Source organism: Haliotis rubra, unplaced genomic scaffold, assembly GCF_003918875.1.
Source record: "Haliotis rubra isolate DU_JTF1 unplaced genomic scaffold, ASM391887v1 Scf84, whole genome shotgun sequence".
Taxonomy (NCBI): domain Eukaryota; kingdom Metazoa; phylum Mollusca; class Gastropoda; order Lepetellida; family Haliotidae; genus Haliotis; species Haliotis rubra.
In genome coordinates this window covers 1345270-1489448 of record NW_025767568.1, presented here as the reverse complement: position 1 = coordinate 1489448, position 144179 = coordinate 1345270, and the positions used below count along the sequence as shown (strand labels likewise).

Genomic DNA, 144179 nt, shown 5'->3' with positions numbered 1-144179 from the left:
GATTGAATAAGTCCCAGACAGAACTTGAAATAATCTTCTTTACATTGTATGAGTGGTGTTTTAGTGGATCGTGTGTCACGTGAATCAGGTATAAACTCGTTGGTTTTTGCTAGGGGGCGGAACCTGGACGTGGTGTTGGGAGTTGGGATCTCCTTTGTGTGCAGTAGTTACACGTGGGCTGATTGTTACATTACCGTTGCTGTAGGCGTAATCTTAGTCGGAAACGTAGAAGTAATTAACGAAATGGTAGATGTAGTGGAATTAGAAGTAAAGGTAGTTGCAGTAGACGTGGAGGTAGTGTAGAAGTTGTAGAATAGATTTAGTAGCGGTAGATGAAGTTGCAGAAGAAAAGGTAGCTGTAACAAAGAAGCAGGAGATGCAGTTGTAGTAGTAGAAGTAGATGGAGCTGCAGTAGTAGAAGTAGATGCAGTTGTAGTAGTAGAAGTAGATGCAGTTGTAGTAGTAGAAGTAGATGGAGTTGTAGTAGTAGAAGTAGGTGGAGTTGCAGTAGTAGAAGTAGATGCAGTTGTAGTAGTACAAGTAGATGGAGTTGCAGTAGTAGAGGTAGGTGGAGTTGCAGTAGTAGAAGGACATAAATTAAATTAGTAGAGGTAGAAGTCGTAGAAGAAGGGGTAGAAGTGGAGTGAGTGAGTTTAGTTTTACGCCGCACTCAGCAATATTCCAGCTATATGGCGGCGGTCTGTAAATAATCGAGTCTCGATCGGACAATCCAGTGATCAACATCATGAGCATCGATCTACGCAATTGGCAACCGATGACATGTGTCAACCAAGTCTGTGAGCCTGACCACCCGATCCCGTTAGTCGCCTCTTAAGACAAGCATGGGTTACTGAAGATCAATATTCTAACCCGGATCTTCACGGGTGGGTAGAAGTGGAAGTACTAGATGCAGACGTTGTTGAAGAAGAGGAAGTAGATATAGTAAATGAAGTTGCTGAAGCAATGCAACAGAAGGAGCAGTAGATGTAGTTGGTGTTGATGTAGTGGAGGAAGTAGAAGTAGACGTAACAGAGTGAGTGAGTGAGTTGGGTTTTACGCCGCTTTTAGCAATATTCCAGCAATATAACGGGGGGCACCAGAAATGGGCTTGACACATTACACCCATGTGGGGAATTGAACCCGGGTCTTTGGTGTGACGAGCGAACGCTTGAACCACTAGGCTAGCACAATCTAGTTTAGAACAGTTGACTGAAGTAAGTGGCTACATTTACACTAGTGATTCTAAACTTTTGATGAGTAGTATAGACTGACTGACTGACTGAGTTTGGTTTTACGCCGCTTTTAGCAATATTCCAGCAACATCACGGCGGGGGACACCAGAAATGGGCTTCACACATTGTGCCCATGTGGGGATTCGAACCCGGGTCTTCGGCGTGACGAGCGCACGCTTTAACCATTAGGCTACCCCACCGCCCCGGGTAGTATAGAAGCAGTAGAAACACTTCATACATAAGAAGTCGTAGAAATAGATATCGTGGAAGTAAAGGTAGCCTGAAGTTAGCAGCGGGTTCGTAAATACGCGAGGACAGTCAAGTTTGTTTAAGATAACGCTTAAAGCGGTTATATTCAAACCCGTGTTCTCTGAAACACTGAGTATTCTCTCCTCTCTGACATCGGTACTCAGACAAATACAGGTGAATATTCCTCTGATGTGTCTTCTCAGAAAGTACTTTCGTTTATGCCCCGTGGGTTCCTGGTTTGAACTGATCTTCAGCAACCAATGCTTGTCCACTAAGAGGATGGGATTTTCAGTCTCGTTGACTTGGCTGACACATGTCATTGTGTCCTAAATGCGTTTGTCGGTGCTCATGATGTCAATCACTGGGTTGTCTGGGGATTCGATTACATCCAGGCAGCTATGACTGGAACATTGCGCGGCGATAAACAACACAATTTCTACAATGGTTATTTGAAAACTGTCTAAATTTGATTTAATTTTAACATTTATTTGAATTTATTTTTTCGAGGGACGATGGGGGAGCCTAGTAGGTAAAGCGTTCGCTCGACCCGGGTTCGATTCCCCACATGGGGGTAATGTGTGGTTTCCGTGGTGTCCCCAGACGTCATATTACTGGAATATTGCTAAGAGCGGCGTAAAACAATACTCACTCACTATAATTTCGACAGATGATACTGATGTTCAGTCAGCACACGAATCTGATACCATGTATTTCTATTGGAACTTGTGTTAAACTCGAGAATAGACAAGATCACAAGCACATCTAAAACGAACGCTAAGGTTTCGCTGGTAAACAATGTAAGTACATTTCCAACGTTCCTTCCAAACGTCTTCCACTGGCGATCTATCAAATCCCCTCAGATTCTCCACGTATGTTTTTGCAGTTTCAAAACTGGATTGAAAATAACTTGCTTTTTTTCTTTTATAGCACAAGTAATCAATTTAAAGTTTTATTGCTTCATCCATGTCTCAAGCGTGTTATTCTACTGTCTGAATCTGGCAATCGTTATTCGTGTTGCATAACGCTGTCAGAGGGGGGATCGCGTTGCATAATTATTCACAATTTTTTAAGCCGGAGTTTTTCCTTCGTCCTTTTCACCTGTTTACTGCCACTGTAATTACATCCATCATTTGTTATGTCGTCCGTGTCAAACTAGCTAAGACTGACTAAATAAACAGATTTCTGACAGATATGGCGAGTCATAACTCAATCTCATAACCTGTTAGCCAGACAACCAGCTGGGCTTGACTGGTGCACTTGCAGCGATTCGGGGCCATGCCGGGCGGTTTATCTGCAATTCACTTTAATCCATTCATAGTAAGAACCCGAAAAACACACAATTAAAACATCATAAGAGGCAGCTTCATCGTTGGAGACTTTCTACTAGAGGGCCATTAAACTGCGATTGGATTCCCTAAAGAATTCCTCTCTATTCCCGACCCTGCCTGACATGGGCTAATGTATATTTCACATGTCGGTTTCTAAGGAAATTGACATCATATGAAAGGTATCCGCACGCGCAAGCACTTGTGTCGATTTCAGATGAACACGTGGGTTGTCTGTTTCATCAGACCCGCCCCTCAAGCTGAACCTGGCCAGTGAGCGAGGATAAAATCGGGGGTGTGGCGCTCATTAAGGGGATTTCTCTCGGCACTTGTGGCCTGCACGTGACTTATTTCATTCTGTCTACAAGTTTCAAATCTTGATGTAATTAGTGTGTGTTTTTTGTCTTATTTCCCCTTCTCGTTTCGGCCTAGCGGAAAATCAGCCATTGCTCAACGCTCCAGACCACACCGACCAGTGGCGTACGAGAGCCATTAGCAGAGGAGAGAACTCGCGTTTAGACAAGTGGAGATCATTACTGAACTACAGAAGAAAACTTGAGCTAAACTCGCACGAATAGTACCTCCGCATTTGAACGCCTGACCACCCCTTGGTCCTCTCTGGTCCATTATCCCCCATTAGTGTCCGTATCGGCATCTTGACTCCTCTTCAGTTCGGCCGAGTATCCTGCAATTCCCCGTTAAACTTCACAACAAGGCGCTCCCTTAATTATACTCAGGACCAGCCCCGCTAACGCGCAGCTATCGTGAAGAAAATCATTCCACATTATCGCCAATTATCAGTTGTATTCTTTGCCCTGTCGAATTCGATATCTCTGAACCTAATCCTTATGTATGCGAGGCATTCGTAATGGCTACAACATCTCAACCCCGATGGCTCTTGACTCTTTCTGGTATTTGGGATCAAACTGTTCCGGTTGTAGTTGTCATTTTTTTTTAGGGTGGTGCCCGGCTGTGAAACAGTTGTATGACGAGAAACCACCGTACATGCCAGTCTACAAACCCGAATAGCTCGGATCCATTCACCAACAATAGTGTTTAGGTTACAGCGAGTTTAACACACACACCTTTCAAAAAGCTGATGGGCTTCCAATATTGCCGTAAGCTAGGTTTAGGGATTACAATTGAAATTCGAACAAACAGCTTGATATCGGAACAGTGGTGTAAGGTTTCTTTTTCACATACCCTGAGCAATATTGTTTTGACAGAAAGCTTAATCGTCTTAACACACTGCATTGCGCTGAATCTATAGAATAGCAGGGATTCCTCACCTTTGTAAATACGTGTTTTGAACATGATATCTAAAACAGTCACAACAAAAAGGGTATTTAACGAAACAGAGTCATTTTCCTTCTTCCACAGATTTCAAAGCCCTAAATATACATGTTGGTAAGTCTCAACACGACAAGGTTTGTTCATCCATTTAAAAACGCAAAGAGACTAATTTTAGTCGTTATCCCCGTAGTTCCATAAGATACTTAAAGGATACAGCATGTTGCGTCTTTTATATTTAAGATTACACTTTCTCAGTAAAGTACAGGTTCTGGTACTTTTGTTGGGTTGAGTGCATCCGGGACTTTCTAACTGGCGATGCAAGCTGCCAACATAAAACCAATTTGCTATATCCGTCAGTTCGTTTCAAGCGTGTTAGCTATTAATATACTTTAATGTATGACATTGTGAAGATTGGACAAAACTCCTTTAAACTTGATGTTCTTTCCAGAAAAGCGCTATATTGTCAGATTACAATATAATCTCTTACAAAACAGCCACGGGTCGCAAAAAACACAACCCTTTGATAATATCAAAGAATGATAAACGTACATTTAAGTTAAGATATTTTGAATATGCTTTTATGTAACTTGTAACAATGTCTGTGGTGACTAAACAGTTTTTGTTCATGGCTATGTCGTTTGACTGTCACTTATTTAGACAAGTTTATGTCAAGTTTCACAGTTGAGGTATTCCAGAGTATCTCTTGGTGCGTTTGCTTGTCTTTGGGTTAGGGACGATGGGTACACCTGGTTCAAGCATTGTTCAGTACGACAGTGATAGTGTTTCGTGTTCACACGTGACAAACCCTACAATTGCTGTTCGCCTTCCGGTTTTTAGCCATTTAAGGAATGAATACACTTTGCTTTTAGAAAGTGGTCAAATGCAACATACGTTAATGCATTTTGGATTACACTATTTCGATACAGTGCAGGGCCTAGATTTTCGAAACGTCGATAGCCCTAAGAATTCTTAACTTTGATCTAGTCAATGTGTTAAGAATGGGCTTAAGAAGTTCATAGGGCTATGAACGTTTCGAAAATCTAGGCCCTGATTCTATCACTTGTTCTGGTGAGTCCCATTCGGGATTCGAACTCAGACTCTTAGGTGATTAGGTGTCTTACTCTAAGTTTGTCGGTTCGATTCCCGGATGGGATTCAACCCAAAAAGTATCAGAATTTGTAATTTATTGAGAAAGTGTAATCCCAAATATAACATATGTTCCATTTAAGGGATGTTTTAAAGCTGACATATTCTGCTGGTATCTACTATTGTGTTCGTTTGTCACGGGTTTTGTAGATGGTTAACCCTGGTTTAAACGTTCGCTCATTAAAATGGGGATCGGGTTTGATGCTGACAGGTGGGGAACCCTTTATAGGTAATACTTGTCATTGCTGGTTGTTATCAAGCAGCTTTTTGGACAAGAAGTGACTGAGTGAGTATGGTTTTACGCCGCATTTAGCAATATTCCAGCAGTATCACGGGAGACACCAGAAATGGGTTTCACACATTGTACCCACATGGGAGAAAAGAACCCGGGTCTTCGGTGTGACGAGCGAACGCTTTAACCACTGGGCTACCCCACCACCCCTTTTGAACAAGGAAGCGTGCATTTCCTTATCCATGTGGGTAGACGTGACGTTATAATGACAACGTCCAACCAAGTTAAAACAACTGTGTTTACAACGTTTATGTTTAGTATTCCCAATAATTGTCTTGGTGCACAGCTGCATCCCAAAAGGGCAGGTTCACAATGCTCCCATACCCCAGCCTCACCCCTCTCCCGCCAAATATCCCGACCCCACCCGTTTTTTCAGGATCAATGAGAAACCTATCATTCATTCGCTCAGCAGGAATATACCATGCAGTACCAGCTAACTGCCCTTGTCCAAAAATGTGAGGAAAGTGAAAATATTGTTGAAAATATGTACTTCCTTACAAAAGTACATACTTTCGAAGACTTTCGAAATGTTTCATTTTACTCAATGCAAAATTTACAAATTTTACAGCTTCGTATTGTATGCTATTTTAATAACAGTGAAATGCTAGTCACCTCTGCAAAGGAATAACATTGGTTATTACCTTAATAGCAAGATGTTACAATTTTTAATTCCATTTTTGCTTCAGACTTTTTGGTACTGCGTTCGTATGAGTATTTATTTGGGTTGCTGACTCAATTTAAACGGTAAAAATGTGTACATCGTTTAGTTCATTTGTTTGTGACTGGCATGTTGTCATTTCTAATTAGATTAACGAATGACCAGATGTTGCTCGAACAAAAAAACACCTTTTAGTTAAACCAATATAAAAGCATATTTATTAATTTATTCTCTTGCATATCTGAATTGTAAATATGTTTCTTGGATACTCAAGTACAATGTTTTGTTTTCATCAAAAGGCAAATTAAATGAGTGTTGTTTTTTCTTAAATTACATGTAGATTACCATTGCACTTAAAACAAACGTGTGTTTAACAAAGCGGAAACATGTTTGAATATATTGAATTGATGATGAAGGGAGACCCGTGTTTTTGTTGGGCTTGACACACCGAAACGCCTGTGGGCACAAAGAACACAATTATGAGTCAACTTGGATATCTCCGGGCAAAATAGCCGTGAAGTGCATCATACGGCAACTAATATTGTTTTGTTTCAATTCTTTCTTATTTAGCGCCCCACCTACCAATGCTTGCTCTAAATGGCGGCTGTTTGTAAATAATTGAGTATGTGCCAGATAATCCAGTGACCGATATCATGAGCATCAATATTGACATATGATGACATGCACCAGCGTACCAGGGGCGATGGAGTAGCGTAGTGGTTAAAGCGTTCGCTCGTCACGCAGAAGACCAGGGTTCGATTCCCCACACGGGTACAATGTGTGAAGCGCATTTCTGGCGTCCCCCCGCCGTGATATTGCTGGAATATTGCTAAAAGCGGCGTAAAACCAAATTCACTCATTCCTAAACGTATTTGCGTACGAAATACACACCAGTACGCAGCTATTATTTTACGCCGCACGCAGCAATCTACATCCATTCGGCCTGTATATTACCAGGTCTGATTGCGTCAAACCAGTGGTTAATTAACGGGGAGGAGCATCAGTTCGCTTAGACAAATATTGGAACGAACTCTTTTTGATACTAAGCGACCACGCAATGAGGCGTTGTTTTCAACCGAAAGTATGTTACAGTTCCACGCAAATGAAATGTTCCAACCTGGCAGTATTTTGTTGTATGTGGCGTTCACTCAGCAATATTCCAGCTATATAGCAGCAGTCTGTAAATAACTGAGCCTGGAACAGACAATCCAGTGATCAACACCATGAGCATCGATCTACGCAATTGGGATACGATGACATGTGTCAACCAAGTCAGCAAGCCTGACCACTAGGTTGATATATAAACGTCACATCCTATAGTCTGTTTGCAGTGAAAACGTACCGATGAATGTCAATTTGAACAAAAAAGTAAATCGAATAAGATGAAAGTAAGATTGCGAATCCTCATACTTTTACCTTGCCAACTGAACATTTAAATATCAGAATTGTATTCAACTTAGGATAAAAGTTGTTTAACAAACGAACATAGTTTCAAATCGCTATTATTGGTTGGTATTACAAGGGTGTATGCACATTAAATGAAACACCGGTACATGTAGAGTTGGTCTAAGTTAACCTCATCACGAACCGCACGTGCATTTGTTTCACTGTTCCAACTACTGCTCTTGCCCCCTTGTAAAACAAACCAATAACAGCGATTTGAATGTATGATCGTTTGTTAAACAACTTTTGTCCTACAATGAATAAAATTCTGAGATTTAAATGTTCAGTTGGCAAGGCAAAATTATGAGGATTCGCAGTCTTAATTTCACTTTATTTGATTATCTTTTTTGTTTAAAGTGAAATGCATCGGTACGTTTTCACTGCAAACTATAGGATGTGACGTTTATATATCAACCTAGTGGTCAGGCTCGCTGACTTGGTTGACACATGTCATCGTATCCCAATTGCGTAGATCGAACCTTATGGTGTTGATCACTGGATTGTCTGTTCCAGGCTCAGTTATTTACAGACTGCTGCTATATAGCTGGAATATTGCTGAGTGCGGCAACAAGCAAAGAATTAATCGAGTCTGGACCAGGCAAACTAGAGGTTGAAATGATGAGCACCAATCCACGTAATCTGGGCACGATGACTCCCAGTCAGCCTTGTCATGCGACTATAGCGACAACCGTATGGGTCGCAGAACACATTTCCCCAGATTTTAAACGGGATGGAACATGTAGAACAATGTCATCATTATCTCGCGACACCGTCTACGACAGGAGTGTGGTTCATTCTGACGAGGAAAATATTTCACCACTTACATGAACTAAGCACTACCGGTACATCTTAATGACTCTTCAGCCTGAAAACACAGCGATCTAGAAAACAAAACACTTATTTCCGCTACAGCCCTGATAGCTTGGTATTAAACGCAACTTTAAGCGATGAGTAGAATCAGATATTGCGTCCATGTGGTGCTGGTCATTTACAAAGGAAACTGTCCGAAAATAAAAATACAAATGGTTAAAATAAACAAAAAGAACTTCACACCCGCCTTCTACAAAAAACACAATAATGCCCAGTGTGAGATTGTGTATAGATTAAAGGTGGCCTTTCAATATGAGGAACATTTGACATACAGCTGTCAGAACTCAGATCACTTCACATTGCAGTGCAACTGTCGAGAATGTGGGATTGTTACAAACAGACAATTATGAAAATTCGTCTTGAGGTAGGTGTTGAGGATGGGGTAATTCTCTGACAATTACATGCAGGAAGTCGACATCTTTCTCCCAGATGGCAATTCGGGGGTGCCTTCGTGCACATGCGTCAACCACGTGCGCACGTGCAGCACGAGGGGCACTTGCTATACACTTATCACGGGGTCAGCTCTTTCATTCTGGTCACCTGCTGTTCGGCTTGACAGAAATTAGTCCCGACCCAATGGCAGATTTTGCCTGTTGCACTCACCATAAAGCTTGATCGATTGTACCATACGAAACTCATCGGGATAGTTTGTTTTCGTATTCCTAGCAATGAAATTTGGGAAGTTATCGCAATAAACAAAGCCATTCACTAGGGTGTTACAGACGGCCAATGCCTCACTTCTCGTCAATGCCTTGTCTAACTCGCACCATATTGGTTTAATTGCCGCTAACAAAAATTACAGTTTTCCCCCAAGTGTTTTTCATTTGCTTCTTTGATGGCTTTTCAACGACACCCATTCTGGCAGGCAGGGGTTTAGAAATGTATCAATTAGCCCTTTAATATGAGAAAACTCTCCCCCGGGTTTACTGAAACAACACAATTGAGCGATCGTCTATGCCAATTTGTTGATAAGTGCGAATATGTTCTTGTGCCATCGGAATCTATTCTCATTAAGACTAACGTCATAGATCGGAGCGTGCTACACCTTGCCGACAAATGCACATAAGCTTGGTACATCTGTAAGTCATTGTCGTAACACCTTCAGGAAACGAAGGTAGATTACCCATCGCCATTTTGAACACACGTTTTGCTCGGCAACTGTGTGGTTTCAGTCCACTCATGTGGGAAGCTACTCAGTTCTTACCGTTTTGATTGGATGACCCCTACCTAACCCCTTGGGTCGACATGTTGTGTAATTTTCAGCAGACACTCTTTTTGAAGAAATGCTGCAACTGGGGACTTCTTAAACCCCATTTCGTGTTCAGTGTGTAAATATGCAGACATATCTGAGAAATGTATATATGTGACCCTAAACCTGTATTATGGAGCGGCATTAATATAAACCGTTTAGGCTTGTTTGCCAATCCTTTTCGGTTACGAATAAAATATGTTTAAACCATGTATATACACTGAACATCTTCACACTTGACAGTGAATATTTCATATTCTTATCATATAAATCTCATTGTGTAATTTAATTTTTCAATTGTTATTAATCAGTGACCATGTCGTTTGAAAATATAAGGTTTGTTCACCTCTCATCAGAGATCATATATCTCATATAAGGTCTCTGTTTTCAGTCACCATAAAATGCGTCATCTCGTTTCTAACTCATAGGCTCTAAATTGTTTCAAATCCGGCCAACACGACATAATTCCCCCACATAGAGCTCCGTGGCCCAACATAGTAATTCCTTCTCCTCGGGTAGAATGTGATTCAGATACCCCATTGTCCTCGGGTGAAAAGGTCAGGCTTTTAAACACTCCGATCTTTTGTTGAAGGCTTACAGTGAAAACTGATGCCATTTTCGGAACAATCATCTTATTCTCAGTGGAGTAATGTATACAAGCCTTCGGCAGTTTTACAATGCGTGATACCATCACACTATGACGCTCTCACAATAGAGTACAATACGGTACAATGGAGATTGTCAAGGGTGGGTAACTCTATACGATTCAGCTTTATTCAAACGTGTTCTCGGGTCCCGAAATTTGACCACTTACTAACATGATTATTCGGGGTATTTACCGTGGTCATCCGGGTGTGAGGTACTCACTGGACTTGAGAAATCGCAGGTGGCATCACATCTTTGGAATGTTTCCCCAAAAGCACCCTCCCTGAAGTAAATACGGGGTAATTTAGGTGAAGAGATAACGAAATTGTATACGGGACAATAATGACTATTTTGACATCAACGTAAGAGCCAATTGAAGACAAATCACCTTTCATGGGATTCTGTAGCAAAGAAACCACATCCACTAATAGCGATACTTTATTCCTTGCGTATTGTATCATAGGCACTTAAGGATTAAGTTTCTCAATAGTGGTATGCCCCTTTTATTGTGAATTTGACACGAAATTGGATGTTTTTTGTGATGGTAATAAATACCTAAGGGACCGCGAGAAATCGGATTTTGCGGTACTCTGTCACGATTTAGCCTTGACAGTGTTGAATGTTGAATGTGATACCAGATCCCGAGATCATCCATCAGTCTTCCTTCAAAGGCAACCTACTGCTTTGGATCTGTCGTGAACTGAAAACGAAAGAGCCTGATTAATTAATTAATTAATTAATTTAATCAACCTATTTCGTTGTTGCGAATTGTAGTTTGTAAATATTTTGAAAGCCTAATTTACAAAGAACTGGCTTTAAACATTAATCAATGCGGATCCCAAACAATGTTTGTTAGCTTGGCGCAAAATATTATTGGAAACAGCATAGAACCTCAAACAAAATATGATTAGTCCAAATTTGAAGACCGATTTTTGTGCAATTGTTACATAATTGCTTATTAATCAATTAATGAAATGCCAACAAGTGTAAAACAATTTTGGAGTATTATCATTATATGGTATTCAAACTTACTATAATCACCTAAGAACAAGTGACTGTGAAACTGTACAAAACGGGTTTCAAATGAGGAAAATTAAAAATACGATTTCTCCGACAACGATAATAAACATTTTATGTCGAAATCATAAAAACCCATTAATCAGACCAATGGGTAATAAGTAGTAACTGTTGCAAGGTGAAGAATAATTATGATTTCCCTTCCAATGGTATTTATTCAACGATATTCAAAAGTGAAAATCTAATTACATGTTTTGTACACTTTTCAGAAAATCGTTAACTTCAAACGTTTTACTTAAATTCAAAGTTTGTCGGGTCAGTGACTATGTAAACAGTAATTACACGAGTAGGTTATACCCGTACACAGCCCTCGTGTCTTTGTTTACTTCCTCATCCTCTGCGGTGGAAAATGAATATAGCATAGCTGTAGAAGGTACGATCATTTACATTTGTAATATCTGTAGTAAATAGGACGAGTTACATTTTGTAATAGCTATAGTAAAAAGGACGAGTTACATTTTGTAATACCTGTAGTAAACAAGACAACTTACATTTTGTAAATGTTGTAGTAAAAAGGACGAGTTACATTTTGTAATATTTGTAGTAAAAAGGACGAGTTAAATTTTGTAATAATTGTAGTAAATATGACTAGTTACATTTTGTAATAGTTGTAGTAAACAAGACCACTTACATTTTGTAATAATTGTGGTAAATTGGACGAGTAACATTTTGTGATAGCTGTAGTAAATTGGACAAGTTACATTTTGTAATAATTGTAGTAAATTGGACGAGTTACATTTTGTAATAGCTGTAGTAAAATTGGACCAGTTACATTTTGTAATAGCTGTAGTAAATTGGACGAGTTACATTTTGTAATAGTTGTAGTAAATAGGACTAGTTACATTTTGTGATAGCTGTAGTAAATTGGACAAGTTACATTTTGTAATAATTGTAGTAAATTGGACGAGTTACATTTTGTAACAGCTGTAGTAAATATTGCAATAGTTGTAGTAAAAAGGACAAGTTACATTTTTGTAATAGCTGTAGTAAATAGGACCACTTACATTTTGTAATAGCTGCAGTAAATTGGACGAGTTACATTTTGTCATAGCTGTAGTAAACAAGACCACTTACATTTTGTAATAGCTGTAGTAAATTGGACGAGTTACATTTTGTAATAGTTGTAATAAATTGGACGAGTTACATTTTGTAATAGCTGTAGTAAATAGGACTAGTTACATTTTGTAATAGCTGTAGTAAATAGGACTAGTTACATTTTGTAATAACTGTAGTAAATAGGACCACTTACATTTTGTAATAGCTGTAGTAAATAGGACTAGTTACATTTTGTAATAGTTGTAATAAATTGGACGAGTTACATTTTGTAATAGCTGTAGTAAATAGGACTAGTTACATTTTGTAATAGTTGTAGTAAATAGGACGAGTAACATTTTGTGAATGCTGTAGTAATTAGGACAAGTTACATTTTGTATGGTTGTAAATAGGACGAGTTACATTTTGTAATAGTTGTAGTAAATTGGACGAGTTACATTTTGTAATAGCTGCAGTAAATTGGACGAGTTACATTTTGTAATAGTTGTAATAAATTGGACGAGTTACATTTTGTAATAGCTGTAGTAAATAGGACTAGTTACATTTTGTAATAGCTGTAGTAAATAGGACTAGTTACATTTTGTAATAACTGTAGTAAATAGGACCACTTACATTTTGTAATAGCTGTAGTAAATAGGACTAGTTACATTTTGTAATAGTTGTAATAAATTGGACGAGTTACATTTTGTAATAGCTGTAGTAAATAGGACTAGTTACATTTTGTAATAGTTGTAGTAAATAGGACGAGTAACATTTTGTGAATGCTGTAGTAAATAGGACAAGTTACATTTTGTATGGTTGTAAATAGGACTAGTTACATTTTGTAATAGTTGTAGTAAATTGGACGAGTTACATTTTGTAATAGTTGTAATAAATTGGACGAGTTACATTTTGTAATAGCTGTAGTAAATTGGACCAGTTACATTTTGTAATAGCTGTAGTAAATTGGACCAGTTACATTTTGTAATAGTTGTAGTAAATAGGACGAGTAACATTTTGTGATAGCTGTAGTAAATTGGACAAGTTACATTTTGTAATAATTGTAGTAAATTGGACGAGTTACATTTTGTAACAGCTGTAGTAAATATTGCAATAGTTGTAATAAATTGGACGAGTTACATTTTGTAATAGCTGTAGTAAATAGGACTAGTTACATTTTGTAATAGTTGTAGTAAATAGGACGAGTTACATTTTGTAATAGTTGTAGTAAATAGGACCACTTACATTTTGTAATAGCTGTAGTAAATTGGACGAGTTACATTTTGTAATATTTGTAATAAATTGGACGAGTTACATATTGTAATAGCTGTAGTAAATAGGACTAGTTACATTTTGTAACAGCTTTAGTAAACAAGACCACTTCCATTTTGTAATAATTGTAGCAAATGAGGTCATATATATTTGTAGTAAAACTGAATAACTGTACAAAATCATTTATGGTTTGTAATAGGTTCAGTGTAAACGACCATTTACGTAGGGAAGTGCATGAGGCCATGTATGACTTGTACCAGTGCATGAGGCCATTTATGACTTGTACCAGTGTATAGGGTCATTTATGACTTGTACCAGTGTATAGGGTCATTTATGACTTGTACCAGTGTATAGGGTCATTTATGACTTGTACCAGTGTATAGGGTCATTTATGACTTGTAACAGTGTATAGGGTCATTTATGACTTGTACCAGTGTATAGGGCGATTTATGACTTGTAACAGTGTATAGGGCCATGTATGACTTGTACCAGTGTATAGGGTCATTTATGACTTCTACCAGTGTATAGGGTCATTTATGACTTGTACCAGTGTATAGGGTCATTTATGACTTGTACCAGTGTATAGGGTCATTTATGACTTGTACCAGTGTATAGGGTCATTTATGACTTGTACCAGTGTATAGGGTCATTTATGACTTGTACCAGTGTATAGGGTCATTTATGACTTGTACCAGTGTATAGGGTCATTTATGACTTGTAACAGTGTATAGGGTCATTTATGACTTGTACCAGTGTATAGGGCGATTTATGACTTGTAACAGTGTATAGGGCCATGTATGACTTGTACCAGTGTATAGGGTCATTTATGACTTCTACCAGTGTATAGGGTCATTTATGACTTGTACCAGTGTATAGGGTCATTTATGACTTGTAACAGTGTATAGGGTCATTTATGACTTGTACCAGTGTATAGGGCCATTTATGACTTGTACCAGTGTATAGGGTCATTTATGACTTGTAACAGTGTATAGGGTCATTTATGACTTGTACCAGTGTATAGGGTCATTTATGACTTGTACCAGTGTATAGGGTCATTTATGACTTGTACCAGTGTATAGGGTCATTTATGACTTGTAACAGTGTATAGGGTCATTTATGACTTGTACCAGTGTATAGGGCCATTTATGACTTGTACCAGTGTATAGGGTCATTTATGACTTGTACCAGTGTATAGGGTCATTTATGACTTGTAACAGTGTATAGGGTCATTTATGACTTGTAACAGTGTATAGGGTCATTTATGACTTGTAACAGTGTATAGGGTCATTTATGACTTGTCACAGTGTATAGGGTCACTTATGAATTGTAACAGTGTATGGGGTCATTTATGACTTGTAACAGTGTATAGGGTCACTTATGACTTGTCACAGTGTATAGGGTCACTTATGACTTGTAACAGTGTTGACGTAGTGATGTATGATCATCTGTGATTCGTGGTTGACATAGTGATGTATGATCATCTGTGATTCGTGGTTGACATAGTGATGTATGATCATCTGTGATTCGTGGTTGACATAGTGATGTATGATCATCTGTGATTCGTGGTTGACATAGTGATGTATGATCATCTGTGATTCGTGGCTGACATAGTGATGTATGATCATCTGTGATTCGTGGCTGACATAGTGATGTATGATCATCTGTGATTTGTGGTTGACGTAGTGTGTACGATCATCTGTGATTCGTGGCTGACATAGTGATGTATGATCATCTGTGATTCGTGGCTGACATAGTGATGTATGATCATCTGTGATTCGTGGTTGACATAGTGATGCATGATCATCTGTGATTCGTGGTTGACATAGTGATGTATGATCATCTGTGATTCGTGGTTGACATAGTGATGTATGATCATCTGTGATTCGTGGCTGACATAGTGATGTATGATCATCTGTGATTCGTGGTTGACATAGTGATGTATGATCATCTGTGATTCGTGGTTGACATAGTGATGTATGATCATCTGTGATTCGTGGTTGACATAGTGATGCATGATCATCTGTGTGGTTGACGTAGTGATGTATGATCATCTGTGATTCGTGGTTGACATAGTGATGTATGATCATCTGTGATTCGTGGTTGACATAGTGATGTATGATCATCTGTGATTCGTGGCTGACATAGTGATGTATGATCATCTGTGATTCGTGGTTGACATAGTGATGTATGATCATCTGTGATTCGTGGTTGACATAGTGATGTATGATCATCTGTGATTCGTGGTTGACATAGTGATGTATGATCATCTGTGATTCGTGGTTGACATAGTGATGCATGATCATCTGCGTGGTTGACGTAGTGTGTACGATCATCTGTGATTCGTGGTTGACATAGTGATGTATGATCATCTGTGATTCGTGGTTGACATAGTGATGTATGATCATCTGTGATTCGTGGTTGACATAGTGATGTATGATCATCTGTGATTCGTGGTTGACATAGTGATGTATGATCATCTGTGATTCGTGGTTGACATAGTGATGTATGATCATCTGTGATTCGTGGTTGACATAGTGATGTATGATCATCTGTGATTTGTGGTTGACATAGTGATGTATGATGAATCTGTGTGGTTGACATAGTGTGTATGATCATCCGTGATTCGTGGTTGACGTAGTGTGTACGATCATCTGTGTGGTTGACATAGTGTGTATGATGAATCTGTGTGGTTGACGTAGTGTGTATGATGAATCTGTGTGGTTGACGTAGTGTGTATGATGAATCTGTGTGGTTGACATAGTGTGTATGATCATCCGTGATTCGTGGTTGACGTAGTGTGTACGATCATCTGTGTGGTTGACATAGTGTGTATGATGAATCTGTGTGGTTGACGTAGTGTGTATGATGAATCTGTGTGGTTGACATAGTGTGTATGATGAATCTGTGTGGTTGACATAGTGTGTATGATGAATCTGTGTGGTTGACATAGTGTGTAGGATGAATCTGCGTGGTTGACGTAGTGTGTACGATCATTTGTGATTCGTGGTTGACGTAGTGTATGATCATCTGTGATTCGTGGTTGACATAGTGATGTATGATCATCTGTGTGGTTGACGTAGTGTGTACGATCATCTGTGTGGTTGACATAGTGTGTATGATGAATCTGTGTGGTTGACATAGTGTGTATGATGAATCTGTGTGGTTGACATAGTGTGTATGATCATCCGTGATTCGTGGTTGACGTAGTGTGTACGATCATCTGTGTGGTTGACATAGTGTGTATGATGAATCTGTGTGGTTGACGTAGTGTGTATGATGAATCTGTGTGGTTGACATAGTGTGTATGATGAATCTGTGTGGTTGACATAGTGTGTATGATGAATCTGTGTGGTTGACATAGTGTGTAGGATGAATCTGCGTGGTTGACGTAGTGTGTACGATCATCTGTGATTCGTGGTTGACGTAGTGTGTATGATCATCTGTGATTCGTGGTTGACATAGTGATGTATGATCATCTGTGTGGTTGACGTAGTGTGTACGATCATCTGTGTGGTTGACATAGTGTGTATGATGAATCTGTGTGGTTGACATAGTGTGTATGATGAATCTGTGTGGTTGACATAGTGTGTACGATCATCCGTGATTCGTGGTTGACATAGTGTGTTTGATCATCTGTGATTCGTGGTTGACGTAATGTGTATGATCATCTGTGATTCGTGGTTGACGTAGCGTGTATGATCATCTGTGTGGTTGACATAGTGTGTACGATCATCCGTGATTTGTGGTTGACGTAGCGTGTATGATCATCTGTGTGGTTGACGTAGTGTGTACGATCATCTGTCTGGTTGACATAGTGTGTATGATGAATCTGTGTGGTTGACATAGTGTGTATGATGAATCTGTGTGGTTGACATAGTGTGTATGATGAATCTGTGTGGTTGACATAGTGTGTATGATGAATCTGTGTGGTTGACATAGTGTGTAGGATGAATCTGCGTGGTTGACGTAGTGTGTACGATCATCTGTGATTCGTGGTTGACATAGTGATGTATGATCATCTGTGATTCGTGGCTGACATAGTGATGTATGATCATCTGTGATTCGTGGCTGACATAGTGATGTATGATCATCTGTGATTCGTGGTTGACATAGTGATGCATGATCATCTGTGATTCGTGGTTGACATAGTGATGTACGATCATCTGTGATTCGTGGTTGACATAGTGATGTATGATCATCTGTGATTCGTGGTTGACATAGTGATGTATGATCATCTGTGATTCGTGGTTGACATAGTGATGTATGATCATCTGTGATTCGTGGTTGACATAGTGATGTATGATCATCTGTGATTCGTGGTTGACATAGTGATGTATGATCATCTGTGATTTGTGGTTGACATAGTGATGTATGATCATCTGTGTGGTTGACATAGTGATGTATGATCATCTGTGTGGTTGACGTAGTGTGTACGATCATCTGTGTGGTTGACATAGTGATGTATGATCATCTGTGTGGTTGACATAGTGATGTATGATCATCTGTGATTTGTGGTTGACATAGTGATGTATGATCATCTGTGATTTGTGGTTGACATAGTGATGTATGATGAATCTGTGTGGTTGACATAGTGATGTATGATCATCTGTGTGGTTGACATAGTGATGTATGATCATCCGTGATTCGTGGTTGACATAGTGTGTATGATGAATCTGTGTGGTTGACATAGTGATGTATGATGAATCTGTGTGGTTGACATAGTGATGTATGATCATCTGTGTGGTTGACATAGTGATGTATGATGAATCTGTGTGGTTGACATAGTGATGTATGATGAATCTGTGTGGTTGACGTAGTGTGTACGATCATCTGTGTGGTTGACATAGTGATGTATGATGAATCTGTGTGGTTGACATAGTGATGTATGATCATCTGTGTGGTTGACATAGTGATGTATGATCATCTGTGTGGTTGACATAGTGTGTACGATCATCTGTGTGGTTGACATAGTGTGTATGATGAATCTGTGTGGTTGACATAGTGTGTACGATCATCTGTGTGGTTGACATAGTGTGTATGATGAATCTGTGTGGTTGACATAGTGTGTATGATCATCTGTGTGGTTGACATAGTGTGTACGATCATCTGTGTGGTTGACATAGTGTGTATGATGAATCTGTGTGGTTGACATAGTGTGTATGATCATCTGTGTGGTTGACATAGTGATGTATGATGAATCTGTGTGGTTGACATAGTGTGTATGATCATCTGTGATTCGTGGTTGACATAGTGATGCATGATCATCTGTGATTCGTGGTTGACATAGTGATGTATGATCATCTGTGATTTGTGGTTGACATAGTGATGTATGATCATCTGTGTGGTTGACGTAGTGATGTATGATGAATCTGTGTGGTTGACATAGTGTGTATGATGAATCTGTGTGGTTGACATAGTGTGTATGATCATCCGTGATTCGTGGTTGACGTAGTGTGTACGATCATCTGTGTGGTTGACATAGTGTGTATGATGAATCTGTGTGGTTGACGTAGTGTGTATGATGAATCTGTGTGGTTGACATAGTGTGTATGATGAATCTGTGTGGTTGACATAGTGTGTATGATGAATCTGTGTGGTTGACATAGTGTGTAGGATGAATCTGCGTGGTTGACGTAGTGTGTACGATCATCTGTGATTCGTGGTTGACGTAGTGTGTATGATCATCTGTGATTCGTGGTTGACATAGTGATGTATGATCATCTGTGTGGTTGACGTAGTGTGTACGATCATCTGTGTGGTTGACATAGTGTGTATGATGAATCTGTGTGGTTGACATAGTGTGTATGATGAATCTGTGTGGTTGACATAGTGTGTATGATCATCCGTGATTCGTGGTTGACGTAGTGTGTACGATCATCTGTGTGGTTGACATAGTGTGTATGATGAATCTGTGTGGTTGACGTAGTGTGTATGATGAATCTGTGTGGTTGACATAGTGTGTATGATGAATCTGTGTGGTTGACATAGTGTGTATGATGAATCTGTGTGGTTGACATAGTGTGTAGGATGAATCTGCGTGGTTGACGTAGTGTGTACGATCATCTGTGATTCGTGGTTGACGTAGTGTGTATGATCATCTGTGATTCGTGGTTGACATAGTGATGTATGATCATCTGTGTGGTTGACGTAGTGTGTACGATCATCTGTGTGGTTGACATAGTGTGTATGATGAATCTGTGTGGTTGACATAGTGTGTATGATGAATCTGTGTGGTTGACATAGTGTGTACGATCATCCGTGATTCGTGGTTGACATAGTGTGTTTGATCATCTGTGATTCGTGGTTGACGTAATGTGTATGATCATCTGTGATTCGTGGTTGACGTAGCGTGTATGATCATCTGTGTGGTTGACATAGTGTGTACGATCATCCGTGATTCGTGGTTGACATAGTGTGTATGATCATCTGTGATTCGTGGTTGACGTAGTGTGTACGATCATCTGTGTGGTTGACATAGTGTGTATGATGAATCTGTGTGGTTGACATAGTGTGTACGATGAATCTGTGTGGTTGACGTAGTGTGTACGATCATCTGTGATTCGTGGTTGACGTAGTGTGTACGATCATTTGTGATTTGTGGTTGACGTAGTGTGTACGATCATCTGTGATTTGTGGTTGACGTAGTGTGTATGATCATCTGTGATCCATGACTATCTTCGTGTGTATGATCATCTGTGATCCATGACTATCTTTGTGTGTATGATCATCTGTGATCCATGACTGTCATAGCGTGTGAGTTCGTCTGTGATCCATGTCTGTCTTATCGTGTGAGATTATCTGTGATCCATGACTATCTTCGTGTGTATGATCATCTGTGATCCATGACTATCTTCGTGTGTACGATCATCTGTGATCCATGACTGTCTTAGCATGTATGATCATCTGTGATCCATGACTATCTTCGTGTGTATGATCATATGTGATCCATGACTGTCATAGCGTGTACGATCATCTGTGATCCATGTCTGTCTTATCGTGTGAGATTATCTGTGATCCATGACTCTCTTCGTGTGTACGATCATCTGTGATCCATGACAGTCTTAGCATGTATGATTATATGTGATCCATGACTGTCTTGGCGTGTATGATCTTCTGTGATCCATGTCTGTCTTATCGTGTGAGATTATCTGTGATCCATGACTATCTTCGCGTGTACGATCATCTGTGATCCATGACTGTCTTATCGTGTGAGATTATCTGTGATCCATGACTGTCTTAGCGTGTATGATCATCTGTGATCCATGACTGTCTTATCGTGTGAGATTATCTGTGATCCATGACTGTCTTAGCGTGTATGATCATCTGTGATCCATGACAGTCTTAGCGTGTATGATCATATGTGATCCATGACTGTCTTAGCGTGTATGATCATATGTGATCCATGACTGTCTTAGCGTGTGAGATCATATGTGATCCATGACTGTCTTAGCGAGTATGATCATATGTGATCCATGACTGTCTTAGCGAGTAGAATCATATGTGATCCATGACTGTCTTAGCGTGTATGATCATATGTGATCCATGACTGTCTTAGCGTGTACGATCATCTGTGATCCATGACTGTCTTATCGTGTGAGATTATCTGTGATCCATGACTATCTTCGTGTGTATGATCATCTGTGATCCATGACTGTCTTAGCGTGTATGATCATATGTGATCCATGACTATCTTCGTGTGTATGATCATATGTGATCCATGACTGTCTTAGTGTGTATGATCATCTGTGATCCATGACTGTCTTAGCGTGTATGATCATATGTGATCCATGACTGTCTTAGCGTGTATGATCATCTGTGATCCATGACTGTCTTAGCGTTTGAGATCATCCGTGATCCATGACTATCTTCGTGTGTATGATCATCTGTGATCCATGACTATCTTATCTCGTATGATCATCTGTGATCCATGACAGTCTTATCGTGTGAGATTATCTGTGATCCACGACTGTCTTAGCGTGTGAGATCATCTGCGATCCATGACAGTCTTAGCGAGTATGATCATATGTGATCCATGGCAGTCTTAGCGAGTATGATCATATGTGATCCATGGCAGTCTTAGCGAGTATGATCATATGTGATCCATGACAGTCTTAGCGAGTATGATCATATGTGATCCATGACTGTCTTAGCGTGTATGATCATATGGGACCATGACTATTTTCGTGTGTATGATCATTTGTGATCCATGACTGTATTAGCGGGTATGATCATCTGTGATCCATGACAGTCTTAGCGTGTATGATCATATGAGATCTATGACTATCTTCGTGTGTATGATCATATGTGGTTTATAAAAGTCCTACCGTATGTCAGTTTGCTATTCATCGCCGAGAAAAAAATTAAATTTGCTGATGTGGCGTTAAGCAATATTTACTCACTCACTCTGTAATTCATGAAAGCCACACAGTGTGTGATCATTTATACACGAAAAAACGTGTTTTGTGTGTTTATGAGAAAACGTCTTCAGAATTGTGCAGAGAACAAGTTAATATCACACATCCTTATTTAAATATATACATGTTACCGAATGTTGAAAATGTGCAAATACGTGTGAAGCTACTTCACATAGAGGGCGCTCCAACATGGATCAAATCATGAAACAGAGATATTTCTAAAGTGCGGTCACAATGCATATTCTCAATCAACATTGACACGGGAACGCCAAGCTGTAGCATAAAGTCTACAGCAAACAACAGTTCTATATTGCCACACAGAAGCTATATACTATTACCCCTGCTCGTCAACAATGGTATTTGTGTCACGTCTAGTTAATATGTGTTTGTATTTGCCTCCTGCAACCTTCCACGGCTGGCAATGTGCTCCATTCTCTGGTAACAATGCTTCACGCTCTTCAAATCAATTTATGTCCCTTGCTGTAGGGCTGGGGACAGTTTAGGGACAATTTAACAAGGCGGGCTTTTCAATTAGTGCTAATTTTGCGCCAATAAACTGCATCTAAATGGTTTGACAAGGTCCAGGAATACAAATGGCTTTATCCAGTGTCATTATAAAGATCGCTCGTGTCTTTATAATACGGAGAAATAAACTCAATGCCGGTACGGGAAACTGGAAACCCGAGGGTCTGGGACAAATAGGAACATGCATACTCCAAAAGCCCTTCATGCAATAGGAAATCCTCTCTCATATCTCATTCACAGACAGAAAGGGGAATTTAGACTTGGACAAAATGGAAGGTAATAAGCCTAAAAAGATCCCCCTGCGGAAAATTGAAATTACATTTGAGTTAAAGCTTCCTCATTACATGTGTTGGGATTCCACCCTTCACGTGCGGAGATCCGTCTATTTTCGGTCCCGTTTGATTGGTCCTTTCATCAATTAAAAACAAGAGCCGAAAGCTATTTAGTTCAATTAAATGTTAGATTAGCGTCTAAATCGACAGGGAATTTAATTACGGGGGACGAAATCTCTCGTCTCCTTTCCTTGGCCCTCTCTGTCAAAGTCATTTATTTGTTTTGTCAATTGTATAATCGGTCCCTGATAGCTGAAGGTAAGCGCTACAATCAAATTATTGTCCGTCCAGAGGAACCGCACCACTAGAATAAGAAGAAGACATGGACGTGTTTTGTGTTGCTAAATTGTATCAAGCTCAATGGCCAGCACCGAGACATCGTTTGTCCTAAGAACAGTCCTCTGGCGGTACTCGAGGCAAAATTCCAAATCTGACCTTTTAACATGATCCACACTAATAACACGGTAATTTACTTTACAAAGTTAATCGTATAGTTGGTGATTAATGGTCATGAATTATTAGTAAACAGATCCCTGCTTGATGTGTTATTTTATGACTGTGTGATTCGATCCCGACACGTACAAGATGTTGATTTGTGTTATCAGGAACATATAGCAGAATTGTGTTTATTACTGAGTCAGTAATTTCCGAACGTATGGTGACTGCAAATAGTCGAGTCTCGAGAAATGGGGAGTGAGTGAGTTCAGTTTTACGCCGCTTTTAGCAATATTCCAGCAATATAACGGCGGCGAACACCAGAAATGGGCTTCACACATTGTGCCCATGTAGGGAGATGGGTACTGAACAATGGTTGGGTGAGGGTTTTAATGCCGTTTTAAAGTATACAGTTATATAACAGCATGTCTTCATGTGGGAGAAAAACCCGAAGTAATGCAAGTCTCAGACTTTTATACTTTGGTGAAACCAAGGAGCGAGTTATAGTGCCGACGAATCTGAAACAATCGAGACGAACGGGAACTCAATCGCAAGATCCACGGTTTCTGGCGTACCGAATGGACGCAAATCTGTACAGCGAATTGCGGCGCCTTAGACGAATGGGCCCTGTATCACATCAGCAACAATCCAGGATGACAAGGACTCCAGGATGATAAATGGACACAAGCGACACAGTTATCAGGAATTTCGCTCGATGGAAGTGGGTGAGATTGGGTTTTACGCAGCTTTTAGTAATATTTTAGCAATATCATGACAGAGGACGCAAAAAAATGGGCTTCATATATTGTACCCATGTGAGAAATCGAACCCGGGTCTTCGGCGTGACGAGCGAACGATTTAACCACTAGGCTACCCCCACCGCCCACGGGCGATGCGAACCCGCCATCAGAAATTATAACTGGGCGGTGACAGCCTAAAGCTGACTGTATTCGTCATATACCCCGATGTCGGGAATATTACACACGTCATTTAAGAAAGGTCTGGGCCCCGTTTCACAAAGCTGTCGTAGCGCTACGACTGTCGTAAGTCTATGTTACAACATAGGAGGTAGGATCGTCGTAGCGCTACGACAGCTTTGTGACACGGGGCCCAGGTCCAGTTCAGGCTCCCTAGTTATAGCAGTGGTCCACGTATGTAGAACACGTATGTAGTACACGTATGTAGAACACGTGGTGTCGCCTTCAGTAACTGACTTTGTGCGATACGTACCTCTGATCAACCAGCAGTGAGTAGGTACCCGGTATGGTGTGAATGGTAACCTTCAAGCGCCTCACAGGTAACTTTGGTTGTACACACCCCAGGGAGATGAGAATGATCCATCCCGTCTTAGTGTACTTCACCAGTTGAAAAATAGAAAATTCATTCATTCATTCATTCATTCATTCGCTTGTTTGCTTGGTTGCTTTTTTATTTATTTATTTATTTATTTATTTAATATTTATCTATTTATTTATTTTGTATCTATATTTATTTATTAGTTACATATTTATATAATATTTAATTATCTATTTATTTATTCATTTATTTATAAACTCCAATATACACACAACAATGTGTACGCTGCACAATGAAGCCACTACATGCTATGACTAATACCATGACACAACAAGAACCGGGTATCGTGACCTTTGACCCCACACCTGGGATACACCAAGCCACTTCAGCGTTGAGGGATCGCATGTCCCCGAAATTGCTCAATATCATGTCAAATAAAAATATCCAGGCTATTTCTAATCCTAGAAACAAACCCGTGTCCCCTAATCTTGTTTGTCGAGTAGTGTAACTGTGTATTGGTTGACAATGTTACTCCCATCCCTCCTTACCGTCAGCATTCTCTTCACCACCCTTCGTGACGAACACGGATCACCTCCGGCTTTTAAGGTTGGATTTAACCGGTATTTGATCCGGGTAGCCTATTGTGAGCCTATCAGGCGGACAATCAGCGAGACAATAGCTTGTCAGCGACAGGTACCGAGAGTGGCGAAACTAGCATGTAATCCTATTGTCCGATCCGCCGACACTTAATTGAAATTCACACCCATCCCTTGTCCAGAGATCCATTAATCCACTCCGCGTAATGGTTACCTCCCCTTTTAAAAGCCTTTGTGGAGCGGGTAAACATTATAGAAGGAAACTTTGGCTTTGTCAGTGTTGACGTGTGTCGTAGTTAAATGTGTTTGGGAGGTTGCAATTTGACCCGTTTTAAATCCACCCTCATCTTACTCGGTAAGTTCACACGGTTGGTGAGGTGGGAGGTGTTTCTCCGGATCTTTCAAGTTCAGTTGATATCGCATATAAAGTACGTTTAGCGGTGCCATTTTGCCAATACATGACTATGATGACTGCCACACAAAGAAGATGGTTTCCTGAATTCTCTCGTGCTTGATGAGCATAATGAGAACGTTACAGCCCGGAATTTCTGCTTTAGATTTTGCCTGGGTTTTGGCAACCTAACTCCACCCTAACCCCTGCCTCCAATGTTGTTGTGGTTACGGCAACCTTGTTTACCCTAGCCCTAACCCGGCCTCCAATATTGCCTGGGTTAGAGCAGCCTAACTCAACCCTAACCCTAACCCCTGCCTCCAATATTGCCTGGGTTAGAGCAGCCTAACTCAACCCTAACCCCAAACCCTGCCTCCAACATTGCCTGTCTAACTCCACCCTAATCTCTGCCTCGCACTTTTGTTGGGGTTGCGGCAGCATATAGCCACCATCCGACAATATGACTTACCCTCAACCCGACCCCTGACTCGACTCCAAATTGTGCCTGAGTTGCAACAACCTCATCCTCACAGAATCCTAGTCCTCAAACTTCCTGAAACGTGTACAGCAACCTAACCCATAAATGATATTTAATTATTTTTACCCAGGGTAATAATTTTTTGTGTTAAACTTCGAAGCAAAGTGTTATTACTACCGGCACACTTTCTACATACAGCAAATATTGATAATTTAACAAGTATTTTTAATTGTTGGAAAAAGAGGATTTGATCATTTGATCATTTTCTGTATGTGCCAATCTGCCATGCATTATTACCCTTGCCTCTCTTTGCCATCTCCAATCCGTTTGAAAATCACCTTTACGCCTGCCAGTGACTTCTCCACCACAACAGAGTGAGTGAGTGAGTATGGTTTTACGCCACTTTTAGTAATATTCCAGTAATATTTCCACCGGGGACACCAGAAATAAGCTACACACATTGTACCCATGTCGGGAATCGAGCCCAGATCTTAAGTGTGACGAGCCAACACTTTCACCACCAAGCCACCCCGCTGCCCCTAAGGGTGAATGAACTCACCCTTTCTTCGGGGCAAGGAGAACCGTTCTGATATGATGTAGGGAATCGAACCCGGGACTTCTATCAGTATTTTGTTCTTGCTAATAATCGTGTACTTAGGCCGACATGTAGACACTTCAATAAGTACCACAGTATACGCTATTATGAATTATTCAAGCTTCGGACCCACTCGATCCACCCCACACCCCAAATCCACCCCGAAAAGTCCACCCCCCACCCCAATCCACATCCTCCCGTCTCGCGCATCCGTCACGACAACTTGTACTGTAATCATCCCAAGCACGTTACAGAAGCGTTATTCTCAGAGGCTTCGGTAGTCCTCCATAAATAATGTCGTCATTGTAGCCGGAGACAAATACGGCCTTATAACAGACACGCCGACAATGTTTCTGTTGACGGCAAGACAAAGCCCGTGTAATGGCTGCCATGAAAGAGAGGACTGGCTGAATGAACTAGTACAATAATCGGTGATTAGCACACGTAATGTGACAGAACGACATCCATTAACGAGAAGCAACTTGAATGGATCATGAATCAAGCAATCTTGGAGAGGTCAGTTTTAGATGGGGCCGGACAACGGAGACTGGTGGTTGTGGCCGAATCTATGCAACGCTGATGACTCGGATCACCCCAGAATATTGACAAATATTGAGTATTTTATATCTGTCACTCTTGGGTTGAAGGGTATTGATAATTCACGTTTCCGTTTGTGCTTTCATGGTCTAGTTGCGGAGACTTGTGCATATGCTTCGGGGGATGTGTGCCATTAGACGTGTGTATAGAGCGTCAGAATAGACGTGATAAATCATCTGTCTGTCTAGATGAATACAACGTGTAATGTAAGGTATCATTCTGAAAAGTGAGTGCTGTTGGAAGGCTGAGAGAGATAGCTCAATGGGAAGTGCGTTCACTCGTCCCGACGGCGATCCGAGTTCGATTCCCAAATGGGTGAATACGTGGAGCTGATTCCGCTGCCCTCTGCAACAAATATGACCCAAAACGTTCATAATCCAAATGTGTAAAATGGCGTTATAATAGCACGTTCCTTTGACGATAAAATTAGGGGCCAAGAATTGTCCAGTTGTCTAAGGCGCCGCAATTCGCTGTTCAGAGTTGCCTCCATTGGGCACGATGAAACCTATGATCGTGGGTTCGAATCCCGGTTCGACCGGTTTATATTTCTGGGTGCGTTTGCTAGTCCCGACTTTTATAGGGGTTCGATTCCCAAATGGTTTCTGGCTTTGTCGTATCCATAACCGTGATTAGGTTTCAGGGTTTTGCCAAAGTGGTAAACGTCTGTGACCTGCGTCCGCGAGATTCCCGTCCTCATGGTGCTGACACGCCTTCACAACTGAAAATCTGTTCAAAGCGTTCGAGCCAACCCACTTACTAGTGAGTGAGAGAGTGAGTTTAGGTTTACGCCGCACTCAGCTATATTCCAGCTATATGGCGACGGTCTGTAAATAATCGAGTCTGGACCAGACAATCCAGTGATCAACAGCATGAGCATCGATCTGCGCAATTCGGAACCGATGACATATGTCAACCAAGCCAGCGAGCCTGACCACCCGATCCCGTTAGTCGCCTCTTACGACAAGCATGGGTTGCTGAAGATCAATATTCTAACCCGGACCTTCATGGGTACAACCCACAAACATATTTTAATGTTGAAGACACCACTGCATGCTAATTTTATGAACACACAGAGCGGAATTTCGTTCGACGGATTGACAAACACGACTGTCGTTTTGGGGTTGTTTCTTGTTTGATCTATTTGGGGTATTTATTGGTTATATGTTTAAATTAATTTTTTTTTTTCAGTCTCTCATTTTTATTTTGATGAGGGGGAGGTGGGGGTGGGTTTGTTTTTCATTTTCACTATTGTCCTGTAGCTGCAGGGCGTGGGGTAACCCCACAGACAGCATCTCATGTCATCTTGTCAGATGTCAGAGAATGGTCGCTTTGGTCATGTGCGCCAGCAGTTCTCATCAGAAGCTTTAAGGTCGGTAGTTGAGAGGTGATAGTGGTATTAATGCACTATATACCTATGGGAGCCGATTGTTGTCATACAGTCTACCAAAGGCCTTGGTTTGCCTTGGTCAGACTTCCTTACTTACATTCAATGATCTATTAGATGTAAAAAGGGAACTAACCCACTCACTCACTATCACTATTTATGAATGACAAATGGAGTTTAACCGGCCACATCTTTTTTATTCTATATTTCATCACACATCCAATCCCAAATGATTAGATATGATTAGAGACAGATAATTAAAATACAGAGGGCTTGTGAAATCCTCAAGCTAAAATCTCGAATAAGGAAACCAGATGATCCATCAACTTAACTATGATATAGATTGGAACGACAATCTAGTTTGTGTAAATTACACCGACATGTCAGCCTTCAGTTTGCATGAGTAAAGTAAAGAAAAAACACATTTTCACAGCAAATTGAGCAATGTTTTCAAGAAATTTTGACATTTCGCTCGTAACTGTGCCTTGTCGTCAGATTTTTTTTCATCCAGCTGCGATCTCGCTTTAACTTTACACGAAGCTAAGCCAAGCGCACTGTCTAATTAGAGAAAGCCAACACGAATCAGAAACCGATCGGGCAGCTAGGAATACACGACACAAACAAACTCTAACCCACAATAGATCTGTTCTAGGAAAAACAATACAGAGGCTTTGAAATTGCATTACTTCGGGGTGTAACCGAGCTCACACTACCGACAACGATACGGAACGTTACACCGAGTGAGATGCAGCAATCTTGTGAGACCACGTACAGTGCATGGTCAATTTGTTGACAGGGGTGTTCAGCAAGGGTGCTCTCTCCGACCTACCCTGTCAATGATCGCGTGTTTTGTTTTACTACGGGATCTTTTAACCTTAAAATATTCAACCTTTGTCACTCAGACAATGTCCCATTACCTCTGTGTTGTTGCGAGGGGACCAGCAAGCATCAGATGACGGCTGATCTGGTGTTGGGTGTGGAGGTCATGCGCGGAGTGACGACAGCAACGTTAAGCCACCACGTCTACTTCAACGGACAAACAGTGACCGCAGTCCGTCTCTTTGCTTGTGTTTGGAAAGGCGTGAAAAATGTGCGGCGGTAGTTCACATTGTTTGGAGACAAAAGCTTTGAAATTTTTGTGGCTCGAGTTTAACCAGTTTCTATTGTCTCTTATGTTCTGATCGTGCTCCAAGAGGAATACCAGCCATTGTCGAGGAGACAGTGACAGACTTACCTGCCACAGACCCCTACAGCTACTGTTGCTCCGCGTGTTTATGCTTATTTATTCTCTAAATTTGTAACTTGTATAATTTTTTGGTGTTTTATTTAGACCTTGCGTTCAAAATAGAAATATATACATCTCATTATAGCTCACACAAATATATATAGAGCATTAGCAAATATATCACTTGTATGATAATACATGCTTTCTTCTTCCTCTTGTCAACCGGCCCATGGGACCACCGGGATAATGTTATCCTTAAGTACCTTAAACACAGATAAAGGCTTACTTGCATTTGTCCATATTTATTTTTCCTGTGGTACAAAATTAATCTAGAATTATTACATTTCTTTTATTTTTTAAAAGGTGACTTTTGACATTTCATATGCTCTAGTAGCAGTTGAAGTTTAAGTCTTAATAGTTCGTATCCGTGACGACCTGCTTTTTCACAACGACACCAACTTGTAACATGTAATAAAGGATGTGTTTACGCGGGGTTGAAACATACTAAACCTATTTTATATAATACAAGTTTGTTATTGAAATAGAATTTCGTTTACGCTTGAGATAACGTGCATTCAAAATGAAAAAATAGCTCCAACTGAGAGAATTCCTTTACATTTTCAATTAAACCAAGCGGCAAAACACAAGGTCTCTCGTCGTAATTTGCACTATTCAATTTCAAAAGGATTAAAATAAATTTTCCGTTAATAATGGTGATGTAACCTATGAATCGTGTCTTTTTACACAACAAAAGAGATTTATCATTATAAAATGAGGCACTCGGACATGGCATCTTTACAATAAATACAATGCATAAATGAACAAGATTTAAACTAACGATGCCTTAATAAAGAGATCGGTGGGAGAACCAAGACTCGGAAAGACGATAAGGGAACAATGAAAACTAAGATCACTATCTGATGTGGAATCGATAAAATCTTCACATTGTGTTTTGAAATCTGATTAGTTATTATTCATAACAGTCTTTTTTTATTTCAAGTAAAAATGTCATTATAATCCAAAAAGGAAGTGTTTTCGTTTCATATAGCAGTTGTTCCAAGAGAGGTGTTTTTCATCGAAATCATACCAAACGAATTAGTCGTAATCGTTGAAGTAATTTTTCAAACAAACTCCAACTTTGGTGCTATCTCCCAGTCAACAAAGATCTCCCTTCTGTCTGATACGGCGTGTGAAGCCATTACAAAACTGAAAGAGGCAATTTCCTATTTCCTATGGAAGCCTCATTTGTTGACGCATGGGCTAGCATCTCCGTGAAAAAGTCGAAATCTCACATGAGCACCATTTCCAGCTCATTTGAGGGGAGAAATCAAGGACGAAACAAGAAGTAACTGTATCTCTGGGATCCTCGGCACAAATGAGCTTTTATTTGATCAAAGAAATCGGGTGAAGTGAAAACCAATGAAGGCAGCGCCAGAATTTGTTCCTCATGTCCTAGACATGTCCTGACGTAGAGAGTACACTTCCGGTATGGAGAGTACACTTCCGGTCGTGCGATGGAAGCAGACGATAAAACATGAATACGTTGTCTGTGGCGGAGATTACAGAATCTGGCCGATGTATACCGTTTAATCCGGCTATTATACGCCAAGAGCAAGAAAATCAATTTTTAATTAATACCAGTCTAAGCGATACATGTCTTAATGAAGAACTCAAATCCTGTACACATGATAGGGTGATGGCTTGACAAGGAAAACCAGTCGAATCAATACTACAAACAGCTCATATGTGAAAGCACGGGGGCTCGTGAGCAGTGCCTCGCCAAATTACGTGTTCCAGTTGCAGCTGGAGGGGTAAACATCACACTCCTCTCTCGCCCCATGCTATACCCAGTCGGTTTAATTTTCCCAATACGAAAAGGATATTTCTGCGTTTTGTTAGGAAAGAAAGCTTTCCTTGCCCGATTTGGACTGAAAGGTAATAACACGTGGTCGTTTGGCTTCCCCCGCTTATCCCTTGATGACTTTCTATGGCGTCTCTTTGTTGGATGTCTGTAAACTGGGTAGAAGACGGAAATTAGAACAGTGTATAATCAACTAAGCCTGTAGAAATCTTTGCATGGCGACTTAGTGTTGGCATTTACACACAGCATCTCCTTCAGTCCCAACACAATAGACTGTATAACCCCCTTCGGAATGCATTCAGGATTCATTGAAGAGACTGTGTTGGCTTCCAAACTCCCCGTGGTAGAAAAATAATAAGGAATTAGGCCGGCGATACGGACAAATGAGAGCAAATGACTACCAAGAAACCATTGTCGCGCTAAATATCAAACCGCACAAAGTTTTGAAACCCTGGTTAAAGGCAGTAGATTAACAGAAGCTACAAAGACGACAATGGGACAGGTTTGTGATCAAGAGTATAAGCACACTTTCAGCATTGTCCCCTCTCTCGACAATACGGTACAATTATTCGGAAAATGGTCTATTCATTGGGGAAATGAAATTATCATAGATTTTAACACCCTCGCAACACCTTTTCAAACAACCATTGTCCGATCGTAATGGCCACAGCTTACACAAAATAGCTTTTCTGAAAGGCGTTCGCAAACTTGTAGCCGTGTCATTGTGTTGCTTTCAACACTCATGGCTTTGGTTGGGTGTTCTTGACAATGGCCTAAGGAACAGTGAACACAATGGCTGAACAATGAACACCGCGGGGTACACATGCGGAAGCTGGGGAACACAGAGAGGGCAGAGGCAGTTTTGTTGGCCTTTTATTCCGCCAACAAGTTCTGTCATCTTTTCTTGTCAGTTTCAGATACGCGCAGAATTAACCAACTCTGTGAGCCGTTTCAGTTATCAGCTTCACATAATAGTTGCGAGTTCCCTGCTGAGACTTCCCGGGGCTAGTCGGCAATAATACAGCGTGGTCCCATTTTGTCAATCAGTTGTACAAGAAACTGGTTAAGTAAAGCAGATAAAATGACCAATAAAAATATGAAAAAGACACGATGGGATGCATTGTACCTTGTTCCCCCTCAAACAGATGCATTATCGTAATGAGCAGTTTACCAGCAGGTGCTCGTTGCAGATAATAGGTATTGTTCATGTATGGGCAATATTCCATCAGCGACGCTCTTACACCTGTTCAGGTATAGTCTACGCCGTACATATGGAGACGGGGACAAGCTGTTCCCGCCCTAGGTGTCATAATGTCCACTACGGGTCATCCACCTCGCCTGTTCTGATTGACCATTGGTTCACCTGCTTTTCATAGTTATTAATGCATATTGAATTATGATCATCGGATCAGTTTTACCTGTGATCACAATTGTTCATTGTTGTTACCTGCGTTTCATTTATTATAACATTGCTAGTGTTATCGCTTTAGACATTAAAACGCATCAAGGTCGTTTATTTTAAAAAGCGTCAGCTGTTATCGAAACACTTGGTATTTTATATTCCCATTTAAAACGGTGTCCAGCTGTTTGGGTACTTCAGAGATGGGGAATCGATGTTAGATTGGGTTGAAATCAGAAATATGACCTTGCATCGCAAGGAAAAGAGTTGTTTTCCTTGGATGAAAGGGGTAAGAATCCAGATGTCGTTCTGTCATATACAGACAGTGCTTCCTTGTGACTTGATGCTTTTAGGAAACGAAGTTGTTTTACAGAGATAAGTAAGATTTTAATTTACATTTTAGAATTGTTCTGTAGCGTGCTTCTGCATCAACCTTTGTCTGCATCTCCGGGCGTGTTGAGTGGAATTGTCAAACAGGGTCTCAAACATAGGTCATGTGCGAGTGAATATAGTTTTATGCTACTTTTTATCAATATTCAAATGTCATTTATCTGTGTGTGGAGGGATTTTAAGGGTGGTTGGGTATTGTTGGGGAGATTCACAAAAACTTGGACGGATTTAAAGGACGATCTTCCAACCTGTAGGATGTCATCCTCCTGATACAACAATAGTCATAACAACCTTTGAACAGCTGTTCATCTGCTTCTTTGAGTGTGTTTAAGTTTGTTTGTGGTTCTGTTTGTCTGATGTTCTCGAGGGAACAAAGGTTGGATTTTCCAGGTCGGGATTGGGATTAGAAATAAGCATTTTTGTTATTTTGCTGATGAGCTCGATGTTTCTATCCATTAAACTATTGTTATTTATTTTCCTTTTTACACATAATTATAATTAACGAATTTGTTGGATGCTTGTCTAGGCTCATTGATATTTTTCCTACAATGCGAGGTACAGATAAACGAAGTCAGTAAAACAGAGCTTCGATTCATTTTCATAGAAAAAATTCGCAAACATCGGTCTAATGATGCCCGGTAACTGAATTATACCAAAATACGAAATGTGAAAATGTATCGAAACTTTGTTACCCTGCTGGTGGATAAGGTGTCCGACTCTGCGATGTAGAATTTGTGTTAAAATATGAAACTTGTTGGCGCTGTATGGTGTGTAGTGGCGTCTCAGTTGTCCAGCATCATGTTAAAGGCATTAGCCCTGACTAGTTCAAGCACACACGCACGCACGCACGCACGCACGCACGCACGTATGCACGCACACACGTGCGCGACGTTGAACCCAACTCTCAACACCAACTCACTTCATCTAACCATTCAAAACAAGATGACTTCGGCGGTTCCACATTTTTGTCCCGATATTTTCAGTCATTAATATATTCACGATTTTGTTTCACATGACAGTGGCCAATTGCACAAGGCGATCTTAGTGCTACGACAATCGTAACCCATTCTTTAACCTACACTTACGACAATCGTAACCCATTCTTTAACCTACACTTACGACAATCGTAACCCATTCTTTAACCTACACTTACGACAATCGTAACTCCCATTCTTTAACCTACACTTACGACAATCGTAACTCCCATTCTTTAACCTACACTTACGACAATCGTAACTCCCATTCTTTAACCTACACTTACGACAGTCGTAACACTGCAAGTGGGACCTGGGCCCCGTTCCTCAAAGCGATCGCAGTGCTACGACAGTCGTAAGTCAATGTTAAAGTATGGGAGTTACGATCATTTTAGCGCTACGATCGCTTTGAGGAACGGGGCCCTGGTCTCGATGTCTTACATCATATTTACATCATCACGTCTCTCTGTTTAAGGCATTCATCAAAGCGTGGTACGAAAAAAAACAATAGCATAGTGACACACCATGTAATTCTTGAGAAATTTGACTGTATCATAGAATGTAACCCTTTGGGGGGTGGGGGGTCTTGGCGTTTTCCAACTCAAATAGATTGGTAGTGCCGCTGCAGAAAAGGCTCAGTGTTCTCCAATGCTCTATTGATACTGGTAGATCTGTCACTCGATGATCGCAGAGTCGATAAAAAATGCAAGAAAAAAAATTCACTCTCAGTTGATGTAAAGGAGAAAGTGACAGACAGTTATGTAACGCTTTACAAACACATGCAATCCATGACAATCGATCTTAAGGCACGTTATAAACTAGGAGCACAATTTTGAATAATGAACGTATGCGCTATACAGCATTTAGTGTTTTTCTGAAATTTTGCTGAAGAAATGTGTTATTGTTCTAGTTCTATCTTTGTGTAAGAAGGCAAAGGCCGGCGGTCTCTCTCATAGAACGAATACCAACATGCTTACATATACTATCCACACTCATTGATTCAACAGAAAACTATTGGGGGGTCAAATTTGGTTTAAATATCTAAGCTTATTGTAAGCATGGATCCTAGGTTTCAGTATGTCATTGCATCATGTGTTGACATGTGTTGTTTATTTGTCAATGACTCGTTCCATGGTTTGCAAAATGGTTGATTGGTGCCATAAAGTCCATTTTTTATGGTTACTCATGTATCAAGTGCATAAGGTTAGATTAAAGTGGCTGTTTGCCTAAAGAGGGGTTACCATATTATTATTTATACAGTTTTAAATGGATACAATTTCAAATTAGAAATCTACGTTTAAGTAAAGTTGTGAAATTTTGTGATCCTTAGCAATGTGTGAGAAGTATATAAACACAGGCATGCGGTAGTAGCTGAGCATTATTCCTACCCTCAATAATCCGGTAATCTCGTTTTACGGGACTTAACCGTTACGGAGATTCATAACTCCTAATTATATACCAGTTAATACGGACATTTTTAACCGGACGATGTCATGGTAAGTCCGTAATAACGGGGTTCCAGTATAGTGACCCAAATGTAAACGTGTTAATAGAATCCTGCATACACGCTGTAAAATAGATTATTTTGTTGCTGAAATTTACACTGGAGCAATTTTCACTTTCAGGATTATGTATTTGAATTCCAACGTGTTTGTTCAAATGATTTGAACTAAAACGAAAATGCTGGATGATTGGCTCTTGTAACATGCTATATAAATGTTATATAACATGCTATAAATATGTTATATAACATTATAACAAATGTGTGGATATTATTTTAACAAGAAAAAATCGTCATAACCAAATGGGCATAAGGAAGCACAACTACTTCAAATTTAAGGTTTAAAACACAACTATTACACCTGTCACATATATCAACATCGAATAATCCATATTTGATGTAATTTAGCCACCTTTGAACACGGACGTATGGTTCTTTCCCCAGCATGTTATTACATGATAAAATTGTCCATGTATCATGGGGTGCCTCATCCACAGAGGCTGGCCTAAACTACTAAAACTGGATATTTATTGATTTCTTATTATTGCGAGATAATATCTATAATATTTATAATATTAGATAAACATACAGACTGTATATATGCAAATCAGTAAACTATTTAACAAACAGATATTTATGCGGGGTACATACAATTTCGTTTCTACCTCAAAATGTACTCAATCCAGTCTTTAACGAAAACCATGATTACATCGTCCCATCATTGTTGTTGTTGTTGTTGTTGTTGTTGCTGTTGTTGTTGTTGTTGTTGTTGCTGTTGCTGTTGTTCTATGTTGATATTGGGTAACTGGGTGCACGAACATTTCTGTAAGTATTCTCAACATTGCTGAGATTCATTGAGATAATATTTTCATCCCTATTCTAAATGTTCGACTATCTAGTCATTACTTACTCCCTGTGTCTGGCCAGTGGCGTGATATACTTGGAGAAGATGAAGATCGACCAGTTATGAATTCTACCACAGTCTGAGTCGAGTTTCATTATCTCCTTAGTTGTGAAGCTCCCCTCCAACAGAGAATCGACTTATTCCAATATATGTTTCACCTGCAAAATCTGTTTAAAATCTGTAAATTATTCAACTTGTTCAACGTTGTGAACAGAGGACATTTTGCCAGATATATTGTACAATTGTTAAGTACAATTGTACAAATCAAACAGAACATAACACATATATCTGCCGTCTAGGATATATTTGTATATACTGTCTATGTACACACTCATGTTCCGCTGGTGGTGGTATGGAAAATAAACCTGACAGATAGACCAGAAGTGTTACGCAAATATAGATTATATTTATTTATATCCATATATCCTTGAGTGAAAGTTGAGATTGCATCAAGGATACATTGAAATAAATACACACCATGGGGTAAACAAATATCCTTTACTTTGTGCACCCCCTCAACTCATTGCGATCTTCGTACATACGTAGCATTTCCCGAATTTAGAATCAATATATTATATATACATATGTTTATATTTAACAATGAGCTTTTTAGTTATGCCTTTTGCTTGTCTATCGTAAAGCTACACTGAGATAGAAATATGCCCCATCCACTCTGTTTCCGCGGGAGATGAATTTAGAATTAGTATATTATATATACATATGTTTATATTATATAACAATGAGCGTTTTAGTTACGTATTTTGCTTGTCTCTCGTGAAATTACACTGAGATAGAAATATGCGCCATCCACTCTGTTCCGCGGGAGATGAATTTAGAATCAGTACATTATATATACCTATGTTTATTGGCTATGTATTATGCCCCACCCACCCTGGTAATAATCTGTGTCATTAGTACGCATTCACAAGGGTAACAATCAAAGAAACACTTGAAGAAACTCGAGCCAAAATATTTGGTATAGTTGTGAATGTGGATATCAGAACTTCGATATTGAGGAAAGGATTTCTGTGTTGACAGTCTTGTTTCATATAAGCGAATTCATGTGTGAACGAATAAGTATTTAATCAATACAAATCATATCCACTGATTTAAATGAAGTCACAGTCACACAGGGGAATATACATAGTTCTATTTCTATATACAACGTTTCTATTCATCGACTCCATATTTCTATCAGCTAAGTATTGGTGTGTACAGATTGACGCAGAGAGGTGGCGCACCGAGCATACAAAAACCCTGAATACCTCACGGTAACTTATGAAAGGGATTAAAGCCAAATTGTGTTGTTTGTGTCTCGGTTGGTGAATAGACGTGAGTTATCAAGTGTATTCTCATACCAAAGTCGACCTACCTCGCAACGAACCCTCTTACCGATCCGACAAAATATACACCAGGATCTTCAAATAATGAAATTTAAAATTTAATCCCGAACAAACTTGTATCTGTAATTCTGATATCATCCATATAAATAATAGATATATAAATAATTTTGATGTTTTATTTTTGTAACTGATACGTTTTCACATGATTTGGTGCGGAGTCACAGTGAGATATTCACGCCATTACACTCCCCTCTTATTATCTCTTGGTAATATTGACAGATTGTGATATATTAGATACACCCTAGCTATTTGAGACGGTGAATTATACATATTTATCTGTAAAAGAAACCCAAACAGTCCAAACCGGGTTTGTATTTAATCAACGTGAGCGCCTACCGAATCGCTGACTTTCTGTGACCACACAGACCCATCTCGCGGCGGTACGACAGCAACAAGTCAACTGTGGTTATCCCCCTTGATCAGTAAGGCGCCCTATTGCGTGGTGGCATGTGATTTTATGTCAGGTGTGGGAAGCACGTTTTCTTTACCTTGATGTAATAAAAGTCTCACATACTGAATATTCATTTCATAATTATCACCATATAAGAACTGAAGTTAGTAACTTGCCGTATATGATGTGTGTTTTTTTTCAAAACTATTACTGAATTCTTATCAAATTCGATGAGTGATAAAAATATTTCATTCCAGCTTTTCAATTAAATGAATTTTAAGTACACTATAGAACCGAATAAAACTATTACATATCTCATCTATGAAGGTTTCTCTAGTCCAGCATTGTCACAGAACAAGCCACTTTCATAAACAGATTTATTGAGAACGGATAACCAATGAGTTGTCTTCCATATAGAAACATGTCGATAATTTACATTAAGAGACATTGTGTCACAGTGTGAGCGAACTGTGTTTTTTTCATTTTATCGCCCAATTATAACACATCTCTATGTAGAAATAACATATTTCCGAGAAGAAATAAAAATATTTTTTCTTTCATTCTTATAAGAATTTTTTTTAAACATTAGTTTCAGATCAAAACTGGGGTATTCATTGTCATGGTGATGGAAAACAATGTTATGAATTTATCTGAGAAAAGTCAACTTTGACAGGTTGAAAGTGAAAATGAAAGTGAAACATTGGAGGTACAGTGTGTTTGTGCATACCATGTGCATTTCCTACTGTGTGTATTTCAATAAATATCGTGTTGGTATATCGCTTCAGTTGATACATAGTCATGTATTGCTTTGTTTACGGTGGTATTGTTTAAGTTTCTGTAGATTTTGTTTATTTTATTCATTTTGTTAAGGCCGCACTCAGAAATATACATGCTTTATTCCGGCGGTCTGTAAATAATCGAGTCTGGACCAAACAATCCGGTGATCGACATCACGAGCATCGACGTTATCATATGACATACGATGACACGTGTCAACCAAGTCAGCGAGCCTGACCAACCCGATCCTGTTGTCCGCCTCTGACAAGCATGGCTTGTTGAAGATCAATTCTAACCTGGAATTTCAGTGTTTCTCGGTGAAATAAAATAATCTACAACCTCAAAACATCAAAAAATAAATACACAGGGACTAAGAAATAGAAAACTTACTCGGCTGTTTTTGTTGTTTTTTAGCGAACGTTCACCACACCTGTGTATTACAAAATGACTGTATTTAACTTCATTGTTTTTTACTTTGTTTCATTCTTGAAAACTCTCCGCGAATACTGCAAGACTACTGGTGCTGTCCCTCCCTCACTCACTCGATGAAATGCGGGATGAGCCTGAATGAAATTACAAAATGCAAGCATCAATCGTCATTACCGGCCGTATCATCAGTGCAGATGTACTGAAAGGGCGTCTCAGTGCATGGAGCGATGTACAGACAAAACTGAAGTGCTTCAATACTGGTAAATACTGGCGTTAGTCATCAAACCCACATGAATCATGGGCTGTATTTATGTCATGCATGCATATGTAAAAATACAAGTAGGCGCAGCCACTGTCACACTAGGATGCCCTCAGATGAGATGAAATGGGTTCTAACGCTTCGTTTAAACGTATTGCACGTCTATGTTCATGCATGTGTGTGTGGCTGTTTGAGCTCGTCCAGACGAATGTAGATTTTAATAGTCCCCCCGCAGAGATTGGTTGGTTGGTTGTTTAACGCCGCACTCAGCAATATTCCAGCTATATGTCGGCGGTCTGTAAGTAATCGAGTCTGCACCAGACAATCCAGTGATCAACAGCATGAGCATCGATCTGCGCAATTGGGATACGATGACATGTGTGAACCTAGTCAGCGAACCTGACCACCCGATCCCGTTAGTCGCCTCGTACGACAATGCTGCCTCAGTTTACCGCAAATACCCCCAGACATGGTACACTGACAAGTTCCCATTTTATCCACTAAATGCCAAGCACCAGGCAGGTAAATAACAAGTTCAATGTTTTAAATATATGGTATGATGGTACCGAATCGAACCACCGACCTCCCACGCTCCCTGCAAGCGCTCTATCCACTGGACCAGAGCGTTCAAGTAACTGCGGATGGAATAATCGAATACTAACATATTGTTGTGAGAAATATCAGTTATGAAAGTCAACTATTGATAGATGGGATCATCAAATACTACCAGATTGTTGTGAGAAATATCAGTTATGAAAGTCAACTATTGTTAGATGGGATCATCGAATACTACCATATTGTTGTGAGAAATATCAGTTATGAAAGTCAACTATTGTTAGATGGGATCATCGAATACTACCATATTGTTGTGAGAAATATCAGTTATGAAAGTCAACTATTGTTAGATGGGATCATCGAATACTAACATATTGTTGTGAGAAATATCAGTTATGAAAGTCAACTATTGTTAGATGGGATCATCGGATACTACCGTATTGTTGTGAGAAATATCAGTTATGAAAGTCAACTATTGATAGATGGGATCATCAAATACTACCAGATTGTTGTGAGAAATATCAGTTATGAAAGTCAACTATTGTTAGATGGGATCATCGAATACTAACATATTGTTGTGAGAAATATCAGTTATGAAAGTCAACTATTGTTAGATGGGATCATCGGATACTACCGTATTGTTGTGAGAAATATCAGTTATGAAAGTCAACTATTGTTAGATGGGATCATCGGATACTACCGTATTGTTGTGAGAAATATCAGTTATGAAAGTCAACTATTGTTAGATGGGATCATCGAATACTACCGTATTGTTGTGAGAAATATCAGTTATGAAAGTCAACTATTGTTAGACGGGATCATCGGATACTACCAGATTGTTGTGAGAAATATCAGTTATGAAAGTCAACTATTGTTAGACGGGATCATCGGATACTACCAGATTGTTGTGAGAAATATCAGTTATGAAAGTCAACTATTGTTAGACGGGATCATCGGATACTACCAGATTGTTGTGAGAAATATCAGTTATGAAAGTCAACTATTGTTAGACGGGATCATCGGATACTACCAGATTGTTGTGAGAAATATCAGTTATGAAAGTCAACTATTGTTAGACGGGATCATCGGATACTACCGTATTGTTGTGAAATATCAGTTATGAAAGTCAACTATTGTTAGACGGGATCATCGGATACTACCAGATTGTTGTGAGAAATATCAGTTATGAAAGTCAACTATTGTTAGACGGGATCATCGGATACTACCAGATTGTTGTGAGAAATATCAGTTATGAAAGTTCACTATTGTTAGATGGGATCATCGAATACTACCGTATTGTTGTGAGAAATATCAGTTATGAAAGTCAACTATTGTTAGATGGGATCATCGGATACTACCGTATTGTTGTGAGAAATATCAGTTATGAAAGTCAACTATTGATAGATGGGATCATCAAATACTACCAGATTGTTGTGAGAAATATCAGTTATGAAAGTCAACTATTGTTAGATGGGATCATCGAATACTAACATATTGTTGTGAGAAATATCAGTTATGAAAGTCAACTATTGTTAGATGGGATCATCGGATACTACCGTATTGTTGTGAGAAATATCAGTTATGAAAGTCAACTATTGTTAGATGGGATCATCGGATACTACCGTATTGTTGTGAGAAATATCAGTTATGAAAGTCAACTATTGTTAGATGGGATCATCGAATACTACCGTATTGTTGTGAGAAATATCAGTTATGAAAGTCAACTATTGTTAGATGGGATCATCGAATACTACCGTATTGTTGTGAGAAATATCAGTTATGAAAGTCAACTATTGTTAGATGGGATCATCGGATACTACCGTATTGTTGTGAGAAATATCAGTTATGAAAGTCAACTATTGATAGATGGGATCATCAAATACTACCAGATTGTTGTGAGAAATATCAGTTATGAAAGTCAACTATTGTTAGATGGGATCATCGAATACTAACATATTGTTGTGAGAAATATCAGTTATGAAAGTCAACTATTGTTAGATGGGATCATCGGATACTACCGTATTGTTGTGAGAAATATCAGTTATGAAAGTCAACTATTGTTAGATGGGATCATCGGATACTACCGTATTGTTGTGAGAAATATCAGTTATGAAAGTCAACTATTGTTAGATGGGATCATCGAATACTACCGTATTGTTGTGAGAAATATCAGTTATGAAAGTCAACTATTGATAGATGGGATCATCAAATACTACCAGATTGTTGTGAGAAATATCAGTTATGAAAGTCAACTATTGTTAGATGGGATCATCGAATACTACCGTATTGTTGTGAGAAATATCAGTTATGAAAGTCAACTATTGATAGATGGGATCATCAAATACTACCGTATTGTTGTGAGAAATATCAGTTATGAAAGTCAACTATTGTTAGATGGGATCATCGAATACTACCGTATTGTTGTGAGAAATATCAGTTATGAAAGTCAACTATTGATAGATGGGATCATCAAATACTACCAGATTGTTGTGAGAAATATCAGTTATGAAAGTCAACTATTGTTAGATGGGATCATCGAATACTACCGTATTGTTGTGAGAAATATCAGTTATGAAAGTCAACTATTGATAGATGGGATCATCAAATACTACCAGATTGTTGTGAGAAATATCAGTTATGAAAGTCAACTATTGTTAGATGGGATCATCGAATACTACCGTATTGTTGTGAGAAATATCAGTTATGAAAGTCAACTATTGATAGATGGATCATCGAATACTACCATAATGTTGTGAGAAATATCAGTTATGAAAGTCAACTATTGATAGATGGGATCATCGAATACTACCATATTGTTGTGAGAAATATCAGTTATGAATGTCAACTATTGTTAGATGGATCATCGAATACTACCATAATGTTGTGAGAAATATCAGTTATGAAAGTCAACTATTGTTAGATGGGATCATCGAATACTACCATATTGTTGTGAGAAATATCAGTTATGAAAGTCAACTATTGTTAGATGGGATCATCGGATACTACCGTATTGTTGTGAGAAATATCAGTTATGAAAGTCAACTATTGTTAGATGGGATCATCGAATACTACCATATTGTTGTGAGAAATATCAGTTATGAAAGTCAACTATTGTTAGATGGGATCATCGAATACTACCATATTGTTGTGAGAAATATCAGTTATGAAAGTCAACTAATTTTTTAAACAAAAACTAAATACCTTTTTCCATTAAGAAGACAGTTAAACCCAAAACGTGCCTGATGCTTGTTCGTAAGTTTCGCGATTAAAAATAGTTGAAATGAGCAATCATCTTCTGCAGATAGGGTAACCAATTAGTCAGCGATACGAAATATATCTGTTTCAATTACTCAAGTCCAAATCTTGTAAATTGCAGGGAACGGTTCTTTGCAGGTGTGTTTTTTTAAATAAGGAGCAATGATCCCTTCAGAAACATTCTTTTTAAGGAAAGTCAAAAAGTTTTTAAACTTTCTTACAACAAAGTGTTTTAAGGGGGGAGATGCTTAACGTAATTTTTCCGGGTATTTATGTAGTTCAGCAGAAAATTCGAGTTCAAACAAGCTCAGGACGTCCAATTTCACAGCAAAATGGTCTGCAAACTCACTTGTGTAGAGAAATAATTTGTGTTCGATGGGCGTTCATGCGTTTTCGGGGTTTCCGGGCCTGTTAGGGAACACAAACTAGTATGCGTGATCATTCAACATGGAGCACGATGCAAACCCAACAGAAATCAACCAATTTGACCAATTCTTCCTCAATTTCTTATCAAACGAGGATATAACACACACTCCATCAGACCCGACACACAGAAGAAAATATCAACTTAGTAGAGAAACGAAACGGAAGAATGGGGAAATTGGTGCGAATTGACCCTCTTCAAGATCCTGCTTGGAATCGTAATGAACAAGAATAGCTAATTATAGGAGTCAACGTATTTTAATGATGTGTCCCACGACAAAAGCTCGCTCATGCACGAAAGGAGTCCAATTTGTGATCGCGGGGCTAATTAAGTTAAGGAACTTACAAACAGTTGCCTGTCTCCACGAAATAAGGTTAACCGTTTCCTTTCACGGAGTGGGCAAGAAATGGACAAACTTGAGAAACATTTGATTCAATTCTTTGAGAGATGCAAGATTCCATTACTGGGTGACTGTCTCATTTTCCTCGTCCATTTTCTGATGGTGAATCTGAGACCCTGGAGAAAGGGGGTCCCCTCCTCGTCGGCTGCGTCTATGTCTGTGTGTGCGCGTGTGTAATTTCGTTAGAGATACGCAGCTATTTCCACAACTCGGAAACAGAATAATGTGAGGAGAGAAGGGCCGGCAGCTTCAACACCTTAAATTGCATTCTGCGTAATTACTGTTTTTCTCCCACACAATAAACTCATATGAAGCGACTAATTGGAAAAATTGAATTCTTATAAATGGAACATTCAGCGAGATTCTAAGAGTCTGAAAAGGGTCATTAGACCAAACGGATTCTGTGATAAGGGCTGCTTCCATCGACCGTGTCTCCTAGATCCGATTAATTGCAAGATTCAATACAAGCGCGAACTCCCCTTGTCATGGATAGTAAGGTTCTTTTCACGAAAATCCCTGCTCGGTCACAAGACCTTTTTATATGTTTCTAAGCGGGCACTATCGGCAAATGAGAGGGTTTTCAGGTGACGAGCTCTCTTGAGAAGAGCAGGCACATGAAGAGTGTGTGTCCCCGAGTGGCCATCCAGTGGAGGAAAGAAGGACACTCCTGGAGACTAGTGGTCAGCGGATGAAACGAGGTGGACCACGTGGGCTCGCGCGGCGCGTGAGAGGTTGTATTTCGATTCTAAATATTGACAGAAAGTGCAGGGCAAGTGACAAGGTAGTCAATTTCATGTCTTGTTGCGCGAGCGGTAATTGATAACTTCTTTATCGACCACTATACGCGCACAATTACGGAGCAGCACTGCCGATACAGACCTTCTAAATATCCCAAATTAACCCCATAATGAAGTAAAGGGACTTGGAGGCAAGTCTAAAGAATTTGGAGTAGATTTGTGCGAACCTCTTATCTTTTTTAGACTCCTACAAGATTGGGCAAAAATCCATTTTCCGTTGGTATTGAAAAAAGCCGAAATGTCTTGTTAGAGGCTATTTTCTTTTGAACTGAAGAGAGAGGTAGTGAGCGGATATTTAGCAAATGGTGAGGGTTAGGATGTTTTCCAGACAGGAGTGTGCCTTATACCAAAATAAAACGATACTAGTATTGATGAATAGCCGTAATGACACCAATATTATGGAGAATACTTCCTCGGCGCTGCAGACACCCAGTCACGCACACAACACCAGCGTCTGTGCATTTTAGGTTATATGAATGCATCTGGACCACCAAAATGGACCCCCCTGTTACAACTAACCCTGATTTGCTTTCACACATAGTAAGCATTGACAGTGCGCATTGCAAATTGGTTGAAATGATTTAATAACCATATGACGTCATAAGGTATTCATATTTTTCAATATGGCGGCTCTGGACTTCCGGTTAGACATTTCCTTGGCTTTCAGTTCACACTCGCTTTAAAATTATTTGAAAAAAATATCCATTTCGTATTTTTTTCGGAAATTATGGCATTATTAAAATCCATCTCGTACATTTATCACTCAGGAGACCGGGTAATTGGTATGGAGGAATTATCGTTATTATAGCGTGTAGAATTATTATTTGCTATGATATGGTTCTTCTTGCAACTTTCTCACATCCTGCTGAGTTTCATTTTGACACATGAAAATGGCGGGATATTTGTTAGCCACACTTTCCCCAAATTTAGCCACAAATGCAACCAAAATTGATTTTGAAATAGATTTGGAGATGGTAATTGCTTACAATTGAAAGCAAACATATTAGGATTAATCATCAACGGCTGAAATAATTCCCCTTCTAAAGAGAAACTTTTAGGGACTTTCCTGAGATAGTTCCATCCAGTCTAAAGAACACAGTTTGAAAAGTCGATAAAACGGCATTGGTGAAGTTAGAAAGAGACACTGTAAAAAGTTGAAGTTGAATTGTATGTTTACAATTTGTTAGGGTGATTGGTTTATTTGTGTGACATTTTTATTGTATCTTCCTTTGTGAAATGAATGAGTCTTGAATACGTTTCAAAGAAAGTATTCTAAACATTCGAAGTTTCATTTCACTCCCATTATGACTTTTCCAGTTACTACGAGTCCCATTACACCATTCCAATTATATCCACTACAGAAAGGGGGTATAATATGTGCTATCTATAGACTACTGGACTACGCCGGTCGTTGTATGAACCCTACCCGTATAAATATGACAAAGGTCTAAGGGATGTTGTTTTTATATATTATGTGTTCCTTTAGTCCTCTTTCAAAACAATCACAGAAAATACCTTACCGAAACTCATGTTAGGGTTTTCCGAATAGTAATAAATATGCAAGGAGAAAACGCAATAAACACTAAACATGGGAGAGCCGCAAAAACGGTCGTCGCTTGATGAATGACATTGAATGATACTTGAAACGGATGAATTCATAATAAATGAATAATCAGATGAATACTTCAAGGAATCTATGGTTTTCCCACTTTGAACACACCAATTGCATAGTATGTAAATTTACTTAGAAAACGTTTGGAGTGATGTGTAGTAATTAGCAGTCAGCGAACTGAAAGTAGTCATAATGGAAAGTAGCCACACACAGACACACACACACACACACACAGACACACACACACACACACACACACACACACCTGCAACAAAACAAAATTCTAGAGAATTTGTACGATTATCAGTGTGTGGAATTGATACTTTCATTCGCGACATTACGTTGTTTGTGCTAACAAAATGTGCATGTCATTGTCAACAACCAACACATGTTGGCTGTATTAACTGGAACTATCTCCAATGCGGTTTTGGAATGGACGAACCTGAACCCAGTACTTTTGATACAGCTAAACAATACCAACACAGTCATTGCATTTTAATTATTTTTAATAAAATAATACTGCTCCACTGAATTTGATCATTACCCCATGTTTCGATTGTGTTTTCAATTGTACTACACAAAGATAATTTTGTATAAAACTTGGAAAGTATGATTTCATTTAAAAATGGTCCAGTATTACCACATGTAATGAATTTTAGATTGATTTATTATTGATCCCCTTGTCATTGTGCATCCGCTAACAATTTGATATGTCGGCGGAAACTACAATGATATATTGTATAGATAACGAGATGTACCTGAATACAAATGCAACAATATGTTACAGAACAATTATGCATTAAAGCAGTTTGTAGTGGTTTGAAAATAACAATGTCATAAATATGGCAGTAAAGAAGCATTGTGCGCTTGGAGTTACGCGTCGACGTAACTGAAATTTAGAAAAAATGGATTCACGACGATGATGCATTTGCTATGGATGGTATACTTGTGTTTTGGGCCTGAAGTTTACAGTTTTTTCAGTTTTCAACCTGATACAGTTTTGCTAACGTTTTTGTTTGTTTTGGGTTTTTTAAAAATTATTTTGTGTCAAATACTGTTTTCGGGTGCATACAGTTTGTGCACGATAATACAGTTAACATTGTGAACCTGCATAAAATGCAACATTATTTGATTATACAATATCAATTTTATTTGCCTGTGATGGTTTCTTAGTATTGTAGTAAAAGTGTCGTTCTTTCCCACAGGTGTACGTGAGTGAGTGAGTTTCTTTTTCACTTCTAGTCACATCGGCAGTATTTCAGTCATATCTATATCTATCTGTCTCTCCCTCTCTCTCTGTCTGTCTCCCTCTCTCTCTCTGTCCGACCCCCACCTCTCTCTCTCTCTCTCTCTCTCTCTCTCTGTGTTTGTGTGTGTGGATTTGCTCGCTCTATTGAGTTATTGCAATTCTATGCTTTAGCACATTGCACTTGTACGCGTTGGCTGGCTTATATACTGTCTTGGAAAAGAAAACATACACGTCAATATTGGATTTGACATATTACTATCCTGAAAACAGTCGCTGAAAAATACTTGGTATTGTCCAGTTATTTATAGAGCTTACTTTAATATGTGTTTGGACATAGCAAGATTCACGTTGTACGTTGTATTCATGTGATCCACAGAGGTCGTATTGAAGTATCATTATCCATTATTGCATTATTTAGAATTGAAATATAAATATATCTATCTGGAAATATAAATCGATAACACACTCGGATTACCTTCAGTCTGCTTTAATAGAAATACATTTTTCAGAGTAAGATCATGAAAACTATTTGTAATATATAAATAGATAATGACTTGCCATTTTACATGTTTACCTCATCACGTGACATAAAAAAGTTGACAACTTCAGGCGTGGCCGCGCCAGTTCATCCAAGAAAAAGACAAATATCTTGCATGCATTAAGTATGCTGTGAAGCGAAGCTACAAACCCATAGAGTGTTAGGGTTAAATTAGTGTCTTTGTGTCTTAGACATATATCAAAACGAGATCAATGCCATATGCAGAAAGATATAATAAATTAAAGCTATATTAATATAACATTGTTTGTTAAATAAAACTTTACATATGTTACGATGGGTGCTGTATTGACCTTTCAATTGCGATCATTTTTGCCTCTTCAAGGAATACAAACTTCCGTACATTTTTCTTATTGTGCGTGTGAGAGCGCGTGCGCGTGGGCGTGCGCGTAATTCATTTATAAACAGTTACTGTTAATCTTTTTTTGTTAATCTCGTTCTCATTACGTATACTTCTCAAGTAAAAACATGTTAATTTCTTCTACATACATTTTAGAAAAAAACATTTTCGGTTATGAGTAATTTTACCCGATTCAGAATAATCAAATGATGTTTAAACTAAGCTATGTCATAATGATGTCATATTTATTGTTTACAATGCACGAAAATATAATATCATGAAAAATCATGATTTTTCATAGAAGAAACAGTTCACGTGAAAATTAAGTATTTGCAAATATACATAAAATATATCTAAATGACAACAAGAGGTAAATGGTAAATTTGTATGAATCCATCAGATTCTATTCTGTACAATATTCGAAGATCAAACACATAGATTCACAATCTGAATCAATCAACGACGATTTGAGTGAATTCATGAGAAGCACAGTGAACTCGCAATGCTCACTAGCGATAGTTTATGACTGATGTCGGATGAGCTGTTGAACCACCGACACTATATCTCTTAACTATTTCTCAGTTCTTCCTGAAGGTTGTACTGATCCTAATGTATAATGCATTCTCATTAGTATCCTGTACCCATCTCAACAAACACTCGTAGCCCCCTCCTCATCCCGCCCGACAGATCAATACGGAGAGTAGCAGTGTACTAAAGGTGAGCTCGCTCGGATAAATCAAGAAGTCTCGTTATGTTTGAATCGCTATATTCTGCCAAAACAACGGAAATAGCTCTAGGTAAAATTCTCATTTGTCGAAATAAATGAGAGACTATTCCAAACTGATTCATTAGTTGATAATTAGCCCTTGGCGAAGACGCCTTTAGCGATAACAATTATCACAATTTATCGCCGATATCCAAACATCTGTATTCGCATGTTTGAAGAGTGGAAATTTAATTCTAATACATTATGCAATTGACCCTTGCCTGATCCTCCGCTCACCCTATTCCGTTGCTGGTCCCAAGAGCCCTCGCGACCAGGGCCCGATGTTTTAAGTAGAAATCCTATTTAATTATCTGGTGACATTCTTAATGGTTGTTAATTGTTGAACGGCAAGCTAGATTCACAGTAATGTCCCTCATTATTGCGAGTTTCCGACAGATTTGTTTCCAGTCGCGAGCTAGCCCTTAGACACTATACCAATAAAACATGATATTATTTCTCAGAGTGACAATCCTCTCGGGACATTAAGCAAGCACCAGAATAATGTTATTCGTTTTATTTTTTATATCATTTTGAGTGAAACCCGACTTTGGGGATATGCTTTAATGTGTTAACCACGTTTGGTTTTTGAAGCCATCTCCTTTTGTTATTCGGTTAAAGTGCGTAATACCGCCATGTGGAAATTTAATTTCTGTTTAAGAAAACCTAATCTGAAACATTTAAATATATTATTCGTGACGTTTACAAATCTTGAATTGCTTTAGGAAATTGCTTTAATCAATTTGTTCTTCAATGGCGTTTAACACATGGGTGAATCTTCATTTGTGTATGTTTTGATTGATATAACTTTCGGCTTTTCTTGATGAATACAATGACCTTAAGGACGAATCCATTTTACTAAAATTGATTTTATTTGTGTCAGTTTGTTTTCAAATCACACGATAACCTCTCAACGCTCATGAGGTGACAATAGCACGTTTACACTGATATATTTCAATTAAAAACTATTCATGTTTAAAACAATATATTCTGTAATATAAGGTTCCGTTTAAGAAATTTTAATTTAATCTCGTTTTGTAATACAATTTTTTAATTTAATTCTTTTTAAACTACAAAACCAATAATTATTTTAATCAACATTTCAGTGATATTTGTTGTCTAATGAATATTTGGCTGAAATGTGTTGTTTATGTCATGTTGTATTCTTCAATAGCAATATCTATTTGACCCCCCTTACAATTGTTTACGTCTAACCCAGATCTTCGCTGGAAAAGAAGTCATAGTACTGAAGACCAGTACATATCAAGCAAGTTCTTCCCGGGGACACATCCATGGCCGTTGCTGAAGCAATTTTAACTCAGATGTTCTTGAGGAGACAGACATTGTTTCCTGAAGACTAATTCTAAGCGTGATCTTCGCCGGGAAACAGACTTCGGTTACTAAAGACTAAATTCTAAGCCTGACTTTAAGGGGAGACAGACATCGGGTGCTGAAGACTAATTCTAAGCCTGACTTTAAGGGGAGACAGACATCGGGTGCTGAAGACTAATTCTAAGCCTGACTTTAAGGGGAGACAGACATCGGGTGCTGAAGACTAATTCTAAGCCTGACTTTAAGGGAGACAGACATCGGGTGCTGAAGACTAATTCTAAGCCTGACTTTAAGGGAGACAGACATCGGGTGCTGAAGACTAATTCTAAGCCTGACTTTAAGGGGAGACAGACATCGGGTGCTGAAGACTAATTCTAAGCCTGACTTTAAGGGAGACAGACATCGGGTGCTGAAGACTAATTCTAAGCCTGACTTTAAGGGGAGACAGACATCGGGTGCTGAAGACTAATTCTAAGCCTGACTTTAAGGGGAGACAGACATCGGGTGCTGAAGACTAATTCTAAGCCTGACTTTAAGGGGAGACAGACATCGGGTGCTGAAGACTAATTCTAAGCCTGACTTTAAGGGAGACAGACATCGGGTGCTGAAGACTAATTCTAAGCCTGACTTTAGGGGAGACAGACATCGGGTGCTGAAGACTAATTCTAAGCCTGACTTTAAGGGGAGACAGACATCGGGTGCTGAAGACTAATTCTAAGCCTGACTTTAGGGGAGACAGACATCGGGTGCTGAAGACTAATTCTAAGCCTGACTTTAAGGGAGACAGACATCGGGTGCTGAAGACTAATTCTAAGCCTGACTTTAAGGGGAGACAGACATCGGGTGCTGAAGACTAATTCTAAGCCTGACTTTAAGGGAGACAGACATCGGGTGCTGAAGACTAATTCTAAGCCTGACTTTAAGGGGAGACAGACATCGGGTGCTGAAGACTAATTCTAAGCCTGACTTTAAGGGGAGACAGACATCGGGTGCTGAAGACTAATTCTAAGCCTGACTTTAAGGGGAGACAGACATCGGGTGCTGAAGACTAATTCTAAGCCTGACTTTAAGGGAGACAGACATCGGGTGCTGAAGACTAATTCTAAGCCTGACTTTAAGGGGAGACAGACATCGGGTGCTGAAGACTAATTCTAAGCCTGACTTTAAGGGAGACAGACATCGGGTGCTGAAGACTAATTCTAAGCCTGACTTTAAGGGGAGACAGACATCGGGTGCTGAAGACTAATTCTAAGCCTGACTTTAAGGGGAGACAGACATCGGGTGCTGAAGACTAATTCTAAGCCTGACTTTAAGGGGAGACAGACATCGGGTGCTGAAGACTAATTCTAAGCCTGACTTTAAGGGAGACAGACATCGGGTGCTGAAGACTAATTCTAAGCCTGACTTTAAGGGGAGACAGACATCGGATGCTGAAGACTAATTCTAAGCCTGACTTTAAGGGGAGACAGATATCGGGTGCTGAAGACTAATTCTAAGCGTTATCTTCGCCGGGAAACAGACATCGGGTGCTGAAGACTAATTCTAAGCCTGACTTTAAGGGGAGACAGACATCGGGTGCTGAAGACTAATTCTAAGCCTGACTTTAAGGGGAGACAGACATCGGGTGCTGAAGACTAATTCTAAGCCTGACTTTAAGGGGAGACAGACATCGGATGCTGAAGACTAATTCTAAGCCTGACTTTAAGGGGAGACAGATATCGGGTGCTGAAGACTAATTCTAAGCCTGACTTTAAGGGGAGACAGACATCGGGTGCTGAAGACTAATTCTAAGCCTGACTTTAGGGGAGACAGATATCGGGTGCTGAAGACTAATTCTAAGCCTGACTTTAAGGGGAGACAGATATCGGGTGCTGAAGACTAATTCTAAGCCTGACTTTAAGGGAGACAGACATCGGGTGCTGAAGACTAATTCTAAAGCCTGACTTTAAGGGAGACAGACATCGGGTGCTGAAGACTAATTCTAAGCCTGACTTTAAGGGGAGACAGACATCGGGTGCTGAAGACTAATTCTAAGCCTGACTTTAAGGGGAGACAGACATCGGGTGCTGAAGACTAATTCTAAGCCTGACTTTAAGGGAGACAGACATCGGGTGCTGAAGACTAATTCTAAGCCTGACTTTAAGGGGAAACAGACATCGGGTGCTGAAGACTAATTCTAAGCCTGACTTTAAGGGAGACAGACATCGGGTGCTGAAGACTAATTCTAAGCCTGACTTTAAGGGAGACAGACATCGGATGCTGAAGACTAATTCTAAGCCTGACTTTAAGGGAGACAGACATCGGTTGCCAAAGACTAACTCTAAGCCTGCCAAAGATATTAACGGGGAGGCAAACGTGGGTTGCTGAAGATCAATCTAACCCAAATATTCACGGGTAGACAAACATGGACTGCTAAAGACCAATTCTAACACAGATCTTCACGGGGAGACAAACATGGGCTGTTAAAGACCAATTCTAACACAGATCTTCGCGGGGAGACAAACATGGACTGCTAAAGACCAATTCTAACACAGATCTTCGCGGGGAGACAAACATGGACTGCTAAAGACCAATTCTAACACAGATCTTCGCGGGGAGACAAACATGGGCTGCTAAAGATCAATTCTAACACAGATCTTCACGGGTAGACAAACATGGACTGCTAAAGACCAATTCTAACACAGATCTTCACGGGTAGACAAACATGGACTGCTAAAGACCAATTCTAACACAGATCTTCACGGGTAGACAAACATGGACTGCTTAAGATCAATTCTAACACAGATCTTCATGGGTAGACAAACATGGACTGCTAAAGACCAATTCTAACACAGATCTTCGCGGGGAGACAAACATGGGCTGCTAAAGATCAATTCTAACACAGATCTTCACGGGTAGACAAACATGGACTGCTAAAGACCAATTCTAACACAGATCTTCACGGGTAGACAAACATGGACTGCTAAAGACCAATTCTAACACAGATCTTCACGGGGAGACAAACATGGACTGCTAAAGACCAATTCTAACACAGATCTTCACGGGTAGACAAACATGGACTGCTAAAGACCAATTCTAACACAGATCTTCACGGGTAGACAAACATGGACTGCTAAAGACCAATTCTAACACAGATCTTCGCGGGGAGACAAACATGGGCTGCTAAAGATCAATTCTAACACAGATCTTCATGGGTAGACAAACATGGACTGCTAAAGACCAATTCTAACACAGATCTTCGCGGGGAGACAAACATGGACTGCTAAAGATCAATTCTAACACAGATCTTCACGGGTAGACAAACATGGACTGCTAAAGACCAATTCTAACACAGATCTTCACGGGTAGACAAACATGGACTGCTAAAGACCAATTCTAACACAGATCTTCGCGGGGAGACAAACATGGACTGCTAAAGACCAATTCTAACACATATCTTCATGGGTAGACAAACATGGACTGCTAAAGACCAATTCTAACACAGATCTTCACGGGTAGACAAACATGGACTGCTAAAGATCAATTCTAACACAGATCTTTACGGGTAGACAAACATGGACTGCTAAAGATCAATTCTAACACAGATCTTCACGGGTAGACAAACATGGACTGCTAAAGATCAATTCTAACACAGATCTTCACGGGTAGACAAACATGGACTGCTAAAGATCAATTCTAACACAGATCTTCACGGGTAGACAAACATGGACTGCTAAAGACCAATTCTAACACAGATCTTCGCGGGGAGACAAACATGGACTGCTAAAGACCAATTCTAACACAGATCTTCACGGGTAGACAAACATGGACTGCTAAAGACCAATTCTAACACAGATCTTCGCGGGGAGACAAACATGGGTTGCTAAAGATCAATTCTAACCCAGATCAAGGGGATGTAAATATAGATAAGGGACGATTGTTAACTTCATTCCAGGTGTATTCAACATGGTCACAATGTGACTTTAAACTACAATTGAAAATGGATGGATGCACATGCGTGTGTGTAAATGCACGTGTCTTTGTGTGTAAATGCTTGCGCACGCATATTCGTTTTTTTGTGTTTGAGGTATGTGTATGGGTTTTTTTAGTGTGTGTGAGTGCGTGCGTGCGTGTGAGTTTTTGGGAGTGTATTAATGTGTTTGTGCATGTTGATTTGACTGTCTTTACCTTACGAAAGATCTGTTGGTTGGTTGTTGTTTAACGCCGCACTCAGCAATATTCCAGCTATATGGCGGTGGTCTGTAAATAATCGAGTCTGGATCAGACAATTCAGTGATAAACAGCATGAGCATCGATCTGCGCAATTGCTATACGATGATATGTGCCAACCAATTCAGCGAGCCTGACCACCCGATCCCGTCAGTCGCCTCTTACGACAAGCATTGGTTGCTGAAGACAAATTCTAACCCGGATCTTCACAGGTCACATTAGGATCGGAATTCTATTTCATCAGAAGAAACGCACAAACCCCAGAAAAAGTACTGAGGTAACTGTCAATCGGTGCTTGTTGTCTTTGCAACAACTACGTGCCATGTACATATATCCAATGTTTTACCCCAGAAAATGTCTGTTCATGTCTTGAAAAGGAAAACTCCCCTTTTCATTCCAGCGACGTTGTTTTCCCCTGCTTGTCCAAACAAAATAGCAATTTCAAGTTTACAAAGGTTTCGTGGACATATACAACCGTTAATGAATGAGAGGGGATACAGTTTCATAATGACTTGTGAGTGGAAACCATTGTGACTCATTATGTCCCACACCTGTCTGCGCATGTCCAGGAACTGCATCCTGCCACCTGAACCAACTCTCGCGAGACCTTTGCGCGCCCTCTTGTGGCAGCTGAAAAGGAAACAGGTGAACGTCTTTGTAAAAATAAAAATGCGTACATATTAGTTTAGTTAATATTTTAAAACAGGAATAGTGAGCATTCTTCGTACTTTTTACAGCATAATTCACATTTTCCTCTCAAATGTACACGTTTTTCAGAATTTTAAGCATGCATATAACTCGGACGAGAAATTGATGGGAGTCGGCTGTGGATGACTTGAATGAGATGCATGCAGCTCCAACATGCAATGCACGGGCAGAACGAAGTGAGTCGCAGCAGCGAAACGGATGAGAGAGAAATGGGGATCTCATGGCTGATCTTAAAACGTGAAAAGGAACTTCTAAACCTAAGGAATAAGATATTGTTAAACAGAAAAAATGAATTATCCCCGCAACAACCTTCTCATGATTGATTTATATTTATACAAATGGCTTATTAGACACACAAAATCGTAACTCTCTGTTCATGCGTACTTAGAGAATAGTTGTATTTGATGTAATATGTATAGAAATATTATTTACATAATAGTCAATATCAATGACGTCACATCATTCATTTCATTTTGTAATATATGTTGTATGGACGCGGTGTTGACAGAAGTTGTAAAGTTTGTTCACCAATTCCAATTCATTTTCAAGAATGGAATATGTTTAAACCATAAGAATATCAAAGTGTCTCAATTTGTGTGTGTGTGTGTGTGTGTGTGTGAGAGAGAGAGAGAGAGAGAGAGAGAGAGAGAGAGAGAGAGAGAGATAATGTGTGGAGTGACATTATTCGTGTTATCAGTGCATGTGTGTACAGACAGTGTCAGTCACACTATTCGAGACATCCCCACATGAGTACAATGTGTGAAGCCCATTCCCGGTGTCCATACCGTGATATTGCTGGAATATTGCCAAAAACGGCGTAAAAGGTCAGTCAGTCGGAATCCGACAAGCATGTGTAAACCAATATAAACCTGATTATGCATTACCTTCCAGACTTGTATATCCGGTGCTCGCCATTATCGTTTATATTCGTTTTGACAAAATATCGATCAACCTTTCTTTATATCGGGTGTATCAGAGAGGGAGAGACAACCCGACGTATTCTCGTGGTGAGGCGAGCACGATTAGGAAACAAACAGACCTAATCCCATAATTGAGCGAATCCTTTTACATTGAAGGGACACAACTCCTTACGGGTGATTGTAGCGATTAGAAATGTCGGCCTCAAAACATTAAACGTTAAAGAGACAAACGAATACGAGGGAAAATCTACAGATATGACGAATCAGCGTGCAAATATTCGACACATCCGGACTCGAGTGTTTGGTTTGGTTTTGAAAATTCTAAATTCTCTGGTTTTATCATTTCTGATGAAATGGAACCAGGTTCGCTTTGTCCTTTGAAAAACAACCAACGTTTTTCGTTATTCTTTATTCTGTTCCGCTTCCTCAAATCTTCAGTTGCCATAATTCTCATTAACTGGCACGGCGTCCGATTGTTCCTCCTAAATCCCTGCTCTCACAACACCACAGAATGTATTTAAACACCACAAAAGTGTACAACACTGTAAAAACATCTACTTTATCGCCCCTTATCGCAATCTCAATAATAAATTTCCTAATGCTTGATACAAAAACAAATCATTTCCAAGTCTTATCTCCCGGTGTTGTTTCCAGCTTTTATCAGAAACGATATCATGGCCGCCACGTCTCGGCGACTTTTTCAAAACTACAAACGAGTTTGAAGCACTTTTTACCAATTTCCCATTTTTTGTGTCTCTTCTCGTTGGATCGCTTTCCAAGCACCATGTTCGACCTCAAAGAATGTTTATATTTTTCTTCACCTGTTATTTACGTCCCTTTGACTACTTCAAAATATGTTTTGTTCATTTCTAATTAACTACAAACTTCTCTTTGCAGCGTCTTAATCCCCGATCGCTAACACCCAGCATTAACATATGGGAGCAGAGAGAGCGGGTTTCCCAACACTGTTGATATTGTGGCATGGTGTAAGGCTGTCTAAAGAGAAGACTCTTCTGACTTACCAGCAAATTAGCCTAATTGTCTTAGATCTCTCCGCGGGGTTCGCACCATGAACGGATGTGTTTTCAGTCTTGAGGATAAAACAAACTGTTTGTGTTTGGGGGGTTCACCTGTTGCCACACTTGCCCCACTCGTTAGTGTTTTGTGACGGGGGAGAAGACAGCTTATTGCTGCAAGATGGAGTCCCTGCAATGCCTTTGTGAAACAGTTTTAGAAGACACAAGCACCTGGGAGCGAGACGACGTGTTGTGATTAGGCCACTTAACATGGCCGCTGAACTGCGATGGCGGGTATAAGCGCTGGAAGAGATAGAGAAGCGCGACCAATGATCGTATCATCATATACGATGAAAAACAATATTCCTAAAACATCTGATGCATTTCTTGTATGGATCTAATTACTTTCGATAAATAGGCCTCACGCCCATTGTACATGTGTAAAAACAATACACCTTACCGCGTAAATGTCATTCTGGAATATTTGTGATACCATTCCATTGCAACTGAAGTTCAGGCTTCCAGTGCGTCAAAGGGTTCAGAATCTGACAAATGAAATGTTCCACTGTTTGTTGTGGAACAAACTCAGCAACATTCCGATCTGTGGGTACTCGAGTCTGGGCCAGAAAAATCAGTGATTGATATCATGAGCAACAGACCCCACCGTCGGGATGTACGTGGAGTCTACAAGTTCACCGAAGCTGACCACCCGTCCACGTCCGATAAACAGCACAATTTGTTAGGGAGACCCGTGAACATCCAGGTAAACAAACAAACAAAACAACAACGGAAAGGAAAATACAAAACAACCAAAGTATGCTCTCTAATGCCTTCCTTCTACTAGAGACCCGTGAAGATCCGGGGTAGAATAGGTCTTCAGCTACCCATGCTTGCCACAAAAGGCGACTATGCTTGTCGTAAGAGGCGACTAAAGGGATCGGGTGGTCAGGTTCGCTGACTTGGTTGACACATGTCATCGGTTCCCGATTGCGCAGATCGATGCTCATGCTTTTGTCACTGGATTGTCTGGTCCAGAGTCGATTATTTACAGACCGCCGCCATATAGCTGGAATATTGCTAAGTGCGGCGTAAAACTAAACTCACTCACTCACTCCTTCTACTAGATCATATTTCTTGCAATTTTTACCCTATGTTTCACTTCTTTGTAGCACATTTCATAAATTCCTTTTTATCGTATACTTAACTTTCTACTTAGTTATGGCACCCGTGAAGATCACATGCTTGTCGTAAGAGGCGTACCCGTGAAGATCCGGGTTAGAATAGATCTTCAGTAACCCATGCTAATTGGTACAATTAATACTTTCTACAATATGTCGGGCTAAAATAAATATAGCTCAGACTAAGGCACTCTGGATTGGCTCTAACACTGGAGGCTGAGACATACTTTGTCAAGACTTGAATATAGAATAGCAAAGAAATGAATTCGAAGTTTTGGGAATTATATTTACTCCTGACTTAAATGATCTGTGGGTTATCAACACAAGAAAAAGACTAGAAGATATTAATAGATTACTAATTTGTTAATGAACTTCAAATTTGGATTAATCAAAACATACAGGAAATACAACTGACAAAATTTCACGTTTGGTTTGGTACTCTAAGTACCAACCCACTTCTTTATCATGCAAAACTGTGTTCCACAGTAGATATCGTTTGTGTGAGATCAGACGATATCTCCTAGGAGATATCGTTTTGACAGTAGATTTTGTATAATGCCCTGTCAATGTTATGACATCGCTGCACTGCAAATCTAATGGCAGTACTGTGTTCAGAGATGTACATTTTTCATTGAAAACTAATGAAGAGTGATTTTTGATGATAAATATCTAATATATCAACACTCGTTGATAAAGGTAAAAATATCCTCGGCAAGCCTCGGATATTTGTTATTTTATCAACTCGTGGTTGATTTATTTGATATCAAAAGACACTCGGGTGAGATTCTCTATTTATCATACAATACGTTCTGCTAAAAGACACATCTATATTTGCACCCTGAAAACATCATTCCTGGCTTAGAAAACTTTATAAAGATTTTAAAAAAACATATTCATGGTTGAAAAAATTATATCCAAAACAGTGTTTTTGATAGATTCTCAAAAAATGGTTTCCTCTATTCCCACTTTTTGATCCAGAATGACCATTATACAAGACACTTGATATGGATGTGCAACAGCTATATTATTTACACATGACGTACATTTAAACCTGCTGTACATCCCATCGCCTAACTTCTATTATTGTACATCCCAATCACCTAATCTCTATCACTGTATATCCGTTACTGGCTTCCATCTGTGGTCATTCGCTCTATGTAAACATGTTGTACAAACAGTATGTATACCCTATTTAACTTTATCCCCTCACCAATCTATTGTATTAACAACTCTGTGGCTTCCTGTACATACTATATATACCTCTGTAACTATTCACTGTCATTCACCCAATGAAGGGGCAAGTATTAGCCCAGAAACGTCGTGTGTAAATACATGTAATAAAGAAGTTGCACATCCATATCAAGTGTGTTGTATTACCCTACCAACTTCTAAATGCCTATCAACTGACTGACTGAGTTTTGTTTTACGCCGCTTTTAGCAATATTCCAGCAATATCACGGCGGGGGACACCAGAAATGGGCTTAACACATTGTGCCCATGTGGGGAATCGAACCCGGGTTTTCGGTGTGACGAGCCAACGCTTTAACCACTAGGCTACCCCACCGCCCCTAAATGCCTATCAAACATCTGAATGACGATTGTTAACCGCTGAAATTCGATATGCAATATATACATTATGTATCAGCCATGTATACTCGCATATAACTACACTTATACTCGAAACTTGTTTTGATGGGAACAATATAAAATAAAATTTAAAAAAAACAAAAAAAAAACATGCTTGTCGTAAAAGGCGACTGACGGGATCGGGTGGTCAGACTCGCTGACTTGTTTGACACATGTCATGGTTTCCCAACTGCGTTGATCGATGCTAATGATATATTGATCACTGGAGTGCCATATAGCTGAACTATAGCCAAGTGGGGCGTTAACTACAAAACAAACCAACAAAAACGAAATATCGATGTAGTCAAGTGTGTAGTTGAAAGATTCAAACAGTCACAACTTCCTGGGGACATATTCTAACTCGGAATCCCAACCATCTATAAGGATCATAAGCTCACCAGTATCGCCGATGCCCAGACGTCTTGGGTGTTTTTTCGACAACGTGTTGCAAATTATGGAGGTTTCTGGAATACCGAAAATATATAATGCCAAACAAAGAGTTAAACACTCTCGATTATACGACGAATCAGAGTCCATCATTGTTGAAGACCAAACACTGATGATGATTATACTTCCCACCTCAGAGTTATTCAGATTTAACGTCGCATTTTAAATATTTTAGTTCAGTAACGAAGGTCGAATGCAAAGCATTGCCACGGGATCCATCGTCGCTAGCAGTGAGTGAGTTTGGTTTTACGCCGCTTTTAGCAATATTCCAGCAATATCACGACGGAGGACACCAGAAATGGGCTTCACACATTGTACCCATGTTGGGAATCGAACCCGGGTCTTCGTTACGAGCGGACGCTTTAACCACTAGGCTACCCCACCTCCCCCATGATAGGAAGACTGACTGACTGACTGAGTGTGGTTTTACGCCGTTTTTAGCAATATTCCAGCAATATCACCGCGGGGGACACCAGAAATGGGCTTCACACATTGTACTCATATGGGGAATCGAACCCGGGTCTTCGTTACGAGCGGACGCTTTAAACACTAGGCTACCCCACCGCCCCCATGATAGGAAGAGGGCATTAACGGGTTTAAATGGAGCTTTACAGTATAATTGCACACTAACAACGTGCAAGCATACGTGTGTGTGCATGTGTGTGTCTCCTGGTCCTGGATGACACACACTAACCCTAGTCCAGCCAGCCTCAGCCAGTTATACACAGCTCCAGGCGGAGTAACAACAAGTAACATATTTTAACGTTTTTGATGGGATCGAACCTCTAGGCAAATACATCGCGTAGTATTTGCTTAGAAACATGAAAAAGGTTTCTTTTCTTACAGGAAGTTTGATACTTGTGTCAGTCGAAAGACGTCAAGTGTTTATCCATCGATTTGACACATCCGTACTTCATCATTGGACAGGAACACACTCTTCACTCGACAATTGTCACTCGCGTCAGAAAAATCACAAACTTGACGCTTCTCCCAGTCACTTTATCAAAAGAAATATTCGCTCAACATCTTTAAGGTCCAGAGATGTTAGCAGATTCATGTGAATACACTTTCAGATCGGAAACAAACTGAAGGAACAATTGTAACAGGATAAGAGTAATACTCCAAGATCCGTCACCCTGGTCCTGCATGTGAGGTGTTGGAACGCTGCTGGAGATGGGCAGGAATACAATTAGTTACACTCTCAAGGACTGTCCACCCGTGAAGATCCGGGTTAGAATTGATCTTCAGTAATCCATGCATGTCGTAAGAGGCCACTAACGGGATCGGGTGGTCAGGCTGGCTGACTTGGTTGACACATGTCATCGGTTCCCAATTGCGCAGATTGATGCTCATGCTGTTGATCACTGGATTGTCTGGTCCAGACTCGATTATTTATAGACCGCCGCCATATAACTGGAATATTACTGAGTGCGGCGTAAAATTAAACTCACTCACTCAAAGAATGTCCAGTCAATATACGGAAGGTGGGTAAGGGAATATGCGGGAGACGAGGGTGGGGGTGGTGCAGGGGGTCGGGGTGATGGTTGACGGGCTACTGTTATAGATAACCTGTGACAGGCGGAGCTGAAGAATTACATTTCATCGCGACATCTTCACACAACAATGCATCGCAGAACGTGAACACAGGGGCATTGTGGAACGGTGGGGTAGCCTAGTGGTTAAAGCGTCGCCCGTCACGCCGAAGACCTGTGTTCGATTCCACACATGGGTACTATGTGTGAAGCCCATTTCCGATGTCCCCGCCGTGATATTGCTGGAATATTGCTAAAAGCGGCGTAAAACCATACTCACTCATCACTCAGACGGACAGTGTAGTATAAGAACCTCAGGGACACTCTTGCAGGGACTAATGATGTGTGTGATAAAGATGTCCAACACACAAGGGGGCGGTGGGGTAGCCTAATGGTTAAAGCGTTGGCTCGTCACGCCGAAGACCCGGGTTCGAATCCCTACATGGGCACAATGTGTGAAGCTCATTTTGTTGGTCCCCGCCGTGATATTGCTGGAATATTGCTAAAAGCGGCGTAAAACCAAATTCAGTCAGACACTCAGTCAAACACACAAACCCCCAACCCATACAACAAGTCAAGGTTTTTCTCAAGGCAGACAAGCACCATTTCCTCAGGTAAATCATTTATACATCAATACAAACACCAATACATTTAAATTTTATCATACACAGCCATCGATCATTCTTCTTATCTGCCATACAGACCCTAAAACAAATGCAAGTCTAGAATATGTGGCAAGTCTAGTTTTCCTTTTTCAGCAAAATAAAGAAAGTCTCTGGGCTCATACTTTATTGTATTTTATGCTGTTGTTAATGTTAATCTGATGCCTGTCATAACATACCATGTATATATGCTTCTCACCTTTTGGTTGTACTCACTTTTATCTTGATAACGATGTAAGAATCAACATAGAAACGTCACTTAATGCAATAAAAAATCCTCCATAAAATTGTATGCTTCATTTTTGACTCACCAAATTCTAGAATGCCGATCAAACGATTATGAGTTAGAAACAGTTTCTGTTCTTCTGTACAATATGTTCATTTCAGATACTAGATGTTTGTCTATCATTCTCCTTGCTAGTTCCCCATTAAACCATTGAGTCCCGACAACGCAGCATACAAAGTACCTCCTTCAGCAACCATCACCATCATACATCCGTTATCTTCTTCTCCAAACAGTAGGCACAGCAATGAAGAGTCAATTGTAGAGCAAACCTTCAACCTAACAAACTTACTGCCTATCTCCAGACCTGCTTCATACAAACAAACATACATGGCGGCTAAATACTCGAACCAAGACACCATTCTGATACAAACGAGGGTCATCATTTGGAAGCAAATAGCAACATTAGGGACAACAATTGACCCGTCAATGACAGCTAATTTTCTTCCAAACATGTTTTGGTTGGAAAGCTGTTTTCAATTCCACTGATGCTGCTTATGCAAAGGATGATTGGGGAGACTGGGGTCAAGAGGAAACTGAGGCAGACACATCTTCTTCAGCCATTGTACAGCTCAGCCAGACCATTGAGGTGGCATATCGCTGCCTTCGTCGGTGTATATTAAAGTGGGAGTATTTCCTGTGTCCGTGGTGACATGCCAGCAGTTGCCTAGAGAAATGTATTGCGGTGCGATTCCACCAAAATTGTGAGGGTGCCAACCCTATGCCCCGAACCCCGAATATTAATAAACTGATTTTAAAAGTAGTGAGAAAAGATGCATTTTTTAAAGTTTTATTATTTATCTGGGCAAACATTTTGTTGGGTTCGAATCCCGAATGTGACACGACCCAACAAAGTACTGTACTTTACTAAGAAAGTGTAATCCGAAATATAACACATGTCACATTTGACCACTTTCTATATGGCATCGTGTATTCATAGCATTACCGTTATACATATCTTGGACCCGTGAAGGTCCGGGTTAGAATTGGCCTTCAGTAACCCATGCTTGTCGTAAGAGGCGACTAACGGGATCGGGTGGTCAGGCTCGCTGGCTCGGTTGACACATGTCATCGGTTCCCAATTGCGCAGATCAATGCTCATGCTGTTGATCACTGGATTGTCCGGTCTAGAGTCGATTATTTACAGACCGCCGCCATATAGCTCAAATATTGCTAAGTGCGGCGTAAAACTAAACTCACTCACTCACTCTACATATCTTGCATCAGTGCTGAAACATTACCGATGCGAGTTGTAAAGCACCGACCCACATCAAGACAGAATTCCAAAAGAAACGCGAATATTACAAAAGTTTAAGATTACATGGAATAAGACATAAGTCAAGGCTAAGTGGAGAGTTCGATTGTCGGACAGTCATTCTCGTCAGTGGTGTGTTCTGATGATACCGACGTGGCCGCGGGAGGCCATACTCAATACTGAAATGACATTTCCCATGACACATAAATGACGTTACCAAATGGCACAATCTAACGACATTATGTCTTGTTGACATTATCACAAAACACCTCTGGTTATGCATAAAGGCCATTTGTGTGTTCACTCTAAGGATTCACTTTCTCTTCTTTGAATGTTGTCACAAGCAAACATCATAGTGTTTATTCACCATTGTATCACAGCTTAACATGGTTCGCGTTTCTTTTTGAACTGAGTATACATTTACGTCCACGAGAGATACTGATAGTCCTTTCATTCAGATGGGATTGAGTTTTATAAGGGAAGAAATGTTCTTTCACCCGTGAGAATTCTGGCTGAGAACATATGCCCCCATCCCCAGATTATAGCTGATCTGTCGAGATCAACGAGTATATATTATTTTAAGCCGCGTCAGCTTTAATTCAACGGGAAGACCATTGAAAGGTCATTCATCCGACATTACGTCGTCGTGTTGAATATGAAATACTCACCCACTCCTGTGCGATTGTTGGTCATCTTTCGTAATGGAGGCGGTGGGCAAGCTGGCTAAGGCGCCAGGCTAGTGATCCAGCGACGTTGAGGTGCCGGGATCGAGCCCACCTGTGACCGGGTGTAAAAACCTTGGAGTCAACATTGTGTGCATACTCTTTCCGTGTTGTCACAACCCCTAATGTACAGTACACAACCCTGTGCACTTAAAAGAACCCTCGAATCATTTGGTATATGACCAGATGGTGGCCACATGAATACGTGCTAACACCTAGTTGCGGGTACAGCAACGTGCAGTGAACTTGGAAAAAATACTGTGACTATTTGTCTTAGTCCACCCAGCTATGAATGGGTACCTCGTTAGGATGAGAAAGCCACAATAACTCGGCTGTATACTCCCCAGGGAGTACAGATTGATATTACGATGTGCCGTTGAGATTGACATCCAATGATCGAGGGGAAAAAAATACCAGCGCCTTGAGCATGCACTAGTTGCGTGGATATGTGCGCTATATAATCATCCTATAATAATAAAACAACATGGCATCGTATACCATGCGTAGGTCAATGCGTATGCTGTTATCACTGGATTGTCTGTTCCAGACTCGATTATTTATGATGGGGCGGTGGGGTAGCCTAGTGGTTAAAGCGTTCGTTCGTCACGCCGAAGACCCGGGTTCGATTCCCCACATGGGTACAATGTGTGAAGCCCATTTCTGGTGTCCCCGCCGTGATAGTACTGGAATATTGCTTAAAGCGGCGTAAAACCAAACTCACTCACTCGATTATTTATTAGGCCGCCATGTAGGTGGAATATTGTTGAGTACGGCGTTAAACAACAAACCAACCAAACAACCCAGTAAAAGAACGTCAACGTCAGTTATTTACGGTACACTCAGACAATGATCCAGTAGCCTATCAGACTACAAACCTAAATTTATGTATTTCTTGTATTAAACTGCCATTACCTTAAAGAATAACGCAGTAAATGATGACAAGACAACGTCGTCTTCCTGCCCGACAACAGCCACATCCGTTGTTGTCTACACCGTCCTGACCATCCAACTCACAATGGATCATAAGCCGGTTTGTGAGGTCCAGCCAATTAAAACATTTCCCACAAACCATCCTTTCATCCTCGCCGACAGGGGATGCAGCTTGCACACACACATACACAGTCATGTCAACTGTGGCAGACAATTTGGTTCGACTTCTCCTTTGCACAATGAAATGGCGCGGAGACTCGACCGCAGCACAGATTAATGTTCTTGTGGCATGTAATGTATAGTGTAGATGAAGGCATCTGTAGCGATATTGATAAACGGCGCCCGTTGAGATGTTTTTTAATCAAAGAGGGGGATGCTTGTGACTGAACACGAGCAGTGTATTTATCTGCATGCACTGTCAATCACGATTCTTTGAAAATATTGTCCGTCTTGCATCAGCTTAACCTTTCCGTCTTCTGTCTACAGAAAGATGTTTTGGTGGAATGTATCAAATAGATCGGGATATTTTCGAGACATATTTCATGGTTACTAGTCAGGATCAGCCAGGTTGTTCTGCGCTGATCCTTCGCTGATGACAGGTACCCATCCAACCAGCTGGGTCAGAAAACGTCATCAGCATCTCAGTGAGTGAGTGAGTTTAGTCTTACACGGCACTCAGCAATATTCCAGCAATACGTTTGTAAGTAATTGGGTCTGGACCAGAGAATCCAGTGATCAACAGCATGAGCATCGATCTACGTAATTGGGATAACAATGTGTCAATCAATCCCCTTAGTTGCCTCTTACGACAGGCATGGACTGCTGAAGACCAGTTCTAACCCAGCTCTTCATCAGCATCTCAACCGACAGCAGATGACTTGGCTTGTGTCATGCAGAGTGGATTGATGCTCACGTCGTCAGCCTCTGGTTGGCTTGTTCGGTTCAATCATGAACAGATCAATGTTATCTTCTGAATTCGTCTAAATGCAGTTTGTTGTTTAGAGTAGCTCTATGCTACATAGCAGCATGTAAATAATCACAGGAATAATCTGAACTCACAATCCTAGTATTTATGTAACATATGTTATTTTGGGAATTACACTTTATCTGTAAAATACAGATTTTAGTACTTTTGTTGGAATGAGTCCCACCTGGGATTCAAACCCACACCCTCACAGTCAGCTACCTAAACGAAAGTGCACAAATCCAACTGGCTAACCCACTCAGTCCAACCCAACAGAATTACTAGAATCTGTACTTTACTGAGAAAGTGTAATCCCAAATATACATATGTTACATCTGACCATTTTCTAAATGGCATTGTGTATTCATTCCAGGGATTGACATCAAGAGCATTTGGGATCCAATGCATCCACTAGATCTGTAACCTTGATCACACCTGTTACAAGGACGGGTTACAAAAGACCAATTCTAAACCGAATCTTCATCAATGTGTGCTGAGTAGGACACCAGAAATGGGGTTTACACATAGTACCCATGTGTGGAATAGAACCCAGGTCTACGGCATGACGAGCGACCACTTTAACCACTAGGCTACCCTACTGCCCCATGCTGAATGCAGATGTTCAACATAAACCATTAACTCACTACTGAACATAAACATATAACACAAACATTTAACATTTCTGAATTCATTTTAATTATTTTCAAGTACATTTTGCCAGGAATCTAACTCTGAATGACAAAACTAAGCACTAAGTTTACAAAAAATGTGGGTTTCTGTTTTATTACATCCAGAGTGACCGACTTGGATCTCATGCCACTTTAAACAGTATTCCTGTTGTATCAGTGTGTCAGCTTGACCAGGGAGGAAAGTCTGAAATGATGCCAGTCCTTCATTATCACTTTAGTACTTTGGAGAAATCCACAAGCACCATGCTGGCAAACCTGGAAACATAATGAGGGAAAATATCAAATTAAACCAACTATCATAGGATTCTGGTCTGCCAAAGGGAGGCAACTCTGCCCAGCATGACAACTGAGCCATCTGTGTCCAAGTAGACAAGCAGAGAACACAGGGATACGGACACTTCAGTCAGATTGCACATGGAGGTACCATACATCCAATATACACCGTTATACACATATGGAGGTACCATACATTCAATATACACCGTTATACACACATGGAGGTACCATACATCCAATATACACCTTTATACACACGTTATACATACACACAAGGTGTAACACTGATTACTACAAACGAATTTCGTGGACATTTGCACACAACATTAGGCTCTTCACACTACAACACCTAAACCAAACAACACCTAAACCAAACAACCAATCAAAGAAAGGGAGATTGTCTTTACATACACTGAAGGCAAGGAATGATATAGTGGTACATGGTGGGTTTGGTTGGTGTCTTGTATAATGCCACATTCAGCAATATTCTAGCAATATGGCGGCAGTCTCTAAATAATCGAGTCAGTCTGGACCAGACAACCCAGCGATTAACAGCATGAGCATCAATCTACGCAATTGATATGCGATGACCTGTGTCAACCAAGCCAGTGAGCCTGACAACCCGATCCCGTTAGTCGCCTCTAATCCGGGTTAGAATATTGATCTTCAGTAACCCATGCTTGCCGTAAAGCCGACTAACGGGATCGGGTGGTCAGGCTCGCTGGCTTGGTTGACACATGTCATTGGTTCCCAATTGCGCAGATCGATGCTCATGCTGTTGATCACTGGATTGTCAGGTCCAGACTCGATTATTTACAGACCACTGCCATATAGCTGGAATATTGCTGAGTGCGGCCTAAAACTAAACTCACACACTCACTCGAAACTAAATGTTGAGGGCCTAAGACATTAAAATGGTCACTTCCACTACACTAATAGCAAATAAAATACAAAGTATATGTATTTGATAGGACCCGTAGGCTTGATAACTTGTTATTGATTGCATGTCAACATATCCACACTGTGTATATCGATGCTCATGTTATCAACCACTGGTTTGGTCCAGCTATTTACAGGCTGCCCTGTCTGCTGTATCAGTGGCTACTCTGTGGTCAAAGCTTTCCGATACAGAGACAGACATAATTACAACCATTTGGTTTTTGGACCTTTCAAACCAAAATGTAACAAATATTTTTTTTAAATTTAGAATATGAAGATTTTAATTTTTAGCTGAGTCTCTTCAATAATTTTATTGACAATATTTCAAAGTAGGTCAAACTGAAGGAAGTAATACATTCCCAAAATATGTTGTCATTCAAATTGATGCTTCAATAAAATGACAAACAATTTTTACCCCCTGGCTTCCCCAAAAAACATTAGCAAATCACAAATCTTTTAGCCAAATAGCAATGTAAAGTTTTTGGAAAATCAACTCAAAGGGACATAATAATTGCCATAAAAATAAGCTATACTGCAAATATTTTTCAATGGCCACAAAATAAAACCACTTCAAATGCTAAATATGACTAAAGAAAACTGCCATTCTATCAAATGAGGTATCAACATCTGTTTACACAGTGTAATAAGGTTTGTCAATATTTGAAAATATCCAATAACTTAAAAACATATGGAAATCTTACGCCCTGCTTTCACAATGGCTATAGAATTCTAAAAAATAAAATATTTGTGAAATGAGAGAACAATCCACCAAGTCATGGCTAAGTCTTCATCATTAGCTGATACAGATCTTGAATATATGGACCTGTCATTGTTGTTACAGAAAGTCAGGCAGACTTACAATAGCTAACATGAATGTACTAACCCGTCTCAAATTTTGAAAATCCTAATCTCTGACTAGAAAGATTAAAAAACATTTTGGTAACACTGTACACTATGGATACAAGAAACTCAAATAAGGACCACGATTTCAGTTCTTATATCGGTAAAATATACAGGTGGGAGGACTAACAAGACATCTTGTAATATATGTTAGTTCCTTTTAAGCAGGTTCATTATAAACACAGTTTACTGTACTTAACTATGGTGTGGAACTTGCAAAAGTTACAACAGTCAAATTTAGGGTAGATTTAGAGGTAAAATTTGAAGCGTTTGTGGGAATTTGTCCAGGTACAAAACTCCAAGCGACTTAAATCTGACTAATGATAAGATATACTTTTTGGTAAAACTTCCGAAATATTAATATATATGTGATAATGTGTACCAGAAAATGGCCACTGCCAGGTTTCCTTTAAACCAGTTTCTTGTATTGCCTTTGAAGCATCATTGTCAAATTTGAGCAAAATCAGCTGTTTGTAATTGTTCTGCTACTAAGGTTTCTACAACTTGTCACAGCTCAATAGCTGCCTAGCAAGGTCAGGTGTGGAACAGCCGGACCCCATGACCTGTGTTTTAACACCAAATTAATCCCAGGTTTTAAGCGAACAAACAAACACGCACGCAGGTAGTGTTCTCCTACTCCCCCCCACACAAAGAGAAGAGGGCCAAACTTCATTATGCTGTTAAATTTCCGAACAAACTTCATTAGAAATCAAACTATTTGAATAAAAACACTGCCAGACCACACCTAATTGTTTGAGCATTCCGAGAGTAATTGTGGCCAAAACTGCCCATCACTGCCCGTCAAGTGACCCTTGGCTGCATCCCAGTTGACAATGGTCAGTTGAGTACATATGGCCAGTGCTAGCCCCCTCTCTTCATAACAGTCACGTCCAGTGAAATCTAATTCAGGGTCACTCGCGTTAGGCAATCAGGGAACCCAGAACACAACAATAGACGGTGGACATAACACTGTGCTTCTTCAATGCACGGTAGTCGACATAATCCATGGCTTACAGTCACTGACTATTGTGGGTGGTCACTTGGAATCGGATGGAAAGCAAATCATTAGCGATCTTAATTGATAATTGCAGAGATATTCTTAGATATCCTTTTCATTGACGGTGAAGCTGATATAAAAATAGCCTTGCTTATCACTGGCAATCGATAAATTTCTAAATTTCTGAAATTACATTTGGTGTTTTGTTACGATCTTCTGGCTGCCATTACAAGAAGCAAACTTAGCGCTATGTTAAGGTGTTCGAGTTCCGATCAACTTATTGCTGGGATCACTTTGTGCAATAGCATTCTGGTGAGGATACCAAACACTGATGATATGAATACAATATGATTCCGCCATGTGATGCCGAAACGCAGTTCATAATTATCGCTTAGTAACACATACGTCTCTTTTAAAGGATACCATCTAACTTCAGCGCCATTTGGAAATGCCAGTGCAACTAAAAAAGAAATTGTGAAAATCTAAAATGTGGCCATAAATACATTGACGATTTTATGCAAATCTGAAACAGTTATGGTAATCTGAGGATTAAAAATGAAGTCCCCTTAATCACGAAGATTCACCAACTTTGAGTAAACCTGTACCGTTAAGATGTATTAGTGATACATAATATGCTACTGCCATTTCACAACTTTTGAAACTTGTTGCAAATTTTGTTATCATACAGCAAACCTTGACTGTGTAGATAATTTTTGTTATCATTTGAGAGGTATTAACATAAGTTATTACATATCCAGTTTGAATATGTTTCAGTCAGAAGTGTCATGACAGGCACATGAAACACTACAGACCTGCCTCCAGTCAATACAAGAGACATGTTTGTTGCAGACAAAATTCACTGTTGTCTGAAATATTTTTTATCTTGTTACTGTTTTTTTCTTTAATTGGAATACTACTTACCATTGGTATTTATTAAGGAAGAACTCATAATTTTGCAATTTAGTTACACATTTGTACAAATATTAAGAAATCAGTACAGTTGGCATCAATGGAATCAGTAAGACACAAGTCATGGCAACATCCGTACATACAAAGATTGGAAGAAGTTTGGAGCTATATATGGGTCACTTAAAGAGATTACTTGGAAACCTGGCCTCAACTTCTCGAAACAAACTTAAGTCTGAGTTTTGACTTAAGTTAGAGTTTTTACTCAAATTTGAGAAAATGCATTTCCCATGTTTAACTGAAATCGATATTAAACTCAAACATAGTAGACAATTGGAGTCTGGTGGATAGATTACTTAAATTATTTGGCCTTTTTTATTATAAAAATGCAGTTGAGTTAAAAATTCAGCTGTTTCAAATTGTCAAACTTAGTTTGAAATTTGAGTAAAAACTTAAGTTTGTTTCGAGAAATCGGGGCCCGGACAGGCCCAGAGGTTGGATAAGGGATGTTAGTGGAACAAGCACGTAGTACAATGAATACTGTGTTTCTATTCCCGAAGGTTCAAAGTGATAAAAAAATCATTATTCATGATAATTCCATATCCTTTTCACAATATTTGGACAATCATGCCTTTAATAACATCCTGCACAACAATAATGAAACAAAAAGAGGTCTTTGTCAACACATTGGATAATATCACATTTATTTTGTAATACTTCTGGCTACTTGAAAAGCGGGATGCTGTTAAAATGTTACAATATATACACTTATTAACTGAAGATTTATATACATCTACTGCATAAAAACAAAAACTTTCACAAAGACACAATGTGACCATGATCTAATATTTGGAAATTGATTTGGCAAATCTGACATGAAATCAGTTGTAATATCTTGTTGGGGCATCACTGTGGCAAGAATATTACACAAGAACATCATGCATGGGTAGCTCTCTTGCCCTCGGTCGGAGATCCAGCAGCAAAGTCCCCACTGCGAGATGACACAAAGTTCTCATATCTGAAACAAAGAAATGCTTTAAGTTGAAAGGGAAAAATACTTCCACCAAATAAAAGAAAGTGACATGGAACTGTAGCTCACCTTAAGCAATTATGAACGTTCAATATTTTAATGTCTGGCAGTGTTTGTCTTTTTAGAGGTGTGAGTGAGCTTAGTTTTATGCTACACTCATCTATATTCCAGCTATATGGCGTTGGTCTGGACAAGACAATCCAATGATCAACAGCATGAGCATCAATCTATGCAATTGGGATGCGATGACATGTGTCAACCAATTCAGCGAGCCTGACCACCTTTTTAGAGGCAAATACATAAAATCTGTATTCACAAACTGGAGAGTCAACAAAGATTGAAATATGATTGTATGTGGAGTGTTTGGTGGCTGTTTTTGTTGTTGTTTATTTTTATTTTTTTGTCAAATACTGCATTCCCAGCTCAATGAGGGAGGTCTGTAGATAATAGAGTGATTGAGACCATGGATCTATGCAATTGGGATACGATGACATGTGTCAGCCAAGTCAGCGAGTCTGACCACCCGATCCCATCAGTCGCCTCTTACGACAAGCATGGGTTGCTGAAGACCGACTCTAACCCGGATCTTCACACGAACCCCGGTACGTAGGCAAGGGATAGACCACTATACCGTCATGTTTCTCTGCCCGCAATGCAATACATTTTCAGTTTGTAAACCGCTATTACACTACAACTGAGAAGCTCTCAGGACTTCAATCAATAGCAGGATGTGTTGAGATTAGATTCCTGCAGACTTGTAGAAACCATTCCAACAAATAAAATGACACCCACTCATAGTAGAGACCAGGAAGGTGGACTGCGAAGGCCTGTTATTTCAATTAATGTTTGGATTTAATCTTCAGTTTTTCGTCTTTACAGGCTTCGAGTAAAGAAGAAATGAAAGGCCGTGTTGTCACAAATCAGCTGACTCAGACAAGACAGACCCAGATGTCTGGGATACTGGGTTCTAAATCATATTCTACTTCCAAAATTCAATATTTTCTTACATTTGTAAGATAATGATTTAACCCTTCACTCAACATGAAAGTCTGTTTTGATTATATATTGTATATGTGTAAACATGTCTTTCATTGTGGGTTTTTTAAACAATGACATCCGGTTCATTCATGACAGGTGTTTACATGATTTTTTTTAATCAATGCAAACTGTGAAGTTTTGAAAAGTTCAACTTTTTCTTTGGATACGGCCAGAATTGCTTCAGGCCTCTTTACTGCCATGTCATGTTTGGTGTTCTCTTTGCGTTCCAGCAATGAATGAAAAGATACGGCAACACATTCTGAGGTACGATCAGTGATGGCCTCCATAGTTTAGCAGGTAGAGTTGTAGGAACCAGTTTGTGTAAAGAGCAATGTTGGCCTCCATCGTGTAGCAGGTAGAGTTGTATGAACCATTTTGTGTAAAGAGCAATGTTGGCCTCCATCGTGTAGAAGGTAGAGTTGTATGAACCATTTTGTGTAAAGAGCAATGTTGGCCTCCATCGTGTAGCAGGTAGAGTTGTATGAACCATTTTGTGTAAAGAGCAATGTTGGCCTCCATCGTGTAGCAGGTAGAGTTGTATGGACCATTTTGTGTAAAGAGCAATGTTGGCCTCCATCGTCTAGCAGGTAGAGTTGTAGGAACCATTTTGTGTAAAGAGCAATGTTGGCCTCAATGGTCTAGAAGGTAGAGTTGTAGGAACCATTTTGTGTAAAGAGCAATGTTGGCCTCCATCGTCTAGCAGGTAGAGTTGTAGGAACCAGTTTGTGTAAAGAGCAATGTTGGCCTCAATGGTCTAGCAGGTAGAGTTGTAGGAACCAGTTTGTGTAAAGAGCAATGTTGGCCTCCATCGTCTAGCAGGTAGAGTTGTAGGAACCAGTTTGTGTAAAGAGCAATGTTGGCCTCAATGGTCTAGCAGGTAGAGTTGTAGGAACCATTTTGTGTAAAGAGCAATGTTGGCCTCCATCGTCTAGAAGGTAGAGTTGTAGGAACCAGTTTGTGTAAAGAGCAATGTTGGCCTCCATCGTCTAGCAGGTAGAGTTGTAGGAACCATTTTGTATAAAGAGCAATGTTGGCCTCAATGGTCTAGAAGGTAGAGTTGTAGGAACCAGTTTGTTTAAAGAGCAATGTTGGCCTCAATGGTCTAGCAGGTAGAGTTGTAGGAACCAGTTTGTGTAAAGAGCAATGTTGGCCTCCATCGTCTAGCAGGTAGAGTTGTAGGAACCATTTTGTATAAAGAGCAATGTTGGCCTCAATGGTCTAGAAGGTAGAGTTGTAGGAACCAGTTTGTGTAAAGAGCAATGTTGGCCTCCATCGTCTAGCAGGTAGAGTTGTAGGAACCATTTTGTGTAAAGAGCAATGTTGGCTACCATGGCCTAGCAGGTAGAGTTGTAGGAACCATTTTGTGCAAAAAGCAATGTTGGCCTCAATGGTCTAGCAGGTATAGTTGTAGGAACCAGTTTGTGTAAAGAGCAATGTTGGCTACCATGGTCTAGCAGGTATAGTTGTAGGAACCAGTTTGTGTAAAGAGCAATGTTGGCTACCATGGTCTAGCAGGTAGAGTTGTAGGAACCAGTTTGTGTAAAGAGCAATATTGGCCTCAATGGTCTAGCAGGTAGAGTTGTAGGAACCATTTTGTGTAAAAAGCAATGTTGGCTACCATGGTCTAGCAGGTAGAGTTGTAGGAACCATTTTGTGTAAAGAGCAATGTTGGCTACCATGGTCTAGCAGGTAGAGTTGTAGGAACCATTTTGTGTAAAGAGCAATGTTGGCTACCATGGTCTAGCAGGTAGAGTTGTAGGAACCATTTTGTGTAAAGAGCAATGTTGGCTACCATGGTCTAGCAGGTAGAGTTGTAGGAACCATTTTGTGTAAAGAGCAATGTTGGCAATGTTGGCTACCATGGTCTAGCAGGTAGTGTTGTAGGAACCATTTTGTGCAAAAAGCAATGTTGGCTACCATGGTCTAGCAGGTATAGTTGTAGGAACCAGTTTGTGTAAAGAGCAATGTTGGCTACCATGGTCTAGCAGGTAAAGTTGTAGGAACCATTTTGTGTACAGAACAATATTGGCCTCAATGGTCTAGCGAATAGAGTTGTATGAACCACTTTGTGTTACAGTCAATGATAGTCTCTAGTGGATAGAGTGGTATGAACCACTCTGTGTTACGATCAATGATTTGATTTTACGGTCAGATGTTTGATCCTTGACCCCATCATGCCCCCAAAATCAAAAGCAGGTTCATGTTGTTTCAGGATAAAAGGATAAAACATAAAAAGAATCAAAGGGAGATAACCCAAGGCACTTTTCTAATTGAGATAAAAAGTTTGTGACAGAAACTCAACTTTGCAGAAAAATATCAGGTTAATATGTTACATAAAAAGAATCAAAGGGAGATAACCCAAGGCACTTTTCTAATTGAGATAAAAAGTTTGTGACACAGAAACTCAACTTTGCAGAAACATGTCAAGTTAATATGTTACATCAAAGAGTGCAGTTTTGTTTGCTTGTTGTTTAAATCTGCACTCAGCAATATTCCAGCTATATGGCGGCGGTCTGTAAATAATCATGTTTGAACCAGACAATCCAGTGATCAAAAGAGTGCAGTAAAATTAGATTAATTTTTGTGTACATTCCTCTTAACTTAGGTACGTTACTTCAATCACAATGTAATATTGACCTTGAAAAACAGAAAGCAAAGAAATGGCGGAGCCGAAACAGAAAATGAGAATCAAGGAATAGAAATAATCTCCATCCAAGGATGCACTTAAGGATCTCGGTGCACCTAATTAGGTGGTCAGGTGTTTTTTTCCGCAGTCGACCAGGTGCGTGTGTGAAGTACCTATCCCTGTGACGTCGCGGAGGTTTGCCAACGACACCGGCCAACAGCTCTGCCACAATGCTGGATGTGTTTCAGCTCAGATGACTCAAAGTGTGCGAGACAAGCAAAAGAATTCTAGAAGTGACCTCGCAAACAAACTCTATCCTTTCTGAATCCCGCCTGTTTATTTGAGCCTCTTTTCTGATTCATCAAGGGCTGTCAGTCATAATAGGGTCATCCGTTAGAGTATGTGTCGCACACACACACACATCCATCCTCCAGCTTGCGGACCAGCGGTTAGCATTGTCATGGATACGAAAAATGCCACATTCTGGCGTAGTCTAGCTTAGGTTGCCAAGCTACGACAAAAAGCGTGTTGGAAGTAACCGTGTGATACTGTCGACAGCATGGTGCTAGTTAGCGACTTGCATGCACAATGAATTTGGCAAACAGGGTCCACTCAGCTTGGATTGACATGGAGGGAATGCCCAATTGACGTCTGTGTAGCGTTGAAATCCGTGTACACCCCAGTGTTTGCCTGCGATAAAGACAACTGAATAACGGCTAATCCTGCGAAATGTGGGGATCACCACTCCGTTAATGCCAGAGATACTGACACTAATGAAAGCAAAACAATTCAGCCTTTCATACAACAGGTGCTTGATCACCTCTACAGCCCCGGCCTACGTCGGCGGTGGTCAGGTTAGACCCTCGCTCGCCTCCGGCCTACGTCAGCGGGACATCGCAGCTACAGGCTCACACAAACACATCAAGCATATGTCAATACTGCCAGTGGTTAATGAACACTTAACATGGACAGAATTAGATCTGGTTTCACTGGTCAGGGTTTTGGAGAGTTAATGACGAGGCTACTGCTAATTTTACGGATGAAATACTTCAGCTGCTTAAGCAATATTCCAGCTAATATCATACCGGAACAGTATATATATGCTATTATCACACAACAGATGCTGTCCTCGACACAATAAACAATCCGATAAACAGTACCATTATCTGATAAATATGCAAATGAAGCCATATCTAATTTTAAGCTCATACATCGTTTCAGGGTCTATTGCTGAATATACTTTTGACTAATACTCCCGATAAGTTAAGGTATGTGTTTCCTGACGTGTGGGTGTTTATATATATCTGACTGTATCTGAAAGCAGAGATACCAACCTTACTTTAGCCCAATTAGTATTTTGGCAAAAAACTGGTGCAAAAATTAGTATTTTTTGGACAAAATTAGTATTAACGTTTCCAAAGAATTTTCATGATAAATAAAATATCTAAATATATTGTCTAAGACCTTTTTATTGACATTGTACTCACCTAAATCAGTAGTAAGTATCCACATACAGTTTGATACTGAATGAAATGTGGTTGAAAATGTTTGTGTATGGTACGTATGCTATTTGACAATTTAATTGAATGTATTATTTTTTTAAAATTCGTATATTTTTACTGCTATTGTAGTTGCGAATTTTGTGTTGTTTTTTCGTAACAAATATGATAAAATCATATGGGTTGGCATCTCTGCTGAAAGTTCTTGACCATAAATATTTCAAAGCAAGTTCAAAAGGAAAAGCTTGCTGTAAAAGCATTGTAATTGTGGCAATTTCTAAAATTTCTAGCAGTAAACTAAAAATGCAAATTACAATTTCTTTTGCAATCTTTGACTGACAAAACAATTGGGGGTCATTAAACAAGTATTACGTAAGTGTATTGTCTTGTATCGATACAAAAACTGTATCATGCACCTGTGTGTCATTTCACCCCATCATGCTATAAATAAGGGTCATCTTAACATAAATTCTATAGCTGACAATTTTAGGGTAAAAAGCCCAACTTTTAACTTTGAACATTGATATACATAAAAGACAATAATAATAATCATCCTTCTACATACGTTTTAGAACCAAACTGGGATCATTTCAACATTTACATCTCTAATCCCCCCCCCCCCCAATCCTCTCTAACCCCGGTAAGCCAAGCACAACCCTCTGAAAACGCTAACGCTTACGGAATGTAAAAGACACGTGCCGTGACATTTGAGCAGCGGTCAAGTCAAGGGTCAATGGGAGCAGTGTCCAGTGATACCCATGGCCACAGATAATCAACACTTAGCTGGTGGTCAGGTAGACCTTGTCCAAGCACGATGCTGTTGACATTTGCGACTCCGACAATGCGATGAGCGGCTCGCTGGAAGTGTAATTAATACTTTGCCATTCACGAACAGGGGAAATAAAAACACTCACTAACACCTGTGTTTGTTAAATTAAATTCAAATTTAGACAAGTTTAAGGTACCTGAAGGGCAGTCAATGGAGTTTGTTGTTTTGCGGTTCAACTAGTTTGTCTTTCCGAAATTCATCACGAGCTCACAACTTTGTAAACATGTATGTGTTGGACAAGATTTTCTGATTTACCAGTTTCTTTTGAAGACAATGCAGGGCACCTTTCACTGGGATTTAAATGAATCTTAAAATTTGCATACATTATTAAAATCCTGTTGGATAAAAAGCATACATCTCTTTCTCATGTGCCTCGGGTTCTTAGCGTAAGGTTAAATTTAGGATAAAACAACTATAAATAAATCTTCACACCTTTGCCATTAACAACAGGATTGTATGGTTGATTTGTTTATAAATGTGCTCTTCAAAACGATGAGTTATATTTTGTTCAAGTAACACTATTAATGCTTCTAGTTCGTACTAGATACTGACCAGTAAATATGACTTAACTTTTTATATACAAGAATTGACAGTCAATGTCGAATGGAATATGGTGAATCGTTTGACTTGTAAGCATTGTTTGACCAGAATATATATACAGATCCACATATACACCTGAGTGAGTGAGTGAGCCGGAGTGAGTGAGTGGGAGAGAGTGAGTGAGTGAGTGAGTGAGTGAGTGAGTGAGTGAGTGAGTGAGTGAGTGAGTGAGTGAGTGAGTGAGTGAGTGAGTGAGTGAGTGAGGTCTGACGTCGCTTTTAGCAGTATTCCAGAAATATGGCATGGGACACTAGACATGGGTTTCATACATTGTACCCACGTGGGGAACTGATCCCAGGTCCTAGACATGATGAGTGAATAATAACTATTCTACCCCAATGCCCCTCTCATAACATGAAGCTCAGGGATATTTATAGATTTCTATTTATATAATAAACATGAACGAGGCACATAAATTTTTTGATCAATGGCCACTTTGCTGTCATTACAGTATGTCACCGATCATTGTTACTTTATTACTATTAGTTGCGTATTGGTCGCAAGAGGTAGACCATGTGATATTTGCTTCTGATCCTTCAAATAATTCTTAGCATCACACGTAGAGACGTCAACAAAGTTACCTTATACAAGCATAAGGTTCACCAGTTAATCAAAAATGTCTCTGTCACAAAGACTACTAAACTATTTCTTGATCATCTTGACAGCTAGTAGACAACATATAAAAATGTAGTCAAACTAAATATGTGTATGATAGTTGAAAAAAAGGTTCATTAAGACAACAAGCTGTTTTTCCTTTGTTATCGACAATTCTTTTTTTTCCTTTTTTTTTTATTGTTCTTAATATTCAGTCAAGCCTAACCCATTTCATTCATTTTCCATTTAGTCTTTGCCCTTGGCAGACAATCACATTACGATTGTTTCAGATCCATTGTCACTTATCAGACTCTTACAAAAATAATTGTGTCTGGTAATAACTCATCTCAGTTTACATTGATAATCTGATGATGTTTTCTCTTGGCATTCTTCCCCAACTCTATATAGCAAAGGAGAATTTTTTTTATCCATATGAATTACCCCAAATAGTCCAGGCATATATTACTATCACTGCTGCTGCTATCACTACCACAACCATTAATGTTGATGATGACGATGACGATGATGTTGATGATGATGATGATGATGATGATGATGGTGATGATGATGTGTATATACAATAGCCACGTCCACACCCAAACGAAAGTTAATAGTACATGGTCAATGGATCAGTGTACACTCAAGTTTCATTCTCCTCTCCCTGGGAAGTATACAACCCATGCTGTATCTGAGACATTGGAAGGGTCATCAGTCACATTACCATCTCATCCTACCGGGTACCCACCCACTGACTCCTACATATGCACAAGGCAGTATGGTAGTATGCACAATTCATCAACAACTTTAGCCACTGATTTATGTATGCTAAAAAGAAATTCTTACTTTTTTCTCATGCTTTCAAGTATTTATTTTTTCAAATCTATAAAACAAGTAATCACACTGATAGAGGCTTTACTTGTCGGGATATCAAACTTTTTTCGTAAGTTAACACAATTTCTGCCCGCTATCTGAAACTGCATCACGTCCTGGATTCGTGCAAAATGTTCATTCATAAACTGTAAACATTATCAGTTTATGTTTTCTTGTTCAGCAACAATCTCGGACTCAGGTTGACTTTTTTCCCGATGTCCTACTGATCTGCTTGCTCTCACTTTCAACAAGGAAAACAGGAACAAGTTCAAACAATACTTTTTTAATTCTCAGATTGATTTGTCTGGAAAAGCAGAAAAAAAATATGGAAAAGAAATTCTAATCTTAAACTGATTCCAAATCAATGTTGTGAATCGTTTGAACTGACACTAAAGTGGAAAAAGGAAAAAAGAATGTTTTTTCAAAATGCCAAATATGTTTTGGATAAAAGAGCAACTTAAAAGAAGGTTGTAATAATATATGATCTAAATAGAAATACAGTCGCCATCAAAATTTGAATTGTGTTGTGACATAAATATCCTTGGAGATGTATAGCATGGCATGAATTCAGATTTTTACATTACAAGAGGCTGGATAAGAGGAGAGTAAGCACCGCTGATCTTGAATAAATTCTGTGAAATAGGGTTGCCAAAATGTATCATAACTATATGGGGGTTAATATGCCATGGTTCTACATTTTAAAATAAAAAATGATATATTTGAATATGAGTGAGTGAGTGAGTGAGGTTTTACACTGCTTTTAGCAATATTTTTTCCTGATGTCCTATCACGGCCGGGGACACCAGAAAGAGGCTTCACACATTGTACCCATGTGGGGAATCAAACCCGGGTCTTCAGCATGACAAGCGAACACTTTAACCACTAGGCTACCCCACCGCCCCTATTTGAATCTTAAATGAAGACAGGTAATCTTTTACAAGAATGGTGGGAGAATGTCAAAGAAAATGTACCATGTTGTATATTTGGGATGGTTGAACAGGCATAAATATGCGAAGGGTGCCATAGGGCACCATACAGATAAGTTAGATGTGCCTTCGTGAAAATAATTGTGCCCATTACTATTTATGGTCCAATGAAACTGAAAACAATCACAACAATTTTGTCATGACAATTTAATGTTACTAATAGGTAAACATCATGTGCACCTGTAAACTTGAGATCTGGATTTCCTGAACACTATCATGACTGCAAGAACACTTCAGCTTCATTTGTCCTGGACCCAGAAACTATGTTATCATGCTAGATCCTCGATATCCTGCCACAGGCATTGTGATTTAAAATGACTTTTGAGATTGAGAATGCCACCGATAAATAGTTTAATGGGTCCAAAAATAGGTTTTCAAGCATTTGAATTGGTCATATTTATTGCTTGTTTTATCGGCATTCTAGAAGTTGGTGAATCATTAAGAAAGTATACGACTTTACGGATAACAGCCTCTTGTGGAAGCCGCTGTGGCGGGGCGGGTTAGGCGACTGACTTTGTGTGCTTGCAATTAGGTGCCTGACTCTGAGGGTGTGGGTTCGAATCGCGATGGGACTCAACCCAACAAAAGTACTAGAATCTGTTCTTTGCTAAGAAAATGAAATCCCAAATATAACATATATAACAATCTCTTGTTTATAGCAATAACACATACAACTTAACGGATAACAACTTATTGCAATAAACAAGAGCTTGTTATCCATAAGTTGAAATCTTAATTATCATTCTATTGTATTTTCATTTGACAGAATCATGGTCAATATTACATCTGTATGTGTATAATTTTAGGCGTGCCGACAGGGCACAGTCAAGATATTTCATCCGCACAATTTCAATATTTAGTGTGCCATGGCAAATCAAGCACTATTTCAAACAGTGTTGTGTGGTGGAGGTTGTCAAGGTATGTGAGTGCGGGATGGAAGAGGAACAGCATGAGAAAATATTTCATAAAATAAGGCTTGATATTCAGAAACAAATCTTTCCATTTAACATGTCCTGATGAAAAGTCCTGCATAATGATATGCTGCATGTTCTTAAATGAATGTTGAGTTTCCTGGTGACATAATGTGCTGGCCAATCTCCATTGACTTTCCTGATGTAAGGGAGACAACTCACATGTTTTTGTACTTCAGTCTCTCATCTGATGAAACGGAGGGTCGCATCCCTTCCAGAGCTGCCGCCAGATGGGATTGGTTGACAGTGATCATGTGATGACTAGTGTCAGGTTCCATCTGATCACGTTGGTCATCGCTTTTCAGTTTCACGTTTTCCCGACGATAAATTTCCTGAATCTGAAAAATATTTGAGATGAAGTTATTGTAGGTTTAGTTGTAATTGAAACTTGCAGTGAAGCCAGTGGATTTGAGTAAAATCTTGATCTGGTCAATTACAACGTACCATGAAACAAATCAGGTAGATTTAACTGCTACCACGAAAACCTTCAGTGTCATCACAGGTTTAAGATCGCATTCTAGACTATTGCACATTTACAATGACATATATACATTTGTGAGTGAGTAAGTTTGGTTTTACGCCGCTTTTAGCAATATTCCAGCAATATCATGGCGGGGGACACCAGAAATGGGCTTCACACATTGTACCCATGGGGGGAATCGAACCCGGGTCTTCGGTATGACAAGGGGGGTTGGGTAGCCCAGTGGTTAATAATACGCTTGTCACTCCGAAGAACCGGGTTCGATTCCCAGATACATGGATTCGTTACTGGTCTTGTCCCGGAAAACAACACTTCTAAAAAACCAATCATTTCATGTTTTAATATTATTGTTTATACAGTCATATGCTGTCTGGTTTGGTTTACTAACTTTACAACGTACAGACGTCAGTTACTTTCACAATCCAATTCACTCTCGCTGTCACTCTCTACACCCAGCTGAATTATCAATTTTTCTGTTCTGTTCGGACATGTTGACAATCAACTGACAAAAGGCACCCCTTCACAATTATAGACCCAACCAGGTGTGACATGGTCACGCAATGCATAAATATTCACTTGATTAACTCAAGCTGAACAAGCTGTACCAATCCTCACTTTGTCACTTAATCAAGGGGCAGTGGGGTAGCCTAGTGGTTAAAGTGCTGGCTCATCACACCAAGGACCTGGGTTCGATTCCCCACATGGGTACAATGTGTGAAGCCCATTTCTGGTGTCCCCTGCCGTGATATTGCTGGAATACTGCTAAAAGTGGCGTAAAACCAAACTCACTCACTCACTCAATCAAAAGCCAGGCACGGTAACAAGAAGTATCAGCTCTTAACATATTTCGGCATGACATAAACAAGGCATAAAACCAAGACTATCTGCTTCCAAGCAGACACTCTGTCTACTAGACTAACCAGGTGGCTGTTTCATCATGCCAGTTTCATGCAGGAATGTCTACTTCAAAGTAGGTCAGTAATAAAAGGTGAAAATTATGGATGTCAACTTCTTTATCATGAGGGACGGAGGGATAGCCTAGCGGTTAAAGTGTTCGCTCATCACACCAAGGACCCGGGTTTGATTCCCCACATAGGTGTGTGGAGCCAATTTCTGGTGTCCCCCACCGTGATATTGCTGGAATATTGCTAAAAGTGGTGTAAACTAAACTCACTCACTCTCTCTTTATTATAAAGAACATGATGTTTCGAAGTATGTTCTTAAAAAGGTGATGATGTTTCATTTGGTGTATATTCTTAACCCTCTATCAGGTGATGATGCATCACTTCGAAATACTATTCAAACAGAACTGTGATGTTTAGTACTTTGGATGAAAACTACAAATATCGAAGACCTCAAAAATGAAGATCAAGACTGGAGTGAATAATGATGTGAACATGACTAATCCTGACTGAATGACATGCTGAGGAAAACAAAAACAAGGAGATGTACAAGACAACGATTATAGGGCACTTCTGGAGGTTTGTTTCAGGGAAGTACTGACGGCTGACTTTATTAATTACTGTAGTGACATGTGGAGTAAGGCATTGCAGTTTATTAAGGCAGGAAGAAACATGATTCTGCGTTCAAATCTTGGTGACCCGTGAAGGTCCAGATTAGAATATTGATCTTCAGTAACCCATGCTTGTCGTAAAAGGCAACTAACAGGATCGGGTGGTCAGGCTAGCTGACTTCGTTGACACATGCCATCAGTTCCCAATTACGCAGATCAATGTTCATGCTGTTGATCACTGGATTGTCTGGTCCAGACTCGATTATTTACAGACTGCCGCCATATAGCTGGAATGATGCTGTGTGCGGCGATAAACTAAACTCACTCACTCACTCAAATCTTGGTTCTTCCTCATAATATTTCTTGATTTGTTTGCTCCGTACCCTACCCCTTGATCAGTTTATTAATATAATCACTCACTCACTCATTGACTCACTCACTCAACGCTCAACACGAGCAATCCCTATCAAATCCAATGATTCAATTTCAGTTCATTAGAACTCACTCGATCTCTACAAGTGGAGACCAGAACCAGTCATATTCCTGAACTTAATAAAAAATGTCTGCCATAATTCAGGAAAAAACCCAATAAAGCTATTTCATTGAAAAAAAAATATTTCATTTTTCCTTCATTTTCATCTCAGAAGTGTTCAACAGAAATCAGTATCAACACGTCTACAGTTTTTAAGTTACTTTCCATGAATATTTTGACATGAAAATCTCAATGAAAACATAAATTTATGAAATTAACTTCAGCAAAGATTGAAATGTGAATTTAAATTCAAGAAATGAATTAAATTTAAGATCGAAATGACCCCATACACAAAGACCTAGCACAGAACAAGTTGTATGGGAAAGATTACATCAAAGAAATGGTGATACACAATAGACTAACGCCTACAGAAAATATTGTGCATACCTGAATTTACAAATATTATCATGTCCAAATTCTGTGGTAAGATCCTCAGCGTTAATGAGACTTTAACATCACTCTTATTAAGTTAAGAAACAAAATTGTGAGCAAAGTAAATTTTTCTGAAATTCATAAGTTGTTATCATTCCACTTCCTGCTAAAACATTAAACAACACAGGTCTTAAGAAGGTTGTCAGTGATTTCTAAACCATCCTCCTAAACATCTTAATAAACAATCAATCATTAATTATCAAAACATCCAAATCTGTTAAATTCATTTATTCCAAGCACCAATTAGAAACCAAACAATCCTTCATACAAATGCAAAGTAAATACATTAACATATTCCGACAATATGGAAATGATGATTTTCATGAATTCATAATGCAATATTTAATTTAGCTGACAGTTATGGTATTTAACACCTTGCGAGCCTGCAGCACCCAAACATCCTGCCCATTAAGCCATTCTCCTCATCCCATTGAAAAGCATCATCATCACAAAAGATTTATCTCACGTCTCCACATACACAAACAATATTAAAACACATTAACATTAATGCGAAAAACATTATTTTCATTTAATTAACCCTATTCACAAGACTACAATTCAAAATGTTTTCATACTCTTATTTCAATTTATTTATTACCGTGGGGAAAAATACCCATGGTCGTTTTCCATCTAATAAAGCGGGGTATTGCACGATGCATTCTGGTTGTGTTGTCCTAACGTTTTGAGGCTCAATGGTGCTCAATACTGCATACCAACGCATTCAGGGTTTCATATGAGAACCACCCATCTCTCTTTGTTTACTAGCTGGATAGCCGTAATACCTTAAGTGCTTTCCATTCACGATTATCTTAGGGATCTCATACTTCAAGCTACTTTGATAATTCCTCCTTTCTTGCGGCGACACTTAACTCGACAAAAAACTAAATTAATTTCCAATAATAAAAGAAGCATGTATTGACGAAAACTCTAAGAGGGAGCATTGAGGCGCGAAAACTCATCAATTTTAGTAGATGGTGTAAAAGAACTCCTTTGAAAGACGAGCAGTATTCTCCCCAGCAGGTGTGCGGCCCGTAAGGTCACCCTCGCAGATACTTGAGCTCTGTTCGAGCAGGTTATCGGCTCAAAGAATTCGTTTTTGAGATTCATTAAAGAGGACTAAAGAGCCCTGCCTCGCGGCCAAATATTAACTGGTGTCCCCCATCTATGGACCCAATAATACCAATAACCGCCACGCTTTTATTCAGAATAATCAGTATTTTGTGTCGAGAAAGGCCTGGGTGACAGGCCCAATAGGAGTAGTTGCGATGATATGTGGAGAACTCTTCTTCGTATCCGATGAGCCGTTCTAGGAGCATCTACTCCCGAGCTCTTAAAAAGAAAACGTCAGCGAACAGATTTTCTTGGATGTTAAGGATGTCAGATGAGATGGAATCTGATTCTCTGCCCGAATGTAAGGGAATGCATTAAATCGTCTGGATTGACAGTTTTTCTGTTGGGGCAATTCTTGCCCGGCCGTGCTTCAATTTGCCTGTCACTCACTCCACACAGGCTCAGTCAACAGAACATATGATGTCGTAATTAATAACTGAGAAGCAGGATTGAGAGACAGTGGACCTGGAGTGTTCTCGGGACACTCAGTCAAGATGCAATTAAGGGCTGTTGTCTCGGGTTTTGTGAGGGCACTAACAAAAGACTGCTACCAATGACGCGTCCTTATGTCCATTCTCAATTTCAGAGAATTCAGGGAAGTCTTCATTGACCACTATAATTGCTGCATTCACCCATCTTTAGCGATAATCTGATCCATGTAATTGCAGGAGAATATGAAATAATATCTTTCGACAATTGTCTACGGAACCTGAACATATCCCACTTGTAGGATGAACGCAGTATGGGATTAGGATGTAGGCAACATATTAATTATTGGTCGTTGTGGGACATTGCTTGCTGGGACATAAAACAATATTCATTCTGTCAGTGTATTCTGCATTTGAAAACTGGAGGTTGAGAAAGTCCAACACTGCATTAAAAAGTCATCAAGGGGGGAGGGGGGCTAGCTCAGTTGTCTGATTTGGGGTGAAATGGAGTTTGGTGCTGTTGCTGCACCTCCATGGTGATGAGCATGGAGTGAGTGTGTGAATGAGTTTGGTTTTACGCCGTTTTCAGCAATATTCCAGCAATATCACGGCGGAGGACACCAGAAATGGGCTTTACACATAGTGCCCACATGGGGAATCGAACCGGGGTCTTCAGCGTGATGAGCGAACGCCGTAACCACTAGGCTACCCCACCGCCCCGATGAGAGAACATGTATCGCTGCTTGTCTGGGACTTGGCTAATGCTGCTTCATGGTGCTAACTTGCTGAGTGAGTGAGTTTAGTTTTACGCCGCTTTTAGCAATATTCCAGCAATATTATGGCGGGGAACACCAGAAATGGGCTGCACACATTGTACCCATGTGGGGAATCGAACCCAGGTCTTCAGAGTGATGAGTGAACACTTTAACCACTAGGCTACCCCACCACCCCTCACTTGTTGAGATATCATGTTGTTTTATAACATGAGGCCACCAGAGAGGTGGCACCGAGGCCCCACAAATAACTGATCAGAGCCACTGCAGAATCCAATGATTCACACATATCAGTTTCAGAAATAATTTTTTCCAGCAGGGCTAGCAGGATGGGTTTTATACAAGAACGTTTTAGATTTTAGCAACCTGTTTGTTTACATTACCAAATTCAAGAAGTCAACTTCAATCTCAGACAGTATAAAATAGGAGAGTGAGTGAGTTTGGTTTTAATGCAGCCTTGAGGTGAGGTGAGGTGAAATTGGGTTTATCGTCGTACTTGAGAATATTTCACTCATATGACGACGTGCATGCGTGTCTGTGTGTATGTGCAGCTGCTTGTACTAGCCCAGACTTAAGCTGGTTTGATAGTGCTAGCCCACTGAGATACCATGCCGCAGTGAAGCATGAATACCCCACTCAGACACATTATACTGACTCCGAGCTGACCAGTCCTTGTTGTACCCATTAATGCCGAACGCCAGGCAGGGACCAACAAGTACCATATTTTAACGTCTTTTGGTATGACACAGTCAGGGATCGAACCCACGACCTTCCGCTCTCCGGGCGGACACTCTAACCACTACACCACGGAGGCGGTTAATGCATCCTTGAACAGTATTCCATTTGGGTCGCAGCATTTCAGTTTAAAGTGTGAGGAAAGCTTGAAGGGATGAAGATATTTACCACAGTGGTGAAACCCACAAGCATGGGAATGGACAAACCTTGAAACAAATCATTGTGAAGTGGGATTTGAACAAAGGATTATAGGTTCCTGGCAGGTCCAAGGGACACAACTCTGCATAGTGAACTGTAGTGCCCCCAATGACTGGGTTCCCTTATCAAAAATGTGATTTTCACTTCCAGAACTAGTGACAGGGGACTATACTGAACATGAAAAAAAAGTAACCATCTGGGCAAGAAATTCCCATTGGGAACTTTCATATTTGACAGGTGACAGATACAAGGCTAAGTAGAACAGAATATTATGTGAGCAAGTCTTGCTACCACAAATTCTATTTCCTTAGAGATAATAATGTAACCAGTCAGGTACCTATTTCACAGGTACACACTAGACCTAGTTACGTTTCTAGGTTTGCAAACACCATACCTGCACAAGCATAAGCGCTGAAGTTGCAAACATCTAAGAATAAGTTTAGTTTCTCCGTCAGTTGGGCCTGATACTCTCGTATCAAGTTGACAATGTTATATGACTGGAATATCATGATATTGGTATAAGCGAGATCGTAACTAACCCAAAAATAGTCCTGTGATTCATGGCAAGGGACAACCACGCTTGGTGTCCTGAATGGCTGTTGAACTGTTCACAATTGTGTTATAATATTTTTGAACATCTTGTGTATCAGGATATTCAAATGTTGACACAGCGTATCTATTGGTACCGATCCTGGCTCCTCGTGAAACTTCAATAACATGATAACATGGTCTGTTTCAGGCACTTCCATTCAAACATAAGACATTCTCAAGACAAACTCTGCTGAAAGGCCTTGTCAAGACCAACTTCAACCAAAAGGGCTTCTCAAGACCAACCTCAGCTGAAGAAGAAAACCCTTATCCAAAAGGCCTTGTCAAGACAAACCTCAACCAAAAGGCCTTGTCAAGACAGACACTAACTGAAAGGCCTTGTCAAGACAGACACTAACTGAAAGGCCTTGTCAAGACAGACACTAACTGAAAGGCCTTGTCAAGACAGACACTAACTGAAAGGCCTTGTCAAGACAGACACTAACTGAAAGGCCTTGTCAAGACAGACACTAACTGAAAGGCCTTGTCAAGACAGACACTAACTGAAAGGCCTTGTCAAGACAAACCTCAACCAAAAGGCCTTGTCAAGACAGACACTAACTGAAAGGCCTTGTCAAGACAAACCTCAACCAAAAGGCCTTGTCAAGACAGACACTAACTGAAAGGCCTTGTCAAGACAGACACTAACTGAAAGGCCTTGTCAAGACAGACACTAACTGAAAGGCCTTGTCAAGACAGACACTAACTGAAAGGCCTTGTCAAGACAGACACTAACTGAAAGGCCTTGTCAAGACAGACACTAACTGAAAGGCCTTGTCAAGACAGACACTAACTGAAAGGCCTTGTCAAGACAGACACTAACTGAAAGGCCTTGTCAAGACAAACCTCAACCAAAAGGCCTTGTCAAGACAAACCTCAATCAAAAGGCCTTGTCAAGACAGACACTAACTGAAAGGCCTTCTATAGACAGACCTCAACTGAGTGAGTGAGTTTAGTTTTACGCCACACTCAGCAATATTCCAGCTATATGGCGGCCGTCTGTAAATAATCAAGTCTGGACCAGAGAATCCAGGGATTAACAGGATGAACATCGATCGACACAATTGCGACCTCAACTGAAAGGACTTCTCAAGACAAACCTCGACCAAAATTCTTTCTCAAGACAGATCAGAACTGAAAGGCCTTCTCAAGACAAACCTCAACCAAACGTCCTTCTCAAACCTCCATTGTAAGTCATTTCCACAGGCTACCCTGGTACTTCATGCTACTTACTGCAGTAAGATACTCGGTGTTTCTGACTACAGGAGGGAACCTGGTGTTACTGATGCTGTAGGGAACCTGGTGTTACTGATGCTGTAAGGTACCTGGTGTTACTGATGCTGTAGGGTACCTGGTGTTACTGATGCTGTAAGGTACCTGGTGTAACTGATGCTGTAAGAAACCTGGTGTTACTGATGCTGTAGGTTACCTGGTGTTACTAATGCTGTAAGGTACCTGGTGTTACTGATGCTGTAAGGTACCTGGTGTTACTGATGCAGTAAGGTACCTGGTGTTACTGATGCAGCAAGGTACCTGGTGTTACTGATGCTGTAAGGTACCTGGTGTAACTGATGCTGTAAGGTACCTGGTGTTACTGATGCTGTTGGGTACTTGGTGTTACTGATGCAGCATGGTACCTGGTGTTACTGATGTCAGTAAGGTACCTGGTGTTACTGATCTCAATAAGGTACCTGGTGTTACTGATGTCAGTAAGGTACCTGGTGTTACTGATGTCAGTAAGGTACCTGGTGTTACTGATCTCAATAAGGTACCTGGTGTTACTGATGCTGTAAGGTACCTGGTGTTACTGATGCAGCAAGGTACCTGGTGTTACTGATGCTGTAAGGTACCTGATGTTACTGATGCTATAAGGTACCTGGTGTTACTGATGCAGCAAGGTACCTAGTGTTACTGACGCAGCAAGGTACCTTGTGTTACTGATGCTGTAAGGTACCTGGTGTTACTGATGCTGTAAGGTACCTGGTGTTACTGATGCAGCAAGGTACCTGGTGTTACTGATGCTATAAGGTATCTGGTGTTACTGATGTCAGTAAGGTACCTGGTGTTACTGATGCTGTAAGGTACCTGGTGTTACTGATGCTGTAAGATACCTGTTGTTACTGATGCTGTAAGGTACCTGGTGTTACTGATGCAGCAAGGTACCTGGTGTTACTGATGCAGTAAGATACCTGATGTTACTGATGCTGTAAGGTACCTGGTGTTACTGATGCAGCAACGTACCTGGTGTTACTGATGTCAGTAAGGTACCTGGTGTTACTGATGTCAGTAAGGTACCTGGTTTTACTGCTGCTGTAAGGTACCTGGTGTTACTGATGCAGCAAGGTACCTGGTGTTACTGATGCTATAAGGTACCTGGTGTTACTGATGCTATAAGGTACCTGGTGTTACTGATTCTATGAGGTACCCGGTGTTAATGATGCAGCAAGGTACCTGGTGTTACTTATCTCAATAAGGTACCTGGTGTTACTGATGTCAGTAAGGTACCTGGTGTTACTGATGTCAGTAAGGTACCTGGTGTTACTGATGCAGCAAGGCATCTGGTGTTACTGATGTCAGTAAGGTACCTGGTGTTACTGATGTCAGTAAGGTACCTGGTGTTACTGATGTCAGTAAGATACCTGGTGTTACTGATGTCAGTAAGGTACCTGGTGTTACTGATGCAAGGCACCTGGTGTTACTGATGTCAGTAAGGTACCTGGTGTTACTGATGTCAGTAAGGTACCTGGTGTTACTGATGCAGCAAGGTACCTGGTGTTACTGATGCTGTAAGGTACCTGATGTTACTGATGCTGTAAGGTACCTGGTGTTACTGATGTCAGTAAGGTACCTGGTTTTACTGCTGCTGTAAGGTACCTGGTGTTACTGATGCAGCAAGGTACCTGGTGTTACTGATGTCAGCAAGGTACCTGGTGTTACTGATGCAGCAAGGTACCTGGTGTTACTGATGCTATAAGGTACCTGGTGTTACTGATGTCAGTAAGGTACCTGGTGTTACTGATGTCAGTAAGGTACCTGGTGTTACTGATGTCAGTAAGGTACCTGGTGTTACTGATGTCAGTAAGGTACCTGGTGTTACTGATGCAGCAAGGCATCTGGTGTTACTGCTGTCAGTAAGGTACCTGGTGTTACTGATGTCAGTAAGGTACCTGGTGTTACTGATGTCAGTAAGGTACCTGGTGTTACTGATGTCAGTAAGGTACCTGGTGTTACTGATGCAAGGCACCTGGTGTTACTGATGTCAGTAAGGTACCTGGTGTTACTGATGTCAGTAAGGTACCTGGTGTTACTGATGCAGCAAGGTACCTGGTGTTACTGATGCTGTAAGGTACCTGATGTTACTGATGCTGTAAGGTACCTGGTGTTACTGATGCAGCAAGGTACCTGGTGTTACTGATGCTATAAGATACTTGGTGTTACTGATGCAGTAAGGTACCTGGTGTTACTGATGTCAGTAAGGTACCTGGTGTTACTGATGCTGTAAGGTACCTGGTGTTACTGATGCTGTAAGATACCTGATGTTACTGATGCTGTAAGGTACCTGGTGTTACTGATGCAGCAAGGTACCTGTGTTACTGATGCAGCAAGGTACCTGGTGTTACTGATGCAGCAAGGTACCTGGTGTTACTGATGCAGTAAGGTACCTGTGTTACTGATGCAGCAAGGTACCTGGTGTTACTGATGCAGCAAGGTACCTGGTGTTACTGATGCAGTAAGGTACCTGTGTTACTGATGCAGCAAGGTACCTGGTGTTACTGATGCAGCAAGGTACCTGGTGTTACTGATGCTGTAAGGTACCTGGTGTTACTGATGCAGCAAGGTACCTGGTGTTACTGATGCAGTAAGGTACCTGTGTTACTGATGCAGCAAGGTACCTGGTGTTACTGATGCAGCAAGGTACCTGGTGTTACTGATGCTGTAGGGTACTTGGTGTTACTGATGCAGTAAGGTACCCAGTGTTACTGATGCTGTAGTGTACCTGGTGTTACTGATGCTGTAGGGTACCTGGTGTTACTGATGCTGTAGGGTACCTGGTGTTACTGATGCAGTAGTGTACCTGGTGTTACTGATGCTGTAGGGTACCTGGTGTTACTGATGTGGTTGGGTACCTGGTGTTACTGACACAGGGGTGAGTGGGGGAGAGTGATTGAGAGAGAGAAGGGAGAGGAGTGAGTGAGTGAGGGTGGATGGGCATGAGTGAGTGATTGAGTGAAGATTTAAAGTCACATCGCCAATATTTCAGCCATATCGTGCTAAAACTAGTTATCAATAGTGAGTGAGTGAGTGAGTGAGTGAGCATGGGGTTATGTCGCTTTTAGCAATATTCCAGCAACAGCATGACGGGGATACCAGAAATGGGTTTCGCAAATTGTACCCATGAAGGTTATCGAACCCGGGCCTTTGGCATGACAAGCAAATGCTTTAACCACTAGGCTACCCCACCACCCGGAAGTGAGGGAGTAAGTGAGGGAGGATGGAAGGGAGGGGGGACATGGAGAGGGGGTGGTGGTGGAAGGGCATGAGGGAGTCAGTGAGGGCAGGTGGAAGGGAGGGGCGACATGTAGAGGGAGTGGTGGTGGAATGGCATGAGGGAGTCATTGAGGGAAGGTGGATGGCAAAGGATGGAGTGTGAGAGAAAAAAGGCAGGAAGAGTGAGTGAGTAAGTGAGTAAGTTTGTAGTGCTAGAATGACATTTGTTCACGTGAACTTGTAGAATGAAATATGATGATGTATTCATCAATGTTAGATAGGACTGTATTGTTTGCCCAAAACACCATACTGCCGCAATAACATCAAGTTTCCTATCTCAAACTCATAGCAAAAACCGTTAGTGACACACTCACAATAATATCACCAACATTATTACTTGTAAACTACTGAAACAAATTTTGAACACAATTAACATCGTCACACGGTCTTTAATTCATAAGACATGACAAAATACGACTTGAATCCATTGTTCCTACATATCCCAGCTCCAGTTACTAGCCAACTGATCTACATCCATTTTCTTCACCATCCGAGTCAAAGACCTTCCAGACTACAGACTGTTCCAGTCTACCACATGCATGAGAAATGAAGACACAGAACTAGTGCCTGTGTGTCTGAGAGTTATCACATCTAGTCAGGTACATGATTCCATGTGAACCAAACCTATGTTCAAGTTCCCATCACAGCCATATTGGTTTGAGGTTTGTGTCATGAATTTCTGAACGTATTGCTTCTCCATGAAACTTTCACCAAACATTTGTGGGTATGTATTTACTTCCTGTTTGATTTACTGCACCTCTTTCATTTAACAAAATGCTGTTGATCACTGGATTGTCTAGTTCAGTCCCGATTATTTACAGACCGCCGCCATATATAAATGCAATATTGCTGAGTGCAGCATAAAACTAACGCCTAAAAAAAAATATGTTTGGTTCCAATTACCCTTGACCCTTACCGACCCTTGAATTCTGGTGCTGACCCTATTTTTTTAAGCAGTATAAACAAAATAAGCGTTGAGATACCATTGTTTTTTCCCGGCACATTCTGATAGAGAAAGTTGACATGATGGCAGCAAGCTTGATTAAATAAACAATTAGGCATTAATAACTGTGTTATTAGTTTGTACTTTACTTCTAAAAAAAAATGTAGAAAAAAAAAAATCCTACCTACCTACCTATCTACCAGAAATTTTAAAGAGCTGTAAGCAGAACCACAACATTTTTTTGTTTGGCCTAAACTCACTCCCTCCCTCACTCACTCATTTAACAAAACATATTGGGCTGTCAATGACTCAACAAAACACTGTCCTGTCTGAGGTTCAACATATACTACCCATCAAAAGTTTAGACACACTAGTGTAAATGTAGCCACTTACTTCAGTCAACTGTTCCAAACTAGAATTTGAAAAATAGTCCATACTGTTTAAAGGTACTGTTACATGAACTGATGTTTTGTAAAACAAATTCGTAACGTTGAATAGATTATTGTCATGAGTTCAATAAATGATGAAACTCAGTGAAAATTGGTGAATTCTTAACAAAACTTTATACCAAAACGCAGCTGTTCACATGCACGATATTTGCACCTGCTTTTCAGGAATTAGATGATTGATCCTCGTGCAATTTATCTGTATAAGGTTTGCAGTTGGTTCCCCCCAAGCTAGTGGAGAAATTCATCTTCTATGTAACCATATATATATACATAACATATAGTGAGTGCTTTAAGTGAGTCTAAACTTTTGATGTGTAGTATACATCAGCAACTTATGTGGCACCACTTGTTGTACAGGCTTATATTGGATATTTTACAGCTGCTTCGTACACTGTCCCCAGCCCTTCGGGGTAATCAGCAGAAGATTCTGAAGAGTGAGTGAGTATGGTTTTACGCCTCTTTTAGCAACATTTCAGCAATATCAGGGGGGGCATCAGAAATTGACTTTGCAATTTGAATTCACAGGGAGAATCGATCCAAGGTCTTCAACATGACGAGTGAAACCTTTAACCACAACGCTACTCAACCGCCATGGATTGTGAAGATGAAAGCTGGCTAGCTCAGCACAGCACTCGGGTATGTTTACTGTCCCCCCTCCTCCCGTTATGCCTCAATCACTCACCATGGTCAACATCTTGTCCTCGTCCTCCTGCACCAGGTCAACAGGTCCGTCCTCCAACTTGGGGATGAAGGTCACCCGCTGCATGGGTGTGATATCATGCGTCCCGGTCATGCTGGGCAACAACTTGCTGGATTTCTTCCACCTGGGGACATCCTTCACACCGACCTTCCCGGACGGAGCTCTCTCCGCAGTAAATGACACAGCCTTAACTATATCCTTCTCTTCATTCACCGGACTCAGAACTGTCTTGTTGAACGAGTCATTTATCATAGCTCCACAATGAACGTCAAAGGTGAAAGAGTTACCTCCCTTTGACTTGTTGTCTGGTGTGTGCAGGCTGGCAGATCGAGGTGAGTTTCTTGGAGAATTTGTGTAAGCAGCTTCGTGGATAGCTTTAAGCTGGGCATTGTAGAGGAGGGCTTTGAAGTCTGCCCCAGTGAAATACTCAGCTTGTTTGCAAATAGTCGTAAAGTTCACATCCTCAGCCAGAGTCATTTTCCTTGTAAGGCTTTTCAGAATCTCAGCTCGCTCAATCTGAAAATGTATTTTTGAACAGGAATGAGTACAAAAAATTAAAGTAATATTGCAATACATATGTTGGACAGCAATGCCTATAGAGAATCTCAACCTTATGTTTTTTACAAAGAAAGTAACATGAGACAATAAAAACTTAACACTTCTAGGTGAATTATGATCAAAGAAACAATGCTACAACTGTTTTCTGTTTAAAGACAACGGTTTCAGTTTGGCAAACAGATGATTGATTTGATTACGTGGTCTGGTAACATCATACTTACGATGACCACAATTTGAAACTTATATAATCTAATATCTACTTATTGCTCTATTTCACCACAATATGAGTTGTTGTAGTGTATACAGTCAATGGGTTAGTGGTGTTGCAATCAAATGAGACAGGACTGATTTTCCTCTTATATGAAGTGAGGGATGAATGCACAGTGTTGTGAACTCCCCAAAATTTCGGCCAGACAACTGGTCTGGCAACTCTCAAAAGTTACCAGACCGGCTGGAAAGTTACCAGTCCAGAATTTTCTGGATTAAGATAAAATATAGAGGAGGTAAATAGGAGGAGGGAACTGTTTAATGTCAGGTTATTGTTACAATAACACACGTTTTGAAATGTTTTTCAGTCAAGGCTTTAGTCATTATATATACTAAATTACACTGACTTAACAGCCACACCATCGGGCGTGCAACTTTTTAAAACTGACCGTCCGGTCGAAAAACAGACCGTCCCGGACGGTCGGGCAGGCGGGAGTTTGCAACGCTGGTATGCAGTGTATGAAATAAGCCAAAAACCCAGCCAGACATCAGGACTGGTGACTTAAAAATGTTACCAGGCCAAAATGGATTTAACCAGACCAGACACCAAGAAAGATATGGTGAATTTACTCAATTTACCTAATTTTTTTTACCAGACCATCGGACTGGCTAGCTGTAAATCTAGACCGTCCATCAGAAATCTAGCCCGGCCTTATTTCATACACTGATGTATGACATGTAAATATGTGGGTATGAAGTAATGGGCCCCAGAAACAAAATGAGTCCATCCTCACAGGTCAGTCAATAGTTAGATTTCTTGTCCAAGACAACAGACACCCCTCAATGACCCACATACCTCATTGGGCAGTCCACAGTTGAGACACTTGTCCAGTCTGCCTGGTCGAAGCAGGGCAGGGTCCAGGAGGTCAGGCCGACTTGTGGCGGCCAGCACATACACACCTGGACAACAAAGGACACTGGCATGGTTAAATGGTATGGTTAACTGGCATGGTTAACTGGCATGGTTAACTGGTATGGTTAAATGGTATGGTTAAATGGTATGGTTAAATAGCATGGTTAAATGGCATGGTTAAATGGCATGGTTAAATGGCATGGTTAAATGGCATGGTTAAATGGCATGGTTAAATGGCATGGTTAAATGGGATGGTTAAATGGCATGGTTAAATGGCATGGTTAAATGGCATGGTTAAATGGCATGGTTAAATGGGATGGTTAAATGGCATGGTTAAATGGCATGGTGAAAATGGCATGGTGAAGTCACAACAGCGCACCAACAACAACACAGCTAAGATTTAGTGAGGTTTAAGTTCACATTCAATATTATTGTAATCAGATAGTGATGTGAATACCCGACACTTTTTGTGGATAACAACTTTTTTGTTGGGGGCGATGGGGTAGCCTAGTGGTTAAAGCATTTGCTCGCCACACCAAAGACCCAGGTTTGATTCCCCCCATTTCTGGTGTCCCCGCCGTGATATTGCTGGAATATTGCTAAATGCGGCGTAAAACCATACTCACTCACTTTGTTGTTATCAATGAAAGGTGTCATGTATTCATGTTCGTCCAACTTATAAATGCCTTTTAAATATTCATGTGTATGCAAGCATTTGTGTGACTGCATGTACCAGCTGTTTAGCATGGATACCCTACACACAATGGGCAATACCCCATACACAAGTTCACATTGACAAAATACTAGAGCTAAAAAATATATGTGTATCTCTATACCTTATATGACTATGAAAGAAATAGTATAATTTAGTTCAAAATTATTCACATCAATGATATTTTAAAGAAAATAGACGCTGTTCATTCTACAGACAGATAGAGGGAAATATTTTACCACATTCATACAATGATGCTGCAACTTTGAATTTACTTTTATCATTAACAATCACATGCAGGCTTGTATACCAAGTGGATGTTAAGACTGAGATTTGTAATCTTCCTTCAAAGTGTTATATTTTAAACATGCTAAACTGGAAACTAAACAGCCATTGCTTCAACTGTTGGGGCAAAGGCTATGAACCTACAGCCCTTTAAAGAGGGAACTTTTACTGTCTATGGACACTGATGGTGAAATATTACATAAGCTCACGTCACGGTGGCGTGGTGGGCGAACTGGCTAAAGCTTGAGGTGACGGGATCGAGCCCACCTGTGACCAGGTGTAAAAACCTTGGCGTCAACTTTGTGTGCAGACTCTGTCAGTGTTGTCACAACCCCTAGTGTACAGTTCACATCCCTGTGCACTTAAAAGAACCCACGAATCCGTTGGTATATGACCAGATGGTGGCCACATGAATACGTGCAAACACCTAGTTGCGGGTACAGCAAACGTGCAGTAAACTTGGACAAAGTACTGTGATTATGTGTCCCAGTCCACCCAGCTGTGAATGGGTACCTCGTTAGGATGGGAATGCCAAACTAACTCGGTGCGCCTTGTGGCTGCAAGAGTTGTATGCTCCCCAGTGAGTTGAGACTGATAATACGATGCGAGGATGGGAAAGCCAAACTAACTTGGTCCACCTAGTGGTTGCAAGAGTTGTATGCTCCCCAGTGAGTTGAGATTGATAATACGATGTGCCGTTGAGACTGACATCCAGTGATCGAGGGAAAAACAAAGCGCCTCTGAGCAGCTGAGCTGGATATCGGAGCTATACAAACGTTAGCATAATAATAATAATAATAACTTTCAGTCAGGAAAACTACAGGCAGTACATTTCTACCCTGAAACTTTTAAAACAGTGGCAGCTGTACCTTCCAAGCCTTCAACTCCGTCCAGTTGTGTCAGCAGCTGGTTGACGACACGGTCCGTCACCCCGGGTACTGTCATGTCCTCGCCTGAAACAGGACACCATTTATTTGCGTCCACACAAAGTCATGATAATCAGATATTACAATGATATGAAACCTTCAGCATGTCTACCTGAGATCGCTTCCAAGTATCAGTTCATGTTAGCTTTGTGATTTTTTTCTGCAAATCTAAATAAATGGGTGAGTTCCTTATGATGTCACGTTTCTGAAACAATTCCGCTTCTTTTCCATCTCATTTTACAATATATCTATCTCTTCAAGTCCCATGAAGGTCCCGGTTAGAGTGAACCTTCAGTAACCCATGGCGACAAACAGGATCGGGCAGGCAGGCTCGCTGGCTTGGTTGACACATGTCATCTGTTCCCAATTCACTCACTCCTCACTCTGCAGAAAAATGCAGATTGATGCTCATGCTGTTGATCACTGGATTGTCTGGTCCAGACTCTACTGAATGAGTTTGAGATTCTTGACAAGTATATGGAAGTTGGTATTAAGTAAAGTCGATTATTTACAGACCGCCATTTTCCTTGGCCTTTAGTCAGGGCTTTTCCTTGGCCTTTAGTCAGGGCTTTTCCTTGGACCTTCGTCAGGGCTTTTCCTTGGACCTTCGTCGGGTGAATGTATTCACCAAATAAAGGGCCAAGGAAAAGTCCTGAAACGTTGTGTATACAATAAATAAGAAGTTGACATCCATAATATTTTGTCCTATACTTCAATGAGTTTGGATTGGACACCACTTCTTTCTGTGTATAGTTGTGTATGAAGTATTACATTCATTATGCAATTAAAACACTCAAATACTGTGACCATTATTAAGGAAAGTGCCGAGAAAAGCCAAGCCATGCCATCAGAGTGCACTGACACCCAATCTATCACAGCAAGTGTTGTAACAACACATGGTCACCACAAGGGTCCTTTTCTTCCCTGTATTCCCCTTTCCCTCCCAGGGGGTATATTATGAATACAAAACAACAAAGGGAATCTTACCTTGGTGCAATGGAGTCAAATTCATCAAAAAATAAAATACAAGGCTTGGCACTCTGAGCTCTGAAACAACAAATACACAATGACAATTAACGTGTTCACCTCAGAATACATTTCAGATCCTGAAACCAAGGCCTCATTTATGGTGGGATTACGAGTATAAATTTCACCAATTTTAGAGTTGTCAAACTGTTGTCGAGAAATAGGATCGGTCTCTATTCTCACCAACTTTTCCATCAAACTTTCGGTGTTGTCAAACTCGAGTTTGACGTGTGAAGTGTTGTCAAACTCATGTTGTTCAGAGACAACCAATCGCATTCAATGAAATTGTCACGTGGCCGCACCGATAGAAACATGTCACTCAAATGACACAAAAGTTTGACAATATGTGTTTGATGTGTAAAAACGTGAGTTTGACAACTTTTAATTTCAGCAACACATGTTGTCAAACTTTAGTTTGCCGTGTGAAGGCCGCTTTAAAGTCAAACATGGGAGCATTCTGTATTCATAGCTTTTGGCCGTGGGAGCAGTGCCAGGTTACGGTTGTCACAGGGGTACACAAAGTCCTTAGTCTAGAACACATTCAAGACACTGCACACACATATAACAATACACCAGAACAGGAATGAATGGCTAGGGGGGGGGATGATGGTTTTTATGGAGAAGCATGAACAATGTGAATGACGTCTCTCCCCCCCCCTAAAATTTATGTACAAAATAAGTGACCCCCCTGCATGTCATGCACAAAACCAATGACCCCCCCTCCCCATGATTTCTAAGCATATTTTTATGCACAAAATTGCTGACCCCCTAGTACGTGTGTACAAATTTGAGATGACCCCCTAGCTCCCCAGAACAAAATGGTGACACCCCACCCCCTACCCCCCAAAAAATCTTCATCAGCCCCCTAGCCATAAATTATGAATGGTCCCTTAGGACTTGGTTCCTACCTTGTGAAGAGATCCCGCACTGCCTGTTCACTGGCACCAATATATTTGCTGAGTAACTCCGGCCCCTGCAAAAACACCAAACTAGTGTATAGACTCGCCATGAGAGAGATAGTGAGTGAGTGAGTGAGTAAGGTTTCAAGCCACATTAAAGTAAACCTGTATCTCTGTCTCTCTGTGCGTTCATCTCACCTTGATGCTGATGAAGTTGAGGCCACACTCCTTCGCAACAACCCCCGCCAACAGCGTCTTCCCCGTCCCCGGAGCCCCATACAGCAACAGCCCCGACCGCAGACGCAGTGGACAATTCAGGAAGAGCTGAGGGTACTGCAGCATAATGATTTCAGCTCTTAACAAGCTAGTGTATGTCAATTTAAACATGGATATGTTTCAAACACCCTCCAACTCTCCTTCACACCTCATCTGAGGAACTGATGCTGTCCCGGTGTAGTATCGGCAGTATCGGCAAAGGCCTTGTCACGTGACCAAGCCATCCCCACTCTTCAACCCAACAGCGGTTTATTTAACTAGGGTTGACTATTGAGGAGGAAACAACTATTGCGATAGCGACAGTCTATTGCGACCAACTATTGCAATAGTGTTTTTCTCCATGAATTGTCTCATTTGAAGCCATTTCCCAAATGAATGTATAGATTATATGAAACAAGTTGAAGCAGTTTCAGTCTCTTTTAATAGCTGACAAGAAACCTGAAACCCAGATGAAGTAAACAGTTTACACAAAAACACAATGAAGCTGCAAGTCTGCATCCAAAGATCCTGTATTTTGCGTTGGGCACTTATCTCGATAGTCACACATACTATCGATGCATCAATTGTTTTTTTCTTTGAGTGGCATTTTAGAAGTTGGGAAGTACAATATAGAACAAACTTTATGGATAAAAACCATTTTTCATTCGTGAGTTCGACATTTCGATACAGATTCTTGTACCGTTGTCAAGCAGGAATGGAACATGAAGAAGGGGGGTATATATACTGAATGTAACAATGTAACAAAGAAAATTGTACATCTATTATTTGTACATCTTTGGCTTCCACGCCTGTCCTTTGTCTACTCTTTGGCTTCCACGCCTGTCCTTTCTCCACTCTCTGGCTTCCACGCCTGTCCTTTGTCCACTCTCTGGCTTCATCAGCTTACTGTCTAGCCAATTATGTTAATTATGTTGTTTTCTTTGTTACATTGTTACATTCAGTATATATACCTCCCCTTCTTCATGTTCCATTAATGACTGACTGACTGAGTTTGGTTTTACGCCGCTTTTAGCAATATTCCAGCTACATCACGGCAGGGGAATACCAGAAATGGGCTTCACACATTGTACCAAGTTCCATTAATGCTTGACAACGGTACAAGAATCTGTATCGAAACGTCGCACTCACCAATAAAAGAAGTTATTATCCATAAAGTTTGTTCTATATTACAATTGTTTTTTGTTTCTACAATTGATTAATTGCTATCTGAAACTCAACAATTGCAATTCCTCGATAGTTGGATGCATCATGATAATGATAGTCATGCACACGACCTTTTTGTTGTTCATGAACAACATTGTACGCATTAATAATGATGAGTATGAGTTGCTACACATGTTCATGCAATATTCTAGACAATATTGAGGATCAGTTTTTAGGGTAACGTACAAGATTAGAATGAAACTGTAGTGTGCCATGACCAGACATGATTAGGTACTGATGATATTCATCTGATTGATTACTGATTACTGTATCATCAACCACATCACATCGTCCTTGGGATTAATATCTATACTGGACAGAAATTGTTAGGGATATATGTAAATTTTGAAATTATGAAAAATGATCTATTTATTCATTGACACACTGATAAAATATCAATCATAAAAATACCTAACTTATTTTGTCCAGTATATTATCTAAATACCTGGCAAAATTGGGAAAATTATTGTGATATTGTCCAAAACTGCCCAACTGGATTGTTTTCATTGTTCATACTTTTTGTGAAGTTGAAGAAACTGCCAAAAAATTAGATCAATGTTTCACTTTTCACTTTCATCTCTTGTAGATTTGGGGCTAAATATTGAGTGAGTGAGTGAGTTTAGTTTTACGCTGCTTTTAGCAATATTCCAGCAATATAATGGCGGGTGACACCAGAAATGGGCTTTACACATTGCACCCATTTGGGGAATTGAGTGAGGGAGTGAGTGAGTTTAGTTCTATGCCTTTTTAAGAAATATTCCAGCAAATATCACAGACTGGGACACCAGAAATGGGCTTCACACATTGTGACCATGTGGGGTGTGGGGAATTGAACCTGGGTCATCAGCGTGATGAGCAATCACCTTAATCACTAAGCTAACCCATCACCCCGGGGTCTAAACACTGGTTGAGCAGATCTAAACATATCCCTGTACATATATCTAAATATATCCCAGCTCACCTTGGACGGCCACTGCAGCGTCTCCATCAGCATCTTCTTCACCTCCGTCAGTCCACCGACGTCCTCCCAGCCGAGTTCCCCAGCCACATGGAGCTGGACATTCCTGATGGATGCTGGACGGAACCCTTCCAGTGCGAGGTCAAACTCCACCTGCGTCAGACACATCTCCTCATTTTTGTTGACCGAGGCTGAAACAGAGAAGACACAGATTACACTTTTATTTATCCCCTAAACTAAAAACACAATCTCAGTTAATCCAGGTTGGTATCATTTTCTTGTCTTCATATAGTTGTTCTGTAAACATTTAGATAATACCACCATTTATTACCCTCAGGATTTATTTGTTGAAATTCTGATTGGTTAATACCCAAAGCATACGAAACCATGTAGGCGAATTGGCCAGGATGTACGAACCGTACACCCAGTCAAATCTGTCATGTGACACACTACAGGGGTTGTACAAATGACCTTGACCTCAGATGGAATGTGGCTGCCAAACTGCTGATCGCTTCGAAATATTAGAGTTGGCGTATACAATTATGAGTATAAACAGAGTCCTAAAATTGTTGCCATAATTTCTTACTTGTTTGTGCCAATAGAAATATTGAAATATAAATTGTTTCTGTTCCACTTGTCATTTAACAAAACCTTAAATTCGATCATTTTTATCATAAACTGAGCCATCCCGAGTGATCTCCCTTTATGAGTGTTCAGGAAAAATAATGGCGAAACGTTCTGCCGAAGACTGAATGCTGGTATTTATAGATAATAGATATGCTAAATAAAGAGTAACAATAAGGGTAATGAATTCGTCACACATTCTTTTGACATCATACGGTGTTTGGCTGCGCCTCAGGACATACGGAATTGACAAGAGTCTTCCAATCATGTACACCTTTTATAAACACCGTGTAACTAATAGTATTTGGAAAAATACAGTAAAAATTAAAAAAGCACTGTGAGTGAGTGGTTGAGTGAGTGGTTGAATGTGTGGTTGAGTGAGTGGTTGAATGTGTGGTTGAATGAGTGGTTGAGTGAGTGTTCGAGTGAGTAGTTGAATGAGTGGTTGAGTGAGTGGTTGAGTGAGTGGTTAAGTTAGTGGTTGAGTGAGTGTTTGAGTGAGTGGTTGAATGAGTGGTTGAGTGAGTGGTTGAGTGAGTGGTTGAGTGAGTGGTTGAGTGAGTGGTTGAATGAGTGGTTGAGTGAGTGGTTGAGTGAGTGGTTGAATGAGTGGTTGAATGAGTGGTTGAGTGAGTGTTCGAGTTAGTGGTTGAATGAGTGGTTGAGTTAGTGGTTGAGTGAGTGTTCGAGTTAGTGGTTGAATGAGTGGTTGAGTGAGTGGTTGAGTGAGTGTTCGAGTGAGTGGTTGAATGAGTGTTCGAGTGAGTGGTTGAATGAGTGGTTGAGTGAGTGTTCGAGTGAGTGTTCGAGTGAGTGGTTGAGTGAGTGGTTGAGTGAGTGTTCGAGTTAGTGGTTGAATGAGTGGTTGAGTGAGTGGTTGAGTGAGTGTTCGAGTGAGTGGTTGAGTGAGTGTTCGAGTGAGTGGTTGAATGAGTGGTTGAGTGAGTGTTCGAGTGAGTGTTCGAGTGAGTGGTTGAGTGAGTGGTTGAGTGAGTGTTCGAGTTAGTGGTTGAATGAGTGGTTGAGTGAGTGGTTGAATGAGTGGTTGAGTGAGTGTTTGAGTGAGTGGTTGAATGAGTGGTTGAGTGAGTGGTTGAGTGAGTGTTCGAGTGAGTGGTTGAGTGAGTGGTTGAGTTAGTGGTTGAATGAGTGGTTGAATGAATGGTTGAGTGAATATGGTTTTACGCCGCTTTTGGCAATATTCCAGCAATATGACGGTGGGGGACACCAGAAATGGGCTTCACACATTGTACCCATGTGGGAAATCGAACCCAGGCCTTCGGCGTGAAGAGCGAACGCTTTAACCACAAGGCTACCCAACTGCCTCTGAGTGAGTGAGTGAGTGGTTGCTTGAGAGAGTGAGTGAGTGAGTGAGTGAGTGAGTGAGTGAGTGAGTGAGTGAGTGAGTGAGTGAGTGAGTGAGTGAGTGAGTACGATGCAGATCAGCCAATAATTAAAAGAATCCAGCAATTCAAACACATGATCAGCAGTAAAGGCAAGCAACTCTGCACAGTGAAGTCATACCACTGGGCCCCAATGATGGACACTTGTTCAATGAGTGATTACACGTAACTTACCATCTCCAAGGAATTTGGCATGAATGGCCTTGTTCACAGCATGTTCAAGGTCACGAGCTACAAAACCCTCTGTCTTGTTGACGATGTCGTCCATGTTAATGGCGTTGAATGTTGCTGCCGAAACGCAAGTCTTGTTTCGAATGATGGAAGACAAGATATCTCTTCTCCCAACCTGCAGCAAAAACAAGTCACATCCAATCTAGTGATCATTGTGTCCGTCACAATTAGTCCACATATTTTTAAAATGAGATCTTACAGCCCACCAAAAACTAAGGGGAAACAATCCGGCCAAGCCACAATATCATGATACACAAGTCACAATACGATACATATTGTGGTACACACATTCATGTTAAAATGTGTAGCATTTTTTGGAAACTAAATACTTTAGACTGTCTGACTGAGTTTGGTTTTACGCCGCTTTTAGCAATATTCCAGCAACATCACGGCGGGGGACACCAGAAATGGGCTTCACACGTACCCATGTGGGGATTAGAACCCGGGTCTTCGGCGTGACGAGCCAACGCTTTAACCACTAGGCTACCCCACCGCCCCAAATACTTTAGAACAAGTAACATAGTTAGCTGTAGACACATGTTTGAAGTGACAATTTGTTGTTGTAAATTCAGAAAGGAAATGCTGATTACAATATATTTTGTGATATTTTGCAATTATGGATACACCACCACGTAATGCCCCCAACAAATTTAACTATTATGCAATTTCTTCTAGGCTCAGACGCCATATAGCTGGAATATTGCTGAGTGCGGTGTAAAACTAAAACTAAACTCTAGGCTCAGAGCTTTCAATCATCCTCAGTAAGATGTCTGGCCTTAATGAGAGGGTTGAGGGGTAGCCTAGTGGTTGAAGATGGAATTTGCTTGTTGCACATGATTTAAAGCTACTTGTTCAATATTAATTTGAAATGAATTTATTTCTGAATAGGCCAGAGGCCAAATTACAGGTTACAATTCAGATTGCAATTATACACATGCAACAGGCACACCTCCAATGGTACTGGGAAATGCAAACTAAATAAACAGTATTGTCTGGTGACAGTAGGCTAGCAACACACAAGGATATAAGGGTATGTGGTTAGACTGACTGACTGACTGAGTTTGGTTTTACGCCGCTTTTAGCAATATTCCAGCAATATCACGGCGGGGAACACCAGAAATGGGCTTAACACATTGTGCCCATGTGGGGAATCGAACCCGGGTCTTCGGCGTGACGAGCCAACCACTAGGCTACCCCACCGCCCCCTATGTGGTTAGAAACTTGGTTAGTTTGAAAATACTGTTTTACACTTACGTTTACCAACTATAGCCCTACAGACTTATATGTAATCGGATGTTGCAAATGCAATAATATTATAGGCACGTTTCTCACAAAATTGTTGCCTGGTGACAGTATATTGAAAACAGGAAATATCTAGTTTGTCTTAGCAAACATTTCATAATTAGAGAGTTTAGTTTGACGCCGCACTCAGCAATATTCCAGCTATATGGCGGCAGTCTGTAAATAAGTCTGGACCAGACAATCCAGGGATCAACAGCATGAGCATCGATCTGCGTAATTGGGAACCGATGACATGTGTCAACCAAGTCAGCGAGCCTGACCACCCGCTCCCGTTAGTTGCCTCTTACGACAAGCATGGGTTACTGAAGATCAATATTCTAACCCAGATCTTCACGGGTCTTATGTGCCATGAAATCTATGACGTTTTTGCTTGTGTATTTAGCTCTGCAATCACAATAGTTCACCTGTATCATGACGTCTCTAAATATATGTATCTGGACCAGGGGCGGATACAGCTTTTTGAGAATGGGGGCTGCACACTCTTGAGAAAGTGGGGATGCACACTTCATTTTCGCGAGAGTTCCAATGGTCATTTAATAAACTTTCAGGACAAACTTTCTGGATCCACCTATGTGGACCAGACAATCCAGTGACTGACATCATCAGCATCTATCTTCAGCGACATGCATCAGTCAAGCCTGAGAGCCTGACCACCCAATCCTGTTAGTTATTCCTTACGACAAGCATGGGTTTTTGAAAACCAATTCAAAGCAGGCTTTTCACGCATATTTTCACAAAGGCACACACTGAAATTATCTGTTTGGTGCCATATATTTCCTTTATTGATCTTTCAAACATCGTGTTCCTACAAGAGAATTCCACAGACTCCTACCTTGTCAGGCGGACTGATGGTGACCGTTTCCTGGATGAAGTGAGCACCTCTGGACGACATCAGGCTTGGATGTAACGAGGCAGTTGATTGGCTGGAGGCCATTACTGCTATGTGGCTGCTGTTGTTGATTTCAAACTTCACCAAACTCTGAATCACTGGAACAGTTTGTAATATCATCCTTGTGTCAGTTTATGGCATCATCAGTTCCGATCTGTGGTCACCAGCCACCACAGGAACAGCTGAGTACAATTCTGTGGGGCGTGGTGGGCGAGCTGGCTAAGGTGCCAGCCTAGTGATCCAGCGAGCATGAGGTGCCGGGATCAAGCCCACCTGTGACCGGGTGTAAAAACCTTGGAGTCAACTTTGTGTGCAGACTCTTTCAGTGTTGTCACAACCCCTAGTGTACAGTACACAACCCTGTGCACTTAAAAGAACCGTTGGTATTTGACCAGATGGTGGCCACATGAATATGTGCAAACACCCAGTTGCGGGTACAGCAATGTGAAGTAAACTTGGACAAAGTACTGTGTCCCAGTCACCCAGCTGTGAATGGGTACCTCGTAAGGATGGGAAAGCCGCAATAACTCGGTGTGCCTTGTGGCAGCAAGAGTTGTATGATCCCCAGGGAGCTGAGATTGATAATAAGATGTGCCGTTCAGATTGACATCCAATGATCGAGGGGAAAATACCAGCGCCTTGAGCATGCACTAGTGCGTGGATATGTGCTCTATATAAATATCCTATAATAATAATAAAAAGTGATCATAATTCTGGTTAGACTGGATATTAAAAATCATATTACAGGGCTATGTTCCACAAGCATTCTTAGAGCTAAGATGATCGTAAGGCTATGCTAAAGTCTGAGAGTTACAGTCACCCTAACAAACAGCAATCGTATAGCTACAATCATCGTAAGGCTATTCTTAAGAATGGAAGTTACATTGGCCATAGCACAAAGCACTCTTAGAGCTACGATGATCATAAGGCTATACCAAGTATGGGAGTTACAGCTACCCTTTCACAAAGTCCTCTTTGAGCTACGATGATCATAAGGCTATACTAAGTATTACAGCTACCCTTTCACAAAGCACTCTTAGAGCTACGATGATCATAAGGCTATACTAAGTATTACAGCTACCCTTTCACAAAGCACTCTTAGAGCTACGATGATCATAAGGCTATACTAAGTATTACAGCTACCCTTTCACAAAGCACTCTTAGAGCTACGATGATCATAAGGCTATACTAAGTATTACAGCTACCCTTTCACAAAGCACTCTTAGAGCTACGATGATCATAAGGCTATACTAAGTATTACAGCTACCCTTTCACAAAGCACTCTTAGAGCTACGATGATCATAAGGCTGACTAAGTATGGGAGTTACAGCTACCCTTTCACAAAGCAATCTTAGAACTATGATGATTGTAAGGCTATGTTAAAGTAGGTGACTTATGGTCAGACTAGTGCTGACGTCCCTGTGTGGAACGAGGCCCTTTATCTGGGATTCTCAACTAAATAGATAATTTTCGATAAATTGAGAAACAATCTATACTTTATGTGTTCTAATCTTCCTTGTTTCTGGTGTATCTTAGCACCATTACTATGGGTAACAGATTGTAAAGACTCACTCTCAGCCACTTTAGAAGCATACAGGGCTTCCCCCGACATCTCAGCCTCCGGACCAGAAGCAGCCCCTGCGATGACGTCCAGGTCGTCGAGGAAGATGACTGCTGGCTGCCGCCATGCCGCCTCATCAAACAGGTTCTCCAGCACCTTTTGCATATTCTCGACCCTCTTACCTGATGACAAGAGTGGTCAAGTCGGACTTAATCAAGTCACAGAAAACTACAAATTCCTACTAAATTTGATATTTCAAAGAGTTATTCTGTCTCACATGTTAAGGCCCACCCAGCCAACTCCACCTAAGATTCCCAGCCAATTTTTAAGGGAATAACTGGATTGGGAACAGCACAGTCCTCATCCATCATGTGCTCCCACCTTGTGGAAGGGTCAATTATAAATGAATTTTGTCTTGTTGATGTCACACAAGGATATCTAGGATATGACCAAAAACTTGTTTCCACCTAGTACTGAAATGAGGTAGTAGAAAGGCAATATGTGCAACAGAATCATGTAAAACATATGATATATGGATTCTTACAGATTTAGAGGCCATAAATAAATTAAAAAAATATGCACCAGAGCAAGACAATACAATGATTGTAATTTCAAGCAAAGGTCCAGGGCCCCGTTCCTCAAAGCTATCGTAGCGCAAAGTTGATCGTAGCTCCCATACTTTAACATAGACTTACGACTGTTGTAGCGCTACGATTGCTTTGAGGAACGGGGCCCAGACCATCAAGTAACGAGGACAATTGGTCAGCCAAGTCACTGAGTCTGACCCCATGGTCACATACGACCAGCACAGGTTTCTGGGGATGAATTCTGACCCAGAATCCCAGACTGAACACAAACATCCACACAGACGTTGATCCGTCAAGATCCAGGACAAAACTGGTCCTCAGCAACCCATGCTGTTCTTTAGAGCAGACCACCGCCATATTGCAGAGCTCAGTGTTCAACAACAAACAACCACACAAACACTACTACACTCTGCCCCACGGTCTTCAGACCCGGACTTACCTCTGAGAGGCTTACAGTCAATGACCACTGTATGCGCCATCACAGGTAGTTCGGCCAACAGCCTACAGAGGGCCTTCCCGAAGGAGGTCTTCCCCGATCCCTTCGGTCCCGTTATCAGGAGGATGCCGTTATGTAGCCCCGGGCTGCTGACAAACATGGTCTTGGACAGTTTCCTGGCACCAAGACAAGCCTCCAGGTGGTACAAGGCCTGCCCAGCCAGTTTGTCTATCCCACTGAAAATACAAAGACAGGACTCACAAGGCAGAGAAATTCACTGATGGCAGCTTCCTTATCATAAAGAACACAATGTTTCTGAGTATTTGCTTATACCTTCATCGTGTTAACGGACATTGAGTGATTGATTTAAAATCCCTCTGCAGTGAGTGAGTGAGTTTAGTTTTATGCCGCACTCAGCAATATTCAAGCTATATGGCGGCGGTCTGTAAATAATTGAGTCTGGACCAGACAATCCAGTGATCAACAGCATGAGCATTGACATGCACAATGGGGAACCGATGACATGTGTCAATTAAGTAAGCGAGCCTGACCACCCGATCCTGTTAGTCGCCTCTTACGACAAGCATGGGTTACAGAAGGCTCATTCTAACCAGGACCTTCACAGGTCGAAATCACTCTGGACTTGTTCTGAGCTGTCAGAAATCTAGAACTGTGTACCTTCTGTAATGACATATGGATACTATGAAGCCTGGATCAGAATTGGTTTGTTTTTTGCTCAATGCCCCACTCAGGAATATCCCAGATATATGACTGCGGTCTGTAAATAATCAAGTCTGGACCAGACAATACTGTGATCAACATCATGAGCATTGACGTAACCAGTTACAATACGACGACATGTGTCAACCAAGTCGCCATTAATCGCCTCCTATGACAAGCTGACGAATAAGGTTTCCAATTTGAGAGGAACTGGATATATTCAAGATCAGTAAATGGACATACCAACCGCCATCTAACATACATTTGAACACGTTTCTATACATATACCATTTTTTATATTGCAACTGTCATGTTCTTTGAGATTAGATTTGTTTCTTTTCACTGCATGTACAATACACATCTTCTGTCAGACATACCCTAACAAAGTTTGCCGTGAACTCCATCTGCTGTGCCACGTATATCAACTGTCCTCATTTATGTCAACACAAATATTTTTGCATCAACCAGGATTCACAATGTAAACTATTTGAACTAGTGTTCCCTCTATCATTCAGAAAGGGCAGGGTAACTTAATGGAAAAGGGCAGTCTATGATGTAAAAGGGCATGTTGGTGAGGATTATTGAAAAAATAACAAAACATATATGACATCAAATGCTCTTGTAATGTTAATTTCTAAACTTAATTTATTACTCTTCTCTCATTTTGATTTAAGATTAATGTTTGAAAAAAGTATTTTAAGACATTGATCTCTTATCACAGTCATGTCCTTAGATGAACTTCTATCAGCCATCAGCATGGCAAACAAGGCATTTTAAAAACCACTACACTGACACATATTGATCCTTTAAACAACTCAATTGCTAAAAACCATTCACAATTCATATGTGAAAATACCACTCAAAATTCACCAAATAAACCCCTGGACGACCCTGGACACCCCTGGATGCCCCCCTAGACACCCCTGGACACCCCTGGACGCCCCTGGGCACCCCTAGACACGCCTGGACTCCCCTGGACACCCCTGGATGCCCCTGGGCACCCCTGGACGCCCCTGGGCACCCCTAGACACCCCTGGATGCCCCGGGAGACTATGTACTGTTGCTGCATGAGATATAAAGTACCCACCCAAGGTGTCTGAGTTGTATCACGGGGACCATCGGGTCAAAGTCAGACACAAATCGGAAGGGCAAGAAGGGGCTGATGACGGTGTCATCTTTAGGGACATCCTTTTGCACCCCGATCACCATGTCATCAATGTTGTCGGATTGAAGGAACATGTACTGCTGCTGTTGTCCATCGTTGTCCACAGGGGTGAAGGTCAACTGGGCCTCAAGGTGAAGTCCTGCACAATGGACATTGACCTGTTATTGTTCAATAAAGGTGATGTAGACTGTAGATGCCTCTCAATAATTCTAGCAACTCAAAACTGTCTACAATCCTAAAATTGGAAAGTGTGGTTTGTAATTAACAGCAATCATGACGATAATACAGACTTCCAGAACATTTGAACATATCGGCATAGGTTCTGACCATTACAACCTGCAAGCCAAAATCATGAACTTTACATTTAGCATAATTAAACAATGAACATGAACAATTTCCCTGCATATATCATGAACTTGATCATTAGCATGCAAATTCATGAACATAACCCTCTACCTGCATAAATCATGAACTTGATCATTAGCATGCAAATTCATGAACATAATTCTCTACCTGCATAAACTATGAACTTGATCATTAGCATGCAAATTCATGAACATAACCCTCTACCTGCATAAATCATGAACTTGATCATTAGCATGCAAATTCATGAACATAACCCTCCACGTGCATAAATCATGAACTTGACCAGTCACCTGTGTAAATCATGAACATGATCCTCTACCGGCATAAATCATCAACCTGACCACCAGGGATTTACGGAACGTGAAATCCTGGGCCTAGATTTTCGAAGCTCTCTTAACGCTAAGATAGTTGTAAGTGCCATACATTAACATTAACTTACGACTATCTTAGCGCAAAGAGAGCTTTGAAAATCTAGGCCCTGCTTCCTATACTCATAAAAATTTACAACGGACAAAACGCAATTGATGAGTGACCCCACAGGGATGCAGAAATTTATTTCTTTTGTAAAAACTTCGATCAAGTAACAATAAGCTATCACTGAGTCTGCTACTAGCCAGGTTATGGTATCATTTGCAATTTAATTACTGTGACAATGTGATGATCACGATACACAATGCAATAACATAGTATTAATAATATAATATTTAAGTGTCTGGGACCCCCATCTTGTAGTCCGGGACCCCTGAAAATTAGAGTATGAGTCCCAGGTACCCTCAAATACAGGATTCTAGGTATCCCTGTGACCACCCACCTGCATAAATCATAAATCATGAACTTGACCACCCACCTGTATAAATCATCAACTTGACCACCCACCTGTATAAATCATCAACTTGACCACCCACCTGTATAAATCATCAAATTGACCACCCACCTGTATAAATCATCAACTTGACCACCAACCTGCATTAGCCATCAACTTGACCACCCACCTGTATAAATCATCAACTTGACCACCCACCTGTATAAATCATCAAATTGACCACCCACCTGTATAAATCATCAACTTGACCACCCACCTGTATAAATCATCAACTTGACCACCCACCTGCATAAATCATCAACTTGTTCACCCACCTGTATAAATCATTAACTTCTTCACCCACCTGTATAAATCATCAACTTGACCACCCACCTGTATAAATCATCAACTTGTTCACCCACCTGTATAAATCATCAACTTGACCACCCACCTGTATAAATCATCAACTTCTTCACCCACCTGTATAAATCATCAACCTGTTCACCCACCTGTATAAATCATCAACCTGATCACCCACCTGTATAAATCATCAACTTGACCACCCACCTGTATAAATCATCAACTTCTTCACCCACCTGTATAAATCATCAACTTGACCACCCACCTGTATAAATCATCAACTTCTTCACCCACCTGTATAAATCATCAACTTGACCACCCACCTGTATAAATCATCAAATTGTTCACCCACCTGTATAAATCATCAACTTGATCACCCACCTGCATAAATCATCAACTTGATCACCCACCTGCATAAATCATGAACTTGACCATGATACCCTGGAACACAACCAGCGGGTGCTCTTCATCTGTACAATGTCGCACCCACGTTTTGAACGCCAGCACGATCATATGTGGGCTGACACGACGAGGCTGAGAACAGGAACAGGACACATTGCATTAAGTGCACGCTGACATGATCATCTGTTGTGTTTAGGCTGTGAACTTTTTATTGCATGCATCAATATTCAAGCAAAACATCACTGCAGACTGGAAAGCACCAAACATTTGATATTCCAGGGTGGGGTTTTCGTAATCGGCTTGGGGAGGGTAGGTGTGGTTGGCTGAGATCGTTTTAGCTACAGCTGCCAATTCAAATCTTTCCATCAATTATGGGGGGTATTTTGTTTAAAAAGTAAGCTGTAGTTTTGCGGTTGACAATATTCTCTTTTTGCAAAAGTGTAATATAGATTTTTTTCAAGCACTTTGGGGATAATTTATCCCTGGTGCTCCAAGGGTGTCAAATGGTTGGTTTCCTCAATTCTGTAAATAATTAGGACAAATTTGAAGTCAAAGAAATATAGTTGCAAACAGAGAAAATCTTACCACAACAGACAAGGGATAAAGTTGCAGCTTCCTGACTGCGACCGGTTCAGACCGGACTGTCTGCAACCAGACTCGTCCAGTTACATCCAGTTTCATCTGCCGTCTCAAAAGATCAGGGACTATGACATGTCCACTGAGAAATGGCTGCTCCTTAAGCAGTCTCTCAACACAGTTGGTCCAGCGGCTATCACACAACGATCCTTGCCGCTCAATGGTCACTACACGGACTATTGCACACACATCCCCTTCCCCATCGGTGGCCGAATTCTCAGCAGCCCTCGCAACAGGAGGCTTGGTGCCTTTCTTATCTGCACCTCCAGCAGACATCGTCCGTTTCACGTCCGACTTCTTCTTTTCCTCCGTACCTGATTCCTTGGGAGAAGAAAGCTTCCTCAGTTGTGCATAGAAGACTCGGGGAAGATTGGCCTGCACAAAGTTTGTCTCTGTTTGTTTTAACACATCATCAACTTTAACAAACACCATCGACGGTTGGAACAGTTCTGGAGTGGCAGTACTTTGTTCTTTGACAAGGTTCTGGTGGCCAGGCAGGAACTCAGGATCAAGAGTTGATGGGGCATTCTTCATCTGGTGCTTCTTACGAGCCTTTGCTCGGGACAATGACTTTGGCATGTTCTGCAACACTGACGTACTCAAGAGCTCTTCGGGATTGCAAAGAAACTTCATTGCTTGTGTTCGAAACACGAAATTGTGTCGTTGTAACACAAATGTCTCTTTCTTCTCTATATCATATGATGTTTTCTCTGTCTCCTTGTCAGATGTGTAATAGTCGCTGATTGGTAACCACGAATACATATACTTCCAGAAATGTTCCATCATGGATGACTGACGTTTGATGAGACGTTTGGGTTCACGTCTCTCAGACTCATTGGCAAGAGACATCTTCCTCCCCAGCTCCCGCTGGTTAGTCTGGGCGTTGCTGGCATACGTTCCCGGGTACGGGTCACTCTTGCTTTTCCTCTGTCGGACAAACGATTCTGGCTTTTTACCATGCTCTTGACCAAACATGTTCCGTTCCTGGGATGACCTTCCATCATCCATGGCATGGTTTCTGACCTTCGGCGCCACAATGACTTCTGTGGCATTGTCCAGCAAAGCGCAAGAGGAGACAGGGTCCACGCTCACTAGAAACAGAATGTGATGATTTGTGGTCTTTTTTGCTTTTTTCTTGTTTCTTGTTTGAATTGGTTGGTTTGTTGTTCAACGCCGCACTCAGCAATATTCCAGCTATATGGCAGCAGTCTTTAAAAAATCGTGTCTGGACCAGACAACCACAATCATGAGCATTGATACATGTGTCAACCAAGTCAGCGAGCCTAACCCCCCAATCTCGTTAGATGCCTCTTACGACAAATATTGAAGATTAATTCTAACCTGGATCTTCTAGACTACTATTGCTTGAAGCTGCAGTAATCAATATACCTGACTGACTGACTGAATTTGGTTTTACGCCGCTTTTAGCAATATTCCAGCAACATCACGGCGGGGGACACCAGAAATGGGCTTCACAAATTGTACACATGTGGGGATTCGAACCCGGGTCTTCGGTGTGAAGAGCCAACGCTTTAACCACTGGGCTACCCCACCGCTTCTAATCAATATACCTACTTAAACACAGCAGATTGTATATAATCAATTGTTTGATTGGCATTCAATGCCAATGAGTAAACAGAGAAGTTGATGAGTAAACAAAGAATCTTTATGGATACCAACGTTTTGTTTGTGCATAGAGCGACATTTTGGTGTAGATTCTTACGCCATTGTCAAAGTATGGATGAGAGGTATGTATACATAGCGTGTTGTGAGAAGCATCATCATAACATCAACAACAACAGGATACTTAAAACAATAAGCACACAATTGGAGGAAGCCGGGTAAATTTTGACCATCATGTCCCATCAAGCATGAAAGCAATTTGACACACACTGTCAGGACATTTTCATAATATACAGTGAAACCTGTCTAAACCCACAGCCCATGGGATCGAAATATAATGCCATTTTAGACAGGGTGCCAGATTAGACAGTGACGATCATTTTCCAACATGGCTGCCATTTACACTCGTCAATATTTTTACGCGTCACTCACTTGAAAACAGTTAATGCAATCCCGCAGGGTTTATACAGCATAACCGTGGTAATCCTATGAGCGTTTGATTCACCGCGCAATCACTTATTCCTGATTATCTAGCATGCCAAGAGGATTAATTAGTGTATTGGATTATGGGTCCTTGATTGGACTGCTCATACCCATGCCAGTTTAGACAGTGTTAATTACAGTTAAAACTGCTTGTTGGGACAGGAAAGTCGTACCGGAATACGGAATAGACAGGTGCCGGATTAGACAATGTTTTAATGATCATGATATCGTTGTAAGATGGGACCAAAATTTTATGCCAGTTTTGACAGTGTGCCGGATTAGACAGGTGCCGGTGTTGGCAGGTTTCACTGTAGTTGCACACAAGCAACTCAAAACTACTTGGGTAAAGATAACATAACTTTTCACATTTTTTGTTCACTGTATTTCACTCTTATACCATCAATGGAGAAAAAAGAAATGTATATTTCAATCTAAATGTTTTGGAAATGTTGTGGTCAGTAACACTACTGACTTAGGCAATAAGAGGGAAAATGAAAATATAATTCAGTCAGTAAACTTACTGTCTAGTTGTTTTAGTCAGTACCGCTACTGACTAGGCAGTACCCTATTGTTAAGGCAGTAACACTACTGACGGAGTTTCCTTATTGATCCTAACATATCTAGCTTATCTTGAACTCTAGTCAGTATAGGGGCGGTGGGGTAGCCTTGTGGTTAAAGTGTTTGCTCGTCATACGGAAGTCCCAGATTCAATTTCCCACATGCGTACAATGTGTGAAGCCCATTTCTGGTGTCCTCCGCCGTGATATTGCTGGAATATTGCTAAAAGCAGCGTAAAACTACTCAGTCATTCATTCACTGGTCAGTAATACTGCAACTACATCATGGTGGCTCAGTCACTGGGCCAGACAAACCAATGGTTGACAGCATGAGCACCTACTGTGACACAGTAACATAGTTTTAGACATTTTTGGTAAAGACACAACCTCTTACAAATTCAGGAAATCTTGAAAATGTCCTACATAAGATCTGTCTCAAGTCACTGGGCCAGACAAACCAATGGTTGACAGCATGAGCACCTACTGTGACACAGTAACATGGTTTTAGACATTTTTGGTAAAGACACAACCTCTTACAAATTCAGGAAATCTTGAAAATGTCCTACATAAGATCTGTCTTGAGCAGTCATTTCACCCTCATTGTAACTGGCTCTGACAACAGCCCTGGGCTACTTTGCATCCATTCTGCCCTAGATGCTCCACAAAGATTTCGTGAGTGAAATGTTATCATACTGTATACTTTAGTTAGGCTATAAGTGAGTGAGTGAGTTAAGTTTTACATCATTTTTAACAATATTGCTGCAATATCACGGCGGGGGACCCAAGAAATGGGCTTCACCCATTGGAACCATGTGGGGAATAGAACCCGGGCCTTCAGCTTGATGAGCAAATGCTTTAACTGCTAGACAGCCCCACCACCCAAGATTGGCTATAATATGTGTGACTTGACTGACAACAAACATCAAACTACCAAGTGTTTGACTCCAAGTTTGGGTGCAGGTACAGTGTCAGGGACTTACCGACTTTCAGGAAAATGCAGACCGACTTGGACACCCAGAGAGGGAGAACCTGCCCCGGCCATACCACGCGTACCTGGTCCAGCATGTGTGTCTCCACAAACACTGTGTGCTGCTCCTGTAACACAACACTCATGATCAATGACACACCACACGTATCTGGTCCAGCATGTGTGTCTCCACAAACACTGTGTGCTGCTCCTGTAACACAACACTCATGATCAATGACACACCACACGTACCTGGTCCAGCAAGTGTGTCTCCACAAACACGGTGTGCTGCTCCTGTAACACAACACTGGAGTCAAACACTACAGTCACGACACCTCAGTCAAACAGAACAGTATGGTCAAATACCACCCTGGGTCAAACACTACCATTAGGGTCAAACATGACTCTAGAGATAAAAAACTATGCTTGGGTCAAACATAAAACCACTATCAACTACAACCCCAGTTTGAACACAACACAATGCAGTACTTGAGTCAAATACTACAAATAAATTCTATAAACAAAAAAACTTGGAATATATGAAACAAATTACATATAGGAATATAGGAGTGCTAGAATCAAACTTGTCAGTAAACTATTGCCATTTTAACTTGCAGCATTCACAATGCTTCCATATTTCAATAGTTTCAATATATGGTTAGGCCAGACCAATTCTATTTCTTGTTTTACGGATTTTTGTCCTCAGAAAACCTAAAGGCAGGAGGGAAAAAAAATAAAAATAAAATCACCAGTCAAAGCAATATTCCTTCTAAATACTCAAAGTATTTTGCTTTTGGCAATTTATGAAGCGTATATGGGGCCAAAAACAATCTAAAAAATTTTTGTCTTGTAAGTATGTAATTTTTCAAGTAAAATTGATATTTTATACTTATCCTGACTGATGACCTTTTGCTTATCTCCCTTTCCCTTGCGAATGGTAGTGGAACATTCCCTTCCCACAGAGGTTACTCCCGTCATATCTTCCTACGTAACCTCTGTTCTAATACGGCCCTTTCATGGTGTGAGCGTTCAAGACTGGTGATTGGAGGCAATCAGATTTAGTTGTGCAATCAGCGACGTTGTTTCAAAAGTGATCATTCGCAAGGCCTCGGTAATTTCCGTATGCTTCGAGAAAACTAAACTTCTTCCCCTGCGCGATGCGCAAACGTTTCTTCTAGACAGAACTCAGTCATGTTATGGCGGATCAGTGGCGTCTCCATCGCCCTCGTTGACAACGGACAAGCTAGCCATTAAACGTCTTGTGTGTAACATCAACACAAGTCCCCGGCAGATGGGGGATATTTGTGGCCCCACATTTGCTTGTGTTAGTCAAGTTGTATCTAAGTCGATGTAACACGTGTTCTGATTGGATAGAAAGAAGGGAGATAATTCGTGTTGCGATCTTTTGCCGCTAGGGGATTTTACGAGAACCGGGAAATATGGCCGTATTAGAACAGAGGTTCGTAGGAAGATATGACAAGTAACCTCTGTGGGAAGAGAATGGGGGGACCACTTCTTGTCTTACTTCCATCTCACACAAGTTGAATTATCTGGATTCATGTGTCTTCAGATAAACTAGTATCTTCTTATTACTAGATATCTATAACAACCCATAGATTATGATAAGATCTTTATCATAAATGAGTTGCGACCCCTTCACGTACGGGTAAGATCTTTACCCGTACAGGATCTTTAATCACTCATGCTAGTCTGTGCTAGACTGTGCGCATAGGCTTTCAAACTAATACTTTTCCTTAGTAAAAGTTATCAACAAGTCAACATGATAAAGGGTGAGATTTTCCAATCAGCGCCTTTGAGGAACCGTTAGTTGCTGTGCTACAACGAGAGGCCCAGATTGGGGAATGCCTGAGACGTCTTCAGTGGCTATGTCTCGGAGGTAGTGGTTGGCAAACACCGTGTCCGACTTCCAATAGCAGCCCTCCATAATTGCTGATATAGAGCCATTTCCGTGCAGAGCCAATTTTGACGCCAGTGCTCTGACTTCGTGTGGGTTGGAAGATCTAGGAGGATCTAGTCCTGCTGCTTTATAGGCTCTCAATATGACGGCTCTCATCCAGAACGATATCGTCGTTCTTGAGACTTCTACTGATGTCTCTGTGGATAATGGGATGAACAGGCGCGCTTGAATTTTCGTCTCCTTGTCTTAGTCTTTTGAAGATATATCTCAGGGCTCTGACCTGACACAAGGATAGGTCCTCTATATCCTCTGGTCTGAGGATTGTTGGACTTCTGGGATCTTCTATAAGGTCTAGGAACCATACTCTCGCTGGCCAGTATGGCGCGACCAAGGTCAGTTCTTCCCCTTATATATGCAGGCGATCTGTTTTGATCAGCATACATCGAAGCGTGTAGCATCGCAGGGGACAGGTACTCATACCGACTTTTATCAGCGACAACTTCCAAAATAAACATCGTTTATGCTGCTGTCAAGGCTAGACATCTATTCGATTCCCATGATGATAACAGGCCGTAGTTGCATACTGTTTCCAAGGCTGCCGATGAAGTATTCCCCCGTACCACGGTTTGTTTACAAGTCAGTAAACTTGCTGGTGCCTGCTCTGTCAGTGGGAGGCGTTGTCTGACGTGGACCAATCAGCTTCAAGCATGACGTCACCGCTGTTGTAGCAAGTTTGCCTACATAAAATCAGATGCAATTAGTTGGTTGAGTAAAAGCGCGCGTAATTCTACACCGCTCATATAAACCTCTTGAATAAGGGTTGCTCCAAGTGTAAAATATTGTTCAGTGATAAAAATCACGTATTCCCATTGTGGATAATATAAGCCAGCATGACGAAGGAGGCTGTCGAGACGTATGTCTGGATGGATCTTGAAAAAATAAAGATGTTGAATCTAGTTGATAGAATATAAAATCCTAATCCCCACTCTGAGTGACGAGTGTTAATAATATCATCTGTACATCCGTTCAAGGATTCTTGAAGGCGTTGTTAACCTTAAGCCCTTTACAAAGGTCGCCTTGAGGTTCTCCAGTACTTGAGATATCGGCTTCATAGGTGATATCATATTGGAGTCAAAGTCATCAGCGTATATGCAGGGGAAAATTCATTTTTATTTTTTTTCTTATTCTTGAAAAATATGACACGCAGATCCGTAAAACAAGAAAAAATATTGGTCTGGCCTTATATCCTTTAACCATGTTCACAGAGGTTTGGTGGAAAAGTTCAGTCAATTTCGTTTATTCCTCAAGTATTCTAACGATATATCTAATTGAGCAACATGTCATTTACAAGAACTTCATTTTGCTCATAACTTCTGAACTGAATCCCAACTTCTGCAACATCAAGACAAAATGTTCCTGCCCTTGCCCAATCAACCCACTCCCAAGTTCTACAGAATACCATGATTCACACAGTCACTATTTGTTTGTTTGTTGTCCTAACTTCGCACTTAGGAGATAAACGTACTCTGTTTGGAAATTAGATGAATGTTAGACCGATTGATGGTCTCTAAATTTCATTTGAAGCCGAACGCATAGCGTAAGGTTTCAAATGATTAATTTTGAGACTATCAATTCAGTCTAACATTCATCTAATTTCCAAACACAGTATGTTTATCTCCATTCTACCATAACCGATTTAACATCGAACTTCCTCGTCCTGCGGCAGACACTGCGTAATCTGGCATGGGATGAGAGGCGAATTGAACTCGTCTGATAAAGGAGTGGTAGGTTCCTTTCGTATTTTTTTTAACATTGCAACATAAAAAATATTCTGTCATAAGAAAACAAACTACTGTTTATTCAATGCAATAATGTAACGACTAAGAGCTTGGTTTTTATAATCATAACCCCACAAGACCGAAACCAGCCTATTGTTTTGTGTGCCGTGTTACTGTAACCCCCTGGCCACACTATAATGGAATCGTCTGACCTACTTATTTTCTTGGAAGTAGACAGTTACGCAACAGTTTGAAATGGCGGACGAGCCAGTGTTTACATTTTGCGAAAGGTTGAAATTCGATGTGACAGTGGAAAATGCTTGACTGATTGTCGAACCTGAACCCTGCAGAATCGAAGAATAGATCCTTTTCTGATCGACCTATGACCTGTAAGTCATCAAAGACTGTTAATTTTTATGACCGGCGAGTGTAGATCATGATTTCACTGGCGTGCCTCCACCCCGGCATGCGAAGAAGAGTGACAGTGCTGCTTTGTGTACCTTCGACTAACTTGGGATTCCTTGGAACATTGTTCTCATCATTTGGGACTGGATTGTGGCCAAGCTTTTCAAAGTGTACGAATATAGCAGTGACAGCCTTCGGGGAAGGTGGCAGAGAACTGAATTCTCATGGTTCAGTTTTTTACATTTTGAACGATGCAACAGGACATGATGGAGTATGAGTGGCAAATTTTGTGCTTTGCCTGACCGTTATCTTGCGAATTTCCCATTCTAAACGGAAACAAATATACGAACGCTTTGCCGCACAAATAGGGATAGATAGGGATGTATTGTTACAAGGTTTTCAAATTTATATGTTAGATATTGTTTGTTTATGTGTGGGGCTGTGTATTGTAATTGAGTTTGAATATTTTTATAATAGAACGTAATAATTATGATAGTGAGGTCCCCTAATAATTGTGGAGGAGAAATCGTATAATTGTATTTTTCGAGTTTTAATGTTTCATCAGCATTTCCATCACGTCTGTTGTGTTGGTATTAGTCATGTTGGTGGCCAAGCTGATGTAGTGCGGCAGTGTTGTATACACAGTGAAGCACCGTGAAATCAGACGCATTTTCAATCCAAATTGATATCGTCTGATTTTATGGCTTGACCAATCAAATTCGAGCATTTCACGTAGCCATGGTAGAATCAACAATATTCCAGCTACATGACAGCAGTCTGTAAATAATCAAGTGTGGACCAGACAATCGGGTGATTGCATCGTAAGCATTGATCTACACATTTGGAATATGATGACATGTATCAAACAAGTCAGCGAGTCGGACCACCCAATCCCAGTAGTCGCCTTTTACCTCCAGCATGGGCAGAATCGAACTAACCTGTAGAGGTTTCAGATTCTTTGAATATATTCCTCCTTGGGGTACGCCCGCCCACCTCCTCACATTCTGTCTGATTTCGTTCAGCATGGAAAGTGAGGTACCAGGTTATAGTCTAGAGTTACCTGCTCTTGGCTGTAGGGGCTCGTACCAAATTATAATACTGGTATGTTTTCTAGGAAATTAAACCATCTCTGCTTTAGCATTAAGTACTTGTCTGCTGTGCCTTGATCAAAATTCATGCACTCTTCTTACTTAGTGAGCACATGTAACATGACTTACCAGTATCTCCCAGTCATCTACGGAGAGTGGCTCGACTGACACACGACGAGCAGTCCCAGGGTTCCTCAGTGCTTTCAGGATCACCTGCAGCATGATAGAATATATGGTGGTACTTGTAGGACAGACAAACACACATGGAAGTATGAGGGTTGAGAAGTTTCCTTCCCTCAAGATTTCCCTTCCTCGTTTAAAAAGTGATATGTCTGCAGTGATACATCTTTTATGTGTAAACACAGACAGATAGCTCTACCGCCATATGTGTGTTGTCAGTATTAGGACAATATGAGTTGTGTCCCTTGGATACATGTACTCACCCCTGCTCCTCATTTTATGAGTGAGTGAGTGAGTGGTTTTACGCCGCTGTTCGCAATATTTGGGGTTGGTGGGTGGGTGTGTGCTTGAGTGAGTGAGTGGTATGGGTTTACACAGCTTTAAGCAATATTCCAGCAATATCACGGCAGGGGACACCATAAATCAGCGTGACAAGCGACCGCTTTAACCACAAGGCTACCCCCACCACCCCTCTTTATTTTATGTGTGAGTAAACATTGTCTTGTACCTGTTGTAGTGGCCATAAAACTTCAGAGTCCTTACCAGGGATTCAAACATCAGGGATTGGGATAGAGAACTTTGACAATGGGCCATTTTCAGGATTATTAACCATTTTCTGAATTTAGAATGGGCCACTGCCCTCGTATCAATAGTAAACTTCAAAATTTTAATGGGCCATTTGTTATTCTCATGTACAAAATGGCCCATGGCCCCTGCCTTTCCCCATCCCTGTAGGACATTCTAATTTGAAGTCTGATGCATTGTAGCGTTGGTTAAAATCTCAGAATTGATGATTGGTTCATTACAACCGATCAATCATTGAAAATAATTGGTTAGCGTCATTTATCAAATTTTCCTGTTATCTTTGTTGATACACAAAAAAATAAAGAAAAAACATGTAATTCTCTGGAGTGTTTTGCAAACTGCACAAAGTACATTTGCAAATTTCAGATATCTAAATAATGACTAGTATGTTAGGAACATAAATTTCCTGGAGTCTTTAAGATAAATTCAATCATGACCTGGAACGAGTTTGAATTGCTTATGAAATGTAAATTAATGATACAGACAAATGCAACCTTGAGAAAAATATTGCTGATGCAAGCAAGTGTTCAAAAATTGTTTGTGTTCGAACATGAGAAAACTTGTTTGATTCCTTGGTCGTTTAGTCACTGCGACCAATATACTACCACTAATGCATTGCCTACATGACGTAAGAGGCTGACCCATCAGCCAGCTGACAAGGAAAGGATGTCATCTGTGGGATGGCTCCACACCCTGACACAAGTCCCCCATTAAGATATTCAGGCTGCATAGTTAGGTACTGAAACTTTATTTACTGAGATTTACACCAATTTAATATGAGCGTGCTCTGTCTTGGGCACCAGTGTGGTGCCAATAAAAGTTTCCAGGCTTGGATCATGGACCTTCTGATCAGAGTGGATGAGTCAGTTTTAAGTCACTTTGGGCAATATTCCATCAGTATTATTTCGGGGATCACCAAAAATGTGGGGAATTGAACCCGGGCCTTCGGCGGTCACTCATCATTTTCAAAACCAGGGTTTTGATTCCCCACATTGGTAAAATGTCTGAAGTCCATTTCTAGTGTCCCCCACTGGATTTTGCTTGAATATTGCTAAAGTGGCATAAAAACACACTCACTTATGCAACATAAAGATCACATCCTTATTGGTACAGAAGCTGCTTTTCAAAACAGGATTGAATGGTATAAATGGGGAATATTTCATATCTGAATAAAGTTAAGTAGTTTTCTTTGATGCCACAATATGTTTGGAAGAAAATCTGACATGGACAGTAAATGCAAACGCTGAGGCAGGGTAGCAAGAAGTCTGTGTAAGTTTTTGGGTATGAGTTTTGAGTGAGTGAGTGAATGAGTTTAGTTTTACGTCGCTATTAGCAATATTCCAGCAATGTCACGGCAGGAGACACCAGAAATGGGCTTCAAACATTGTACCCATGGGGTATCGAACCCGGGTCTTCGGTGTGACGAGCGAACGCTTGAACCACTAGGCTATCCCACCGCCCTCCTTTGGTATGAAGCACAATGAGATCAAAACACAACCCTTCACACAGAAGACGGTAGACCGTTTATCCACTGGACCAGAGATGTAGTCTCAAGTGTCACACTGTGATTACAGAACATTCTGTCCCACCAAATCAGAATCACATGTTCGATGAAACACATTCTTAGATCAGATGGATTATGCTGTGAGGAAGCTGGAACCTATGACTGGATGATCTTGTGTGAGGTTTATGTGGCTCTTAATGTATATCCAAACACAACATAAACAGAACACTCTTTCTAATATTAAGTCCTGTTTTTTAAAGATCACCCAAAGACATTTATTTACATTTGCTGCAGAACAAGGGTTGGTGTGTTAAAACGTCCTGTACACAGAAACGGAACTGGCATAACTAGCCAAACATTGATATTGCAGCTTTATTGGCACATGGATTGGCTGTTAAATGCCTAGTTATTGAAAAGATATATAACCGAAATATAGAAGTCAATGTTCAAACATTTGGTCGTATGTAACCTATCAATGGCCCACCTCTTCCCCACTCTTGAGGCCCAGCTTGTTGGCGTACAAGCCGTTGAGCTCCACCACTTCGCCAGGCAGCACATCGCTTGTGTCCCTGGTCACACTCAGGTACACTTGACTGCTCTGACCAAACTTCAACTGATACACCTGCACCTGAAAAGTATAACACAACACTCGGATCAAACACTACAGCTGGGGCAAATATGACCCTAGGATCAAACTCTACAATAGAGTCAAACATGACCCTAGGATCAAACACTACAGTAGAGTCAAATATGACCCTAGGATCAAACACTACAGTAGAGTCAAATATGACACTCGGATCAAACACTACAATAGAGTCAAACATGACCCTAGGATCAAACACTACAATAGAGTCAAACATGACCCTAGGATCAAACACTACCATAGAGTCAAATATGACAGTAGGATCAAACACTACAGCTGGGGCAAATATGACCCTAGGATCAAACTCTACAATAGAGTCAAATATGACACTCGGATCAAACACTACAGTAGAGTCAAACATGACAGTAGGATCAAACACTACAATAGAGTCAAACATGACCCTAGGATCAAACACTACAATAGAGTCAAACATGACCCTAGGATCAAACTCTACAATAGAGTTAAACATGACACTAGGATCAAACACTACAGTTCAGTCAAACATGACACAAGAGTCAAACAGGATAGTGATAAGGATGTCTGCCATTATGATATTGTGTTCACAGAGCGAGTAACATTTGTGTGTCGGGAGGCCTTGAACTTGAAGTCAGTACATATGTATCAATCAGTCGATCGCAAACGAAGACAGTAACAGTTTTGTGTCGGGAGGCCTTGAAGTCAGTACATATGTATCAATCAGTCAATCGCAAATGATGACAGTAACAGTTGTGTTTCGGGAGGCTTTCAAGTCAGTACATATGTATCAATCAGTCGATCGCAAACGACAGTAACTGTTTCTAGGTCGCATCCACTTGTACATTTCAGCTGAAATGTGTACAACGAACTACAATTATAACAAACTAAGACTGGTTTGTAACCGCAGTTTATTGTATTTAAACACAATGGTAGACCTATTTGATATACATTTCTGCTTAATATACCATATCAGTGAATTAAGTTGCATTTTTCTAAGATGCAGCTCTAATTTTGTCCCATGAGGTCTCAACAAGTTACTGATAATTTACAACTATTGAGAGATGGCACATTAGCACATAATGGACCGCTGTAGAGTTCTCACATAAGGTGCCTGCAGTCAACTAGGAAACGAAGATCAGTAAAGAAAAAGCAGCAGCATCTATGCAGAAAAGGCAACATTCGGTAATTACCCATAGTGACATGGTTACCATGGTTACAACAAGTATTTTGGGGAAATTGTCCTTCTTACAAATTTGTGTAGAACCCTGACAGAATTATGTTTTGCTGACTTAAGTCTACTTTAGACAAATATGAAACTTGTGCTCTGTGAACGAACTTAATTCTATCAAATTCAACCAGGTATGTATAAACATTTTGTGAAAACTTCATTGTATCTGATGAAGTTATCATATCTTCACAAAGATAACTTGCTAATCAGGATGTAGATGAAAACCTTTTTATCTGTTTAGAATTCATGGATGTATACTAAGGTGATAATAATGCAAACTCAGTATGCCAGACTTTCTACGCATCAAATCATTTTTCACAAATAAATGTACATTTCCTTCACACTCACAGTATCCCTCTGCTCTTAACATGAAATCTGCATGAAACAATAGTAAACTAAGCCTGCCTGTATGAAAGACTTCTGGGTATGGGTGTACGCTGAAGGGGTCGTCGGCACGGGTACTACATATATGTACCCCAGGAACGTTTCTGTGAATGCGATCACAGGTAACCAAAATCTGAATACAGAAACGCCCCAGGACAGGTCCATTCTGCATTATGCCGTTTTCATGATCAGTTTTTTATTTGCGTGATAAGGACACGTCACTCATTTAGGGTCCCGGGTATGTTTCTGTATTTTGATTTTTTCTAGGGTACATTTTTCTATACAGAAACGTACATCTGGGGTATATATCTACATATAGTACCAGTGTATGAATAAGCCAAAAACCAAAAAACCAAAAAAGCCATCTGGGATGGTAAAAACTTACCAGCCCAGAAGAGATTTAACCAGTCCTTCTTAAATACTAAATAGACAGTGCCAGTGGACACGTTATTTGAATATTTTTTTCACCGTCAATCGGTCTGGCGAGCTGTAATATTAGACCATCTGGCAGAAATCTAGCCCGTCTCGGGCTGTCGGACGGGCCTTATTTCATACACTGAGAGTACCCATGCCAACAACGTCCCTTCCATCAACACTAACACAAGCATCCCTTAGTATTGAGGGGGCATGAGAGATAATCGAAGCAATACTAAAACTTGATCTTGAAATGCATCTACTTCTTATAACATCCTGCAGTCTCATAATTACATTGTACTACTGGGTTGCGAACAGATTCCATAATCGCACCAGGCATCCATCACGGCTCCACCAGAATGAATGGCATTTTTATTACGTAAATTTTGAAGTTTACTATTGATACAAGGTTTTCCTACAAAGGGCAGTGGCCCATTCTAAATTCAGAAAATGGCTAACATTAATCCTGAAAATGGCCCTTTGTCAAAGTTCTCTATCCCAATCCCTGCGATCTAACGTAAAAATGTTGCTTAGGGATTAACCCTTGAACCACCAGGCCATTACAATTTGGCACATATTGCACGACACTGTCAAACTAAAATAATTTAAATCTATCACAAGAGTATAACATAATTATGTATCAATGACACTGACACTATTCTCATTCAATGTTCTTTTCATTCACCTCGTCCTTTTTACCAGCATTTTTCACGAGAACTTTGGACGGCGTAAGGAAGCAGTGTTTGTTTCCGCTAAATTCAAGGATCGCTGCCACTGCCATTCTGTCAAGTCATTGCGACATAATGTGGAAATCCGCAGTTGCACTAAACACCCCTTGTTTTGGTCGCCATTAAAAGTTGCAGAATGAGAGTTACCTCCCTTCCCACATTTCATGAAGCTCCACTCCATCGCGTGCCACAAGACCTATAGCATGCACTCCTTCGCGGTTTTGGCTTCCTCAGAAATCTTACTGTTTTAAAATAAATTTTGACAATATATTTTCAGCATTTTATTTATCAAGTGATTCCGTATTAGAATCGGAATCGTTTGTAACCTATATCACTGTATTATGTTTCACAAGCAAATGTGCATTGTTAAAACGAAAAGTCTTTATATTTGTATTCTATATTGCAGTGTCTCTGAGTGACCTGACTTAATAACATAATTCAGTGGTGCAGATGTCATATTTGCAGGCAAAGTGTCCTTGTTTGCTGTTTAACGCCGCACCCGGACATATCCGAGCTATATGGAACATCTGTAAATATTCCAGTCTGGACCAGACAATCCAGTGATCAACATCATGAGCACCAATGATGCCGCAGTTGGGATAAGAAAAGTCTCATCATCCATTTTTATGTACTTTTTCATTCTCTGATCTTGACGATATTATTCTAAAAGCATTCGTTGAGGAGCAGTAAATGAAAGTACACACACCTGATGGTGAGGGGAAATATAACAAACACAAACTGGATATTGGATGGTGATATAATTGTTACGGGTATCACAGATGTGTTTTGAACGTTTATCCTGCATTGTTTTCGCGACTGCTTTCAGTCTAGAATCGTTTTCATAACGTTTTACATAATACTGGACTATATTTTGCCCCACAATGACAAGAGGCGACCAAAGGGATTGGGTGGTCAGACCTGCCCACGTGGCTGACACATGTCATCGTATCCCAATTTGCCTACATCAGTCCACATGCTGTTGATCACCGGATTGTCTGTTCCAGACTCGATTATTTACAGACCGCCGCCATATAGCTGGAATGCTGAGTGCGGCGTTGAACAGCAAACTAACCTACCAACCCACACCTTAATTCCGCATTTAATTTTCAGATTAATGGTCTTTCATTCCCCGAACTATATCGATCCTTCAGATGATTCCGAAGGAGACTTCGATGCACTGTGGAATGATTAGTTTGGATTTAATCGATCTTCGACTAGTCAAAAATCTCACATCTAGTTTATCAGAGAGCCATCGTAATACTATTTATAACGAGACTGGGCGTTTGCTATTTATTTCGAGCTGTTTGGTGTATGGTATTTTCAAGGGTGTATGGTATCTACATATGAAGTTCCGGGCAGACTAAGTCCTCAATATATCTCTTGTCCCCGTTAAAGACGTCATGAGTCGTTGCTCACACTGGCAAACCACCGACTTGCTAGGTGAATGTCAGAAAGTTGAAATTTCTCGAAATGTAGAAATTCTCAATCACATGGTCAGGAAAAAACACGGGCGTTGACCTCGGGAATACAGAATCCTTGAAAGTGGCATATCGGCAAGCCTTACTTCTTCAGTGTAAAGTGAGAGACCGAGTAATCCGTTTTTCGTATCGTCACGGCTGTGTATGAGTGGTTGGTCTTCCGGTTGTGTACGGGTCGGCTCTAGGCCAAATGATCCGACCCCGGTCTGTTTAAAGACTTTTCACCAAAGGACACAGACTTTGATATTTTCGGGCAATCTCGAATGAGATGGTTAGGGTCTTTGCAGTAAAAGCACTCAGAACGAGCTGGCGAGTAGGAACGCTGTCTAGTTGTTTGTTGTTCCGGTACTCGTGAAATACTCAGCTGATCAAACCTTGTGGCGATTTGCGACAATGCGGCAATGACATTATCTACCTTACCAGAGAGATGTTTTACTTGTTGGTCCAGAGCGACTGTGTACTCAGGTGTACCACGTGGTGTAGATGTTCTCACTGGTGTTGGTGTCTGTACCTGAGCAGAAAGTGCACTGTCAGACTGCTGTAGATCCATCCTTGGAGACATGCAATACTCATTCCCTCCTGATAAAGAGAGATTGTGGGACCTCCCGTGGAGCACGCATCAACCCCTGTGGAACATATGGACGTCCTCTTGAGGAAAGACTTTGCCTTGACTTGTCAAACCCACGAGTTCGCCTTGCAAGCAGATCCTCATTTTCACTGTCGTCCTGAAAATAAGACTCTGAAACTCGGCGAGCTTGTTTGCGGGACGTCCACTGATTGGTGTGGAGTGCCCGACGGATGATGCGAACAGCTTTGTCCACTGTCTGTGGTCTCATGTTAAAGCCAAAGCCCCTGCATCGGAATCAAAACAGCCTCTACAAACTGTTTCACGATACAACGCAGGGCAGGCAGCAAAAGAGTAGCTTGCTTGTAGTTTCACACGGTCCGCAAAGTCTCTAATATCTTCATCTCGTCCTTGCATCAGATTGTCAAACTTTATTGACTCTTCAGCAGGATTCTCACCAGCGGCATAACGGATCCGGAAATCTGATACTAAAGTACTCCAAGGAATAGTTGACAAGGGTCTATCACCAACCAACAAGCTGTAGTACAATGCAGCACCACCATGCAGTGTGTGTACACATTCCCTCGTTTTCCTTTCAGCGTCCCAACCACATGATTCACCAAAAGATTCATATTTCAACAGAAAGGTTCTCCAGTCACCAGATCCGTCAAATGTGGGAGGCTTCGACGGTGTCCGGTCAAAATGGGTTTTGCTCTCATTGAAGTATCTGGTGGAATGATTCACAGTGCGGTTTTCAGCGAGGTCCTGGTATGTGCGGCCAAAGTTCTCACGTTCAGCTGTGCTGAAACGGTTGAGTGATGAATGGGGTGAAACACAGTTTGTTCATATTTCGAACTGCCCAATAAAGAATCCCTGGATTCAAATGACAAGCACTGTTTGGCAATATCACAAAGTTCTGGCAAATTACGTGCTACATCATCAAACTTCAGGTCACCTTTGCTATCTCTCAGTTTAAGGATGTTGACTGCAGCACTCTGTGTCAACTCTTTAAGGGGAATCAAATCCTCTAAAGTGGCTACATTAATGTACACCAGCATCATGGAGGTTGCAATATTGACACTACCTCAAAACAAAAATAGTCCACAATTTGTGATTCAATAATGATAATCGTCAATTCAACAGTCGCAGGTATGAGGGACAAACACCAGTACTCTTCTACAAATAGCAAATTTATCAATCACCCGGGTCAAATGGCTGTCATGCAACCGCGGCGTTTCTCAAATGCCAATCACAGCCCAGCATATAAATGGTGAAATTGTCTCAAATTCAGTCGTGAAACCTTCAGCGGGTAATCATACAAAGCAGTTCCACCACTCTCATCCAATAGTCACTCAAGAACGGAATGAAAACCCAAACGAAGCCAATCTGAACTCAGTCGCCACAACCATGCGTATGCCAGACACCAGCGATGTCCACACATAAACCAAAATTTCAGTTCTAAAAAATCACAAAGCTGACATAACAACCACTGTCAAAACGGTTAAAGATAAGTACAAAACCCTTCCACACAATTTAAAACACAATACCACTCAAAATATCGAGCCAAAGTATCACAGTTCACCTCTGGCTAAGCAGTGTAAGCACTAGCTCACAGTCACAACCACGTGTCACAAACGCGCCCTACTCCAACTCCAAAACAAATCAAAATGCGATGGGCCCAAACAAAACAACCAAACCACACGAATCCCCGCGATTCGACAGTCACAGCGCCAGTAAAGTGAAGCAGCCTGCTTACACCTATGATACAACCTATATAGATCCTTATAGCTAAACTATTCTACACGTGTTTTTAACTTTCAAGTCTAATCTACTTCCGGGTACTACAAAAAGTCCTAATTATGCATAATGCGGAACACACCCATACAACAGTATTTAAAGACTACACATAGACGGGTTATCCCGGAAATATATATATCTGTGACATGTCAGCTAAAACAGAACCTTCCATGTAGGGAGCTTTACATGTGATCATTTGATTTACGTACACGTCGATCCTAAACTATATTCCAGATAATGCTTCTATTATTCCACTACCGACAATAACTTATTTTAAAAACCCAACAAAATCACAGTTGTTTCCCGAGAGGGACAAGACATTTGTTAGGCTTGAAGGCCTATGTCCAAACTGTGTGGTTAACAACCGTACAGTTCACAAAAGAAAGAAGTCAAATAAGATGCAAAATTAAAATATATATTTCACTCTTCCAACACATACAATATACTAAGATAATAATATTTGAAGGTCGATATTGTTTTGTTACATATCACTCTCCTATAAATAAAATATACTTGGATCATAAATGTTATTGTTTTAAAAATAGACACAAGGCTTAAACAGCCACTGTTGACTTGGCTTCCGTGTCGGAAAATTTCGTAAGGACAGTTGGTTGCATTATGTCATGTTATAGTAAACTGGTATCTCTAATAGATAAGAATAGATACACATGCAACAAATTTTTATTACATTATCAAGGATTCCATAGCAAGTGCGTCATTGTTCACGTGAGTACTCTCGAGTATAAAGGTACCTGCTTCTCACACTAGCCTGCTATATGTACACTTCCATCTTTGTGAAGACGCTTCAATCGGTAGCTATGGCAACACCTCCAGTAGCATATGTCCAACCTACAGTTCTGACTGACAACAATGAGATGACGCTGTCACCCAAGTTAGCGGAGGACCGAGAGTCAAACCCAATCAGCTGGACAACCCCTCACACAGCAAACAGAAGACACCTAAAAATATTACTGTGTGTGTCATTGGCCGTTGTGGTATTAATAGTTGGTGTGGTATCAGTCCTGATGTGCTGCCATTGTGGGCGTTGTGTGAGTGTTAAAGACGCCGTGCCAAACGACTTGCAGTCACAAGGTTCAAAAGTAAGTGAAGATTTTTTCTGTCTACATTAACTATTAAATTGCGATAGGTTTTTTATCTGTGCAATCAAGCTGTAGAAACCAGTTCGTTTGAAAATAATGCAATAACTTGGTAAAGTCCATCCTCGATAATATCCAGGGTAAACGTTACGATGACTCTCCACTATACCCTGGATGCATCCACGGCTTGGCCCCATAATTATATTACCTCCCTGGTTCGGCATTCTCACAGTAGCCAATCAGCTAAGCCGCCGTTACATCCGAGCTTGCCAGTGTCAACAAAGATAGCGGTTTCAGTCGTGAAGGTTTGTTGGCAGTGCCACTCAGATTTTTGGGGAAATCATACAGACAAATTGACTGAAACTTTAAAAATATATATAAAAGAACTCCTTCTACCTCTTTCAGAGTACCTCGGCATCAATTGTGTTTTTATAAAGGGAACTATTTCATCTCCGGAACTATTTCAAAAGTACATAATCCCTATGACCTTCGCTGTATTTCAGAGATCCGCTCGCGTGTCAAAAACGGGTCCTTGTTTTGTGTTTGCTCAATTTCCAGCCCTCAAATATACTTTAAACACCCGTAACTCTGCAACCATCCATACGATTTTGACCAAACTTTGCCCGTGCTTGTATGCTAGTGGTGTCCATTGCACAATGCAATTAAAAGAACACAGCTCATAAAACAACTGAGGGACAAGTTTCTTGTACACATCACACTAAAAGTTCGAAATATACATGTATATACTTTGTTGATCATTTGTTTCTTCTGTGGTGCATGTTAAAAGTATCACCGTTTGGTGGTTAGATACATATCATTTCTAAAAAGAAATAAGAGGAAACTGAGTTAGCTAAATAAGCGCCATGAAAATCTACCAATAATCCCCATTCACCTGCTTTCCAATGCCCAAAAAGCAATGCACTTTGGGTGACAATTCGGTCCTTTGCGATTTGTGTGTTGAGCATTAAAACTAGAATCTCTGAACAGTCGTAATGCCAATTATGCAACTGGATGTTCAGTGATCACATAATTGTCTGATTTGTATTCAAGCCGACATCTAATAGCAGGAAAACAATTGAGCGGCGTTAGACGAAACTATTTCCGGTTTTAGCCACATTTTGTGAATGGCCCGGGCCACGGTAGGGCAGGACATGTTCACCACTAATTTTCAGTGATCCAATACATATATTATTTTCACATCTATTTCCCCTTTACACCAAATGGGACTTGTTTGTCAAGATAGTCAAGAATTGGTATTCATAGCACTGATGTTTTATATTTGACATAGGAAGCATCCTTGAAATAGCTGAAATGTTCTCATAGCTATATTTCAACGGACGAAGACGTGGTGTAAAATAAAAGAATTTCCTTGGTTATTTTTTCATATAATCTTGAAATAAGTCACTGGAAACGTTTGTTGTGTTGTTTGAGATAGACTTGTGTTTGCATTCATATAATGTGAACCTTGCACCTTTTTCAACTAAGGTCATGGAATTTTCCGTTTTCCTGACTGTTTAAGCAAAGGTTTCCTCTGTTTTGAGAGTCATTTTCCCAAATATTATTCTTAAATCCAAGAGAACACGCTTTGTAATGAAGTGATCTAAACTTTCAGTACTTCGAGTTCGATGATAATTCTATTTTAAAGTTATTGAAGGAAGCATTCCCTATTACTGGAAGTGACATGATCCATACAAGATTACCATTAACTATATTTAAGAATGGTATCCCTATTTGCTCTGAAACCAGAGTTTTATAATCGACTCTGAGATTTATGGACGTGAACAGTCTTTTTCGCTTCTATTCACAGACTTCCTGTATTTCCCAAACCAGAAATTTGACAGTGAAGAAGATCTAAATGGTTCATTGGGTTCTTAAAAACCTTTAAACCTCCAAAGTATTTTTAACATGCGAATGAGGTCAAAAGAAAAACAGACAGCTTAAAGTTTAATCTGAACGTAATTAGCTAAAATAGCATTGACTGTGATTTTCGGGTCCAGATGCCAGGGTGCATCATGCTCAAAAATGCCTGGGCACCGTTTCACAAAGCTGTCGTAGCGCTACGGCTGTCGTACGTCCTATACAGGGCCTAGATTTTCGAAGCTCTCTTAGCGCTAAGATAGTCGTAAGTTAATGTTAATGTATGGCCCTTACGACTATCTTAGCGCTAAGAGAGCTCAGAAAATTAAGGCCCTGAGCCTTGATTTTCGAAGCTCTCTTAGCGCTAAGATAGTCGTAAGTTAACGTTTATGTATGGCACTTACGACTATTTTAGCGCTAAGTGAACTACTGAAATCTAGGCCCTATAGACTTACGACAGTCGTAGCGCTACGATAGCATTGTGAAACGGGGCCCAGGTTACAAAGTATGTTATGTCTCCATTCGATGTCCTGGATCCGATTTACAGCACCAATCACAATACCATATTTACTCATTACGTTTAGCACCCGTACGCCTTTGCATTTCGCCGCAGCCGTTGCCCCGGCGTCACTTTGAGGTCAGTTGCCTGTTCCGTTAAATCCTGACCCGCGAAGGTCCGGGTTAGAATGAATCTTTAGTAACCCACGCTTGTCGTAAGAGGCGACTAACGGGATCAGGTGGTCAGGCTCGCTGACTTGGTTGACACGTCGACCCCTCTCAGGACATAACCGTATTGTACAGGATTGCCCCGAAACCAAGCTCGAAGTCAAACTGCGAATCAAACTGCTGCTAGCTTTTAGCTGATCAAAGCGGTGTTTAAGACCAACTCACTCTCTCACACACTTAATCGACCTATTAATCAGTCGACCAATCAATCAGCCAATCACACATTTATTTCATTTTATTTCTGTGTGTGTTGCAGATGCTTGGGAAGATGGCAGCAGTGAAGCTCCCACCAAAAGGTATCATCTTTACCTTATATATGGTCCCAGTTGTATTCATTGTTACATTTACATTTCCATTCGAGACCAGTTTCCATTTAACGGAAATCAGCGAGTGCTAACAAAGGATCCTATGAAGGAACGAGTCATGGATAATCGTATTCGTGACCCACTCGTGTTATTCCGGGACAAGCCGACGAAGGTTACGGAAAGGGGCCATTCCATTCGTAACTACTCGTAGACTCGTATCCCTCTCGTAAAGTAGACTCGTACCCCTCTCGTAGCCATTTTATTGAACGTGGCTCTGTCTGAGCGCAAAAGCGCAGGGGGAAAGAACTAGTCTAGTCGCGGAACTATTTTCAAGGGCATGTAACTCTAGTTTACTTGGAAAACACACATGGCATCCACGCCAAGGAAATTACCACAAAGGGTATGTTTAACATGCTTAAATACATTCCTACACCACAATGTTAATATATCCTGGTTATAGAAATCCAGGAAACCCAGGAGGACTATGCAATAATTAGAATATACTTAAAGTGTCTGGCAAAAAATTATGCAAGCCGAAATGAAAAATATTTCAAAGACCTATTTTAACCCAATTTATTCTCTCCATACGCGCATTCTGATTGGCTGGGGGAATATTTCTCCCGGACATGGCTACGAGAGGGTACGAGTCTACTTTCAGGTCACGGAAAGTGACGAGTAGTTACGAATGGGAAAGGGGCGAGTGATGACGTGATAATCGTGAACACTAGTATCCATTAGCCACCTCTCGTTATATTCCATACCCTCGCTTTTCGTGGAAAGAACCACATACGTCATTCCTTCTTGAAAGTTACGGAAAGAGGCGAGTTGTAACGAATGATTCCGAATAGTGCCGAATGGATACGACGTCACGTTTCATCAAAGCTATTATAGATGACTATACATGACAACGGGACAAAGGATGGATACTAAAACTTACCTACTGCAGTATAATAGAGTTGTTATGAATAACCTTTTGTCACCTGTCACCTTGTCAATCAATCACTTCAATTCACGTCGTTGATGACGCACAAGACACCTTGTCAACCACACGCCACACGTGACTGCCAGCATAATTATACCTTACATGTAATTTATAAATATATTTACACATAAGGATAGTGGTTAAAACGTTCGCCCTACACGCTGAAGACCTGGGTTCTATTCCCCACATGGGTACAATGTGTTAAACCTATTTCTGGTGTCCCCCGCCGTGATATTGCTGGACTATTGCTAAAAGCGGCGTAAAACCATACTCACTCACTCACTATACTGTCCTCTAAAACCAAACTTCTCATAGTCGTCCTTATCTTAAGACTTACATCTATGAGGGTGTAAGGTGGTCAGAGGTCAAAGTGTTCGCCCGTCACGCTAAATGCGAAGTGTGAAACCCATTTTAGGTGTCCCTCGACGTGATGTTGCTGGAATATTAATAAAAGCTTGATCGTACTTACTTCTATGCATGCAAATGTATGGTGCATGTACGTGTGTATATTTGTATATGCAGCAATGTGTATTTGCAGGTTTTCTGAGGCAACACCGACAAGTGGTGTCAGCGCACCTTGGAATCGATTTAAGGCAAACAGAAATGCTGAAAGGTAACCTTTTTGCACAAATGTTATCGGCAATGAGTGAGTGAGTTTAATTTTACGCCGCACTCAGCAATATTCCAGCTAAATGACGGCGGTCTGTAAATAATGTGATCTGGAAAAGACAATCCAGGTATCAACAGCATGAGCATCGATCTATGCAAATTGATACGATGACATGTGCCAACCAAGTCAGCGAGCCTGACTACCCGATCCCGTTAGTCGCCTCTTACGACAGGCATGGGTTACTGAAGATCAATGAAGAATACCGAGTCTTTTAGAGAAAAGACTACCCACTGCTTATCGTTCTAATGTTTGGAAGTATATACATGTACATAAGTTTGTGTGTCTATTAAACTTGATCCTTCAGTCTCTAGACCAATCACTCATTCATTCATATTTGAATGCGATATTCACTCACTCGCTCACTCACTCACTCACTCACCCATTCATTCATTCACTCAGCCATTCATTCATTCACTCACTCACCGAATCATTCATCCATCATCCACCCATTCATCTATCCATAATCCATCCCACTCACCAATTCATTCATTCATCCATCCATCCATCCATCCATCCACCCACCCACCCACCCACCCACTCACTCACTCACTCACTCACTCACCATTCCAGACGCAGTTATGGTATGGAAGACAAGCGACAGTGTGTACTACAAGCAGGGGCGACTGGACATTCTTCCTAACGGAACCATCCGAGTGGGTGATACGGGTACCTACCAGGTCACTGCCCACATCTGCTTGGATGGCTACAGGATGAATACAACACTGGCCAAATACAACCTGCACTTCGACATCCTCAGCGACCCCCCACAACATCTACTACCAGACTAGGTTGACGCTGTTCCGCAGAACATATTCGTCGGTAACTATGCATGTGAACCTGAGACTGAGGCAAAACGACGGCTTCTTTGTCCTGGCTACGTGGAACTATCTCTACAGATCGGACAGGTGCTCTACCTTAGACATCAGCATGGTCAGCTAACGACGACAGTGGATATTTATTCCATGTTTAGATTGACTGACTGAGTTTGGTTTTACGCCACTTTTAGCAATATTCCAGCAACATCACGGCGGGGGACACCAGAAATGGGCTTCACATTTTGTACCCATGTGGGGATTCGAACCCGGGTCTTCGGCGTGACGAGCCAACGCTTTAACCATTAGGCTACCCCACCGCCCCTCCATGTTTAGATGTGTTGGACGGTGTCAGCCGTTTCTACAGCTCGTTCCTGTCACGATGCTGAAATGTTTCTGATTTTTTTTATGAAACGTTAAGAGATGCGAACATCCGTGAACATCTAAATGGGGTGGATTGCAAACACCAGTAAACACCTATCTAGGATGGATGCGGACACCTGTGAACCCCTGTCTAGGATGGATGCGAACATCCGACCCGTGAACACCTATCTAGGATGGATGCGGACACATTTAACACCTATTTAGGATGTATTCGGACAAATGTGAACACGTATCTGGGATGGATCCGGACACCCTAACCAGGATGGATGAAGACAGCCGTGATGAACTAAGTGGAATGGATGTCAACACCCAGCTCGGGTGGATGCGGACACCCGTGAACACCCTACTAGGACAAATGTGAACACCCAGTAACCCCGAAGGTCACAATGCTTTAGAGAACGCTAAATATTATGTAGCCGATGTTTAATCGCGGCAAACGACGTTGTGGCTGTCGAAACATTTTCCAAACACCGGGCAAGCCCTGAAATATTGACTGAACGCTGCCTTGAAACGTCTATAAGATAGATCATGCATCGTTACTTCATGATCAGTGAGTTTGCACTGATGCTCCATGCAATTTATCTACCTCTATAAGTATCCCCCACATGGGCTGCTCCCGCTCTCTACCATTGTATGTATCTATTTTATGGAAACCTTTGACATATACACACGTTTAATTTATTTTTTTACATCTCGGTTACTGTTTTACATATGAAATATTTTCGTATTTTTGTATAAAAATGTACAAAATATGTTTAATAAACTATACACGATTTCGTCATTTTGACTTTCCACAGATTATTCATAATTGATCTCAGGTGGTATGCCAATGTCTGTTAAGTGTTTGTCAAAGGGAGATCACTCTCAGCAGCAAATTGCAATGGCATAAACGACTGAACAAAGGTGCCCCCGTTAAACATGCTGGAGGTCTTTGCTGAGTGCGTCTCATATGTTTAGGAGTTATATTCTTGCTGTGATAAACTCTCACATTAATAAGGACGGTGGGGTAGCCTTGTGTTTGAAGCGTTTTCACGTTTCGCCTATGGATCGGGTTCGATCCTCCCTTTGGTAAAATGTGTGAAGCACATTTCTGGTGTTCCCTGATGGTCCAGGGATATTGCAAAAATCGGCGTAAAAGTTCATTCACTCACTCTGACGAGAGGCGTCCTGACATCACTGAGCTGTCTTCAAACAACACTACCCGTGAAGATCCGGGATAGAAACGGTCTTCAGCAACCCATGCTTGTCGCACGCGGCGGCTAACGGGATCGGATGGTCAGGCTTGCATCCCAGGCCAATTGCATATGAAGCAGGGTGTGGAGTCATCCCACAGATGACATCCTTACTGACTGGGTTAACCTCTTTGATCATGTGGACAAGGTCCGTGGTTCGAATCCCAGCACGGGACTCGGAAATTTCATAGCCGCTTCACGTAGATCGATGCTCATGATGTTGATCACTGGATTGTCTGGTCAAGACTCGATTATTTACAGACCGCCACCATGTAGCTTGAATATTCCTGAGTGCGACGTTAAACAATAAACCAAATTGGAATCTTATTACTACACTACTACAGATGATTAGAACATATACAATGAAATCCATATCGTCGATCAAACTATATCTTTCCTCTCGGGACATCAGGAAAATAAGTTTGTTTATTGTTTAACGCCACACTCAACTATATTCCACCTATGTGGTCTGTAAACAGTCAGGTCTGAAGACCAGATATTCCAGTCAGCAAACCTGACCACCCCGTCTCGTTAAACGCTTCATACGAACCCGGATCTTTACAGGGCTCAGTCAAAGGCCAAGGTCAAGGTTGCATGATATATGAATGTTTGATTCTGAACACGATGAAACTGACAGTGCGCATGCGTGAGTCTTACACCTCCTACCAACACCGACCCTGGCTAAAACTGACAGTATGAGTGATGCACGCCCTGACCCCAACCCCTTCAACCGACACCACGTCTACCATACCCATCCACACAAGAACATGAAAACATACATCCTTTTCAAGAGTCGTAACTGCACACTATAATCGCTCTTTTGTGTGTTGCGACCAGTATTCAGAAAAGATTGACGCGGACATGTTATGCATGCAGCGTTCGAAACAATCGCCAGCCCGGAGGCCCGGCTCCGGTTGTTATTGTATCGGGCCGGCAGTTTCAATTATTTGCAGGCCCTTGTGGCCTTCAGTATATTATCTGTCATTTCTTTTTTCAACTGGAATCATTCCCATAATTGTTTTCTTTATTACCGTTCGGGAATCATCCATGATCCATCATGATCCACCATGCTGCGATCATAGGGGCTTGTAACGCTAAAAACTGCCTTCAAC

At 40.6% G+C, this 144179-nt stretch overlaps 2 protein-coding genes and 1 long non-coding RNA gene across 4 annotated transcripts; 2 read left to right on the top strand and 1 right to left on the bottom strand.

The window, feature by feature from the left end:
• The first annotated feature begins 56460 nt into the window (after nucleotides 1-56460).
• LOC124262475 lies at nucleotides 56461-58946 on the top strand. The gene is made up of 3 exons (XR_006894603.1): nucleotides 56461-56476; nucleotides 56609-56715; nucleotides 58357-58946. It is a non-coding gene; the product is annotated as an uncharacterized LOC124262475 (long non-coding RNA).
• Nucleotides 58947-73152: 14206 nt separating this feature from the next.
• LOC124262458 (peroxisome biogenesis factor 1-like) lies at nucleotides 73153-131283 on the bottom strand. The gene is given in 21 exon segments (XM_046696965.1): nucleotides 73153-73799; nucleotides 83987-84162; nucleotides 97237-97770; nucleotides 98876-98979; nucleotides 100799-100862; nucleotides 100864-100882; nucleotides 101843-101902; nucleotides 102790-102854; nucleotides 102979-103113; nucleotides 105221-105408; nucleotides 107419-107590; nucleotides 109610-109764; nucleotides 111239-111409; nucleotides 112254-112486; nucleotides 114058-114274; nucleotides 116074-116197; nucleotides 116651-117792; nucleotides 120345-120459; nucleotides 125650-125733; nucleotides 128274-128417; nucleotides 131120-131283. Coding segments are annotated over 21 exon segments (4080 nt in total). The 5' UTR covers nucleotides 131216-131283; the 3' UTR covers nucleotides 73153-73717.
• A 4483-nt stretch (nucleotides 131284-135766) lies between these two features.
• On the top strand, nucleotides 135767-141676 carry LOC124262453. 2 transcript variants are annotated; one of them, XM_046696958.1, is made up of 4 exons: nucleotides 135767-136102; nucleotides 138939-138978; nucleotides 140508-140582; nucleotides 141210-141676. In XM_046696958.1, exons 1-4 carry the CDS (start codon nucleotides 135779-135781, stop codon nucleotides 141425-141427), a joined length of 657 nt encoding a protein of 218 aa, XP_046552914.1. In that variant the 5' UTR covers nucleotides 135767-135778; the 3' UTR covers nucleotides 141428-141676. The 2 variants fall into 2 exon arrangements, with proteins under 2 accessions (XP_046552914.1, XP_046552915.1); XM_046696959.1 differs by lacking the exon at nucleotides 140508-140582.
• Nucleotides 141677-144179: the final 2503 nt, after the last annotated feature.

Excerpts from the sequence above, each read along its gene's own strand:
- LOC124262453 (XM_046696958.1), top strand. The coding sequence starts at position 135,779 with ATGTACACTTCCATCTTTGTGAAGACGCTTCAATCGGTAGCTATGGCA. Across the intron at positions 136,103-138,938 it reads TGCAGTCACAAGGTTCAAAA|ATGCTTGGGAAGATGGCAGC; the intron begins GTAAGTGAAGAT and ends TGTGTGTTGCAG. Across the intron at positions 140,583-141,209 it reads GCAAACAGAAATGCTGAAAG|ACGCAGTTATGGTATGGAAG; the intron begins GTAACCTTTTTG and ends TCACCATTCCAG.